The sequence below is a fragment of the Urocitellus parryii genome, chromosome 11 (genome assembly GCF_045843805.1).
Source record: "Urocitellus parryii isolate mUroPar1 chromosome 11, mUroPar1.hap1, whole genome shotgun sequence".
Lineage (NCBI taxonomy): Eukaryota > Metazoa > Chordata > Mammalia > Rodentia > Sciuridae > Urocitellus > Urocitellus parryii.
Genome location: NC_135541.1, coordinates 16,375,842 through 16,499,075, shown reverse-complemented (window position 1 = coordinate 16,499,075; position 123,234 = coordinate 16,375,842). Strand labels below are relative to the sequence as shown.

At 39.6% G+C, this 123,234-nt stretch overlaps 3 protein-coding genes, 1 long non-coding RNA gene and 2 other non-coding genes across 8 annotated transcripts; 2 read left to right on the top strand and 4 right to left on the bottom strand.

The window, feature by feature from the left end:
- Positions 1 to 21,087: 21,087 nt before the first annotated feature.
- On the bottom strand, positions 21,088 to 42,318 carry Ppp1r8 (protein phosphatase 1 regulatory subunit 8). 2 transcript variants are annotated; one of them, XM_026391649.2, is made up of 7 exons: positions 42,240 to 42,318; positions 40,325 to 40,385; positions 33,643 to 33,796; positions 31,470 to 31,690; positions 29,329 to 29,473; positions 23,954 to 24,018; positions 21,088 to 21,454 (listed from the first exon to the last, which is right to left on the bottom strand). In XM_026391649.2, exons 1-7 carry the CDS (start codon positions 42,293 to 42,295, stop codon positions 21,101 to 21,103), a joined length of 1,056 nt encoding a protein of 351 aa, XP_026247434.1. In that variant the 5' UTR covers positions 42,296 to 42,318; the 3' UTR covers positions 21,088 to 21,100. The 2 variants fall into 2 exon arrangements, with proteins under 2 accessions (XP_026247434.1, XP_026247435.1); XM_026391650.2 differs by lacking the exon at positions 42,240 to 42,318 and adding an exon at positions 40,008 to 40,230 and having other exon boundaries at positions 40,325 to 40,386.
- LOC113184898 (small Cajal body-specific RNA 1) lies at positions 38,355 to 38,519 on the bottom strand. Its single transcript, XR_003301070.1, has one exon.
- Positions 42,319 to 42,416: 98 nt separating the features above from the next.
- On the top strand, positions 42,417 to 81,116 carry LOC113184847 (uncharacterized). The gene is made up of 3 exons (XR_003301053.2): positions 42,417 to 42,495; positions 58,322 to 58,455; positions 80,614 to 81,116. It is a non-coding gene; the product is annotated as an uncharacterized LOC113184847 (long non-coding RNA).
- Positions 48,054 to 85,279, bottom strand: Stx12 (syntaxin 12). The gene is made up of 9 exons (XM_026391735.2): positions 85,036 to 85,279; positions 71,630 to 71,699; positions 68,959 to 69,058; positions 63,742 to 63,879; positions 58,166 to 58,209; positions 55,321 to 55,426; positions 51,712 to 51,784; positions 50,716 to 50,798; positions 48,054 to 49,548 (listed from the first exon to the last, which is right to left on the bottom strand). Exons 1-9 carry the CDS (start codon positions 85,151 to 85,153, stop codon positions 49,456 to 49,458), a joined length of 825 nt encoding a protein of 274 aa, XP_026247520.1. The 5' UTR covers positions 85,154 to 85,279; the 3' UTR covers positions 48,054 to 49,455.
- Positions 85,280 to 91,772: 6,493 nt separating this feature from the next.
- On the top strand, positions 91,773 to 91,847 carry Trnaa-ugc (transfer RNA alanine (anticodon UGC)). Its single transcript has one exon. It is a non-coding gene; the product is annotated as a tRNA-Ala (tRNA).
- A 2,488-nt stretch (positions 91,848 to 94,335) lies between these two features.
- Positions 94,336 to 122,093, bottom strand: Fam76a (family with sequence similarity 76 member A). 2 transcript variants are annotated; one of them, XM_077803740.1, is made up of 10 exons: positions 121,917 to 122,093; positions 120,644 to 120,708; positions 116,901 to 116,955; positions 115,570 to 115,722; positions 108,492 to 108,649; positions 105,838 to 105,924; positions 105,169 to 105,300; positions 100,860 to 100,995; positions 97,221 to 97,322; positions 94,336 to 96,673 (listed from the first exon to the last, which is right to left on the bottom strand). In XM_077803740.1, exons 1-10 carry the CDS (start codon positions 121,995 to 121,997, stop codon positions 96,587 to 96,589), a joined length of 1,056 nt encoding a protein of 351 aa, XP_077659866.1. In that variant the 5' UTR covers positions 121,998 to 122,093; the 3' UTR covers positions 94,336 to 96,586. The 2 variants fall into 2 exon arrangements, with proteins under 2 accessions (XP_077659866.1, XP_026247530.1); XM_026391745.2 differs by lacking the exon at positions 105,169 to 105,300.
- Between the last annotated feature and the right edge of the window lie 1,141 nt (positions 122,094 to 123,234).

The window sequence follows — 123,234 nt, the reverse complement described above, 5'->3', positions numbered from 1 at the left end:
ACATGTACATATATATTCACATACTTATATGTTTATATATTTATATATCTTATATGTATTACATGCCAGGGGCGCTTAACCACTGAGCCACATCCTCAGTCCTTTTTATTTTTTGAGTCAGGGTCTCGTTAAGTTGCTGAGGCTGGTCTTGAACCTGGGATCCTCCTGACTCAGTCTCCCAAATTGCTGGGATTACAGGCATGTGCCACCGTGCCCGGTTGGTGGTAGCTCAGTGGTAGAGCTCTCCTGGGTTTAATCCCAGTACCAAAATAAATGAATAAATGAAATCAAATTCTGCCATAATACCTACCTCTTACATTGGTCTCACGATTTAGAGCATCTAGATCAGGATTTGACACTGGAAGGTGACTAAAAGCTGTCCCCTCCTCTCCAGCGTGACAGTGATGTACCCCCTCTAGATGGGGCAATGGTGAAGACTAAGATGGAGAAGCCCCAGACATCCACCTCCAGGGTGCCAGCGATCCAGTGAGACAACACAGCCTATCTTGTGTAGCTCTGGGTCTCCAAGGAGAAACAGTCCTGCCAGTTAGGTCTGAGGAAGAAGGTATAGTGTCAGTTCTCCTGGATCCCCCTCCAGGACACTCAGTGGTCCTCTATTTGGACATCATTAGTGACAGGGAACTCATTCCCTTTTCAGGATGCCCATATTCTTTGGACAATTCTAGTTAAAAATTCTTCCTTGGACTAAAGAGAAATCTGCTTGGGAGAGAGACCACCCACTTCTGATTCCAGAGACAGCCTAAAGCTTTGCCATTTCTGCATCCCTCTGGACTCAGACCAACACAGGTTCAAATCCCCGATCCTCCTCTGGTATGTTATAGGTCCTTAGGTGAATCATCCTGATTTTCTGAACCTCAGTATCCTCATCTGGAAGACAGGGAAGGAATCTTATAGCTGTTTGTGAGGATTAAATGAGCTGATATAGGCATTGTGCAAAATGCTTTATTTAGTTTTTGTTGTTGTTAACTATAAAACTGATATAAGCCTTTTTTTCAGTACTAGGGATGGAACTCAGGGACCCCATTCTATCACTAAGTTGCATCCTCAACCTTTTATAACTTTTTTTTTTTTTTTTAAAGAGAGAGTGAGAGAGGAGAGAGAGAGAGAATTTTTTTTTTAATATTTATTTTTTAGTTCTCGGCGGACACAACATCTTTGTTGGTATGTGGTGCTGAGGATCGAACCCGGGCCGCACGCATGCCAGGCGAGCGCGCTACCGCTTGAGCCACATCCCCAGCCCTCAACCCTTTATAACTTTTGAGACAAAGTCTCACAAAGTTGCTGCAGTTGGCCTGGAACTTGTGATCCTCCTGCCTTAGTCTCCCCAGTAGCTGGAACTACAGGAGTGCATCATCAATCTTGGCCTAATAGAAGACCTCTAATCCGAGATAATAAACATTTTCAATACAAGGAATAAGTCTGAATTAAGGAACATTTATCAAAAACCAGTTTTTTCTTTTCCTATCACACAAACATAGCAGTATTTTGCTGTTTTTGACTAACTTGCTGAGCTGACGTCAAACTTGCCATCCTCCTGCCTCAACTTCCCTAGTTTCTGAGGTTACAGACATGTGGCACCCCCCTCCCCGGCCTCTCAGTTGTTCTTTCTTTTCTTGCAGTCCTGGGAATTGAACCCAGGGTTTCACACATGCTAGCCAAGTGCTCTACCGCTGAACTACGCCCTCCACCCCCTCGGATTTTTTGTTTATTGTAAAGCTGCAAAAATAGTATAGATTTTAAAAATATCACACACCTAGTTTCAGTTTCCCTTTCCATCTCACATTACCAGGGTGCAGTTTTCAAAACAAAAAAGCACTACATGGCAGTAACTAAACTGCAGACCTACAGGGATCTTATCTGTTTTCCTATTAATGTCCTTCTCCTCCAGAAATTTACAGAGCTCCTATCATGAATGTTTCTGTCTCTCCTTGTTCCACTTTTGACCTTTGGGTTATGGATTTAGGGGAGAATACTGCAGAGCTGAAGTGACATCGTTATCAGGGAGCATGTGATATACCCACGATTATCACTGATGATGGTGACCTCGATGATTTGGTTGAGCTGGCGTTTCCAGGTTTCTCCATGTTAACATCTCTGCTTTCCCTTTCCGACCCCTGTCCTTTGGAAACAAGTCACTAACAAGCTCACACTCAGGGGAAACAGAGGGGAAGCATCCAATAAGTATTTGGAATTCTCTAGGGAAGACTTGTCTCTTCCTCCTCATTTATTTATTTATTCATTCATTCACTCAATTATTTACTTATATCAGTAGAGAAGCATGAATATTTATTTTATGGTTAGACTAATAATCTGATAATGTAATATTTATTTTGTCACTCTAATTCCCAGCTTTGAAAGTTCCTTCAGAGTGGCCCCTGAATCCTAGCACCACTGTATTTTTTTTTGTGGGGGGGGAGTAGCAGGGATTGAACTCAGGGGCACTCAACCTCTGAGCCACATCCCCAGCCCTAGTTTGTATTTTATTTAGAAAGAGGGTCTCACTGAGTTGCTTAATGCCTTACCATTACTGAGGCTGGCTTTGAACTTGTGACCTTCCTGCCTCAGCCTCCTGAGCCACTGGGATTACAGGCCTGCACCACCACACCTGAAGCTACCCTGTCTTTAAAATAGGATAGGGCTGGGGTTGTGGCTCGGCGGTGGAGCATTTGTCTGGCATGTGCGAGGCCCTGGGTTTGATTTTCGGCACCACATAAAAATTAAAAAATAAAATAAAGATATTGAGTCCAACTACAATTAAAAAAATTAAAATAGGATAATGATCAAAACCTTCCAGGGCCCCTGCCCCTGCCCTAAGATCAGTCATTTCTTCCCAGAGTCTCATTCTTTCCATCAGATAAACCAAGATCTGGATGCTGGGAGTGTCCCTGGCCACTGGATTGTCTATTATTTTTGTTTGTCTTTTTCTTTCCTTGAATAAACATTTATGGACACCACAGCTTACCCCAGGACTCAGCTGAACTCAGATGCAGTCCTAACCTTCGAGGAGAGGCACCTGGCTGATAACATTCAACAGAAGATTTCAGATTCTCTATTTTGCCTTGCCTTTGTCTCTTGAGCATTTTCCCATGTTCTAGAAAATATAGTTGTTGGCTAGACACGGAGACACGCACCTGTAATCCCAGCTGCTTCCAGGAGGCTGAGGCAGAAGGATCACGAGTTCAAGGCCAGCCTCAGCAACTTAGCAAAGACCCTCAACAATTTAAAGAGGCTCCAACTCAAAAACAAAAAAAAAAAAAAAACAAAAAAGGGCTGGAGGCATAGCTCTGTGGTCAAGCACCCCTGGGTTCAATTTTTGCACCACAAAAAAAAATAAAAAATAATGTGTAGCTACTTATTTATTTGTGTGACTCTTTGCTTCCTGTTTCCTCAGCAGTCACACAGTTGGCTCCTGACAGGCAGGGACCTGGCTATATACCTACCTTGTCCCCCTACCCCCCTATGTGTAGGGGGACAGGGCCTCACACACAGTAGGTGAACAATTAACCAGTGTTGTCAGTGGCTGATGGAATGAATGGGTAGAAAACAGTTCCTTGGGATAGATTCATGAAGTGGAATTTCTGGGGCAAAGGGGCTGCTTGTTTTTACAGCCCCTTAAGGGCATCTTTAGTAATGAAGACAGTCCGCTGTGCCTCTGCTGGGCCAGATGAAATAGCAAAAGAGAAGGACTTTGTAAGAGCTGAAAGGAGGGATATACAGAGGAATATGGGAGGCCTGGGCCCAGGAGGGTCAGCCGAGCAGAGGAGATGGAGAGGAGGGGGCACATGTCCATGTTTCCAGCAATACCAATAGGTGGATTCACTAAGCCCAGACTCTCAGTAACCTCTGTACAGACATTCTCTCATTTAATCCTCCTTACACATAGGCAAGGCAAACAAGATCAGCCCCATTTTACAGACGGGGAAACCGAAGCTTAGAAAAGTGAAGGGATTTGTCTGGGCATGGTGTCACGCACTTGTAATCGTAGCAACTTGAGAGGCTGAGGTAGGAGGATCACTGCCTCCAGGTCAGCCTCAGCAACTTAATGAGGCCCTGTCTCAAAATAAATAAATAAAAAGGGTTGGGGATATAGCTCAGTGACAAAGCATCCCCGGATTCAGTCCCCAGTATCAAAAGAGAAAAGAAATAAAAATTTAAAAAAAGGAAAGGGAAAAAAAAAAGAAAAAAAAAAAGGAAAGGGATTTGCATAAAGTCATGCAAAATCAAGATGCTAGCATTTTAGCCCAGCTCTCTAGGCTTCTCCTGCAGACCAAAGAAAACAGCAGTTTCTCACGTCTTTTCCACGTGTATCAGCCAACTGTGGAAGCCTCATGGGTTTCTGCTTAGTCCAGAATTGCAGTAGAGGGTGAAGACTTAAAACAAACAAACAAATAAACAAACAACCAAACAACAAAACCGGGCTCAAATCCTGGCTGCACCACCTCTTGGCTGAATGACCTTGGCAAGTTCCCTAGCCTCTCTGAGCCTCAGTCTCTCCTGTACAATGGGGACTGTCAGCAAAAAGGCTACTGCAATACAGGCACAAGCACATGCCAAGCTCTTGATGTCATTGCCCAGGGCCTGCGTATCTCTGACACATCTTAGATGAGATCTCATCTCACTCCTCCTGTCACCTCACTTCCTATTTCAGAAAGTGAGACTGAGTGGGAAACTTCTCTTGCGGTTGCACAACATATCGATGGAGGAACAGAAACAGAAACGCAAATGCCGGGAACGATGGTTACAAAAGGCCATCTGTAAGCTTTCATTTGTTTCCTAGATTTCTCCATCACATGGTTTGAATACTTTTATATTAATGAATGTAACAGAAATACTCTCCACCGAGATGTCCAGGGGACTGTCTGGGAGTGTGCTCCCCCCCACACACAGATGCTCCCCAGGGAAAATGGGTCACTCTTGGAAAGAGATGCTCAGTGTGGGTGTGTCCCCTCAACTAGCTGAGACCCTTACTAGAGCCTCAGCCCCTCCTGGTTCCCTGACTATATGGACAGGGGACAGAAGAAGACCTTCAGAGCCTCTGGGCAGGGTGAAGGTGAGGGGAGGTGGGGAGGAGAGGTGGGAGGGGTGAAGAGAGGGGGGAGGAGGGGAGGGCCTGAGAAGGGCCTCAGTCCAGCCCTAGGGCCAGATGCAGATGCAGGGATACCCTAAGAGATGGAGAAAAAAAGGGAAAACAGGAATAAACTCTCTAGACTTAGCCCACTTTGCCCACCCTTAATGACTCCTTTTTTTAAATTTATTTTTTATTTTTGGTACCAGGGATTGAACCTAAGGAACTTAACCACTGAGCCATATCCCCAGCCCTTTTTATTTTTTACTTCGTGACAGGGTCTCACTAAATTGCCTAGGGCCTCACTGAGGGTGGTCTTAAACTTGCGATCCTCCTGCCTCAGCCTCTCAAAATGCTGGGATTACATGGGATTACAGGCATGTGCCACTGTGCCCGACATGACTTACTTTAATTTTTTTTTTCTTTTTTGCAGTACTAAGGTGGAACCCAGGGCGTCACACATGTTAACCATGCATCCTACTGTTGAGCTTGCTTGTTTTTAGTTGACTTTAAAAATTACCAGTGTTAAAATAAATAAATATTAAATGAAAAAACCACCAGTGTTAGTTTGAGTACTTTTATATTAACAAATGTAACAAAAATACAATCCCAGCAATTTGGGAGGCTGAGGCAGAGGAGGATTGCAAATTCAATGCCAGCCCCAGCAACTTCAGAAGGCCCTAAGCAATTTAGTGGGACCCTGTCTCAAAATAAAAACTAAAAAGGGCTGGAGATGTGGCTCAGTGGTGAAGCAGCTCTGGGTTCAATCCCCAGGACCAGCAGTGAGGAAAATCACCAGTGGTTTTTTTTTTTTAATATTTATTTTTTAGTATTTGGCGGACACAACATCTTTGTTGGTATGTGGTGCTGAGGATCGAACCCAGGCCAGGCGAGCGCGCTACTGCTTGAGCCACATCCCCAGCCCCAGAAAATCACCAGTGTTACAGGTAAAGCTAACACCTCCCACCTGTGGGCCACGGCGGTGACAGCTGAAGTCTGATCAAGCATGCTCAAACCACTGATTACTTCCTAACTTCCAACCTCCTTTCCATGCGTCTTGGCCCAGAAATATTCCCAAGTCCCCTCCGGGAGGCAGATTTGAACCATGCTCTGTTTCTACACTCGTTCTCCTGGTTGGTATACTGTGCAGCCTGCAGAGCAAGCCTGGTTCAGTAAACGTGGGGTTCATAGACAGATGTTGCAGGAGCAGTAATTGGGAGGCAGGGGCTGCGTTGGGAGGGTGGCACTGGTGCAGGCAGAGCCTTAAGTGAAACCTGCAAACTTGGACCTGGGGAAGTGGCGTGGAGCACAGAAGTCTTGCTTCCTTTCTTTCTTTTTCTTCCCATTTTTTGGAGGTTCCAGTGCTAGACAAGTGTTCAACCTCTGGGCTACATTCCCCAGCCACCACAAAGAGCATTTTGCCCCTGTCTCTTCCTAACTGGGACTGACTGGCAGCTGCAGTCCTGCTCCCTTGTGTCAGATACGTCTTTCTGAGGGATCACAGCCCTGAACCAGAGAGCAGAGACTTGGCCAGTCTCTGGGAGCTTTGTTCTAACACGAGAAAAACATCTGTGCGATTTCTAAGTATTAGGGCAGCAGCTGGGGCCATTATCTCCTTTCAGCAAAGGTTAAGTAAAAAGTTATCTCTTTGTTAAAAAATTAAAAATGCTTAAACTTTTTTACTTTTTTTTTTAAACTTCTCGCTGGGCTGGCGGCATAGGCCTATAATCCCAGTGGCTCCGGAGGCTGAGACAGAAGTATCTTGAGTTCAAAGCCACCCTCAGTAATGGCAAGGCACTAAGCAACTCAGTGAGACCCTGCCTCTAAATACAAAATAGGGCTGGGGATATGGCTCAGTGGTTGAGCACCCCTGAGTTCAATCCCCGGTAACCCCCTGACTAAAAATTAAAAAAAAAAAAAAACTTCTGAATGAAAAACTATGCAATTGCCATTATGATTCAGCATTTCCATTTCTGAGTGGATACCCAAAAGAATTGAAAGTAGCACCTCAAATAGATGTTCAAAGCAGGTATCTCTACTTTGTGTTCACAGAAGCCAATAGCAGAACTAACTTATGTCTGTCAATAGATGAATGAATGAGCAAAATACAGTGAAATACGCTGGGCACAGTGGCACATGCCTGTAATCCCAGCAGCTCTGGAGGCTGAGGCAGGAGAATCATGAGTTCAAAGCCAGCCTCAGCAAAAGTGAGGTGCTAAGCAATTCAGTGAGACCTTGTCTCTAAATAAAATACCAAATAGGGCTGGGGTTGTGTGACTCAGTGGTTGAGCGCCCCTGAGTTCAAGCCCTGGTACCCCCTTCCCCCAATATGTAGTGAAACACATGCAATGTTAGATAATTCTGCTACTAAAAGGAGGGGGAAGCTGGGTTGGGTTGGGGCTGTAGCTCAGCGGCAGAGCACTTGCCTAGCATGTGTGAGGGCCTGGGTTCGATCCTCAGCACCACATAAAAATAAAATAAAGGCATTCTGTCCATCTACAACTACAACTACCAAAAAAAAAAAAAAAAGGTGTGGGGGGGAAGCTGGTTGCAGTGAGAAATGCCTGAAATCCAAGCAGCTGGAGAGGCTGAGGCAGGAGGCTCACTAAATTTAGCCAGCCTCAGTAATTCAGCAACGCCCCGAGCAACCTTGCAAGACCCTGTCTCTAAATATAACGTAAAAAGGGCTGGAGATATGGTTTAGGTTCAATTCCCAGTACCTAAAAATAAATAAAAGGAGGGGGATTCTGGCACATGCTACAACATGGATGAAACTTGAGGAAGTTATGCTCAGTGAGCTGTCACAAAAGATAAATGCCATGTGATTTTACTCATCTGCGGAACCTAAGGCACTCATAGACTAAGACAGGGAGTAGAATAAAGGTAACCTGGGGACAAAGGAAGAAGGAAATAGAGAGTCGTTTAGTGGGTAAAAGTTGGAGTTTTGCAGGATGAAGAATATTTGGAGGGCTGGGGATGTAGCTCAGTTGGTAGAGTGCTTGCCTCACATGCACAAGGTCCTGAGTTCAATCCCCAGCACTGCAAAAAAAAAAAAAAAAAAAAAAAAAAAAAAGATCTGGAGATCTGTTGTACAGCATTTTGATCCAAGTATATAATGTGTAATGATCAGATTAGGGTAACAGGTGTATCTATCACTTCAGACAAAAATTCTTTCTTTGAATTGGGAATGTTCAAATCCTCTCTGCTAACTGTTGTACAGCTGTATGAACGTGCCTAATACTACTGAACTGTACACTTGGCAAGAGCTTAGATGGGACATTTTGCCAGGCCCTGGGTGTGTGTTTTACAGTTTTCTCAAACTGTTCGTAAACCTAAGACCAATGTGCAGTTATTTATTCTTCAACAGTAGTCTGGCTAGTACCAAGTGTCAGGTTGAAAACTAGGTTCCCCAGAGTGTGGGAGTGTAGCTCCATGTCCGTGGTAGCATGCTAACCCGTGGGAAGTCAAATAGCCTTCTCCTTCTTCTTCTTCTTTTTTTATAAGGGGGATTAAACTCAGGGGTGCTTTACCACTGAGCTACATCCCCAGCCATTCCCCACCGTGGTTTTTTTTTTTTGAGACAGGGTTCAGGAAGTTGCTGAGTCTGGCCTTGAACTTGCCTCAGCTGCTGAGATTATAGTGTGCCACACCGTGCCCACTTTGGGGGGACTTCTTGCTTGTCCCTAGGGCTCTGATATTTCCTGTGCTCACTTGTCTGCAGGGCTTTCATTCTTATTCCCAGGCTTTTGTGGATTTTTTAAATCTGGGGACTCAAGCTCCTTGATTCTGGAAACATCTGTGATTCCTTGTTTTTATTATTTCTTTCAGGAGCTCCTTTTAGTCAAATGTTGGATCTTCTGGATCAATTCTTTATCTCTTCACCCTTTTGTTCTACTTTCTACAAGATTTGGTAGATTTCATCTTCTTTTTAATATTAATATATTTTAATTGACACATAGTAATTGCACATATTTATGGAATACAGTGTGGCATTTTGATACAAGTTTATAATGTGTAATGATCAGATTAGGGTAACGGGTGTATCTATCACTTCAGACAAAATTTATTTCTTTGAGTTGAGAATGTTCAAATCCTCTCTGCTGTTTTGAAATAATCAATTAAAGCCAGCCACAGTAACACACACACCTATAATCCTGGCTACTCAGGAGGCTGAGGCAGGAGGATCACAGGTTTGAGGTCAGGCTCAGAATTTAGGGAGATACTGTCTCGAAATAAAAACTGAAAAGGACTGGGGACATAGTTGAGTGGGTTTAATCCCCAGTACCAGGATTAAAAAAAAAAAAAGTCAAGTAATTATTGCCAACCATAGATACCTTACTGTGCTAGAGAACAGAAGTTATTCTTCCCATCCATTCATGCTGTAGTACCCACTAACCATCTTCTCTCCATCCTTCCCACCCCACACTTGTTGCTAGAGGTGGGAATTTTTTTTTAAATTTTTTCAGTTGTTGATGGACACAATATCTTTATTTTTTTAATGTGGTGCCTCACGTGTGAGAGGCAAGCACTGAGCTACAACCCCAGTCCATGGAGGTGAGATCTTTTGTTATGGCAGTGACAGAAAAGAGGCTGAACACCTACAGGCCAGGCTCTAATTGGAGTTTCAGCCAAAGGACACAGCACTAATCAAGAGGGGAACCATACTGTTCCTGAACACAGGGAGATGTAAGCTTTTATTGATTGTCTGGGTGGACTGATTTGGTAATTTTTCATTGTCCAAGGGTAGGGCTTCAAAAGATGTTTTTTTTTCTTTTTCTTTTTTTAGGGGGGAGGTAGGGGGGCTACTGGGGATTGAACTCAGGGGCACTCGACCACTGAGCCACATGTCCAGCCCTATTTTGTATTTTATTTAAAGACAGGGTCTCACTGAGTTGCTTAGGGCCTTGCTAAATTGCTGAAGCTGGTTTTGAACTAACAATCCTCCTGTCTCAGTCTCCCCAGCTGCTGGAATTACAGGCATGGGCCACCACGCCTGGATTGTTTTTCTTGTGCAAACATCCTGGTTCCTGCCCTCATGAAATTGGACATTAAATTTATCCTAGGAACTGCTGTATTTCTTCCACTGTAGCTGCCATCCAGCACCATCTCCATCTCTAGTTGGTTGGGCTGTGATAGCTGCCCAGAGAACACATTTATCTAACTATTATCTATCTATCTATCTATCTATCTATCTATCTATCTATCTATCTATCTATTATCTATCTATCTATCTATCTATCTATCTATCTATCCAACCATCCATCCATCCATCCCAGGGATTGAACCCATCATGTTTCAACCACATTCTAAGCCTGTTTTTTTTTTTTTTTAATTTTTTTTTTTTTTTTTGAGACAGGGTCTCACTAAGTTGTTGGGTCCAGGAGTTTGTCTTCTGTCTTTTTATGGTGACCCCAACAGTTTCATTTTCTTATTTAGTTTATTCTTGGAGTCCTGCTGGTGAAGGCACCCTCGTTTTCACGGGGCAGCTTGTTTTGGGGGTTGGTAAGATTGTTTGGGAGAGGGAGCCAGGAGGGAAGAACACATACCCTCTTTGTAGTGGGTAACAGCCTCAGGGGGCCACCACCCTCTGTCTTCACAGTGGTCCCTCGCTGTCCCATACCCTTCCCAGGGTCTGGTGACCACTATTTTCTGCTTCTTTGCAATCATCTTTAGCTTCCACATGTGAGAACACATAGGGTTTGTCTTTCTGGGCCTGACTAGACTTCATCTAATCATTCTGATACTGGAAGCTTGGTCCTTGTCCCTGATGCCAATCCAATAAGGAGGACAAGGTTTTGAGAAAAAGAAAAAAAATATTTTATTGCTTTGCTAGCAAAGGAGACACAGGGGACTCCTATCCCAGAGGCTATGATTCTGTCAGGGGGAACAGTAGGCTTTTAAAGAGGTGATTCAAAGGCTCAACTTCAGCTCTGCAGTGTGGGACTGGAGATTCATTTGTATTCTCATGAGATGGCCTTGCTTCTACAGGTGCAGACTCCCAAGTCTGGACTCTTTCATTCTTGAGGTCTGTGAGTTCAAGGACAGATAACTTGGCCTAGGATGGGAAGAAGGCCAGTCTTGCTTCCCTCGTGATTAGGAAGTGGAAGAAGAGAAGAGGAAGGGGGGGGGAAAAGTCAGTTTTAAAATAAGCCATAGTGAGTCACACATGGTGGCACATGCCTGAAAACCCAGCCACTTGGGAGGCTGAGGCAGGAGGATTGAAAGTCCAAAGCCAGCCTCAACAACTTAGCAAGGCCCTAAGCAACTCAGCGAGACCCTGTCTCAAAATAAAACTTAAAAAAGGGCTGGGGATGTGACTCAGTGGTTAATGCCCCTGGGTTCAATCCCTGGCACCAAAAGTAAATAAATAAGTAAGTAAAATAAGCCACAGTGGCAGAGCATTAAGGGTTATGTTCAAAGCACGAAGCTAACCCCTGTTAAAATTCTATCATTTAAAAATTTCCTGCTTTCTCTATTTTTCATTTCCAGGAACTTCTTTAAAATTCCTCTGAGAAGTGCACCCTGTTATTTCATGCTTGTCATATATCATGTAGGAGAAGGAAGTTGCCAAAAATCTTTTGCTTTGACTCACCCTTCCAAAGAAAAAAGCTTAGAAGTTATTAAGAGATGTCAATTTAACATGGCTCAAATTTTCATAGCTCAACTGGTTAAGAGCCAATTGTCATCACAGACTTAATTTCTGGAATGTAACAGTTACTCCCACAGGGAGCAGAGCAGTGGGGAATCTGGAATCTGGTTGTCTTTTAGGACTCTTGTATAAACAGGTCTTTCTGGAACAGATGTATAGTAACAGGGCTCTCTCTTTTTTAATATTTCTTTTTTAGTTATAGGTGGACACAATATATTCATTTTATTTTTTTGAGGTGCTGAGGATCAGATCCAGGACCTCACACATGATAGGTGAGCGCTCTACCTCTGAGCCACAACCCCAGCCCAACAGGGCTCTCTTTTTTATCAATAATCTTGCACATTGCCACACTGATCAGGAAAACAAAATTGATTCTCCTGTGAAGTTCCTGTTTTGATCCTTATTTTATCTGAGTTTTAAACAGCTTTCTTCCTTTTTTTTTTTTTTTTTTTTTTTTTTTGGTACTGGGAATTGAACCCAGGGGGCACTTAACCACTGAGCCACATCCCCAGCCCTTTTTTGAATTTTATTTAGAGACAGGGTCTCGCTGAGTTACTTAATGCATTGCTAAGTTACTGAGGCTGGCTTTGAACTCAAGATCCTCCCGCCTCAGCCTCCCAAGCTGCTAGCATTACAGGTATGAGCCACTGTGCCTGGCTCTCATTCTTTTTCTTTTTCTTTCTTTCTTTCCTTCCTTCCTTTCTTTCTTTCTTTCTTTCTTTTTTTTTCTGGTGTTGGAAATTGATCTCAAGGCCTCCTGTATGCTGGGTAAGTGCTCTACCACTGAGCTACCCCTGCCCTGTCTACCCCCAGCCATTAAACTCATTTTGGGGATGGAGAATAACAAATATTTCTGTTTCTGTGACTTCAGAGGAGAAAGGACAGTTCATTTTCCTCTTTATGAAGCTGGTTTTTGAAGTAGTTATTAACAAGAAATATTTTCATTCCTAGAGCCAGGAATTGGCCTTGCATCTGTTTGCACTATAAGAAAGAGCAGGCCTGCTAAAGTTCTCTCTGATATGAGGATGCTAACACATAATAAATGGGGTGGGGAGGGAAGAATAGAAGTTCACTGAATTAGACAAAGGGGGATGAAGGGAAGGGAGGAGGATGGGAATGGGAAAGACAGTGGAATGAATGGGACAGAACTTTCCTTTGTGCATATGAATACACCACTAGTGTAACTCCACATCATGGACAACCACAAGAAGGGGAAGTTATTCTTCAAGTATGTAAGATATCTCAAAATACATTCTACTGTGGCTGGGGTTGTGGCTCAGTGGTTGAGCACTTGCCTAGCATGGGTGAGGCCCTGGGTTTGATCCTTAGCACCACATAAAAGTAAATAAAATAAAGGTCCATTGACAACTAAAAAAATAATTTAAAAAATACATTCTACTGTCATGTATAATTAAAAAGTACAAATAAAAAGAAAGAAAGAAAGAAAGAAAGAAAGAAAGAAAGAAAAGAGCAGAACTGAAGAGGTCAAAGTTTAGAACCAGGGCTGGGGTTGTGGCTCAGCGGGAGAACACTCGGTTAGCATGTGCAAGGCCCTGGGTTTGGTCCTCAGCACCAAAATAAAGATAAATAAATAAAATAAAGATATTGTGTCCAACTCAAAAATAAATATAAAAAAGGTTTAGAACCAGATAAAAGGCCACATTATTTAATAATTTCATTATTTAACCAAAATGGAATTGGGAGCACTTGACATTTTTCTGCAATATTGTAGTTTAAGGCCAGAAACACCTCCCTTGGTCGGGGTATGGTGGAGCCTGCGTATAGTCCCAGAGCTTGGGAGGCTGAGGTAGAGAACCACTTGAGCCCAAGAATTCAAGGCCAGCCTGGAGATGGTAATCCCCAAGGCAGAACAAAAAGTCTTCCTAGAAAATGGAGTTCCTGTTTCTTATTCTCTTCCTGTGTGGGGGTGATTTGGGTGGAAAAAAGGGAAAGAAACTGCCCTCTTAAGAAGGCAAACTTTGGCCTTCTAAATTGTGCTGTGCTCCTTCCTATCGTGGGACATTTGCATATGTACTTCCTCCACTAGAATATATACCACCCTTCTGGGTAAACATTTTCATGCTTACAGTTTCAATTCAAGCATCACACACTCCAAAAGCCTCACTGAGCCCCCAGAGTACCCCCCTGTTACACACTTGCACACAGTGAGCATACTGCGTAAAATGATCAAATGCGCTCTCTCTCTCTCTCTCTCTCTCTGTCTCTCTCTCTCTCTCACTGAGGATTGAACTGAGCTACATCCCAGCCCTTTTAATTTTTGAGACAGGGTCCCGCCAAATTGCTGAGTCTGGCCTTGAACTCATGATCCTCCTGCCTCAGCCTCCCAAATTGCTGCGATTGCAAGCATGTGCCACCATGCCTGGCTCCATGGTTTCTCTTCTTAATATCTCTTCCCCAGTCAGCCTAAGTCCCATGAAAGCCAGGCATGTCTCTTTTTCATTTGTCTCTACAGAGCCTGGCATTTGTTGAGTAGTTAACTGGAAGATTCTGGAATGTGGGGTCTCACCTTGCTTCTGTAGCCACACTTTCCTCTAGGTCCATGAGCATGACCCCTTCCTCTCAGGTAGAGAGACATTCCCTGGGAAGTTCAGAGCCTGAGTACCTGGCTGGTCTCTGTCACAGTCCCTTCCCAGGGCTGCAGGACAAACTAGTGTCCAGATAACACTCAGACAATAGCTGTGACTCTCTCTTAAGCTTCAGTTTTCCTAGCTGCAAAGAAAAGAGATTGAAGTTGAAGGTCAGAAGTCCTCTTCCTCTGTTTCTTAGGATTTCCTGGTCCCTATCTCAAGGCCCATAGCAGCATGCCTGCTCTGATGTCATCTGTCCCCTCTAGTTAGTCTGTCCTTACCATCCCTAGCCTGGACACCACACAAACTTGAGTCTTCCTGTATCTGGGGCTGGTGAGAAGGCCTGGGACCCTGGGGAGTGGGGAGGGAAACCTGGCTGGCTCTAAGCTTGTAACACCGTGAGATGCAAGTTTTCTCCTTTCCATTTTACAGACAGGAAAGCTGCCACCTGGAGAGGAAGATGTGTGCCTGAAGCTCTCGGCCCAGGAAAAGAATGAGAACCAGTGAGAACCCCCTCCCCCACCCCCCCACCCCGCCCCGAAGCTCAGTGCAGAAAGATGCTGTGAGCAAGTTCCCTTTCTCAGACCTCTGAGCTCCACAGAAACTCCTCACTCTGTCTTCTCGGGGCTTCTACTTCCCCTAGGGGTTTCTGACTTTCCTTGAAACTTAGTGTGGCACTATCTCCTCCAGCACTCCTGAGTCCCTGGGTACAGGGCTGAGACCACATGGGTGGCACAGATGAAGGGCCACAGCTCTGAACTTAAGCTGTTCTTTCTAGCTGGGAAGGAGGGTGGTGTTAGCTGCCCACTGGTGGGGAGGGATCCAGGGACCTGCCGGGGAGGAAGGAGAAGGTCCCCTCTCAGGCATGCCCCTATTTCTGGCCCATCTATTTAGGGTCTGCATGAGGTTGCCAGGAAACAGAGTGGGTAAGAATTACTCAAGCAGCCCTTCCTTCTGTAGCCTGGGGACCAGTGAAGACTGCCCAGAGGAAGTGCTGGGTGACTGAGGGTGACTGAGGGTGAGTGGAAGACAAGGGGCAGAGAAACGGAGGAGAGCACATTGCAGAACTGAAAGAAATTGAGTGGGAGGCAGGGAGGGACTGGTCACGTGGGGGTCAGGAATGAGTTTGGCCTTTGTCCCAGAAATTTTGGAGAGTGATGTGAGGTGAATTGCATTTTACCAAGATTCTGGTCTAGGTGTACAAGAGTCTGGTTTGGCAGGCAGGGAGAGGGAGATGGGGTGGGGCCCAGCCTGTGGCAGATGGGAGAGGCTTGCAGGAGGTGGAGCTGATGGTGAGGGACGAAGCCCACAGTGTCTGGGTGAAGGTGCTCACCCCTGTTGCCTGGGCAAGGCTGCTTTCAGCTCTGGTCAGGGTCTGAGGGGTGGAGGTAGCTGGGGGTCATCATGACAAGCCTGTAGTGCTTGCCCTGCAGTCCCGCTGTAAGCATGCAAGGATTGGATATTCTCTAGTGACCACCCACAATGGCCCCAGTCCTGTGCTTTCTCAGCATAAAAGGGGTGAGGAGGTTTGAGTCCCTGGGGGGCCAGGTTGCTGTCTCCACCTACAGGTGGTTCTTTTTTTTTTTTTAAAGAGAGAGAGAGAGAGAGAGAGAGAGAGAGAGAGAGAGAGAGAGAGAGAGAGAGAGAGAGAGAGAATTTTTAAAAATATTTTACTTTTTTTTAGTTCTCGGCGGACACAACATCTTTGTTGGTATGTGGTGCTGGGGATCGAACCCGGGCCGCACGCATGCCAGGCGAGCGCGCTACCGCTTGAGCCACATCCCCAGCCCCTACAGGTGGTTCTGATTCGAGAGTACTGCTGCTGCCGTCTGTACTGGGGCCTCTGTCTCTTTCTTTTGTTTTCTAATTTATTTGTTTTTGTAGCACTGGGGGATTGAACCCAGGGCTCTCTACCACTGAGCTACATCCTTAGCCCTGTTTGTTTATTTATTTATATGTGGTGCTGAGGATTGAATCCATTGCCTCACACCTGCTAGGCAAACGCTCCACCACTGAGCCACAACCTAACCCTTTTTGTTCCAGACTGACCTGGAACTTGTGATCCTCCTGCCTCAGCCTTCCCAGTTGCCGGTTATAGGTGTGCTTCACCCGTGCCAGGCATCTTTGTCTTTCATTATGGTAGGAATATTGGCAAGTCTTAATGCTGCTGTGAATGGCCTGGAGGAGAAGTAGTCATGGACGGTGTTGTGGGTGAGGGAGAACAGGCTGCACAGAGTCACAGTAGTGACAGGGGGAGGCCAAGGCAGCCAACCTAGGATGTTCTCTTCTAATGGCCACCTTTGGCATCTCACTTGCACTTCCTGATGGGAACCTTGTCCCCAGGCAGTGAGAGCAAGTGTCTATGAAGAGCTCCCTAGCCCTAGCCTGGCCTAGGTTTAGAGACTTAATACTTCAAGCCCCATTTACCACAAAAGGACCAGAGATGGCAGTAAAAGGGATAGGAAACTGGACTGGGGATATGGCCTTGCATGCACAAGGCCCTGGGTTCAATCCCCAGCAACACAAAAAAAAAGGAGTAGGAAACTGAGTAAGAGAAAAATCAGAAAGAGACCTAAATCCAGAGCACTCTAGGACTCCAGAACAGACAGGGCAATAGCCCTGTCAGGAGCTGCCCTGTGCTATTCACAGTCCAACACATCAGGGCCAGGCACCAACTCCTACTTTATCCTATGCCTGCAGTATGACCTTGATCTAGATGCTCTGAGCCTCAAGTTCTCCATCTGTAAAATGAGGATACTACCACCCCACCCCCATTCAGTGCAGGCAGACAACACAAAATGCCTGGCACAGTGACCAACAATAAGTCACAATAAGTTAGATTAGTTCCCGTCCCTGTTTGCCCAACTCCTGCCCTGCAGCCCTAGAGGTCCTAGCTGGTTTCCATAGTGGTTCCAAGAGTGGGTGCAGGTCCCCGCCTGCTGGTGGACTCTGGAACTGCACCTCTGAGCCCAGGGGAATGCCTGACTCCAACCACCTCCAGGGAAAAGGCAATGATTTTATTCCCTAGCAAAAAGAGAACTCTGGAGGTATTCAAGGGACTTCCCATCATCCCATCACATGCCATCACAACCCATTCTGCCCCATCTTTACTTTTTTAATTGCCCCTGTTTGGAGTGGCCTCCCCTCCATCACTTGGAGACATGGCCCTTTTTGAAGATACCCATAATGCTGTTAGCCACAATCAGAATTAATGGGAACATGCAACACTTGGACTTATTTGTAGATTTGCTAAAGTGAACATAGAGAGGAGAGAAAGAGAGAGAACTAGAACACCTTCCTGAGTGTTCTAGAGGCCAGGCAGGGGTATTTTCTAGTATCTGAACCCAACCACTTACCATCCTTGCCTAAAATACCTGAAATTTCCCCAGGGAAATCTCCTCCCAACTGTGGGTGAGGAAGGTGGGTTGGGAAATGTGTTTTTTCTAAAACAGCTATACAAGCATTTTTTCCCCCATGATTCTGTTTTGTAGTGCTGTTGAATGAACTTAGGGCCTCCAACTTTCTAGGCAAACACTCTACCACTGAACTATATATCCCCAGATCCCCAGTCCTTGAATTTTTTTTTAATATTTATTTATGTCTTGTAGTTGTACACAATCACTTTATTTTATTTATTTATTTTTATGTGGTGCTGAGGACCAAACCCGGGACTGAACCCGGGACCTTGCACATTCAAGGCAAGCGCTCTACCTCCGAGCCACACCCCAGCCCCGAATTTTTTAAATAAAGGAAAAAATTGCTTCCTGGTACTTTCAAATTCCCAGAGGGCTTACAGGGTACTCTCCTCCCTCCTCTGAAATGCTGCATCCCCATGCCATGTCCTCCTTCCATGCTTCACAGTGGTCCCTACACCTGGGACTCTGGTCCACACTCCTCGGCTGCCAAGTTCCTACTTGTTCTTCCATGCTCATCTCAGTGTCATCTCCCTGGATGCCTCCCTGACTCCCCAGGTCTTGGTCAGGGGCTTGCTGTTCTCACTCTCACCTTATCTATTCCTTCATTAGAGCTCTCAGGTGTCTAGATAGCACCGTAGGTGGGGAGTGGCTCTTTCTTTCTGGAAGGTGGGCTTCTTGTGGGCAGGGGTATTACACCTGCATATGCCCAGCTCAGACATTCATCCTTGGCAGTTTAATGCAGTGAGTCCACACTAGCAAGGTTTGCTCACCACCAAAATGAGGAATCTGGACAGATCTCCTGAGTTACTTTTGACCCTGGAATCCCAACTTGCATATAAGCAAGCAGTCTTCAAACAGCCAATCCTGAGCACAGACCCCAGGCACTGACAGGTCTGTTTAGTAGGTATTCTGAAACCAAAATGCATGGCATAGTTCCTCTTACCAAGAAGGATATATTCTAAATCCTTTAATTTCAGGAATTGTTCAGTTTGGACATTTTTAACTTCAAAACAAATACCCAGGAGAGAAAATCTAGCTACAGCCATGCATAACAGAGTGCTAACCACAAGCCACATAAACCTAAGGTGCTGGATTCAGAAACTTCACTCCAGATGTCAGGTACGGTGGCACACGTCTATAATTCCAGCAGCTCAGGAGGCTGAGACAGGAGGATCATGAGTTCAAAGCCAGCCTCAGCAAAAGTGAGGTGATAAGCAACTCAGTGAGACCCTGTCTCTAAATAAAATACAAAATAGGGTGTGGGGATATGGCTTTGTAGTTGAGTGCCCCTGAGCTCAATCCCTGGTATGTTCCCCCCGCAAAAAAAAAAAAAAAAAAAATCACTCCAAACTTTTTATTATAGTGGGCATATAGGCAAATGATTTTGTCTCTGATCCTCAATTTTCTTATCTGTAAAATGGGCATAAAGACACCTTTTAGGGCCACAAGAATTAAATGACATATTCTAAATGGTTAGGTGGTAGGTATGTGCTCAGAGTGAAAGTTCATTACTACTAGCCTTTGCTATAATGAGGAAGATATTAGTCTCGTGAGATGACTTTCTCGGTACCAGGGATTGAACCCAGCTATGCTTAACCGTAGCCACATCCCCAGCCCATTTTTAAATTTTGGGCTCCTGGGATTAGTCATATGCCCCTGAGCCTGGCAAGGACTCTTCATTAGAACCTGTGGAGTCAACTTTTTGAAAATCTGATTGCATGGATCTGTTTTCTAGAAGGCTGCTCCTGCTGTGATTTGTAACCTAATTGGCATCTCCATCATAGTCAGGTGTGAAAATGCATCTCACTACACGTGCCTACTGTGAGATTCCAGTGTGCAGGAAACATCCATTCCATCCAAACTCCTGCTGAAATCCCTTCTAAAGTCACATAACTTTAGCTTCTTTTGGTTCCTTCAAAACAAATACCCAGGAGAGAAAAGAAGCTGGGTATTTGTTTTGAAGGAACAGCCACCAAGCTGTAGCACAAATGCAGAGAGTGGATGACTAGGTTTAAATCATGCCCATCCCAGGACAAACGCCAAAGTCTCCCCTTACAAGATTCCTTGTTCTGTTCCCCAATAAAGAGCAACAGTCACCTCTTAACCCACTTTTCTTTGTGAGGCCTCAGTCTGGGGACTGGAATCTCCAATTAGAGGTTCCAGTCTTCTGAGACTATCTTCATTTGCGGTAATAAAAGGGGACAAGTCATCACCTCCCAAGCCAACATCATACCTCTGACATGTACTCTGATTGCAGTGGGAATCAGTGATGGTGAGGACAGACTCTAGACTGCACCAGAATGACAAAAGTTACATTTAATTTACAATGTAATAAAGGTTACAGGTAAAAAGCTACACATAAAGCGTGAAAAGGCCTATTACACAAATGTACAAATCTCTGTACAAAGCTCATATCAATGTTTCCTACCTTTGTCTCCTGTTTGTTAGCCAGGTCTAGTCTTGCTCTGAGCAACCAGAGCTCTCAAACGGGGGGGGGGGGGGGAGCCTCCAAACCAACAGCTAAAAACGTCCTCTTAATAGACTTCAGTTACTTGCAAAGTAAATCTTTTCATTTTTAATCTTAGTTGCCCTAACTAATCATATCCTTTAAAAATTGCCTCATAACACACTCAAAAAGAAAAGTAATGCCTTGGAGAGTAGAGGACAGTACTCTGAAAATAATTGAGAAACACAGGCAACTGGAGTGCTCAGGTTTGACAAGAAAAGTTCACACAATACTATAAGTTAAAACTATAAACCTGTGCCCCTGGCACTGGTCACAGACAAAGGGGAGTCTCATTCCAACAGAAAGGATCAAAGAGAAAAGCCTAACCATTGGACCTCAAAACCAAAGACCCAAGAAAACACTTCTGAGTTTAAACCTTAGCTTAACCGAAGAATGCTAAACCTTTTTGATCGTCCTGGGATCCATGGCAACCCTTTTGCTACCTGGGACTTGCAAAGACAGTAAATATAAATGAGGCTGTGGGGATCCTGAGACTGGTGAGGCTACTGCTACCTCCACAGCTCTGGATTCACCCTAGGTTATGTGACCTCACATAAAAATGATCCTAGAAAGGAGAAGGAAGAAAGAGGCAATAAAAGGCCTGGGAAAGAGCCAGGGCAGTCTACTTAAAGGACCTATGAAACCTTTCTCTACATAGAAAGTGTTCTGAATACAGGTCTTTATGGTATATTTGAGCCCCACCCCCAGTCTTAATATTACATGGTTAGGACCCCAGGAGACATTCTGAAAGACGATACTGCACACATGGAACGTTTTTCTCCCTAGTTCATTAGTGCCCCATCACCCTTCCACCCCATTCCCACCCAATCCCACCCTTCTCCATGACCAAAAATATCAAATCAGTAAGGAAGGTGTGGGCTTCTTGCCCGGCCAAGCCTCTTTTGCATATTTCTTCTTCTTGGGTTCATTAACAGCTTCAGGGTTATAGACTGCAGGATTTGGTGTGGGGTTCATGTTCACTGCTGATGGTACGACAGGAGTCAAGTCTACATCAGGGGCGAGGTTTGGGTATGGCATGGGCAAGCCACCGATGAGTGCTGTCCCATGAATGCCATGCGGCTGGGAGCCTGCTTCACTGTGTGTGGGGGGAAGGCCCCCGTAGAGTCCTCCACTGAAGGCAAAGTTCTGCATGCGCCTGCTCCCTGATTCTTCCAGGCCCAGGGAGCCAGGGCCCTCCACCCGCTTCTTCTGTGGTTTGCCATGAAGAGAGGGAAAGAACAGAGTGGAGACAAGAGGTGAAACAGATTGTAACTTTTTCTTCCATTCCAGCCTTTGGGAAAAGTTCCTAACTTCCAGCCTGTTTTATTTCCCAGACAACCTACTCCATGGTCCTGAAATCTTACAGTTCGAAGAGACCTCACAGCTGTCATCTAATACAATGGCTCCCAATGTTGCCCTACAGTAAAGTTTTCACTATTCTATGTAATCAGAAAAATGAGAATAGTGTTATGAGTTTTACAGGAAGTAAAACTTATTCAATTTAAATGACTACTCTCTATTTTAGAGTTAACTCTTCCTCACTTATTAATGTAAAAACACCCCACTAGGATGTGGAGGTGATAATTCAACTATTTTCTTTGGAAGGGGGTAATACAAAGTTAGCATTTCCATCTTGGGTGCCTAATTCTTTATTCAGTTTACTTTTTAATAAGAGACAGGGTCTTACTATGTTCACAGGCAGGATTGCAGTGACTATTTATAGGCATAATTCTATTACTAATCAGCACAGGAGTTCTGACCTCTGACCAAGCCAATCTATTCCCTCTTAGGCAACCAAGCCACATCCCTATCTATCTATCTATCTATCTATCTATCTATCTATCTATCTATCTATGGTATTTATTTATTTATTTAGAGTCAGAGTCTCAATAAGTTTGCCGAGGCTGGCTTTAAACTGGCAATTCTCCTGCCTCAGCCTCCCAAGCCACTAAGATTACGGGTGTGCACCAGACTGATTGCCATTTTTAAAACATTAATCTGAAAGCAAAACAAATCTGCAGTGGAGAAAGTAGTCTACTGGTGGCCTGGGGTTGAGTAGGAGGGGAATGGTTATAAAGGGACAAGAAGGTGCTGGGCACCTTGTCCCTCCTGAGGTAGCTGGGATTATAGGTGTACACAGTGGTATACACCTATAATCCCAGCTACCTCAGGAGGCTGAGGCAGGAGGTTTGGGAAGTTCAAGGCCAGCCTAGGAAACTTACTGAGATCCTGTGTCAAAAATAAGATAAAAGCTGGGAGTAGTGACTCATTCTACAATCCCAGCAACTTGGGAGGCAGAGGCAGGAGGACATGAGGGCAGCCTCAGCAACCTAGAGAGAACCTCAGCAACCTAATGAGAAACTGTATCAAAATAAAAAATAAAAAGTGCTGGGAATGTGGCTCAGTGGTTAAGCGCCCTTGGATTCAATCCCCAGTATTAACCTCTGCCCCCAAACAAACAAAAAAGTAAGATTACAAAGGGCTGAGGATGTAGCTCTGGGGTTAAGCACCCCCGGGTTCAATGCCCATACTGTTGAGGTAAAAGAAGAAGTACATGAAGGATTTTTTTTTGGTACTGGGAACCCAGAGGTTCCCTACCACAGAACCACATCCCCAGGTTTTTTTTTTTTTTTTTTTTTTTTTGTTATTGTTGTTTGTTTTGGTGCTGGGGATTGAACTCAGGGCCTTGTGCATGTGAGCTTAGTTTTTTGTTTTTTTTAATATTTAATTTTTAGTTGGACACAATACCTTTATTTTATTTGTTTATTTTTAGATGGTGGTGAGGATCGAACCCAGGGCCTCACACATGCTAGGTGAACGCTCCACCACTAAGCCCGAGCCCAAGCCCCAGCCCGAGCCCAGTTCTTTTTTTATTTATTCTGAGACAGGGTCTAAGTTGCTAAGGTTGGCCTTAAATTTGTAATCCTCCTGATTCAGCCTCCTGAGTGGCTGGAATTATAGGTATGTGCCATCATAACCTTCACTTCTTAGTTCTTCAAAATATCTAATCTTTAAACCTATTCCAGACTGAACTAACTTTCCTATCTGTGCCATTCCTGTGCACAAAATAATGGCATGGCAAAAAACACAGGTGCCATGCAGTACTGCAATAATGTTTTTCCCTCACATAAAAGCTCACTTTGAGTCAGAAGGGAATGACCACAGGAAGATGGGTCTCTCTGCACCCTTCTAAAAGTTAAATTTATAGATTCACATTAGCACATCATTTATATGTTTCACATCAAACTGGCTGGTCACCTGTATCCCTTCTGTGGTGTTCCAGGATTCCCTATACATAAACAGGAGTAAAAGTACTTCCATAGGGTTGGAGATATAGCTCAATTGGTAGAATGCTTGCCTTACATGCACGAGGCCCTGGATTCAATCTCCAGCACCCCCACCCCCACACAAAGTACTTCCACAGAATGAAAAATATGAGAGGAACACAGAATGTGTTTTAAAGTTACTCACTAGGTTAGGGATTAGAGGCTCTCAATGGTAGAGCACTTGCATGTATAAGGCCCTGGGTTCAATCCCCAGTATAGAGGGGGAAAAAACAAACAAAAAATAATGCATATAGTATTGGGGTTCAAACCCAGGGCCTCATACCTGCAAAACACACATGCTAGCTACACTTCCACCCTCTAGAATGGGTTTTTGACTCCAGATCACATGTGATTTCAAACACTGTTAAAATGTGCTTCCTACCTTTACTGGGACTACTGCAGTTTGCACCATGTTCCGGAAGCGACCAACTGAGGGATCCACATCCTCTGCAAAAAAAGATGAGGGCAGGGTTGGGTTGGTACTCTGCTGGAAGGAATAAAGGTGCAGGGCTGACTGCACACTAAACCACAATTCAAATAAACGGTCAAATTCAGCCAACACTGGAAGTGTTCACTGTGCACTGGACACTGTGATAAATCCTCCCACAACCCATGAGGTAGACACTACCTCAATCAGCATTAGGTAGATGAGAAAACAGATTGAGGCTGAGAGGAGTAAAGGGACTGGCCCAGTTTCCCCACAGGAGGAGAGAAGCTGGGATTTCAGTCCAGGCAACCAGAAACACATCTATGCTCTACACCACAATGCTGCATTGCCTTCCCCAAGATCTTTCCCATTCCATGCATTTCCCTCTTTTAAGGGGAGAAAAAGAATAGATATTATCAATCTCACATTAGTGTTAAAACAATGATAAGAGGTCACATACGACAGATCTTGCCAATACCTGCTCATTAGTGAAGAGATTTAGGACCCAGACTCAGAGCTTCAAAAATTTACCCTGGATTTTTGACTTGAATAACTTGAACTTTATAAAATCAGTACACATGTATGCATATCAATATACATGTATGTATCTGAAGCCTCCTGTCCAGATAAGATGGGAGAATGGCTCCCTTTGAATTGCTTATACACATATCACTGTGCCCTACAAACCTTCTGGATTTATTCACTCTGCAAGGAGAAGGCACTAGACTCAGGTTGTTGCTCTTCAGTCACTTACTCTCTCAAGTCTCATGTACTGATCACCAGGTATGGAAATAAAGCGCAAGATTGAGGAGTGCACAATAACAGAACCAGAGAGGTTACAACACAACAGAGATGCTTCGAAAGAAGTGCAAAACAGGGCTGGGATTGTGGCTCAGTGGTAGAGCGCTCGCCTAGCACGTGCGAGGCCCTGGGTTTGATCCTCAGCACCACATAAAAAAAGACTGAGCATGTGGAAAAGAGCAGGCACAGACCTATCACTACTACTGAAAACTATTCCAAACCCCTTTTAGCTTATTATTGTGGCAGAGAAGGAATTCTTTCCCTAACAGATGTTGCACATCTCATTTTTCTTTTCTTTTCAGTACTAGGGATTAAAATCAGGGTGCTTTAAAACTGAGCCACATTCCCAGCCCCATTTTGTATTTCTAATTTAGAGACAGGGTCTTACTGAGTTGCTTGATGCCTCACTGTTGCTGAAGTTGGTTTAAATTCACAATCCTCCTGTCTCAGCCTACCAAGCTGCTTGGATTATAGGTGTACACTACCGGGACCAGTCCTTTTTGTATTTTATTTTGAGACAGGATTTCACTAAGTTGGTTAGGGCCTTGATAAGTTGCTGAGGCTTGATTTGAACTCATGATTTTCCTGCCTCAGCCTCACAGGCATGCGCTACCATGCCCAGCTGTACATTTTTTAAAAATTTATTTTTATGGCTGGGGATGTGGCTCAAGCGGTAGCACGCTCGCCTGGCATGTGTGCGGCTGGGGTTCGAGCCTCAGCACCACATACAAACAAAGATGTTGTGTCCGCCGAAAACTAAAAAATAAATATTAAAATTCTCTCTTTAAAAAAAAAAAGTCCTCTTCAGGTGTGAGATGGGAAGCCGCCCAATATCACTTAGAAAGGTTATGTTTGATTCATTTTACCATCTTCCCTATTCCCATATATGTCTATTTTAAATGCACCGAAGTTGTCTGCTATTGAAAAAACATTCCTATGAATCCCAATGGAAAAAAACAGAATTCTGAATTTAATTTGAATAATTTGCTTCTGATTTATTTAAGTGTAGTTTTTCACATATTAGAATGCCTCTAAGAATAGAACCTGGTATCACATTCACAACCAATCTTTGTTCAATGAATGGCTTCTACTTCAAAGAAAAGAAAGGAAAAGATCTAGGGTCATTAGGAAAGAGAAAGTCCTTCCAAAGGTGCTCTAACTTTTCTCTTATTGCTATAGGAGTGCTATTCCAATCACCTTTTAAGCAAGGAGGGCTAAATGAAAAACAAGAGCAACAGGAAGCCAGATGCAGTGGTACACAACTGGAATCCCAGTTACCCTGGAGGCTGAGGAAGGGATATTGTAAGTGCAAGGCCAGCCTTGGCAACTCAGAGAGCTCCTACCTCAAGGATTAAAAAATAAATAAAAAAGCAATTAGTGGAGTTCTGGCCAAAGGTGCTCAGGGTTTTACCCTCTGCTCCTTTTTTTCCAGCCATTCTAGTTCTAGAAAGGATACACTGTTCCAGTATATCTGTGCTTCTGAAGACCTACACACAAAACTCCTTGCTAACTTTACCTCTGGCATAGTAAAGGTGGCATGGGTGAAAGACAGATGATGTTGGTGATACCAGTTAGCATTTATTGAGAATTTTATACCAAGTATCCTTAAGTATTTTTTAGTTGTACGTGGACACAGTACCTTGATTTTATTTTTATGTGTTACTGAGGATCGAACTCAATGCTTCCCACATGCTAGGCAAGTGCTCTACCACTGAGCCACAACCCCAGCCCCAAATATTTTTCAATATACTAATTTAATCTTCCTGATAATCCTGTGAGGTCAGTAGCCTGTTAAATCACTTGGCAGGTTACACGTTACTAAGTGGAAAGGTGGATTCCAGACTCAGGTCCCCTGATTTCAAAGCTCTGCTCTTAACCACATTATATTAATAAAGCTCCAGGGTGCTAATTTTCAAGGAGAAAACAGCAGCTCATGCCATGACTACCAAGAGACTTTGGAGATGATCTAAATATTTTTCAAACTGCTGGCTGTTTATTTAGTATAAATACAAAGTGGTTTTTTCTTTTTTTTTTTTTTTGGTTTTGGTGTTGGGGAAAGAACCCAAGGTGCTTTACCACTGAGCTACATCCCCATCCCTTTTTTGAGACAGGATCTTGCTAAGTTTCGGAAGCTGGCCTTGAACTTAGGATCCTCCTGCCTCAGCCTCCCAAAATTCTGGGATTAAAGGGATAAGCCACAGTGCCTAGCCAGAGGTTAGCTTAAAAACAAAATTCTAGGGGGTTAGAAGCATAGCTCAGTGGTAGAGTACTTGCCTAGCATATGCAAGGTCTTGGGTTCAATCCTTAGCATAGAAAAAAAGAATCTAGGTCTAGCCCATGGAAACTCTTATTCAATAGGTCTGGGGCCCGAAATTGGCTTTTCAGATTGGTCTAGTCTGTCTGAAACTTCTCTTGCACACTTACTCCTTTGAGAAGGAATCTACTCCATACACCATCAGAAAGTGAATTTGTAGTCACTAGAAAGAGTGCCCTCATCTTTTTTTCCTAATGAACCCACATTTTTTAAAAATTAGAGCATTATAATTATATACAGTAGTTGGGTTCCTTCTGACAAAATTATACAAACAAGGAATTTGAATTCAATCCCCACTCCCCCTCCCTTTTTATTCCCTCCTCTACTTAACAGATATTCCTTTCACTTCTTTATTTAAAAAAACTTTTTTTTAGGTTGTAGACAGATATAATACCTTTATTTTATTTATTTATTTTTATGTGGTGCTGAGGATCAAAGCTAGTGCCTCAAATGACTAACTAGGTAAACACTCTATCATGAGTTACAACTCCAGCCCTTTATTTATTTTTGATTGATTGGTACTTTCTACATATAATAAAGGAGAAATTCCCTTTGGTACATTTATATATACCCTGATCTCTTTCATGTGAATCTTTAATTCTTCTAAATATAAGCCGAGAATTTGCTGGTTTCCCCTTTTCCTTATGCTGCACCAAATACTTGGTACCCACTAGTTCTGAATTTGTCCCATTCCTTTCTGACCATTCCATGCTCCCCCCTTCTCCCCTTAAATTCTTGGCACCCAGGGTAACTCACTCCAAAAGCCTTCCTCCCTCAGGACTATACATTTTGGGGGTAGTTCTATTCAGAACACAGACTAGTAGGGTTACTGTCCCCACCAGTCTATTGTTAATGCAATCTTGAATCGCACTTAATTTGTTTCTATATCTCCTGATGACTCAGACTGCATTTAAATTAACTAAAATCCCTAGATCTCCCTGCCCCAACTCCTTGGGCCATCAGTGGAACAGGTATCCATCTGAATAACTTAAAACTTAATTGCAGAACCTAAAAGTTATTCTCATAGCATTTCAATCTGGGAAGTAAAAGCAACTTGTTAGGCTGTATTTTTCATTTGTATCCATTAATTTTATTCCAAATAAGGTTTTAAAAAAGAAAACAAAAAACCCAGGCCTATCACCATTATATTAACTATATATACTCCTACCCCCATGTCAGCCATCTACCAGAGCACCTGAATGATATAATAAATTAGCAATTTTATTGTGGCCATCCCTACAAACTGAAGCTTGAACCCTGTTCAATTACCTGTAAGTGACTTCCTTAGAGACGCTAAGCAAGACTTCAATGTGATTAATGATGGCAGAAGGTATTCCAACCTTGGAGCTACCAATCCTACTCAGAACGTCATAAAGACAATAACATTTTATTGTAAGGTAAAGATAAATACCCATATTTTAGTTAAACTTCCACTATGATACGGAAATGCTGGGTCAGCAAAGAATAATTATAGCCTTATTATTTAATATCCAAGACCTTTTTTTTTTAAATGGTCAATGGAAGACTTTTTTTTTGAGAGAGAATTTTAATATTTATTTAATTATTTTTTAAAGTTTTTGGCGGACACAACATCTTTGTTTGTATGTGGTGCTGAGGATCGAGCCCAGGCCACACGCATGCCAGGCGAGCGCGTTACCGCTTGAGCCATATCCCCAGCCCCCAAGACCCTTTTAATCTTTTTTTGTTTGTTTGTTTGTTTGTTTTTAAGGGTCTCAGTCTTTATTTATTTATTTTATTTTTAGAGAGAGAGAGACAATTTTAATATTTACTTTTTAGGCGGACACATCTTTGTATGTGGTGCTGAGGTTCGAACCCGGGCCGCACGCATGCCAGGCGAGCGCGCTACCGCTTGAGCCACATCCCCAGCCCTTCTTTTTCTTTTTAATTTTTTTTTTTTTAGTTATACATGGGCACAGTATCTTTATTTTGTTTTTTTTTTATTTTTATGTGGTGCTGAGGACCAAACCTGGGTCTCACACATGCTAGGCCAGCGCTCTACCACTGAGCCACAACCCCACCCCCTTTTAATTCTTTGTCACTGTACCTGGATAATTCTTGGATGTTTAGGGTACTCCACCTATGTTGCCTCTAATCCTAATCTTTGTTGAGAAACATTCCAATTGACCTGTCAGTTGTACACACTACTCTCTGAGATCATAACATTTCAACAGAAGAAACCAGGAAAAGATCTCACCTGGGTTGATGATTTCATCATCTTCGCTGAAAGTCACCCGTGAGTTCTTCCTCTTCCTCTTTGGTCTCTGAATGTCCAGATTTCCTTCCTCAATGGTGAGGGTAGAAATCCGTTTGTTGTGGGCAGTGTTGAACTCTGTCAGATTCTAGGCCAGGATTCACCCAGAAAAGACAAGAGTCAGTATAGGGACTTTGATGGAAAAACAATAATAAAGGGCAGAAAGGCAGTAGGGGCTTAATCAGATCTCCAAGACTCTCTTCTGCATTTAGGGAAGATTCATACTATCCTAAGACTGCTAATACTAACAAGTCTCATTTGAAAGAAAGTGGAACATCCACATTGACTAGTGTGGGAATACTATGCAAAAAAGGACATAAAGAACACTGAGAATAGGTCATCATCTGTACAAATACAAATACCCTTCAGTTGAGGTTTTTTTTTTTCTTTTTCTTTAAAAGAAAGGCTATCATATTTTCATGATGAGAATTAAAATGTGTCTGGGAGGACTCCAAGAACTGTTTTAAAGTAACTAAACAGATAAAAAGGACAACTGACTGTTCTTTTCAATAGCTCTCGCCTTCAAAATTCTTAAGGACATTATCAGTGCACTTAATTTTTGGCATTAATATTTTGTCACCCTCCTTCTTACGTCTGGCCCCAGTTATATTCATAAGCATCCATCCACTAATCTTGATGATTAACCTGGCCTTAGCACTGTTGCCTGCCTCCTTCTCAGTCCACTGGACTTATTCCAATCTGCAATGCAGTTTGATATATTAGAATGAAGACCTAGAGAAGACCTAAAATACTGAACTAAAATATAGGCAAACAGGCTGGGGATGTAGGTAAGTGGTAGACGATCTTTCTAGATTATGTGAGGCTCTGGGTTCAATCCCCTGGTATTGTAAGATACAAAATAAGAACAAGAACAAAAAAAAACAGAGGAAAGCAGCCTGTAGGGAAAAAGAGCAAGCATAGCCACTGCAATAGCCTTACAATGACTTCTAAATTATAAGATTTCTATTGTATTTTTCTTCCTAAAGACTAGGAAACTTCCTTGGTGTACAGGAAGAGTAAATGCATGTGGGTAGTTAAGGACATGCTTTCATTTGGTCTAACTGAACAGACAAGTTACATCAGTGCAGTGACACACGTGAAGGCTACTAGTGTCAGCCTCTAGAAAAGGAAAACTTGGGCTGGGAATATAGCTCAGTGGTATAGTGCATGCTTAGCATGTACAAGGCTCTGGGTTCAATCCTAGTGTCAAAACAATGACAAAAAACTTCCAGCATTTTAAATTTTGTAAAAATTCCTGGCCTTCAGGGCATCCAGGCCCATAAGAACAAAAGCAGTCTAATTCTAGTTAGAAGACTCCTGGGCTGTTCAGATACTACCAAAAAAATCTACATAAATAAAGTGTCAGTCCTGCTAAGTTAATGCTGTCAACCTTTTTGCAGTGATGGAAAGAATTATCTTTAGGTATCTGAAGAAGACTGGTTCCAGGACTCCCTTCCCCATGGATATCAAAATCTACAGACACTCTGGTCCCTCAAAAAAAAAAAAAAAAAAATTCATATAACCTATGCACATCTTCCTATGTATTTCAAATCATTCTGTATCACGAATAATATCTAATACAACGTAAATGCTCTCTAAAGTTATTATACTGTATTTTTTAGGAAATAATGAAAAGAAAAGTCTGTACATGTTCTATATAGAAGCAATTTCCCTCAGTGAACAACTTATCTGCTGTTGGTTGAATCAAAAAATGCAGAACCTGCTGATGTGAAGGGTTGACTCTATTTGCACTATCCAATTATGGTATCCACTAGTTATATGTGACTTCTGATTATTTGAAATGTGGTTAAGTAACTACTGCATTGAATAACATAGCTCTAAGCAGTCCCAGAGACAGAAAAATATAATTCGCAGTCTTGGCTTCAATAGCCAGTGAAGGAGCACAAGACCCCTAAGAGGAGGTCTAGTGGCAGGAGAATCACAGAACATTGCCAAAACTCATTATTTGGCTCAAGAGAAACTCCTGCTGCTAAGCCACTGGCATTAAAAGCTACACAGAACAGCTATATACTGCAAAAACCAGTGTCCCAAAAGACAAAACAATGACATAAATATGGAATTACATCAAGCTCAGTTTCTTCCTCTGGAAGCCCCAATAGGCCCTTGAGTTCATCATCCTCTCCACTCATCTTTTCATCTCCTTTCACAGCTGATGGCAACGTCTGAGGCTTCTCGCGCAGAGTGTATGCCCTTGTGGAAGCGCCAAATGAGACTGTGGAATCGATGGGTATTTGTTGTGGCTTGTGAGGTTCCAACCGAATGTGACCTAAGAAAGTGCCATGTGCTGGGAATAACCAAATCAGAAATGTAAGGAGAAACCAAAAAACGCCTAAGTTTAGAAGGGAGAGCATCATCTTTGACTCGTATCAAATCAGCTTCTCCCAGAACATCAGTTTTGCTTTTTTCGTTTATTAAAAAAAAAATAATAATAATGCCCACATTCAAGATTATGGTCAGAGAACAAGTCTTTTAAAGTGAAAATGGTAGTGGATCTACTGCATCCTCTGATATGTCTTATATTGAGAAGGAAAACTTCTTCACTAAGCCTTCAATCTCAATAGATTTATTTTTCTGAGATGGGGTGTCACTAAGTTGTTGAGGCTGGCCTCAAACTTGCATTGCTGTGGTCTATATCCTCTCCAGCTTCAAGTATAAGGAACACAAAAATTGCTGGCCTTGCAATTTCCCATAAGACCCAAAAGGGGCCTGGCCAAAATAGGTGCACTGTCAATGCCAAGGCAAGCCAAAATCCTACTAGAGATTCTAAATAATTTTCCATGTCACCATTCTGCATGTGATGAAATGCAGAGAAATGTTCTTGTGAGACAAGGTGACCAAGTACCTTGCATAAGATATGTGTCTATGTGGTTTAGGAGTTGGGGAAGAGGAGTCAAACACAATGATGAGCCTTACAGGAAGCAGCAGGACCATTTACACTTCACATCATATTCATATACAGGAAAAATGAACAAACTTCAGGGTCCCACACAGTGAAGCCTTATTTGTACTTCTGTGGCTTATCTTAGTAAAGGTTTAAAGTCCTACTAATTGAAATTAAAACTGATGTAATCACAGTTAAAGCAAAAAGTAGCTGGTTGTGGTGGTACATGCCCAAGGTACTCAAGAAGTAGAAACAGAAGGATCAAAGTTTTGAGTTCAGCCTGAGCAACTTAGTAGACCCTGTCTCAATATTGTAAGAATGGATGAATAAATGAATGCATGTGGGCTGGGGATGTGGCTCAAGCGGTAGCGCGCTCGCCTCGCATGCGTGTGGCCCGGGTTCGATCCTCAGCACCACATACCAACAAAGATGTTGTGTCCGCCGAGAACAAGAAAATAAATATTAAAAAAATTCTCTCTTTCTCTCTCTCTCTCCTCTCTCACTCTCTCTTAAAAAAAAAAATAAATGAATGCATGAATAAATAAATAAATCTGGAGATGTATATCAGTGGTAGAGTACCCCTGGGTTCAATCCCCAGAACTGGGAGAAAAAAACAAACTAACAAACCCAAAATGTACTTGGGATAAAGAACCTAATATAAATAACTAAATTTGCTCAAGTTTTTTTATTTGTTTGTTGGTGGTACTGGAGATTGAACCCAGGGGTGCTCTACTATCGAGCAACATCTGCAGCCCTTTTAAAAGTTTCTGAGACAGGGTCTCACTAAGTTCTTGAGGCTGGCCTCAAACTTGTGAGCCTCCTGAGCCACTGCATTTTTTTTTTTAAAGCCTTCTTTCTTTTTTTTAAAGCCTTCTTTTAAAAATACCTTTTTTAAAAATTTTTATGTGGTGTCAAGGATTGAACCCAGGGCCTCGCACATGCTAGGCAAGCGCTCTACCACTGAGCCATTACCCCAGCCCCTGAGTCACTGTATTTTTTAAATGTCTTATATATTGTTGCTTTCCTACATTAATGCAGTTAATCATGGTTTCTGCTTAAATTGAATTTCAATTTATCATGGACTTATAATACTCAAATATCAATACTCCCTAATTCCTTGGTGCCATTTTTGTTTGCTATGTATACATTGTGACTTCCTTAGGACAATTCTATAAAAGTCCTCTTCTCTCCCTAGTCATTACTTCAGGAAAACAGAACCACTGAAATAGAGAAGGATTTAAAAAACAAACAAACTTTTCCTCGATGAACAATAAAACATGTTTTCCTAACTAAAAACCCCCAAAAGCATTTTTACACTACCCACAGGGAATATGTAAAGTGGGAGAGATACTCACTACTGTTGAGATCTATCAGGAAAACTCTCTTCAGATGCTTGTGGTAGACCAATGCAGCATGGACCCGAGAGCAAGATTGATGGTCAATGGTAAAGTCACACAAATCAGGGTTTCTCCCAAATAAGTAATACTTCTTCTCATCAATAATGAGTTTCTAAATAAATATTAAATTAAATATTACTTAATCTTGTTACAACAAGGTTTACCAAAAACTCCAAATCAAGTAAGTAAGGATTTTGAGTTGATACAATTTCTTGCTAAGGAGAAAAAAAAAATCCCACTGCTTGTTTATTTTTTTGGTACTGGGGATTTAACTCGGGAGCAATTACCACTGAGCCACATTTCTAGCCCTTTTTATTTTTTACTTTGAGACAGGGTCTCACTAAGTTGCTTAGGGCCTTGCTAAATTGATGGTTGGCCTTGAACCTGCAATCCTGACTCAGCATCCCAAGCTAACAGACTTATGCCACAGTGCCCTGCTTTTTTTTTTTTTTTAAACTCCAGAGCACAATAAAATCAGTTCATTCCTCACCCCCACCCAATGAGAGATCCCCCAGTCTTTCCCACACTGTGCTCCTAAGCGATCATCAAGGTCTAATTAGTCACATAAGGTACTGAATGGGGATGATCCTTCACGTTCATTATATTAGTTCCTAAATGATCAATATCCAGTATCTTCGCCTCTGGGCAAGAGAAAAAGTATTTTGATACATTATTTCACCTACTGGCTCCTGGAAGACTTACTACTATTACAAAAATGTGTCATCAATATCTTGAATGATTTTTTTCCTAGGGCACTAGATTTATCCAAAATCAGCAGAAACTCTTTTGTGGCGAAACTGTTGGGAGAATGAGGTCAGGGGGTTACTGAACGGGAAAATATGTCTCTGTCCATTCCATAAGCATGTCATTGACCATTTTTTCCAAGCCAGAGGGTGTAGGTGACCAAGAATGCTTCACCCATACACTGCTGCACCTTGGTATGCCCATTATTCCTTAACATAAAGAATAATTTACTAAGACATTTTTGAATGGAGGAATGTTAATTAACCTACCCAAATGCAGTGTTTAATTGTCTAGTGTTGGGATGAAAATAGCTTTTCCTAATTCTCCTAGAGGCAATAAGTCTGTCTCCAAGAGATAAAAAATTCTTCTGCCTACTGGAAATTTTCTTGGTTATTAAATTTAGTTCAAATAGGAAATAAGAAGTGCAAAATATGTCCATGAAGTAATAAGACTGCTCTTCAACTGGATGCAGTAGCACACGCTTATAATCCCAGAGGCTTGAGAGGCTGAGGCAAGAGGATCACATCACGAGTTCAGAGGCGCTGAGCAACTCAAGTCTAATTCTGTCTCTAATAAAATACAAAATTGGGCTGGGGAATGTGGCTCAGTGGTTGAATGTCCCTGAGTTCAATCCCTGGTACATCCCCCCCAAAACCAGATTGCTCTTCAGAAAGTATACATTCAAATGAAAATCATCACTTGAATGGAAAAGGAATGGGGTATATTTTAATCATGCAGCCATATCACCAAAGAATTTCTGGAACTTTCTTTAGATACTGGAATTACATTAGACATCACTGTATGAATGCCCAAATCCAACTTACCGTCTCATTTTACTCTGGCCACAAAAAAGTATTATATAGAGTCAATTCTAATGAGTATTTACTATGTCTAAATGTGAACTTCCTTAAGTAGCAAAGACATTCCAAGTTTGGGGGAAGACAGTATGAGAATTAATATTTACTGAAGGACTATTACTGCTAGGCATTTTAAATAATATCTCATCTAATCCTCAACTCTGTGAAGCAACTATCACTTTTTTTTTTTTTTTTTTTTTTTTTGTGGTGCGGGGAATTGAATCCAGGGCCTTGTGCATGCAAGGAAAGAACTCTACCAACGGAGCTATATCCCCAGCCTGCAACTATCACCTTTATTATGAATGATGAGAGAACAGAGTCAGAGATGAAGTCATCTAATGTGGTTGGGTAAGTATGCAGCAAAGGTGGGACTTAAACCCAGGTATGATCGATTTGTAATACTAATATCCTAAACAATGTGCCATGGGTCTGGAGCAATTCTGAGAAGAACTCTACAATGTTTCAGCTGCTATAATATAACAGCAGAAAACAGAATTTCATGGACCAGCAAGCTATTATTAAAAAACTGTGGGGCAATGGGTTTGATTCCCAGTACAAAAAGAAAGAAAAACTGAGGAAAATGCTGACATGTTTACTTTTTATTTTGTCAAATAAGGGTGGGTGCGTGTGTGTGTGTGTGTGGTGGAAGGAGTGCTGGGGACTGAAACCAGGGGCTTGGGAATGCTAGGCAAGTATTCTACCACTAAGCTACACCTCCACAGCATTTAACTGTCATGGCCCAGTATCATCATCATTTTATACAAGAAGGGTCACTTTATCAGAAGGTGAGAAGCAAGGGCAAGGATGAAGGATTATTCTTTTTGAGCTGAATTTAACTTTATAAAAAACTCACCCCACTTCCGTTTTTATATTTCTTTTAATCCTGATCAATAAATTCTTTGTCACAGATTGGTGTAAACCAAATTATAACAGAGGAAGGGTTCCAGGGTGAATTTTTACCAGCACTTTTACCAATTCTAGCAGTCCAGAACATTGCTAGTGGTCTAGTAATCTAGTCTGACCACTGAAGAACATCCCTCATTCATATATGCTGTATTTTATTTATTTTTGGTACTGGGTTATTGAATAACTCAGGGATACTCTACCACTGAGCTACATCTCCAGCCTTTTTTTTTTTTATATTTATTTTTTAGTTTTTGGCGGACACAGCATCTTTGTTTGGATGTGGTGCTGAGGATCGAACCCGGACCGCACGCATGCCAGGTGAGCGCGCTACCGCTTAAGCCACATCCCCAGCCCCTCCAGCCTTTTTTTAATTGAGACACTGTCTTGCTAAATTGCTGAGAATGACCTCAAACTTGAGATCCTCCTGCCTCAGTATCCCAAGTCTCTGGGCTTACAGACATATGCCTGGCACCTTTTTCTTCTAAAAACAAAGTAAAGCTCTAGTTTACATTTCACATAACTGTAATCTCTTGAGAAAAGATAGCACAAAGCTGAGACGTATAGTCAAGTTAGTACCAGACTAGGAATCAAGAAGTTATATTTATTCCTAGCTAATTTCTTGAAGTCAGTGAGTTACTGTTCTCCCCTATGCCTTTAGTGTCACTGTACCTCATGCAAAGAGACTCTCAGCACTGATAACAGTAATAACTGCTGAACATTTATGTGTCACATGCTGTGCTATAAAAGTTTTACATTGTCATTTTAGGTGAGGACAGCATCTTATAAGGTGAGTATGTACTATGCTTCCTATTTTTATAGATTAAAAAACTGAGACATAAATTAACATACTCAACTTCATGCAGCTAGATATCTGTGGGGTGGGTTAAAAATTGAGACCTTAGTGTCTAGGTTCTTTTTTTTTTTTTTCAATTTTTTATTTGTAGTTATACATGAACAGCATGTCTTTATTTATTTTTATGTGATGCTAAGGTTTGAACCCAGTATCTCACACATGCTAGGCAAGTGCTTTGCCACTTAGTTACAGCTACAGCCCCAGCCATGGTGTCTAGACTCTTTTAACCATATTAATATTTTCCTCATTCCAAACATCAAAAGATGTACCATATATCAAGGAATATTTTCAGGAGTGAATAAGTACTGTGGGTCACATTATTTTTTTTTAAATAACCACTTACCTAGTTTATTTCAAGCTTTAGCTTGAAGTTTCAATGAGTTCAAGCTAGCTTGGATATGTGAGTCACCTCTAGGAAATCCATTTCCAACAGTGTCCATCTACTGCTGGTAGCACTCATTCCAGGGCCATACTACTACAGGGCACCAGGACTTAACGATTCAATTAGATAGTCACCCTTGTGTCCGCTTTGGCCTAAGTTTTAAGATTTGGGTTAAAAATAAGACATTGCAGGGCTGGAGTTGTAGCTCAGTGGTAGAGTGCTTACCTAGCATGTGTGAGGCACTGGGTTTGATCCAAAAAAGTTGTGAAAAAAATTCTTAAAAAATATTGCTTTAGAATTAAGAAAGCCCTGGGCTGGGGTTATGGCTCAATGGTAGAGCACTTGCCTCGCATGTGCAAGTCCCTGGGTTCGATCCTCAGCACCACATAAAATAAAGTTATTAAAAAAAAAAAAAAAAAAGAGAGAGAGAGAGAAATAAAAGCTAATAAATCCTTAAAAAAAAAAAATTAAGAAAGCCCTGAAATTTCAACATCTTTTTTTTAGGTAATATTTATTCAGTCTGAACCTTAATACATTTTTCATTCATTTCAATATGCACACAGATTATGTTCTCATAAGTTTAAAAATGCCCACAATGTTCACAGTGGGTCATAAGGAATATATAAGACCACCAACTCTTGGATTCTGGAATAACAATGTCCAAATTTTATATTTGTAGGTTGCCACAGGCATACCAGAGATTAAGAGATCTGTTTGAAGCAAAAAGAAGAGGCCCTTAAATTAAATGTATATATTCACTACCAGAGGCATCCCAATTGCAGAAATGTTCAAATGTATGGAACTTTAGTGGAAGACAGTATTTCTTACAATCAAGAAAATGTTAAAAGGTGAATGAAATAATAAATTAGTTTTTCCATACTCATTAAGTCCATAACTCCTTGACCAGCTATGACCAACGTCACTATCCAGTTGTGCCTTTGAGTTATAACTCAGAGTGTATCTTTACACACTGGGCTTAAAAGACTCATGGCTTTATTTTAATATTGCACTTCTTCAACCCAGCTACCACAGCATATCACAAGCCTTTGACACAAGGCTAGGATATAGACAGCTCGGTTAGTATCAAGTGCTGATGAAAATCTAAATCCTTAAAAATAAACACCTCTGGGCTAGGGATGTAGCTCAGTGGTAGAGCACTTGCCTAGCATGAATGAGGCCCTGGGTTTATTTCCCAGCACTGCAAAACACATTTCTTAGGCCTATTCCTACCAAGAACAATACAGAGATGTCTAAGGATTGCAACTTGATAACTGTGTGGCAACTCAGTATACCTAAGAGCACTGAAAGAGAACATTATCAGCAAATGGAAACCAATAATCATAGGGGTAGTGGATAAATTACAGTGTTTTGAAAATATAAATTATTTCTTTGTTCCTATTGCAAACAGGCAGAAAAAAAGATTTACTAAATTCTTGTAACAAAATAGATTTTTATATACCTTCAAGCTTCAAGCTATCCTACTTAGCAACAGATATATTTTCTATCTGTGGAACCACCTATAGTAAAAGAGGTTTTATAGCTAGTTTAGTTAAATTATTTTCTTGAGTAATCTTGACATTTAACCAAAGGGATCTATGTGTCTGGCTGAGAGCTAGAAGAATTAATAATAGGAGAATTCACTGTAACCCATAGATGCTTTCATATTTTGCAAAGTATCCAGTTATTGCCACAACATTTTGAAAGTGACAATACATTTGCAGAGCATCCTTCAGAAGACCATTAGCTTTTCAAGCTATCAACCATGGAATTACAATGTTTTTATTCTATACATTGAAGAAAAACTTCATGGGTCTGGGGTTATGGCTCAGCAGTGGAGTACTTGCCTTCACACGTGAACCTCACAAGTGGGTTCAATCCTCAGCACCACATAAAAATAAATAAATAAAATAAAGGTATTGTGTCCAACTACAACTAAAAAAATAAATATTTTTTAAAAAGGAAGAAAGAAAAACGGCTGGGGATTTAGCTCAGTTGGTAGAGTACTTGCCTTGCACGCACAAGGCTCTAGGTTCAATTCCCAGCACCACAAAAAAAAAAAAAAAAAAAAAGAAAAAGAAAAATAACCGCATTCAGTATTAGGGCCTTGAACCTAAATTATAGCTGAATAACCAGTATGCTTAATCTCCACTTCTTAGTTAATAACACAATATGGATTTTAAAAAAACTTACACAATCTAACAGCTAACTTGTGTTTTCTTGAAAATCTATGTGGTATTCACTCTAGAGACTTGTATAAAGCTGAAATTCAGCTCAACTTTTTCTTTATTGTACTTATTTCAATTATAATTATGCAATTTTTTATGTGATTCTCTCTAAAGGGTAATCAGAGGACAGAAAACTTTTGTTCTGTCCTCTTTTGTAGTCTCTTCTGCTAACTCAGTGACACGCACACAGTAATCATCCAATAAATGTTTTGAATGAATTTTACTGTCATCCTATGTTGAAAAAGTGGCTTAGTTTACTATACTTCTTTGAAGGTGTTGGGCCTGAATCTCATAGAACCAATTCAAAAGTTAAACTCAATCTATACCATTCATTTTCTTCTTCGGTTATTGCATACCTTGTGCCTTCCACACAATTCCATGTACTCAGAGAGAAGGAATTCACCAAGAAGGCTTCCAGTTTGATTGGGGCCTACAGGCCCATGACCTATTAAAACTCTTCATTTGGAAGGTGAGAGAAGTCACAAAAAACTGAGTGTCTGTGGGAGATATGAGCTTTGAATGTGTTATATCGTCATAAGCTTTTAATAGAAAAAATTTCAGGATGAACGAGTAGCATTGCTGGAAAACAAAGCACAGGAGAGGGGGTGGAATAGTGAGTCACTGGCAAAAATCTTTAGAATGGCGGGGGGCAGGGAGACATATATTTTCATACCTCAATTAGTTTGTCTCCTTTGACTACATCCAGATGTAAACCAGGTGGGGGTTTACCTGCCCTGAAAAAAAGATGTAAAAATAATTTTCAGGATGAGTTCATTAATGTTATTTACAATTATTGTTCCATTCAATATTGCAGCTCTCTTACCAGCCTATAATTAGTTCATGTTCAGGCAAAATGTCATCTACTTAACTGTTACAGCTCCTTTCTACATTTGACACTTATTTCCCAAGAGATTCAATTGCTCTAAAACAGATTTTAGTGGCTCTGTATTTCGAGCAGCACTAAAGTAACCTATATTTTAACATTGGATAGTCACTTCAAAGAGAAAGCAGCAAAGAGGCCGGAAGTACTACACCTGGGGTAGTCTGGTCACCCAGAGTTTGAATCTTAAGACTTGCTAATACCCTAATATACAAAGGTAGAATAATTAGTTGTTGCTTGGTGCTGGTCAAGTTTAGTCTCATCATAGAATAAGCAGAAGATATTGTTCTGAGCTCTAAGAACAAATCAGAGATGCATCATTAGGGAACTAGGGAAATTCAGAATCATGCCCACAAAACCAGGTACCAAAACAGGAGGTGTGTTACTCTTGAACAAGTCTTTCTACAACGACATGATAATGCAAAGTTCTACACTTCACCATACCATTCAAGGAGGACATACTTATGTCAAAGTACTTAACACAATGCCTGGTACATAACAGATCCTGATAAAATGGTAGGTGATCTAAAAGAATCTCTTCTTAACTATGTTTGCATTTGAAATCAATGCAGCCATAGATCAAAATGGACGCATAATTTGTAGACTGAAAGCAACTGGATGTTACAAAAGTGTAAAGGAATCCATAAAATATCCACACATTCACTTGCTTCTTGGATTTAATCATTTGATGTTTAAAGAACAATCTTACCAGAAGCCCTACATTTGAACATGAAAAATGTATCCTATCTAAAACTGAAGATGCAACATAATCATCTCATAGTCCTACCCCAACTTCTCTATGGCAATAATTGAAAGAACAATGCACTGAACAAAAGCCCATTTTGACCAGAAAACAGGGAAAGGAATGTTAAATCCAAAACATACTTTCTTAAGTCCTACTATGTGCCTGACTCATGTTTAGGAGCTGAGAATACAAAGACCCATCATTCTCTGCCCTTGAAGATCTCACTATAACAGGAGACAGAGGGATAAGACGTTAATAATACACTGTGATGAGCTACAGGAGAGAAAGCTCTAACTGGGAAGCGTCTCCTGGCAAAGCAATTATTCATTCATCTTGTACCCTACCCAAAGGCTTAATTATCCCATTATTCTCCAAAACTTTCCATGGGATGAAAAGCATTCATTTCCACAATTACTGATGCTTTTTGTACCAGGTTTCATGAGGACCACTGAGAACAAGGGGATTGGTCAGCGCCATCCCTGCCCTCAGGAAGCTCCCAGTCTATGGAAGACATTAGAGTTCTGCACACAGGATGCAGCAAGGACAGAAGGATATAGGGCTCTGAGGCTGGGTTGGGGTCGGGAAGCTGGCTCGTGCGCGGTCCGGACGTACAGGAGGGGGATCGGGTACAGCGCTCCACAAGAGCACCAGGCACTCAGTCAGGAGTTAAGGGTAAGTTCGGGGCCAAGGCCCCAAACCTCACAGGCGAGCGGCTCAACACCCAAAGGACTGCTTAAGTGAGCTCCTTTGAGTCCCCAATCCCAGGTTTCCTCAGTTCTTGGGCCCGAGCTTCAGGTTCCCGGTTCCTCCACACGTCGCCCGGCCCCTCACAGCAGACAGTTTTCTCTTAACCATTCCAGGGGTTTTGAGCCGTTCGGTTCGCCGCCAAAGAAAATCAACCTCCCTTCCTGCCCAGTATTGCTGGGGCCAGGACACTCCGGCCCCGGCCGCCCCGCCACTCACCAGGTCGGACAGTCGAACAGCGGGAGGCTGGAGCCGGAGTTCGCGGCTGCCGCCATCTTGCGTCTCCCCCTCCCATTTGGCGGGCCCGAAGCACGCCGGGAAACTGGAAGACCGGGAGGGAAGAGGCGGCTTCCCAGCAGCCTGCGCGCACGCACGCGCGCGCACACACGCACGCACGCACGCGAGGCGGCGCCTGTAGTGGGTACTAAGCTGATTTTGAGATCTTTTCAGAGTTGACCTCTGGGCTTCTGTACGGGTAGGCTGGGCTGTCATTGGAAAACGGGCTTAAGGGTGGAGAGTCAGTCTCTGTTTACATCCTCCTGCAAATGCTCACGAGCTCTATAAATCTAGTGACTGCGTGGTCCCCTAGGGCTTGCCCTCAATTTAGAGAAAGACTAGAGGGCAATATTCAGAGAGCAGAGTGCTTATTCATTGTTTCTCCTCTTCCGGCCCTTTTCCGGAAAGCTGCATCCTACCCACTTGCCCTACGTGTGGGCCTTGAGGGCTTCTATAGATTATCTGGGAATTTGTATTAGTATGTTTATGAAAACTGAACAAGCTGGAGCAGATCCAGTCAGAAGGCAGGCGTCCGTATCTTGACTGTACATGACTCAAATGGTTAATCAAGTTGTAACCCATCGGGATTTTTTTCTTTTGGTCATAATGCTCATACTGTGCAAGAAAGCATTAGAATTGCAGTCTTGCCCTAGACCACCAGCTGATTGAAGGAGATCAACTACAGGGCCTTTGGTTGTAATAGCTATGTGTATTGAGTAACTGAGTACTTACCTGGGCCAAGGGCCAAGTATGTATTTTAAATGAATCTTTCATTTAAGCCTCATAATACTCTTCTTTTTTTTTTTTTTTTTGGTACTGGGGTTGAACCCAGAGGTGGTGCTTTACCCCTGAGCTACATCCCCAGCGCCTACCCCATCCCTATGTTTTGAAATTTTTAAGACAGGGTCTCCCTAAGTTGCTTAGGGCTTTGCTAAATTGCTGAGGCTGGCCTTGCAACCACCTCCTGCCTCAGCCTCCTGAGTTGCTAGGATTATAAGCGTTTGTAACTGGCCCTGGCAACACAGCACTCTTTGAGATAAGGATTATTATGATCCCTGAGTCTACTTAATGCCAAATGCTCATTAATAACTACCATCTCTCATACTCTTATTTTGTTATAATATTTATTGGTATGCAACAGATGGCCCCTTTTTCACTTTTTCGGGAAGTCAGAGAATTATCAGACCTGCAGTTTTTATTTTAAAGAAATGAATTGTATCATTATCATTACCCAGAAATAGGCGTTGCTCAACAAAATATGGAATCATCTTTGTATGATGGAAGTTTCCTTTATTGATTCCCTTCTGCTGGTACTGTATAGATCATATGTAGAAAATCAGCCTATTCAGAAGATTTTGCCCGTAGTGAAGTCTCTGGTACTCAAGATTTAACTGCAATATTAACTTGAAATTTAAAATGATAAACTCCTAGGTAGATTAAATAATCACTTTTAACTCTGGTCTTCGAAGCACAATAAACTCATCCAGATAATCAGATCACTTATCAAATGGCCTGTAAACCCATTTTGTCCCATTGTTCCAGATGTAGAACACCTACAAAAACTTGAGCAACAAATATGCCATTTATGGTAACTTTGAAATAATTATGTTATTGGAGATATTTTCTTTTGAGAAAAGTAATAGGTGAATGGTTAGTGTTTGAAAAAAATATATATGAAAAAATATGTAAAGGACATACAAGCTCTATATTATGATTTTTAACCTACGAGAAACTGATGCATCTGTTGTTAATTTTGTTGAAATACTCACATAATTAAGAATTTGGTAATTAATGGATTCATATCCCCCTTTTCAGTCTGGTGATTCCAAATTAAGACCAGGCAGATAGGAAAAATCCTATTTCTAAACTTAATTTCAAGGAAAGAAGTAATTCTAGGGCTGGGGATATAGCTCAGTTGGTAGAGTGCTTACCTTGCATGCACAGGGCCCTGGGTTCAATCCCCAGCACAAACAAAAGAAAACAAGTAATCCTATGGCTCCCTCCTTTAAGCACAAGGATACGATTCTTTAGAAAGAAGGAAATAGTCTCGAACATATTCTGATTTGTAACAGAAAAGAATAACATACTTTTAATCTACAGTGATTATATGGATGGGCCTTTGAGGTTCATGCCCCTTTCAGGGATGAGGTGATGTTGAAGCCATTTCTAGCTATCAATGACCTGACAAAATCTTATGTCAACTTTGCCTTTCAATTTCTCAGCTTCTTCACATGGTCCTTCCAGTATAATCCATACAGCCAAGAACCCTAAAAGTTATAATCTTACCCTTATAATTCTTTACTCCTTGGCCATGTTCCCCATTTCCAGCTCAGCTGATATTCACACTGGCCTCTGATGTAATGGGACCTTACATTTACCCAGGTCCTTATAAAGCAAAATGCTCTTTGTTTGGGCACCAATGATGTCAGTACAGACCAGCAAACTGGAGGACAGTAATGCAGGCCTTTCACCTTTTAAAATGGAGACTGTTGAACTAGCTGCCTTTGGATTTTGGTATCTCAAAAAAGAGTGGACTAGAATCTAAAGACATTAGGAACATATCAGTGTCAAAAAACTTTAAAGCATCTTTGATATGACTTATGAATGATCAAATGGAGTATAATCCATTTGAAAAATTGTATATAAGCTGGAAGCTTCATTTAATAGGGTGGTAAATGAAAAGAAGTGCACAAGGTGCTCACAGAAGAAAGAATGTTCATGAGACGTTGGGTAGAAATGATCATTTCCTCAGATTTTTAGGGACTTACAAGCATGGTGGTGCATGCCTATAATCCCAGCAATTCAGGAGGCTGAGGCAAGTTCATTTTTTTAAAAATTTTTATTTTTAGTTGTTGATAGTCCTTTATTTATTTATATGTGGTGCTGAAAATTGAACCCAGTGCTTCACACATGCCAGGCAAGTGCTCTGCCAGTGAGCCACAGTCCCAGCGTGAGGCAAGTTCAAAGACAGATTCAGCAATTTAGCAAGGCCCTAAGCAATTAGTAAGACCCTATCTAAAAAGTAAAAAATAAAAAGGGATGGGAATATGGCTCGGTGATTAAACCTGCTGGGTTCAATCCCCATTCCCCTTCCTGTAACAAAACAAAAAAACCCCAGAATTTTAGGGAAAGTTTCGTGGAAGAGATGGCAAGCAGGACATCAAAAGATCTATTTATTAGCGATGCATGGAGACAGTATACAGTGTCTAAAGGTGTGGTTTTGAAGCCTGAGTACTTCATTAAATCCTGGCTCTGTCACTTGTAAGCTGTATGACCATGGGCAGATAGCTTACTATACCTCAGCTTTCTGAGCCATTAAAAAGGGATCCTCACATAGCTTTATAAGTTAATAAATATAAAACATTTAGCATAGTATCTTGCCATTAGGGTTAAAATATTCCACAAATGACCATTCACATACCGAGCATCCTCTCAAGACTTTCAATTCCTTATTAGACTGCTATTCCTGCCACAGGCCTTTCACTGTAAATTAATGAGGCTAGTCTACATGGATAATTCAGGACTTTAGAGATGTCATGGACCAGACAATATAATGCAATACAGGGTAGCATTTTTTTATTTTGCCAATTAGATTTTAAAAAATGAAGTCTGCCACTTAATATCACCAGCATTTTACTTCAATAATATTAAAACACTCTGTGTGTGTGTATATGTTGCTGGGGATTGAAACTGGGGCCTTACACATATTGAGCTTTATCAATTTACCCTCAGCCTTTTAAAAAAGTTGGAAGACGATAGGGATGTTAGCTTAGTGGTAGAACCTTATCTAGCATGTGTGAGGACCCAGATTGGATCCCCAGAAACTTGGAGGGGGCGGGGTAAGGCCACCATTTCATTTTTCTTGTTTTTCCATGGACTGTTATAAATGTGATCCTTGATCATAAACCAACACTAAAGACTATTATTGCAAATTTATTTTTTAAACATTAGATTAAGGATACAGCTCAGTGATAGAGTGCTTGCCTAGTGTGCAGGAGACCCTAGGTTCAATACCCCCCAACACACACAAAAAAATTAGTGCCATATTGTGAATCAAATTTCATTTAGATGAGGTATTCAAATGAGCAACTCAGTTGGTCCAAAAATAGATCATGGGCTAAGAATCAAAATCTTTCAACCATATCTTGGTTAAATGGAGATTCTAAAGTAATTCTATTTTGTGATACTGAAAAGTAAAACTGAAAAAAATCCTTTGAAGCTTAAGGATACATTCAATATGCTTGGAAAAGCAGAGAAGAAGCAGGTGATTCCTAGCTTATGGAACAGTATGCTAGACTGAGACATAAGTGAAGCTCTGCTCTGCACTTAGTGATCAAAAGCAAAAGTTGCATTTCCATAACTGTGGTCATTTTATTATAAATTACCTAGATTCAACTAGTTTTTCACAATCATGACTAAGTCTCTGAATAGAAAGAAAAACTGAATGCAAGAGGCTGAGTGTTTTGCTTTGCACAGACAGAATAAACTCATTTTAATGTTTTTGCCCAGTGATGCAAGACAGTAAAAGTTTGGTTTGAGAGCTAGATTGTGCATTGCAATGGGTGAACACTCCCATTTCCAGCCCTTACAGAAATCACACACACACACCCCCTCTGGGAGCATCAGTCTTATCATTTAGCGAGTTCTTCTAAAACATCCCCAGATGAAGTGGCCAGAATGACATTTCTACTTTACCCTATACAAGTTTTAATTCACTTAAAGAGAGGATGCTCCTAGAACATTTCAATAAAGGAAGGTAGAATAGGCTATGAGAAAAGGAAAAGGGAGTAGAAAGGCAAACATACAATTTGTATGTTCATACTAAACCCATCATCTTTCTAGTCAATTTTATAGCTGGAAAGAACTACTGAGAAATTTGGGGCCTGTGGGTTAAGCGATCTGTCTAAGTAGCCTCAGTAAGTAATGGCAGAGCTAAAATTCTACAGGTCTTTTGACCTCCAAGCCAATGGTTCTCACCATGACCACACATAAGAATTACCCGGAGCTTTAAAAAATTCCCATGCCCAAACCATTGTCCAGACTAATGGAATTAGAATCTTGGGGTGGGGAGGCTAAGATATCAGTATTTTTTAAAGTTTTAATTAAAAGTCATAGTTAAGAACCACCGTCCCAGATCATAGTGGTTCCAAAGAGAAGAAAGGCAGAAGGAAGGAGGACTCTGTGAATAAGTTTATTAGGCCCATCTAGCAAGTCCTTTGGCACCTGCCACAAATCCTAGGCCAAGTTCATATTTGCTCACTGTGACCATCATTACAACCACCACTGATCACACAGTACTACAGAATAGAACTATGGTCACTTTATTTTACCTAGATTCAACTAGTTTTTCACAATCAAAACTTTTCCTTTTCTGGAATGTTTACAAATGATATATCCAAGTCCAACTGTAATTTGGAGCAGAAAGGTAGTGAACCAGAACTGTGCCACTGTGTCACTCCAACAGCTCTATCCTCTTTCAACTTACATTCCACCCCCACTGGACCTTCATCAGGTCTCCAGTCTTGCAAGTCTCAATTTTTCTCATGATAGCATGTTTCTTTAGTACCTATCTCATTAGGATGTTAACTCATAAAAACTTATTACAGGTCTGGGGTTGTGGCTGAGTGGTAGAGCACTTGCCTAGCACATGTGAGGCACCGGGTTTGATCCTCAGCACCACATAAAAATAAATAAATTAAATAAAGGTATTGTATACAATTACAACTAAAAAAACATTTAAAAAAACTTACTACAAAAGCTTTTCAAATGTTTATTTGTATTAAATAGGTAGAATGGTGCAAAAGTGCAAAGAAACTTATGCATTTGGGTTCTTGTTTCCCTGCTTTTCACATTAATTTAGTACAAGAAAATTAATTAACATTAAGGGCAACTGAAAGAAATGAACATAAATATAGGTTAAGTAGCCAAATCTTTAAATTCACTAAAGGATGAACTAAAATTGTTGGCTCTGTTCACATTTATGTACTTAAGCCTGTGGAAAAAGGGAAGTGGACAACATTTATATTACAGGACAGCAATCTTTTATTGAATCTTTTTTGTCTAAAACTATGCATGGAGTTTTATTTATTCATAAATTAGAATGAGTCTAACATCACTATACCAAACCAGTATTATTTACAAAAATGAACCTTTGCTTTATCACCAGGTTCACAGGACTAAGTTTTAAATCCACTTCAGTTTAACTTTTAAAATCTCCCTGCCATCAAATGCCCAGAAACCCTTACAGGGTAGGGGCAGCCTTTTGACAGCAAATTCATCATTCACTAGGAATGTAAAACCACAAGTGAACAACAACAACAGAAAGATTAAATCATTCCAAACAATTCCTATTTGCTTTCCAAAAGCATGCTATGTCTAATTCTCCCTTTCTTTGCAGACAGGTGGGAGAAGGACCCATAGAGTATATTAATAATGATTAAATTAACCTCTTTGAAAAGGGAACAAGATGGCTTAGTGTATATGAGGATGAACTGCTGTGGATGACACTAGCAGATAAAGTAGATAAAGTAAACTTCAAACTTGATTAAAACACATACCCAGCAACCAGCCAGTTCAAATAGATACTTCTCATCTTTTTTCTCATTCAATTTAAATCACAGGTATTCTCCAGTTAAATATAGTGCCAAAAATTTGCAAAGCAGGTAATAAACTTCTTATAAATTCAAATTAGAATGTTAAATAATAAAAATTGCTGGCATATTGTACAGTTTCTGAGAGACTCCAATATGCTGAGTCCCAGAAAGTAATTCATCTCAGTTGCTAGTAAAAAGGTAAATTTTATATATACATAAAAAGACAATATAATGAGACTGTAGTGTCATCTGTCAAAAAGAATATGTAGAATGGAATTTTCAGTAAACACCTGGAATGAAGGGCAATCAGAAAACAAGAGAAAGCAAAATTCATATAAGTTAATTCCTAATTTGAGAAATCAATAAACTGTATACATAAATTGATAAATACTGTCTCCATAGGTCACTAATTCCAAGGACTAGTTAGTAGTTAGTTTCTAACTAAATTATTACAGGACATTCTGGTGTATGCTCTCTTCTTGTGATCAGTTTGTTCTCGCAAGACTCCAACAAGCACTTGCTTTTGAAAACAACTCAGCAGGAGAAGGCTCTGAGGCAGTCACACTTCATTTAGAAACTTGCCAGATAATAACTATCAAGACTCCAATAATCACTGACAGGACAAGTACCAGGATACACATCTTCTTACGAGATTTTTTCTGAGGAAAGAAATGAAGACACTCATGAAACAAGTAAAATTTTCTATATCTAATTAGACTCCAAGTGTGCTTCATAAATTTGCCTCCTTATAATTCAAAATCAACTCTACCCATGCACAAATATGAAGAGACTTCCCCCAAATCTCTAAGTTACCACCAGTAGGCAGTAGTACAGATTTTAATTGTTCCCAAATAGTTTTGCATATACCTATGCTGTTAGGCATTATTTGCAGTAAGTGATTTGTACATGTGTTTTAGTAACAGTTTTATACCTATTATAAAATTTTATGTTCATTGTATTAAAAAAAAAAAAGCAAAAGGAGAAAAATCACCCACTGATAAAACCATTGACTGCATTCTTTTACGTATGCATATTGTTGTCCAACATAATTGGGATCATACTGTATGATTTTGATATTTTTCTCAATGTTTATCATCAACATTTTTGTTATTATAAACTCTTCATAAACATCTCTTAATTTAAACATCATACAACATCAAGTGGATATATATGTAATGGACACTAAAGCCATCACCTAGTTTTTATAGAGCATTCCCAGATAAAACATACCCTAGGAACCTGGAAAGTGACTGAAATGCTATTTATTTATTTAAAAAAAAAAAAAAAAAACATGCAACCTAAATTGAAGGGAAATAAGAAGGACTTATTTACAATATTTGTACATTGAAATAAAGACCAAAAATTCATAAAACCAGAGTCTCAACTAATAAGTGGAAGAATTTCACTTTATAGGCATAGCTTAATAATAATTAAGCCTTATTTATTCACATATAAGTAGCTATTATAGTTGATTCTATGTCCATCTTCTATAGCCAGTATCTATGAAACCCCACTTTACTTGTACCTCTTACTATCCTAACTCAAATACATTTAAGCTGCTTAGGATATAAGACTATTCTTATACTAGGTTCAGCTATTATGGCTAGCTTATGGGTTAGCTTTGCAGCTAAGAGGGTTTTGTATAAATTTATTCAAGATTCAATCAGGTAAAGGAAAATACTAAAACAGAACCAGCAAAACAATTATGACTACTTGCCTCCAGCTTAAGCCTAAAGAAGAGGCTGCAGCTGTTTAATGTGTCAATGTATCCTGATGGCCCATAAAGTGTGCAGTACAGAAAGACCTTCTTTGGTATCTACTTTTACCTGATAGTAAGCAGCTCGCTGTAACTGATCACTGGCTCTTTCAACATGCACCTCTGAGCTTTCCACATTGGCTTCTATGCTATCTGCAAAAAGGACAGGGGAAATTTTAGCACCCTTGGATATTATGGGTCCTGGATTTGCTATCACCAGTCATGAAATCAAAAGTTACTACCTCAGTAAGAGAATAACCCTATTCTTTGGAAATAAACACTGAAGTATTTAGGGATAAGGATTTAAGAACTATGTGACTAAATGATTCAGAAAAAAAATACATAAAAACATTGTGTGTGTGTGTGTGTGTGCGCGCGCGCGCGCGCGCGCGTGTGTATAGCGCAGTTTTCCACTGACCAACAAAGAGCTGCTTGGTTTGTGGATGGCAATTCCAAAGTGAAAATACAATATCCTGTTTGGATATATACATACACAGACACATACATGTACACACACAGAATGAGAGTACAAACAAAGTCAATGAGGCAGAATGATAACAAGATGTAAATTTGAGTAAAGGGTATAAAGGAGTTCCTTGTTTTTTTGTGTGTGTGTTTTTTTTTTGGTGGTGCTAGGGATTGAACCCATGGCTTTGTGCATGCAAGGCAAACACTCTACCAACTGAGCTATATCCCCAGCCCAAGTTCCCTGTATTTTTAAAAACTTTTTATAAACTTAAGATTAATTTCACATAAAAAGTTTTTAAAAAGTCACTAATCCCATAATTGTGCAAGTATCTAGAGAGAAAAGCTGGGAAGCTGATAGCTATTTGTTTAAGCAAAGACTTCCCAAGAAGTTATGGCAAGTGAATAGGGCTAATTATTCACAAAGGCCTCTCTTTACCTTCCACATTTGACAATATATGCATATTACTGAGAAAATTTATTTAGTAATTTTAAAATTATAATCCCAAACTTTAATTCTATATTTGACACATCTTACTGACTTCTTGGCACACAAATACTTTCAACTCACCTTGATATTAAAGGTATCAATAATACATACCAATCAGATCACCTTGGTCATGGATCATCATGGCCAAATCTTTAAATATCTGATTGACATCCAAAATGTCAGCCTAAGGGAGACAAAAAACAACTAACATTAAGCAACATGTTAGATGATTCCTTTCCTCTAGTTTTAGCTTTTCTGTTGTTTGTTTATTTTGTCTTGTTTTTGGCTGCTTAGTTTTATTTATAGTGGATTGAACCCAGTGCCTCATTCATGCTAGGCAAGTGCTCCACCACTGATCTATATACTCCCAGTCCCACATGTGGTTTTTTGGTACTGGGTATTGATCCCAGGGCACTTTATCACTGAGCTACATGCCCAGTCCTTTTTCACTTTGAAAGTCTTTTTTTTTTTTTTTTTTTAAAGAGAGAGAGAGAGAGAATTTTAATATTTATTTTTTAGTTTTCGGCGGACACAACATCTTTGTTTGTATGTGGTGCTGAGGATCGAACCCAGGCCGCACGCATGCCAGGGGAGCGCGCTACCGCTTAAGCCACATCCCCAGCCCCAACTTTGAAAGTCTTGCTACACTGCTGATGTTGGCCTTGAATTTGTGATATTCCTGCCTCAGTCTCCCAAGTTACTGGGATTACAGATGTGTATCACTGTGTCTGGCTTCCCAAATGTGTTTTTAAAAACTCGATAAAACATGATTTCTCTATAACAGAAAATAATCTATCACTATTTACCTAATAGCATAAAATGGAAGGCATGTAAACCCATCTGTCAAGCAATATTAGTTGAATGTGCTATATGGGAACCAGTATGATCACCCAAGCCAAAAGGTTATAGAATAGAAGCTGGATTGCTGGGATGGATAAATTCTTGGTGTGATAGCTCTAGATGGAGCCTAAATGGGCCTTATGGCAAAAGCTTGTGAGTGCCAACAAACAACAATGAGTACTGTGACTTTGGATTAGAAAATTTAAATGTATTTATATGGGATCTTGCTACCTGGTAAATGCAAGGAGGAGGGGATGTCACAGGAAGGAAGCCTCTTTTCCCCCAGGACTGATTCTTTTGTTTTCTACTGCCATTTTGGCAGTGCCCTAGTGCCACTGGGGAAATAAGTACATGATAAGATAAATAAAAAGGGTGATATAGAGGAAATGACTAATGAGTGGTACAGAAAGGTGTGCAAAAGAGGAAGACTGCATAAGAGACAGGACTTGAGTTGTGCCTTAAAGCAAAGAAAAGGCCATATAAACAGAAAGGAAGTGAGTTAAAGAGCAAATAGTCATGGCCAAACCACCCTGAATGTGCCTGATCTCATATAATCTTGGAAGCAAATAGACTTATTTGGCTATAACATAAGGTTTGTATGTTAAGAAAAGAAATGACTGACGAGGCTCGTTGGCACACGCCTGTAATCCCAGCGGTTTGGGAGGCTAAGGCAGGAAAATCACGAGTTCAAAGCCAACCTCAGCAAAAGCAATGTGCTAAGCAACGCAGTGAGACCCCGTCTCTAAATAAAATACAAAAGAGGGCTGGGGATGTGCTCAGTGGTCGAGTGCCCTTAAGTTCAATCCCTGTTCCCCAAAAAAAGAAATGACTGGATATGAAAATTGATCCCAAGGGACTCTGTCAAATGTGAAGTGATCCCCATTCCTGACATTCATTACATTACATTCCTTTCCATATGTCTCCCTCTGCTCCCTGTTCACATTTCTAATGTTAGAGAACCAAGTCAATGATTAGCAAGTGAAAAAGAGTAAAGGAGGGGTTGGGGTTGTGGCTCAGTGGTAGAGCTCAGTGGTAGTGCAAATGTGAGGCACTAGGTTGGATCCTCATCACCACATAATAAACAAAATAAAGGTATTACATCCATCTACTACTAAAAAAAAATATTAAATAAAAGAATATTTTTTTAAAAAGTAAAAGGAAAGATATAACATATTTTTGTTCATACGTTTGCTTTTTATTAGTTCTTTTTAGTTATATATAATGTTAGGATTCATTTTGACATAATTATAAAAGAGATGTGACAGGGCTGGGGTTGTGGCTCAGTGGTAGAGCGCTCACCTAATATGTGCGAGGGCCTGGGTTCAATCCTCAGCACCACATAAAAATAAATAAATAAGATAAAGGTTTGTGTCCAACTACAACTAAAAAATAAATATTAAAAAAAATGACACATTTGAAGAAAATAAAGTAGGTATAACTTGAGGATAAACTGTCTCATCTAAAAACAGACATTGGCCAAGCATGGTGGTACACACCTGTAATCTCAGCAGCTTGAGAGACTGAGACAGGAGGATTTCAAGTTTGAGACCTACCGTAGCAACTTAGCAAGGCCCTAAGCAACTTAGCGAGACCCTGTCTCAAAAAAAAAAAAAAAAACAAAAAAAAACGGGGGGGGGGGGCTGGAGATGTAGGGCTGGGGTACATGTAGTAAGTGGTAAAGCATCTCTGGGTTCAATCCCAAGTACCCACCCCTGCCAAAATAAATAAATAAAATAAAACAGATACTGATGGTCCCTCAAGCAGTGGGTCTCAATTTTGGCTACATATTATAACCATCTGGGAATTATAAAATATCCAGGGCCTCATCACTAGTAATTATGATTTAGCTGGAAATGTGGCTCAAGCGGTAGGGCGCTTGCCTGGCATGTGTGCGGCCCGGGTTCAATCCTCAGCATCATATACAAACAAAGATGTTGTGTCCGCTGAAAACTAAAAAATAAATATTAAAAAATTCTCTCTAAAAAAAAAAAAAAAAGAAAGAAAAGAAATTTTAAAACATAGGCATCACTAGTAATTATGATTTATTAGGCTGAGCCATATAAAAATGTGGATATTTGCCCATTTTTAACCTAAAAAAGGAATTTCACGTAATTGATGGTTCAGGAGGAGAACTCAGGCATTAAAAAAAAAAAATCTTCCCCAGGTGAATCTAATATGCATAAACTGGGTTCAAAACCACTGCTATAGATGAAGGTCAAGGAGGCACTCCAAGTTTCTCCACTATTGTCCCCACCCCAGAGATGGTAGTCATCTACCTCCATGGGGAAGAAAATCAACTTATTTAAAGATATATTACTGTTTACTATGCAAAGTTCAAGACGGAGCTCAGTTATTTAAGAAAGGTCTACAGACCCCCCAACACTCCAAACCCCTACTTCATAAACTATTTCCATTTCTCTGACCCAGTGAAATAATAATATCTACAACTTGGATTTGGACTCTAGAATTAACTCAAAAATGGAATAAGACTTTTGGCTTACCTATATACTGTGCTAACCAGACTAACAAAGGGACTCTCCATAGAGTCATGCCCAGTCTAGAGGTGGCTATTGAGATTTAGGGGTAAAGTCCTAATAAAAAATAAATATTCATTTGTCTTGCTCTGTTCTCTGTGTATTTCTCAAGGAGACCAGGTAAGATGTGGTACTGGAGAAAAGGATTTGGGGACTGCTAAATGCCAAGGCCAATACCATCACAGCAACTTAGTAGCAGTAGTTCCACCATGACTTAAATTGTGACAGATAATGTGAAAACACATGACTCATTTTATGCTTTTTCATAACTGAGAAACTTCAGGCTTAAAATCTCAAATACCTGCAGATACACTGAGTCAAACAAAAAACATGACCTAGCTCTCACCTCCAGCTGCCGAATAGCGGTTTCCCTTTCTTTAATGAGTTCCAGATCCTGCTCAGTGATAGCTGCCTCATCCTCCTGGCTCTGCATCTGGTTCCACTCTTCATGGCTGCAGGGAGACAAGCACTCTAGATGAATCCTCCTTCTTTAGGTGTGATGAGACATCCCTACAATTCCTCTGTTGCCAGCAGAACCTATGTAAAGAATAACTGGGGCACCAACTTCTCTGTTATCACTACAAAGTCCCCAAGGACCACAAGCTTCATACCAGAGGAAAAGAGCTGGTAATACCAAGAAAACAGTCTCAGCCTCTGGGCAAAACTGAGATGAAGCAAAATTATTGGGGATGAGATTCCTTGATTTTTTCATTTAGGGGTATACTCTGTAATCTTGTTAGGACTTGGTAGACAAGGAAAGTAACCCAAGATCTGAACTCAATGAATTTCTCTGACTCATCCTCTCCCAGGGCACTCTCTAAGTGCAAGCTGTATTGGTACTTTGGGTGGAGGAGAGCAGGCTAAGTAACCTACCAGTGCTTCACCAATTCATTTAACAGAATCAAACCGCCTGGTTTTCAAAAATTTCCCTAAGGTTATGTTTTTGTGTTATATACCTCGTAACAGAAAACCAAAGTAAAACCAAAATTCATAATGAAATATTATAAATTCTGAAAGTATTTAGAAAAAATTATTATACTAGCTACAGAACACTTTGAAAATGCAGTGATATGCATTTTTAAACAGTATGTATGAATCATACTTCATTTCCACATATTTAAAGAATGTCCTCCATGACTTGGAGATACAAACTGAATAAGTCAAGAGTCCTCCATGCCTTTAAGATGTTCATAGTGTAGTAGGGGAAATGGATACAGGATAAAAATTTTTAAATTCCAAACTAATGCCATGAATACACATCTGAGATTAGCTTAGAGAAGAGACATCTTTCAGATACAAACTATCTGCTTTTTCTCTTCATGTTCCTAAAAGGATGAGTTGCCTCCATTTCAGAGGTGAGTAAACAGAGACCAAATAACACTGGCAAACTTAAATCTGAATTAGAGATAAGATGACTGAGACCTCCTAATCTGTAGATTTGTGGGTTCATATTTATTCCCATGAGTCAAGCTTTATCCCCACAAAAGGGTATCAGGGGTTTCTTGAAATTTTTTATTCACCTTGAAATTATTCCTCCTTTAATTCAAAGATCTTAGAAAAGCCCATGTCTTCCCTTTATTTTGTACTTTTTTCTCATTATTTTGTTTTTGTTTCATTTTTGTTTGGTGGCAATGAAGATTTAACCCAGAGGCATTCCACCACTGAGCTACAACCCCTAGATCCCAGACCCACTTTTTAAAAAGTATCTTTTTAGTTATAATGAACACAATATCTGTATTTTTATTTATTTATTTACTTTATGTGATGCTGAGGATCGAACCCAGGGCCTCACTCTAGCACTGAGTCACAACCAAGGAGTGATCTCCTTTTTTTAAAAAAAAAATTCTGAGACAAGGTATTACTAAGTTGCTGAGGCTGTCCTTAAATGTGTAATCTTCCTCCCTCAGTTTCCTGAGTTGCTGGGATTATAGGCATGTGCCACCACACATGGCTTCTCATTCATTATTTTTTTCTCATTCATTTTGTAAAATTTATTTTTATTTTTGTAATTGTAGATGAACAGAATGCCTTTATTTTTATGCAGTGCTAAGGATCAAACCCAGTGCTTCACACATGCTAAGTACTCTGCCACCTGCCACTGAGCTATAGTTGTAGCCCTTCTTTTTTTTTTAATCTTTATTTTATTTTATTTTTTTTAGTTTTAGGTGGACATAATATCTTTATTTTACATTTATGTGGTTCTGAGGATCGAACCAGTGCCCCATGCATGCTAGGCAAGCACTCTACCACTGAGCCACAACCCCAGTCCCTCTCATTCATTTAAAATTTTTTTTTAGTTGTAGATGGACACAATGTTTTTATTGTATTTATTTATTTTTTATGTGGTGCTAAGGATCGAACTCAGTGCCTCACACATACTAGGCAAGTGCTCTATCACTGGGCTACTACCCCAGTCCCCATTTTTTGTTTGTTTGTTTTAGGTGGACACAATATCTTTATTTTACCTTTATGTGGTGTTGAGGATCAAACCCAGTGCCTCACGCATGCCAGGCGAGTGCACTACCACTTGAGCCACATCCCCAGCCCTGTTTGTTTGTTTTTTGCTGGAAAATGTGGATTATTTTTAAAAAGGTTTTAATTTGTTTTAATTAGTTATACATAACAATAGAATGCATTTATGCACTTTGATATATCATACAAAGATGGGATATAATTTCTCATTTTCCCAGCCCTCATTTTTTATATTAAAAATAAATACAGCTGGGCATAGTGTCGCACACCTTTAATCCCAGCAGCTCGGGAGGCTGAGACAGGAGGATCTCGAATTCAAAGCCAGCCTCAGCAATGGTGAGGCACTAAGCAACTCAGTGAGATCCTGCCTTTAAATAAAACATAAAATAGGGCTGGGGGTGGCTCAATGGTTGAGTGCCCCTGAGTTCAATCCCGGTACCCAAAAAATAAGTAAATAAATACAGACAGACAGGAACAGTGGAATATGTCTGTAATCCCAGCTACTCAGGAAGCTGAGACAGGATGATGTCAAATTTCAAGGCCTCAGAGTCCCTGTCTCAAAAACAAAAATAACAAGGGCTGGGGATGTAACTCAGTAGTAGACCACCCTGGGGTTCAATTCCCTAGTAGCATAGAAAGAATTTAATAGACATACAGACAGATTAGATAAATAGGGACTCCCATCAACTATACATCAGGTTGGATAAATAATTCTTTACCTGTCAAATGAAACAAGCTGCTCCTCTCTTTGTCTCTCTTCTGCCTAGAAAGCAGATGGCATTATTATTGCTGTCATCCAGAAACATGTCATAGACACATAAAACAAGGGTTTGCTTAGTTATAGTATAAAGAATTAACATCCCTGGTTCCAACAGGATCTGTAAGATGACAAGAGGATGCTGGCAATCGGTCTCAACTAAGAAATGAGTGTGAAGTAGCTAAAAGCAAATCAGCATTTCAGCTGGGGCCCAGAACAGAAACCATACTAAAGAGGACCAGAAGAACATGGGTAAGAGAGAGGGATTATTCTCCTCTTCTTTATCACCATCATCACCACCACCACCACCACCACCACCACCACTTTGAAAAACATTTTAGCTGTATCCTCTACTGCTGAAGGACATCTGTTGTTTTTAATTCTTTTTGTGGTGCTGGGGATTGAACGCAGGGCCTCATCCATACTAGGCTAGCACTCTGCCACTGTGCTTCACCCCCAGCCTCAATGTTTACAGTTTTTGACTACTACAAATAATGCTGCTCTGAACATTCTTGAATATACATCCTGGTATATGTATGCAGGTTCCTCTATGGTAGAACTGCTGAGTCATAAAGTATGTATATGTTCTGAAGAAGGAGCTAAAATGTTTTCCAAAATGGTTGCTCCTGGGCCAGATAGGAAAGTTCCTGCTCCATCATATCTAACAGCCACCCACAGTGTTCACAGAATTTAAAATGTCTGCCCTTCTGGTAGACATGAAATAGTATTTCATTGTTGTTTTAATCAGAAAATCTATGACTAACTAAAGAGGCTAAGAACCCCTTCATTTGTTGGATCATTATTCAAAATAATACCAACATATTTGTTTGCCTTTTTCAATGTGTTGACATTTATACTCGTGAAGTAAAAGCAATGGTGGATAAAATGGCTCAACGCAGTGGCACCAAATACTGTCTTCTTCATCATCAGGCACTGTTTGTTTTTTTTTTTTTTTTAAAAAAACAGTTTATCTTTGATAAAACCATACAAATTATTAATTAAATCTCTACCCCTTGATATACAACTTTTTAATACCCTGTAGGACAAAATGGTAAGTATATATAACATACTTATGTTGCATACTGAAACACGATGTTTATCTCCAAGAAAAGCATTGGCATAGTTCAGTTGCAGGCTGAATTAGGGAACGACACATTTTTATTTATTCAATTTTTTTTTTTTTTTTTGTAGGGAGTAGGGGTAGTGGGATACTGGACATTGAACCCAGGGGTGCTTTATCACCAAGTTACATCCCAGCCCTTTTTTAAGTTTTTTAAAAATTTGAGACAGGGTCTCACTACTTTGCTGATGCTGGCCTGGAACTTGTAATCCTCCTGCCTCAGCCACTTGAGTCTCTTGAGATTAGGGGTATGTGCCACTGTGCCTAGCTTCAATATGATTTTATAATAATATATTTAAAAGTTTATAAAACTTTTTAAAAAATATTTTTTAGTTGTAGATGGACACAATATCTTTGTTTATTAATTTATTTTTATGTGGTGCTGAGGATCAAACCCAGTGTCTTACACATGTGAGGAAAGCACTCTATCACTGAGCTAGAGTCCCAGCCCTTTATAAAACTTTTTATAAACACACAAGTAACTCAGTGGTAAAATGCCCCTGGGTTCACTATTAAAAAAAAAAAAAAAACAGGACCTGGGGTGGTGGCTCAGTGGTAGAGTGCCTGCCTAGCATGTGCAAGGCACTGGGTTTGATTCTCAATACCACATATAAATAAATAAAATAAAGTCCATTAAAAACTAAAATATATTTAAAAAAAAAGAGTATGGGGTCCTGAGATGAAAAGTTTGAGAACTTTCAGGACTGGTGGTACAAGCCTATAATCCTAGCCATTTGGGAGGCAGAAGCAAGAGGTCTATCTAGGCAATTTGGTGAGACCCTGTCTCAAAATATAAAATAAAAATTGATGGGGATGTAGCTCAGTGGTAGAGGACCCCTGGGTGCAATCTCCAGTACCAAAAAAAGAAAAAAGAAATGTTGTTCTATTGATTGTACTTTTTTTCACATTGACTCGTAGGGAATTCTTTATACAAAATATTCAAATTCTACTCCTTTGTTCACATATAGTAACACCTTCTTTCTGTTTGTGGCTTATCTTTCCACATATTTACTACTTTCTTTGCTCTTCATTCCTTTTGGCTCTTCAGACTTTTCTTTGGGGATCACTTTCCTTGAGAATTTCCTTAAATAAAGTGTGTTAAGAAACTTTCTTTGGGCTGGGGATGTGGCTCAAGGGGTAGCCCGCTCGCCTGGCATGCGTGCGGCCCGGGTTCGATCCTCAGCACCACACACCAACAAAGATGTTGTGTCCGCCAAAAACTAAAAAATAAATATTAAAAATTCTCTCTCTCTCTCTCCCCTCTCTCACTCTCTCTTTAAAAAAAAAATATTAAAATTCTTTCTCTCTCTCTCTTAAAAAAAAAATAAAGAAACTTTCTTTGTGCTAGCGAATGAACTCTACCACTGAGCTACATCCTCAGCTCTTTTTTACTTTTGAGACAGGGTCTTGCTAAATTGCTGAGGCTGGCCTCAAATTTGCAATCCTCCTGCCTCAGCCTCCCATGTAGCTAGGATTATAGGCGTTCACCACCATGCCTGGCAGGAACTGAAAATGTCTTTAATTAGACCTCACTGTGGATATATATTTTTACTGTGTTTAAAGTGCTATGAGGCAGTTACTCTCCCTCATTAACATTTAAGATAGCATTCTAGCTGGGTGTGGTGGCACATGCCTATAATCCCAGCAGCTCCAGAGGCTGAGGCAGGAGAATCACAAGTTCAAAGCAGCCTCAACAATTTATTGAGGCCATAAGTTCCCTGTCTCTAAAAAAATATATAAAAAAGGGACTGGGATGTAGCTCAGTGGTTAAGGGCCCTTGGGTTCAATTCCTGGTACCCTTGCTCCCTGCAAAATGGAAAGCATTCTAATGGTTTCCATTGTTACTACTGAGAAGTTAACTGTCAATTCAACTATTATGTCTTTAAGGTATTCTACTGTTTCTCCAGTGATTTTAGCAATTTTCTCTGTCTTTGGTGTTCTTTTTTTTTTAAGAGAGAGGTGACAGAAAGAGAGAGACAGAGAGAATTTTTAATATTTATTTTTTAGTTTTCGGCAGACACAACATCTTTGTTTGTATGTGGTGCTGAGGATCGAACCCAGGCCGCACACATGCCAGGCGAGCGCGCTACCGCTTGAGCCACATCCCCAGCCCTCGTGTTCTGATAATTTTTTTTTTTTTTAATTTATCTTACTTGGAATTTGTTAGGCTTCTAGAAACCATAGATTAGAACTGGCGTGGTGGCACATGCTTGTCAAGCAGCTCAGGGGCTGAGACTTGAGTTCAAAGTCAGCCTCAGCAACTTAGCAAGGCAATAAGAAACTCAGTGAGACTGTCTCTAAATAAAATACAAAATAAGGCTGGGGATGTGGCTCAGTGGTTTAGTGCCCCTGAGTTCAATTCCTAGAAGGGAAGGGAAGGGAAGGAAGGGAAGGAAGGGAAGGAAGGAGAAAGGGGAAAGGGGAAGGAAGGGAAGGAAGGAGAAAGGGGAAAGGGGAAGGAAGGAAGGATGGATGGATTAGTGTCATTATATCATTTCTAAAACATTATCTCTTCAACTTAATTCTGTTCTATATTTGCTCTGCTTTCATTCTGTAATTCACAAAACCAGGGGTGTTTAACCACTGAGCCACATCCCCAGCCCTTTTCTTTTATATTTTATTTTGAGACAGAGTCCTACTATCGCACTAAGTTGCTTAGATCCTCACTAAAGTTGATGAGGCTGGTTATGAACTTGCAATCCTTCTGCCTCAGCTTCCGGAGCCACTTAGATTATAGGTATACACCACCACACCTGGCCATTTCTCGTAAACTTTCTTCCATATTTAGCTTCTTAACCCCCTGTGCTACATACTGGGGAAAAAAAAAATCTAACCAATTTTCTAGTTAAACCACCTCCCTATTAAGTTTTTTATTTCCTTATTATATTTTCCAATTTTAGAATTTTTTTTAATCTTTTTCAAAACTTTTTGTAGTTTTCTGATTCCTGTAGATGTTTTTAAGTTTTTCATTTATTTCTTTCAACACAGTAAGTATAGCTATCTTATAATTCCAATATAGTCTTTACAGATATGTTTCATTTTACTGTTGTTTCTAGTAGTTCTTATATAGGATAACTTGTTTCTTTGTGTGCTTAGTTATTTTTAACCTAGCGCTTGAAATGTATTTGAGGATATTGTTTTTGTTTTTTTTTTTTTAATATTTATCTCTTAGTTTTATGTGGATACAATATCTTTATTTTAATCTATGTGGCGCTGAGGATTGAACCTAGTGCCTTGTGCATGCAAGGTGAGCACTACACCACTGAACCACAACCCCAGCCTGAGGATATTCTTTCTAGGCTAGGATAAAGGTGTCTCCACAAAGTGGATTTGGATTTGCTTCTACTTGGCGCATAGGTATTTTATAGTCCAGAACCACTTGCAGCTTGAAGCTTTGGAACATAGAGGTAGTATAAATTTGGGCAGTAAATGTGCCTGAAGATTTCTTTGTAACAGAACTTAATGTCTGGATCTTCTCTCCCTCTTACCCCTCTCTACCACCTGTTTAGTTCAGTGTTTTTGAAGGAAGGCTTATTTTGGCTTTCTTAAATCCCAAGAATATAGTCTTTTAGGGTCCTGTTTAATATTATGAACACTTTTTATATTCTCTACTATACATGGACCCTGAGCTTTGACTTTTATCCTCTTTATGTCATGAGGACATCAAAACTGAAGTTCAAGTTTGCCTTCAGTAAACGTACTCATTGCAAAAAGCATTTTTAATGCTCTGCTTACCTCTCTTAGATTTTGACCTTAATATTTATTTTCATGGCTATTTGCTACTTTTGAGAAGTTGAGTTTTTAAATCTCAGTGTTTGAAAATTCTTTTCAAAATGAGATAGTCCAAACAACCTAGCCTGCTATATTCTAGAAAACAAAACTTATCCTTTGTTTTTAACATAGATTAATATAACAAAATGAAAATTATACATAATTCTACTTTTTCTTAACCTTTATGTACATTCCATTTTAGTCTTTGCCAACATGCATATACTTTTTTTTTTTTTTAACCTAGGCTATACCAATCTGACTTTTTTTTTTTTTTTTTGGTACCAGGGATTAAACCCAGGGGTGCTTAACCACTGAGACACATCCCCAGCCCTTTTTTATATTTTATTTTGAGACAGGGTATCCCCAAGTTGCTTAGTGCCTCACTAAGTTTCTGAGGCTGGCTTTGAACTTGGAAATCTTCCTGCTTCAGCCTCTTGAGCCGCTGGGTTTACAGGCATGAGCCACTGGGATTATAGGCATGTGCCACTGCACCTGGCCAATCTGACATTTTTATAACAGCTGATGTATATGTTTATTATTTGGAGTGATAACAAACAAAGGCTGATGGTCAAGGAGAAAAGAAAGGAAAAAAAATTTTAGGAAAGAACATCCTGAAATTGAAAATTTGCTTTTAAGAAACAACTTACAGAAAGACGAGATCCAGCTCTTGCTCTGGCAATACTCTCCTTTTCCTTTTCAGATACCCTTCTCTGAACAGCCTGGAAATTATTTAAGGCTGCAGAGAAGTCATTCATGAGGCGTTCTTTCTGAAGTTTCTGCTGGCGCTAAGGAAATTAAAGAAAGAATTTCAGATTTTATATTAACCCAGAATCATTTAGCTTTAATTCTTATTACAGATAAAACTATATCTCTTGGAGATTTCCAACAAGGAAAATTATTACAAAATAGAATCTTCTTTAAATTAATTAATTCACTCCTTGCTAGCTCAAATTCCCAGTTAATACTATATAGATCAAATCAGAATTTTCTCTTTCATTCTGACAAGCCTGAGAACTGGATATCATTTATCTTGTAATATCAGAAGAAAATGCAATTCAGAATCTTTAAAATTTTTTTATTTTTTGAAATTCAGAATTTTTGTTCCCTCGAGAATCTAAAAGAATAATACTATCTTTAGACTCAGATTGGACCCAAACAGAGATTGATTTTTACAAAAATGTTGAAATTATATTCATGTATATTAAGTTCACAGTTTCCCAGAAAATCATAACCATTTTCATCTATAGGCTTTATTTTAAAAGTAAGGTTTATGGACTAGGGATGTGGCTCAAGCGGTATCGAGCTTGCCTGGCATGCGTGCTGCCTGGGTTCGATCCTAAGCACCACATACAAACAAAGATGTTGTGTCTGCCGTAAAACTAAAAAATAAATATTAAAATTCTCTCTCTCTCTGTCTCTATCTTAAAAAAATAAAAATAAAAAAATAAAAGTAAGGTTTACAACCTTTAAGAACTTGATAACTATTTCGTTTATCTACAGGCTATCTTTATTAGGCTTGCTACTTCTACATCTCAAAAAATACATACTAAGCGCCCCATACTAAGCACACAGAAATAATCTCAAATAGCTCACCATCTATTTAGAGATAAAGAATATGTACACACAAGTGACAAAGTCATAAAAATTGGCTATATCCACCTTGTACTATAGAAGTTCAGACACAGGACAATCAATCAGTAAGAACTTAGGTGGTCAAGAAAGGCCTCAAGAGAATGTGGACAGTAAAGAAATAGTGAACAGAATAAGCAGAAAGACAGGGTAGAACAAATCCAACCAAGAGAACAATGTTAGCAGAGGCTGGTGGAAGAAAACTGGATCTATAAGGAGATGGTCTGGCTGAAATCAAGATTTATTCATAAGAGAAGCTAAAAGATAAAAGTGGGTTTTAAATGTCAAGCTAATAAATCTGGGATTTAACTCCTAATGAACAAAGAGCAATGAAGATTTTTCATCTGGGAATATGACAGGGACAAAGGAGTAACTTAGAAAAATCAGCTGTGATGACATGCCAAGTGAAATGGAAAGAAGAAACAAGCAAAAAAAAAAAAAAAATCTGCAACAGTGCAGGGGACATAGCTCTGTAACAGAGCACTTGTCTAGCATGCACAAGGGCCTGGGTTTGAACCACAGAAACTCATAAAGAAATGTTTTTATGAGTTTTTACCATTGCAGTAGTTTAAGTTTAGGAGGACACAGTATCAGTAATTGGCTCACAAAGAAATAAATTTAAAAAACACTGACTTAGTGACTGGAGGTAGAAGAAGGGAGATAAGTAAAGAATGACCCAAACTTCAAATACTGAAAGCAAATTTAGGTGAGAACATTGTTTTCCCCTTTCTGGGACCTTTATTTTTGCCTAAACAACATTATAGCAATAATGGGGAAATTACTCCCCATCTTACAATCTAAAAATACTACCTTCTTTTCTTTTTTTTTTTTTGGTGCTAGGAGAGAACCCAAGGGGCTTTGCACATACCCCAAAAAGTGGGTTTTAAGTAAGCACTCCATCACTAAGCTATACCTCCAGCCCCCAAATGCTATATTTTCAATATATCATAAACATTTTCCATGGTACCATAATATTTACAATTATAATTTTTAAAAAAATGATAATCTTTGTTTCAGATATCCCATCAAGCTAATCTAGTAAATTTTATGTAAATATTCCTTCTAGATTGTTCTCAGTTTTTAACTATTAAAAATAAAGCTCAGGGGCTGGGGATGTGGCTCAAGCGGTAGTGTGCTCGCCTGGCATGTGTGCAGCCCGGGTTCGATCCTCAGCACCACATACAAAACTAAGATGTTGTGTCCGCCGAAAACTAAAAAAATATATATATTAAAAATTCTCTCTCTCTCTCTCTCTCTCTCTAAAAATAAATAAATAAATAAAAAATAAAAATAAATAAAGCTCAAGTGAGCCCCACTATAACAGCTAATATTTATATTTAGCTTGTGAGTACTTATACTTATTTCCCCTTCAGAATATTTTTCCTTAGGACAAATCTGTATGAGTGGGAATATTAGGTTAAAAGGCACAAACTCAACTTATTTGAGTTTTTTTTTAATATATATTTTTTAGTTGTTGATGGACCTTTATTTTATTCATTTATTTTTATGTGGTGCTGAGAATTGAACCCAGTGCCTCACACAAGCTAGGCAAACACTCTACCACTGAGCCACAACCCAGCCCTAGTTGAGGAGTTTGAATGAGGAATTCCATATAATATACCACATTAAATTTTAAAAATGTATATATTTTTAGTTGTAGATGGGCACAATACCTTTATTTTATTTATTTATATGTGGTGCTGAGGATTGAACTCAGTGACTCACACATGCCAGGCAAGCACTTCTCCACTGAGCTACAACCCCAGCCCAATACCCCATTAAATTTTTTATGCAGGTAGTATATTTCAAGAGGAGATGTGAGAACAGAACTGGCAATATGGGCCAAGTATAGAAGGCTAAAGGGCTAGGGTTGGAAAAATATTTGGGAGTCGTTGATCCTAAAGGTGACAGGGAGGTCATAAACATAAATAAGACTCCTGAGGAAGAAAGTATTGAGTGAAAAACTGGAGGGTCAATGGCAGAGCCTTGGGGCATGCCTACTTCTAGGACGATATATTATCAAGGAAGGAGACTGAAAGTCAACCAGAGTTGGGGAAAAGAATGAAAGAGAATCGTGGAAAAAAAGAAAGTTCAGTGGCAAAACAAAACAAAACAAAAAACACTAGTGGACCAAAGAAAACAAGAGAGGAAAAGTGAATAAAAACTCAAAAGAGGCCACTGGATTTGTCCAGTTGGCAACTAGAAGACCACTGGTAATAGTATATAGTTATCCCCATACCTATAGAGTGTATGGGGAAACTGAAAATAGAATGTATGTTTTATGCCCAGGGTGTCAGTGAAAAGATGGGCAATAGGGCTAAGATTAAATAAGGCAAGAGTAGAAAGACAAAAAGGTAATCATCACAATAGGAGAAAGGGAATCAAGGAGTTATATTTCATCAGAGAGAAAATGTTTGTAGATCTATTTCATGTTCTTAATAATCCAAGCTAATGGAAGTAAACAATAGCATGCATAATCCAAAAATAACTTCTGTTTGGTTTTTGAATACATTAGATGATTCTGGGGGTAGCAGATTTAGCTTTCTATTTATATTTTGCTTAGACTTTACTATTTAAACCTTACTCTGTCTGCATCAAATCCTTAGACTCCTTTATTGTTGCTATGAAAGCTATCTACAAATGTATATTCCCTAAGTACATAGCTGGGAGGAAGAAACAGATAATTTGGGAACAAGCTGGAGATATTATGGATGGTAAGGGGGCACTGTCCCATAACAGAAACGTCAACATGAGTAACAACTAAATCAACTCATATATGGATAATCTTACTGTTTATCAAAAGTATTTTGTAGCAGGAAGACAAAGCTTCTAGTCTTGGATCCTCTTTTGTGCAAAGAGCTCCAAAACTCTGGACTGAACATTGCTACATTAAACAGCTTGCCAGGTTAAACTGGTGCTTTTCAAGTTTTTGGAGACCCACAGTATGAATTTGACCTAATGACCCAATACTGTTCACACATATATACATCAAACTACAGTTTTATATAATGATATTTACTCTTATTACACAGTAAAAACTCTGATATTTCTACTCTAGTTTGGTTTTTGAAAATGCGATTGGCATTTTCAACAACACACTTAACAGTTTTATTTGTTGTTGTTACCAACAGCAAGTCACAGTTCTTTTTTGTGTGTGTGGTGCCAGGGATTGAACCCAGGGCCTTGTACATGAGAGGCAAGCACTCTACCATCTGAGCTATATCCCCAGACCCACAAGTCACCGTTTTATTTGTTGTTATCTTTCAGTACTGGGGATTGAACCCAGGAGCACTCTACAACTGAGCTACATTCCCAGCCTCTTTTATTTTGGGACAGGATATCAATAAGTTTCCCAGGCTGGCTTTGAACTTGTGATCCTCCTGCCTCAACCCCCTGAGTTGCTAGGATTACAGGTGTGGACCATAGCCCAGCAAGCCACAAATTTAAAAACAACCCAGGATAGGGAAGTTGAAGGCTTTGTCTTTAGAGCTATCTGAGATAGGATATCATAATTTTAAAAGTTCAATAATAAAAAGTCATATAAGTCAAGTGCCCCATGAGTGGAATAGAAGCTAAAACAAAATAGAATCACAATAGGCTAAGGCAGATGGAGAAGTTTTTCCCTTAAGGTAGACCATGGATAAGAGATAAAAGAGTTAAACCATGATGAAGGAGGGGATACATCTGGCTTCCAGGATGAAAGAAGACATTTGGAGAACAATGAATCCAAGTAAAAAGTGTGTTCATTTAAAGAATTTAATGTCCTTTGAGTAAAATGACTTAGAAAAAAAAATCTTCCCTGAATATTTCCTTAACCTGAGACCTACGAATAACCCTTGATGGGACACAAAATATGAAAGAAAGATGTTTAATGGAAATTTGTAGATAGTGGATCCCATACAAACTAGGTCTAAGCCTGCCAACATGTGGCTGCTAGCCAAATCCTAAAGAGATGCAAAGACTGAAATTCTAATTCAGCAAAATCCATTTTATTAACATATTAATAATAGCACTACCCCATATTGAATACCTACTGAATGTCAAGCACTTTGCTACATCTGGTGCGTACATTCTCTCTAATGCCACAATAGTCACATACCCCACTTTACATATAAGGAAACTAAGGTTCAGAGAAAGTCTGTCTAGCATCAAAGACCAATTTTTGTTCCACCATACTGCCTTTCTACTAAAACAAAGTGCTTTCTTAGTAATAAAGCAAAACAGAAAATACCAACCTGTTCTGAAGTAGATAAGGGAAGGGGTAAGGACCCTAATTCCTTCAGCAATTCATTTGTTTCCTTGGCAAGCTGATTTGTGGAGTGCTGCAACTGCTGCCTAAGAGAAAAAAGATATATTTCAAGATGCTGTCACTTCTTGAGAGCTATCATACTGAGTACTACTTTGTTCTCAGAATGTCTCACAATGCAGGGAATGAAGGACTATTTGAAGAAAATGGGCACCTCAATGCCCATGTTCACAAAAAAATGTCATTACTATTACCCAGGAAAACCTACTTCAAGACATCTTCACATTATTGAAGCAGTCACATTAAGCAAAAAGAACCTGCCTCAAGATACCTGCTGAAGGAAGCACAATCAGGAATTTTAACTCTTTGGGGAGAAAAGCACATCAGCAATTCTGATAGAAACAAGAGAAAGAGCAATTACTGCCCACACCTAAATCTCATGGTTTTAACACCCTGAACTTCCTCATAAAATTCTCATATTGAATTACCCAGGAGTTCTGCATGGTCAGTATCTGTCACAGTCCACCGACTAGAGTCCAGGCATAGGTGGTTGAATGAAATATGCATTAAAAGCATAGCTTTGCACCTACCCTAGGGAACAACCTTCAAAGATCTATTCCCTCATTCTTGCTTAAAGGCTGATTCTTTTTCAGATTTACCTTTGGATGCCTTCCTGCTCTTTATGCTTGACTTTATTTCTCCCTTCAAAACAAAGAAGCCCTATATTATTTAAAAATATATAAGTAAGGGGTTAGGAGCATAACCCAGTGGTATATATGAAGCTGGGGGAAGGATACTGGCCAAATTATATTATTATATTGTGTGCATGATATGTAAAAACAAATCCCACCATTATGTACAACTATAATGCACCAATAAAAGAAGGTGGGGGTTGGGGGAAGCTGGGTGGTGGGTATGGTGGCACATGCCTGTAGTCCCAGCTACTCAAGAGGCTGAGGCAGTAGGATCACAAGCCTGGGAGTTCTATGCCAGCCTGGGCAACATAGTGAACCCTGTCTCAAAAAACAACCCCCCAAAAATAAAAGGAGTAGGAAGAAAGGACATTAAAGAGGCAAAAATATATAATATATTAAGTGAGATTAGAAAGTAGTGGATAAATAAAACAAAGTTCCTTTGATTTGTGTTTTCCTCTACTATCTGGTCATTTCTGCAAAGGTTTTAGGGAGGACAGAGAAACCACAAGCTATGGCCTGAATGTATGCGCCTCCCAAACTCATATGTTGAAATCCTAACCTACAAGGTGATAATATTAGGAAATCATACTGGGAGGTGATTAGATCGAGAGTGGTTTAGTCATGCAAGGTTAGTTCCTTAAAAAAGAGGCCCTATAGAACTGCTTTGCCTCTTTCACTAAGTGAAAATACAAGTGAGAAGGCATCACCTGAAAAGGCAGTCCCTCCCCAGACACTGTATCTGCCACGTCTGGATCTTGAACTTCCCAGTCTACAGAACTATGAGAAATAAATTTCTGTTGTTTATAAACTAACTGGTTTATAGTCTTTTGTTATAGCAGCCTGAATGGACTAAGACAGCATACTACTATTAATGTTTTTTTCACTGCAAATGGGTCTCCAGGATTAAAAAAACATAGGAATGAAAAACAAAATAGAGTCAAACAGGAGTCAGAACATCCCAGACAGCACTAAGATACAGAGATTTCATTTCTCCCTGGAAAAAGCTCACAGTAATAATAGTCATGTTCACTTCAGAATGTTTAGGACAGGAAACAGGAATACTGCTTAATATATTTTAAAGATAAAGAACTAAACTTCTAAAAGCAGGAATGGATGGGCTGGGACACAGCTCAGTGGCAGAGCATCAGCCTCACACGTGTGGGGCACTGGGTTCAATCCTCAGCACCACATAAAAATACATAAATATATTGTTCATCCACAATTAAAAAAATATTTTAGGGGCTGGGGATGTAGCTCAAGCGGTAGCGCGCTCGCCTAGCATGCGTGCGGCCCGGGTTCGATCCTCAGCACCACATACAAACAAAGATGTTGTGTCCGCCGAAAACTAAAAAATAAATATTAAAAAAAAATTCTTTCTTTCTCCTTAAAAAAAAATGGATTAAATTAAATTAAAATAAAAAATATTTATTTATTTTAATTATTTATTTATTTTAAAAATATTTTTAAAAATAAATAAATAAAAGCTGGAATGGAGTCAAAAAGAATATGATTAAAAAAAGAAGATGAAGATCAGAAGTTCCTCTATTCTCTCGTTCAAGCTCCCCTTGGGTCATTCTGAATAAATTTTTCTAATATCATATATAGTTGAAAATCCAACTAGACTAGAACATTGGGAGTACTGTGCCAACAAAGTGGCTCATTAGGCAGAGTTGTGAGCAGAACACAGTTTAAGAGAGAGATAGGAGTTCCCTTCTCTATGTGCCTAAATTGTCCTATTATACTGACCAAAGGAAGAAAGTAAGTAGTTCAAGGCCTTTGAGAAGCAGTGGAAATCTGGATTCATTAATATACTTTGTTGCCCCTTTCTAAATCCAGCTATTACCTCCTGATCCATTGCTTCTCATTCTGACTTCACAGACCTCAAACCTAAGCTGCCACGCAGCAAGGATACTAATGTCCTCAAAGTGCCCTCACAAATCACAACCTTGTTAGGAAGCTACTCACAGATTTTCCTGTAGCTTGCTTGAGTCCTGCTTAGTTCCTAGTTGGCTCATCAAATTCTTTATCTGAGCAGCTGGGGAAAGGGAGGGAAAAAGATTTACTTAAAAGAAAAATACATTCATCATGAGCACCCTACTTCTCAGATCAAGGTTATGATCAAAACCTTACCATATACATTCCTCCAAAAACCAATTACCTTTTACCTATAGAGTAAATATGTCACTAAGCAGTATGTGGTGGCTTTATTCATCATCCTCAGTAATTTTTCCAGATCTCCCATGACATTGATTAAAAATTTAATCACCTTTAGGAGTGAGGAGGAAGCTCAGTGATAGAGCAGGTGCTAAACATACCCAAAGCCCCTGCTTTGCATCCCTAGTACTAGGCAAACAAACAACAATAAAACCCCCACACAAAATCTTTGGAAGGGTCTTAATAACCAAATATCAATCCCCAACAATAAAACATTAAATCCAACCAGGTACAGTGGTGCATACCTATAATCTCAGTTACTCCAGAGGCTGGGGCAGAGCAACCACAAATTCAAGCCCAGCCTGAGCAATTTAGCTAACCCCTATATTAAAATTAAGGAGGGGAGGAAAGGGTGGGAGGGTAGGATGATTAGAGCTCAGTGGTAGAATAACCAACACCTGCCTAACATTTATGAGGCCCTGGGTTCAATTCCCAGTAGAGGGAGAAAAAAAAATTAAAGCCACTAATATATACAAATTTGGGCTGGGGATGTGGCTCAAGCGGTAGCACGCTCGCCTGGCATGCGTGCAGCCAGGGTTTGATCCTCAGCACCACATACAAACAAAGATGTTGTGTCCGCCGAAAACTAAAAATGATAAATAAACATTAAAATTCAAAAAAAAAATGCAAATTTTTCTATAGCCAACATTTTGGAAAGATGGTGTACACATTTATTATTATTAACAGGTTACTAATGATTGAGCACTTCAATGTGTTTTGTATGCATTATCTTATTAATTTTCACAGATAGTCTGAAGTAGGTATACTTTCATTTTGTGGACAGGAAAATATATTTAGAGGGGTTAAGTATTTTATATAAGCATACATAATCAGCTGCAGGGCAAAACTTCAACCATAGGCATATGGAGTATTCTTTCAACTATACTATCTATGCCATGACATGGTCAATCATATGCTTTTGTTCAATCCTTTTTACTTTTTCCTAGATGTTCTGCTAAGATTTAGAATGGTCGTGTTTGAATCCTGGACATCTAACCCCTTATCCTAGACCAGGGAAGTAGAGGTCCAGGGAACTGACCATTTATAAATAAGAAGGAATACTCTTAATTCCAGTCTGCCTAGGAATGTGACCACCCCTGTCTATCACTGATCTCTGCAACAGGAATACAGTCCATGATTTCTTGTGTCTTGCTTCCCATTTTCTTTGTCTGATTGCTGAAGATGGTGGAGGAAATTTATTTATTCAGAGAGGATGTTAGTTGTATGATTAGCTTTTTTTAAAATTTTGTTATTACTGGGGATTGAACCAGGGCCTTGCATGGTAGGCAAGTGCTGTACCATGAGTTATATCTTCAGAACCCCCCCACACACACCCACCAGTGCTTTTTTTTTTTTTTTTAAATCTGAGATAGGGTGTCACTAAGTTGCCCATGCTGGACTCAAACTCATAATCCTTCTGCCTCAGCCTCCACAGAAGCTGGGACTACAGGGTGGGTAGTAGCACTTGCCCGTTTTTTTTTGTTGTTGTTGTTGTTGTCCTGGGGATTGAACCTAGGGGCACTGCACCACTGATCCACATCCCTAGCCTTATTTTTTAATTTTTTTTTTTTTTGAGACAGGATCTCACTAAGTTGCTTAGAACTTTGCTAAGTTGTTGAGGCTGGCTTTGAAGGTTCGGTCCTCCTGTCTCAGCCTCTCACTGTGCCCTGCTTGCCTTTTTGTCGTTTTAGATACATGACAGCAGAGTGCTACCTGCTTTTTAAGAGCATTCATTGTCTTCTATTACAAGTAGATGAAGAACAAAACAGATTAATCAAGCACTCTTTGCTCAGGAACATATTTATCTTTAAGTTTCAACAGAACTTCAAGAGATAACAAAATAGCTATAAAGCTCCTTTATGGGTGTTTCTCCTATCCTTTCTAGATTAATGTCAAAGTTTCGCTTGTGCAATACCAGACTGCTAAATAATAGGCTTAGAAGAAGACAATGAGAAAAACAATGTATATTGTATAATCTCTGAAGGTTATAGGGATAAGGTATGTACAAATCTTCCATGTCCAAAAAGAAAAAATGCTTACTTATTAGAATTTTGAAGTTTAAGAATAATTGTTCCTTGGGGCTGGGGATGTGGCTCAAGCAGTAACGCGCTTGCCTGGCCTGCGCAGGGCACTGGGTTCGATCCTCAGCACCACATAAAAATAAAATAAAGATATTGTGTCCACCGAAAACTGAAAAACAAACATTAAAAAATTCTCTCTCTAAAAAAAAAAAAAAAGAATAATTGTTCCAAATTCACTTTATGTTAATGGTGCTCTTTTTTCATATATATATATATATATATATATATATATTTTAGTTTTCAGTGGACACAACATCTTTACTTTATTTTTAAGTGGTGCTGAGAATGGAACCTAGGGCCCCGCGCATGCCAGGCGAGCGCCTACCGCTTGAGCCACATTCCCAGCCCCAATGGTGCTCTTTAAAATACAAAATGTTGGGGTCATAGTTATAATCTTGTTCCTAATTAGCAAAGCAACAACAACAACAACAAAAAAAAAACCCTAAAGTTTATTAAGTGCCAGTACCTTTACAATAGCACTGACATGTTAATGAGTCCATAAATCTGATAAGCAATGATTAAACAAAAATCTTCTAATTCTTTGCTGAGTGACCACACTCGTGAACAGAAATGGAATAATCCAGTCCTTAGTTGTATGTACAAGTTATTTCTCCCTAGTCAAAATCATTACATCATGGGTATTGCAAAGCAAAAATGTCCAGAGTGAAGAATATACAGGTTTGTAGCACTTCAGATAATGATTTTCTTATTTTGATACCATGTTTTCCTAGCAAAAGCATACTTTCAACTTAGTGAGACCCTGTCTCAAAATAAAAAATAGGGCTGGGGGTGTGGCTCCGTGGTTAAGTACCCCTGGGTTCAATCCCCTGTACAAAAAAATAATAATAATAATATATATATATATATATATATATATATATCCAATTTCATAATGGATTGTACAACTCATTTGATTAAAAAATTTGCCTTTTGACAAAACTTCCCTAACATATAACTGTTCTATTAAATGGAGTTATAGATGTTCCACAGGAAAATGTAAGCACAATTCCAATTACTGCATTCTGCTAAGACAGCATGAAATATAAATAACCATTTTTCTTCATCACTTTCATGTAGATTTCTTCTTCCCTAAGTTTAATGGGAACAAGGATACCACATTAAAACTATTAACTTAAAAGCCACAAAAATAATTTATTATTAGGCATTTGCATTTACTGACCATTTACTTTGTACCAGATACTGGGCTAGGTATTTGATAAGTATTATCTTATTTGACCCCAACAATGCTTTAAGTAAGCATCAGTATCCCAATGTTGCATTTGGATGGTCACAAGGAGGCTCATGAGACTTACAGAACTCATTTGTTCATATACAGTAGGTACTCTGTATACACTTGCCTTCAAGAAACTTACATTCTCAAAAATAGGTAATAAATACACATCAGCTGGTGGTGAGTGCTACACAGAAATATAAACTCAGGTGAAGGCTGAAATAACAGAGGGAGGCAAAGAGTACTAGTTTATATATGGTGGTCAGAGAAACCTTTCTGATAAGGTAACACCTAGCAGAGATCTAAAGGAAATGTAGGATCATGCTACAGCTATCTGGGGGGAAAGCATTTCAGACAAACAGAGTAATCAGTACAAAGTTCCCAATGCAAGAGAGCATGGTACAGGAATAACTAGAGAGCCAGGGTGGCTAGAGCATAATGAGAGAGAGAAAGAAGTGCTCAAAGAGAAAGTGGGGAGTCAGATTTTATAGGACTTTGATAACAATTATAAGGACTTGAAATTTTAATTGAATGGCAAGCAGTTGATAGGTTTAAGCAGTGTCATAAAAACCAGAATTCAAACTCAAGGCTAATTCCAGTGGCTACATTCTTTGTGTCATACTATGTTCTTTCAAAGGGCTGACTCTTAAAGGAAACAGAATGTAGTCATACAAGGCAGGCTTGGACTTCCCAGTGTTCCATTTCACCCCACCCTTCTTATCTTATACCACCCTAACTTAATAGCTCTCTCCTCAACATCAGACAGGACGTCCTTCCTCTTACTTGTTGCCTTTCCCAACTCCCTCCTACCTAATGGCAATATTCCTCTGTACTCACCTGAGTCCAGCAGAGTGACAGGCACCTTGTACAATGTAAATAAAACAGGACGTCCTTGCTCTTACCTGTTGCCTTTCCCAACTCCCTCCCACCTAATGGGAATATTCCTCTGTATTCACCAGAGTCCAGCAGAGTGACAGGCACCCAGTACAATGTAAATAATTACTAAGTAATTGAGTTAGCCTCCCCACTTTGACATTTTAGCAATCTCTCCAAGGCAGAAGATGTGAATTAAGGTATATTAGGAATAAAAAGACCTGAAACCTAAGCCAGACTTGCACATTAACTAAATGTTCGGCACCAGGGAAGTCATTTCATTTTGCTGGGTCTCTTTTTCATCAATTGTAGATTATATTCAGATTTAACTCACATTTATTAAATACTTAGTATCTGTGGGGAGGGGTATTTTCTCTCATGAAATCTTTACAATTATTTGAGGACTAAGTGATCTCTAAATAGTCCCACACTATTCAATTCTAAATTCTATAATAAGGAAATAGCTTTGGCTAAAGATGTAGCCAAGAGGCAGGGTGCTTCCCTAGCTTGTATGAGGTCCTGGGTTCAATCCTCAATACTAAAAAGGGGAGGGGGGAGTTATGCGACTAAATTTTTTTTACCCTCCAAAAGCTTGGCTTTGAACATCCAACTGTGATTTTCTTAACTTTGCAAATGCAAGGCAGAAGTGGGACTAGATCTACTTCAGAGGAGGGATTGCATTCTACTCATCTTTATATACGCATACCCCCACTCTCCAGAAAATGGTGGAATACATGGTGAAACAAAAAGGTGGATCCAACAAAAATAGTGAAGGCAAGAGTTCTCTCCTTATTAATTATCTTTAAAAAGTAGAGCACTCCTGGGGCTGGGGTTGTGGCTCAGCAGTAGAGTGTTTACCTAGTATGTGTGAGGCACTGGGTCCGATCCTGAGCACCACATAAAACTAAATAAATAAAATAAAGTTAAAAAAAATAGTAGAGCACTCCTTTGAAACCCTAAAGGTATATCAAAATATCAAGTTATTAATCATCTATCAAAATATTAAATACCCTAGAGAGCTATGGGAATTTTATATAATATGGGGAAATAATCAGCTGTTTTCTGTGTATTCTTAACAGAGAACATTTTTCATCTAGACTTTTCTGATTATGTTTGTTGAGAAGACCTGATTTTGTTAGGTGGGGGTTTGGGGAAGTACATTTGGAGACTTTATAGGGATCATCTGCTAGCTAAGCACCAGAATTAATCTAAGCCTTCATTAACTATTTCTACTTTCCTGAATATTTTCAAATATTTTCCAAAAAGTTTCCAGCAAGACGCAGTACTAGATACCCTAAAACTCAAATCACAAGGACAATGGTGTCTTAGTTTATAGAAATCCAGAGAAAAACGTTTTGTATGCTACCCTCAGTAACCACTACCAATCAGGAATTTTTTTAAAAAGTGACTCCTTGATCCATAGATATTACAACTAAGATCTACATCCTTCAATAAACTTAAAGCACAAAAAGAATAAAATGTTTACAAATAAATTCTTACTCAGTTGTACTTAAAACATTAAAAAATAAAGCAAGGACTGGGGATACAGCTCAGTTGGTAGAGTACTTGCCTCACATGGCCTTGTGCATGCTCAAGACCCTGAGTTTCACAATCCCCAGCACCACACACACACACACACACACACACACACAAAAAAAAGATACATTTTGGAATTATTTGGGGGAGTAAGGGCAGGTGACTGGAGATTGAAAGCAGGAGTGTTCTAACACTGAGATACATCTCCAACCTTTTTATTTTTTATTTTGAGACAGGGGCTTACAAAGTTGCTAAGGGCCTACTTAAGTGGCTAAGGCTGTGATCCTTATGTCTCAGTCTCCTGAGTCACTGGGATTACAGGTGTCAACCACCATGCCTGGCCTTTTTTGGAAATATTTTTTATCAAAATGAGTTCAATCTAAAATATTTTTCTGGTCAACCCTATTAATGAGAAAATTCCTTTTCTGAGCATTTTAGTCAATGAAAAAAAGTTTAAATTTATATATTTAGAACAACATATTATAACATGTTGGATGAAATTGGGTATCTCCAATGAACTGCAACATAATCCTAGAAAACCAGATGACTAGGCCAAATGTAAAGGCAAGTCCTTTAGTTTTATGTAAGCAATTTTGTTATTTTTAAAACTAGGCCTCAATTTCTCCTATCACTGACCTCTCACTTTTAAAGTTATGTCCTCAATAAAACATTCAAGAGGATAAAGCAAATCAATTTATTGTACATTACAGCTAATGTCAACACTAATCTAAATTGAATACTCCTTATGTGCTTTTTAGCAGATATCAGCAGAATCTGAATCTCCAAATGAACCTTAATCCAAATCAAAGTCTACTCATATTGAAAGCAACTACCATTAAAAAATTTCTCTTCATTCAATAAAATCTAACGCTGTACAGTATATTAAAAACAGAAAAACAGGGCTGGGGTTGTAGCTCAGTGGTAGAGTGCTCACCTCGCATGTGGAATGTATTGGGTTCAATTTTTAGCACTACATAAAAATAAAATAAAGGTACTGTGTCCATTTACAATTAAAAAAAAATGTAAAAACAAACAAAGGAACAAAAAAACCAACCTCAGCTGGGTATGGTAGTACACAGGTAATCTTAGCTACCCAGGAGGCTGAGGCAGGAGGATCACAATTTTGAGACCACCCTAGACAACTTAGAAAGACCCTGTCTCAAAAAAGTAAAAAAAGTGCCTTTGGATTCAATCCCTAAAACTGGGGGGTTGGGGGATCAATGGGGAAAAAAAAAAAACATTACTTACACTAAAACAAAAAACAAAACATTACTTATACCAAATGAGAAAATGATAGCCAATAGCCCATTGGGTGATTATGACAATGAAGGCATCTCAGTGTTTTACTCTGAAAATTTGGCTAACATTCTATTTCTATATAGCCACAATAAAAATTACCTAACTTCTGAAAAAGAACCACTGTACTACAATAGTAAAGCTCTAAACTAAGTTGAAAATATCAAAGATAAAATCCTCCATTTCACATACCAGTGACAGAATATGCAGTGGTTAAGAGCACAGGCTCCGAATTAAGACTGCCTATGTTTGATTCCTGGTTCCACCACTTCCTAGCTGAGTGATCTTGAGCAAAAGGGAACTCGCCTCTGTGTCTGTTTCCTCACCTAAGAAATGAGAATAACAAGAGAACCTTCACATGGTTGTTGTGAGGATGAAATGAGATAATATGAGGCTAAGTATAGAACAATGTCTGGAATATAAAAGCTCAATCAAGGATAGCTATTATTATCAAACTCAAGACCAAAAAAAATGTACTCAGCAATGATAAAATCAATTAAGTACACACTGAGCACAAACTACTGATCCATTGCTGTGTCAGGCACTAGAGCTAAAGAGAAATGTATAATGCATGATCTACTCACAAACTAATAGTGATTGCTCCAGTTGCAGAAACAAGGTCAAAAATTGAAGAAGACAGGGGCTGAGGTTGTGGCTCAGTGGTAGAGCGCTTGCCTAGCATGCGTGAGGCACTGGGTTCGATCCTCAATACCAGATAAAAATAAAATAAATGTACTGTGTTCACCTACAACTAAAAAATAAATGTTAAAAAAATGAAGAAGACAGAATATAAGTAAATGCTAAACTATAAAAGAAAATTGCTTGCAGATTCACAGAAAAAAAAAAAAAAACCTAAATTGGTAGTTAACATTTCTTAAGCACTTACTACATAGTGGCACTGTTTTTTGTGTTTTTTTTAATCTTTATTTTATGTGGTGCTGAGGATCGAACCCAGGCTGGGCCTCATATGTGCAAGGCAAGTGCTCTCCCACTGAGCTAAAACCCCGGCCCATAGGCACTGTTTTTTTGTTGTTGTTGTTTTGTTTTGTTTTAAAGAGAGAGTGAGAGAGGGAGAGAGAGAGAGAGAGAGAGAATTTTTTTTTAATGTTTATTTTTTAGTTATCGGCGGACACAACATCTTTGTATGTGGTACTGAGGATCGAACCTGGGCCGCACGCATGCCAGGCACTCGCACTGTTTTAATGCTTTACATAATTCTCTCATTTGATCCTCAAAAACTGTATAAAGTAGGTATTATTAGCTCCAGTTTATAGAAGAGAAACCTGAATAAAAGAAGTGATTCAACGTGTTTATACAGCTAGTAAGAAGCATATGAACAACTCAAGTCCAAGGCATTATGACCCTGGGCTTACCTAACTACTATAGTGGGGAGGGGGGACTCAAAAAAAATAGTATAGGGCTGGGGTTATAGCTCAGGGGTAGAGCACTCGCCTGGCATGGGGGAGCTCTGGGTTCGATCCTCAGCATCACATAAAAATAAATAAATAAAATAAAGGCATTGTGTCCAACTACAACTAAAAAATAAATACTTTAAAAAAATTAACAGGGGCTGGGGATGTGGCTCAAGTGGTAGCGAGCTCGCCTGGCATGCGTGGGGCCCTGGTTCGATCCTCAGCACCACAAACAAACAAAGATGTTGTGTCCCCCGAAAACTAAAAATAAATATTAAAATTCTCTTTCTCTCTCTCTCTCTCTAGAAAAAAAAAAGAAAGGAGGAATGAAATGAGCAAAAACTGGGAGAAAAAAATTCAGGGGCTGTGGCTCAGAGTAGAGTGCTCGCCTAGCGCAAACTTGGAGCTGGGTTCAGTCCTCAGCACTACATAAAATAAATAAATGAATAAAATAAAGACATTGTGACCAACTACAACTAAAAATATATTTTTTAAAAAATTCAGGATGTTAAGAAAAATAGACTGCTTGTAGCATAGAGTGAAGAGGAGTAGAAAATATGGCTGATTTGGGTTGAGACCACAGAGAATGAAAACAAGATGGAATGTCAAGATCTAAGAAGTAGATAACAGAGATCCACCAAGGTTCTTGAGGAAGTGAGGAGTACCATGAAGAGAAGATTTTAGACATACTGATAATAGCATCACCAGAATGAATCAGAACGGGCTGAGACTACAATCAGACACACCAAATATGCTTCTGGAGTTCAAATGTTGACAATATGAAGACTTAAGAAGGCCATGAAATAAAAAGGGAGAAATAATATGGAAATAACTTTGAAAGAACCTACAGAATTTCATGAACATTTAAAAGTTCAACTATTTATCAGTAAACAAAATAGAACAATAAATTAGAAATGCTGTCTGATTTCAGAGTTAACTTTGAGGCCACTGGGGTTTTTTCCCCCCTCATATCTGCCTTAGCAACACCTGCCCTTCATTCCACAATTAGCAGTCAAGTATTCTTCCTCTGTACCCCACACATACTGATAACAACTGTTTGTACCAGGCAGCCAACCTTAGCTGTACCTGTAATAACCCACGCGGTAGGCTGCCCTATGTCAGGACGATGCGCTCAACAATTCCAAACCCACACAAGTGGTTGAACAGTTTGGAAAAAACAGCTATTCTCTCACATTTTCAATGGGTACAGGTCCTTGCAGGGCTGATGGGTATGTGTCTGCATACTTCATTTTTCATGAATTATGCTGGCCATGTCTAGGAGGTTTGGAAGATAGGCACCAGCCTTTCTGGGCATACCCAATGTCATCCAACCAATTTAAATTCCCAGTCCCTCACCAAATAATCCCAAGGGAAGAATTTCGACTCAAACTGCCTAGGGTACTTGGGATATGATAGGTAACACATAGTACAAGGGAAAAGAGGCAGGAAGAGTTCTGAAATAGTAGAAAAACCTCATTAATTCAAATCAATTGAATATAAGTTTTAAGCTTCAAGACCCTATGATATGATCCCTGGCTACCTCTCTGGCCAATTTCCTATTTCACTCTCCTCTCTATCTGTAGTCCAGCCATACTAGCTTCCTTGCTATTCTTTGAACATACCGAAGCCTTTACCCTTGTCGTCCACCTGGAACGCCTTTCCCTACTACTCACAAAGCTCCTTTCCTCATTTCATTGGGATATCTACTAACTAATGTACCATCTCCTGAGAGACGCCTTCCTTGACCAACTTACCTAAAATAGCATACCCATCCTTCCTCTCCCTTCATTCTCTATTCTACCCTGCTTTATTTTTCTTCATAGCACTTACTATTACTTGATACGATTTATATGTTTAAGAGTATATATGTGTGTGTGTACATATATCTACACACATGATATCAGGGCAGTGAATTTATCACTTGTTCATTGCTCTATCCCCAAGACATAGCAGGGGCTTAGAGAAGATTTGTTGCTTCCAGCTACTCAGGAGACTTAAGGAACAGGGTCACAAATTTTAGGCCAGCCTGAGCAACTTAGTGAGACCCTGTCTGAAGATGTAGCTCAGTGGAAGATATATATATATATATATATAACTAAATATAGTTAAAATATATTATATGTTGTATATTGAATGAGTGAATATCATATACTGGGAATGTAATAAGTACTAGAAATATAAAGTTGAATAAGTCATGTCCCTGACTCAAAAGAGAGAACAATCTAGCAGAGGAGAGGGGCATATCACAAGAAAATACAGCACCCCAACTTCAGGTATTCCCCTGCAGAGTGTCCTCTGGAGAACTGAAAAGCAAGTCACTTGTATACTTAAAGTGATAACTGCTATAGAACTGTAATACTCTTTAGAAATTATAAAAAGGTATATTGTTAGCAGGGCCATGCCTGTGATCCCAGCATCTCAGGAGGCTGAGGCAGGAGGATCACAAGTTCCAGGCCAGGCTCAGCAACTTAGGGAAGCCCTGATGAAACCTTGTGTCAATTTAAAAAATTAAGTATGGGGAAGTAGCTCAGTGGTTAAAAAAAAAAAAAAAAAAAAAACCCTTGATTCAACTCCCAATAACAAAAAAAAAAAAAAAGGTAAACTGCTAGTCACCGGAGACTGACTTGGTTTCAAATTAAGGTAATGTCTTAATTTGAATTTCAACTAAATCTGAATTGTTAGTTGTGAAATTATTTAACCCTCTCAATTTGTTTCCTAATCCATAATACCAAAATAATGGTAACTGTTTCACAGAACTGTTATAAAATTAAGTAAGATACTACCCAAAAAGCACCTTTCATATTGCCTAGCAAATAGAATGTACTTAAAAGCTATTTAATATTATCAATGGTTGATCAATAATCCCCTGAGCCCATAGCCAAATCAAAACTAAATCTTACCCATTTTATAACCAAGGAAACCTCTCCTATCTTTTCCTTCCTTTTCATTTTCAAATTGATACCCCTGATTTCAGTCTCTCTCACTTCCAATTCAGTTTACACATTCCTAAAGAATTATATCCAAGTCCCTAATGTCCTTTTTGTTTGTGCCCCAACTTACCTTTCCAATCTACTTTCCACTTCTTTCTGGAGTTCATCATTCTAGCCAAATTACTCTGCTTTTCTATATATACCTTATGCTTTCCTACTGCCATGTCTGTTCGTGCTATTGATTCCTGAATTATTATTCTTCTCTTTACCTTCAAAGGTTTAAATTCTTTCTACCATTGTCCCAGACCTGGTTCAAAAGGTCTCTCTCTCTCTCTCTCTCTCTCTCCCCTGAATACCTACATGTTATTGTTATTTAAAACCTTTCTATAGCATCCTTATTTTGATTGTTAATGTTCTCAACAGATTCCCATAGCTTGATACTCAAAAACTACAGAATATTACACAAAATAGACATTAAAAAAAAGATTTAGTCCAACAAAAAAATTTCAGCCTTGAACCAGAATTTTCTGAGCTAACCTGTATTACAGCTCCTTCACAAAAAGAAATTGGAACACAAAGTACTATACCTTCTAACCAGCAGTCATTTTTTTAAGTTTCTGGACTTAACAGGCCATACATTCTTTCCATTTCCAAATCATCCAGTTCAATCCCTTCCCATCAGAAACTTTCCACCTCTCAAATTCTACAACATACATGTAAATCTAAAATCAAAGTCGTAGATTATTCTTTAAAACATAGAAAATAATTGTAATTGAGGTCCAACTAGTTCTATTAACAGAGTACAGCCAAGATCAAAAAGCACAATAATAAACAAGGTTGATGATCATCATTCTTTCCAAGTAAAGTTTCTGTGGCAGACCTCCTCTTTTTAAAGCTCTGAGATAATTTTCAAACACAAGAAACAGCCTATATATGACTCTTATGCTATAGACTAACTCAAGATCTTAATGGTGAGGAGAGTATTTTTAAATACGCGATGACATTCTTAATTCCAACAACAACCAAACCATTTCTTACTTGCTGTGTGGTTGTGACTAAGTCCCTGAGCTTCTGTGTGTATCAAATTTATTCAAAAGAGTAGATCTGCAGGGTTACTCTTTTCATCTGTTTGAAACCCAAATACACAAATTCTTTATGACAAAAAACAAAATAACATAAATTGAAAGAAATGTTTCCAGTGAATTCTCTTTATTAAAAAGAAGTCACCCACCACCCAACTACCAGTCATTGTGACTGACTTCCAAATTCATTACAGGAAAGACTGTATATTGTCACTCAAACACAAGCACTCTCCACTTCCCTTAATTGAAAGTTGCTGATTTCCGAGGAGCCAGTGGCTCATCCTAAAGCTTCAATCAGTAAACAATCCCTGATTAAAACAGGCCAAAGAGGAAAGCGAGGTGGGCGGGGAGGGGGGGGAGGGGATGACAGGAAAAACTTGGCTGACCACTGCGCCAAGTCAAGGCACTCATTGCCCTCGCGGTGACACACACCCCACTTCCCAACCTCAGGCTATTAGGTCTGTTGTGTTGATTCCAACACTGAGAGGATAGAACTCCTGAAAAGAAACTATAGAGCTTCATCTTGGGCTAGGGATCCTCGGGGGACCCGGGCCAGATAGACGCCGGGATGACAGTCCGCCGGCCCGAGAGGGGAAGCTCGAGACCATCTCAGATGTGGCCTTAGTCGTGGCCCCAGCCGGGCTCCGCGTCGCGGCAACCTCACCCAGGCCTGTCCCCAGGACGCCCCCCCGCCCCCAGCTGGGTCCCTGGCTCACTGGCTTGGCTGATCCGCTGGATGTTGCCGCTGCATGTCTGGATGATGCTGTTGAAGTCCCGGAGCTGGGGCCCCGAGGGCCCCGGGTTTCGGTACATGTCTAAGGGACCGTAGGACATGACGAGGAACTGAAACCAGCTCGCCTTGCACCGCGTTCCTACCGGAAGCAGCCACCAAAAGGTACCCGCAGTCTGAGAGGGAAACCGGGAAGAGAAAGGGCGGGGAAGGGGCTGAGGCTGCGTGCGCACTAGCCCCGCCCACACGCAATGCGCACGCGCCCGCTCCGCCCCTCTTCGCAGTGCGCAAGCGCTGCTGGAACCAGCGCTAGATGGTGGCATAGATGCTAGAGTGCTCTAGGCGTGGCGATGTGGGGCGGAACGATGACATCAGATAGTCGGGGCTCCGATTGGAGGAGCTTGTGTGGCGGTGTTATTTCTCGCCTGGGCGTAGTGACAGGAGGCATAAAATTGTACCAGATGATCTCAGCCCTTACATCCTATTCTGTTCTATTCTGAGAATTCAGGCCCAAATATGGGAGAATTAAACAACTTTGAGACAGATCCGTAACCAAACCATAACCCGAACTTTTCCTCATTTTACTTTCATCCTTTACGACTTTGGTAGTATTTGCAGAGCACTTTTATGGTTCTCAAACCACTTTCATTTCTCCTGTCCTTCCCTCTTCTAATCTAAACAATAAAATAATAATTATATTTGTTGAGCACGTACTGTGTGTGAAAACTCACTGCGATTCACTTGTTGATAAGCACTTTCATAGCAAGGGACAATGTTCTGTATTTATCTTTAAAATAGATAATGGACAGTCGGTTTTTAAAATGTTGTCATAAAGTAACTCCAAAAACTAAACATTATTTTCTTTTACAGGTGAAAAATTAAAACAGAGAGGTTAATCGCCTTATTGAAATTTGACTCTAAAACCCAAACATTAAACTGACTTGTTATCTCATTACTTCCCTAAAACTCATTCCCTTATTTCCAAATCCATTCTCTATCTAAATTTCTTGCAAATAGCCTGTTCATCTGTATCCAAAGCAAGGATTTCTAGAAGAATTGGACTCCTAAAACTTAAAAATAATTCCCTTAATTTGGAGTGTAAAAGCACAATGTTTCCATAGAAGACTGCATTTTGTGAGCGTATGGTAAAAGGAAAAACACGGATAGGATTTTGCTCTGGGAGTATCCAGATAATGAGAAGTGAAGGGGAACTGGCGATTTCCTGTGTTCTCCACCCAACCGCACTGGAGCCTGCTTTGTAATCTCTGAAAAATGCATGGAGGAAGCAGCTTGCTTGTGTGGGAGGGGCCCAAAATGTGTGAATGAGCCCGTGTTCAGCCTTACAGCTTTTTTTCCTTGGAGTGCATTTTTTTTTCCTCCACAGAGAGGGACAGATGACATTTGGGGCTCTTGTTCTGTTGTTAAAACCCTACTAATTCTATAGAGTCCATAGTTTTGGGTTTTTTTTTGTTTTGTTTTGTTTTTTTCAAATCCTATAGAAAATCATGTAAATTGTACTTTTTTTCCCTGTAAAATAATCTTGAGATTTTTAAAATTTACATATGACACTTCTTTTATGTGTGTGCTGGTGATTGAACTTAGGACCTCATGCATGCTAAGCAAGCACTATGCCACTGAGCTACAAGTGAAGTTCAGTAAAGGTATTTTTCTCCTGAGAATTGAAGATATAATTGTTGTTTTCTTTCACCATATTAAAAAAAAAAAGGTGATTTCACATCTCTCATAGCAGTAAATCTGTGCTTTGCAAATGTGGATTTCAAAAAAATATTTATTAAATAAATACATTAATAATATGAATAATTTGACCATTTTCTAGTAGGTACCAGATGGTGTGAACATATTTTGTATACATTATCAGAAGTTCCCAAGATAAAGTTCATCTGATAAAGACCACCTGTTGCCTGACAAAGTAAAGTTTATTAACTTACTGCTATAAACTGCACACTAGAGGAATCATGGGGGCATGTCACCAAACACAGGAAGAAGGAGAATTATTTTAGGATTTGGGGGAAAGACGGACTGGAGGTAAAATTTGAAAGCAGGAGAATTTTTTTGTTTGTTGGTTTCGGTCTTTGCAATACTGGGGGTCAAACCTGGGGCCTTAGGCATTCTAGACAAGCACTATACCACTGAGCTACATCCCAAGGCCAGAAGCAGTGTTTTGGCAGCCTCAAAGCACACCAGGCTATGTGTAAAAGGATTATCATCAGGCCTGAGCTAACAACAGAACTCAGGATCCTGTTTCCTTGGAAACTAAACATGAAGATAAATGTGGAACGTTGTATTTGAAAGCCTCTCATCTGAAGTTCTGAACCTGGGTTAGAAATTGAGTCTACTACCAGGCACAGTAGACCTGTAATCCCAGGGACTTGGGAGGCTGAGGTAGAAGGATCACAAGTTTGAAACAAGTCTCAGGGCTGGGGATGTGGCTCAAGTGGTAGCACGCTTGCCTGGCATGCATGTGGCCCAGGTTCGATCCTCAGCACCACATACAAACAAAGATGTTGTGACCGCCGATAATTAAAAAATAAATATTAAAATTCTCTCTCTCTCTCTCTCTCTCTCTCTCTCTCTCTCTCTCTCTCTCTCTCGTCTCTGTCTCTCTCTTAAAAAAAAAAAAAAAAAACAAGTCTCAGCAAATCTGAGAGATTCTAAGCTATTTAGAGAGAACCTGTCTCAAAATAAAAAATGGGGGGATGGGGATAGGGATGTATCTCAGTGGTTAAGCACCACTGGGTTCGATCCCCAGTACCAAAAAAAAAAAAAAAAAATTGAGGCTGCCTCTCTGCATCAAAGTAACCTCAGATTCTTCTAGTAAGACTAGAATATTCTGTTTTGTTTGTTTCTTTGGTTTTCGGTGTTGTTTTTATTTGTGTGTGTATATGTGTGTGTGTGTGTATGTTTACCAAGGATTAAAACCAGGGGCTCTGAACCACCAGGCCACATCCCCAGCCCCTTTTATTTTTTATTTTGAGACCAGGTCTTGCAGAGTTGCTTAGGGCTTAGCTAAATTGCTAAGGCTGGCTTTCAGCAATCCTCCTGCCTCAGCCTCCAGAGCCAATTCTATTATACTGCACTGACCCAGAATTCCGTTTTTACTAATATATCAAAGAGCAATTTTTTCTGAAAATCTAAAATTTTAGAGAATAAGATCCTTCAGCACTAAGTCCTTTTGTCAACTAACAAAAATAGCTTTGCAGGGTTGAGGCTGTAGCTCAGTGGTAAAGTGCTTATCTCCCATTTGTGAGGCACTGGGTTCAATCCTCAGCCCCACATAAAAATAAAGATAATGTGTGTTCATCTACAACTAAATAAATATTTTTTAAAAAATAGCCTTCCCAGGTTTGCCCTCATCAAGGTGAGATTAGCTCCTTGGTACAGATAAGGAAACTAGAGATTATGGGTACTTGTCCAATGTCATACAGCTGTTAAGAGGCAGAGTCCAGCAGACAAGGTGGCACACGCCTGTAATCCCAGAGGCATGGGAGGCTGAGACAGAAGGATCACAGGTTCAAAAGGGTCCCAGCAACTTCTAGGTGCTAAGCAACTCAGTGAGACCCTGTCTCTAAATAAAATACAAAATAGGGCTGGGGATATGATTCAGTGATCGAGTGTCCCTGAGTTCAATCCCTGGTATGAGGGGAAAAAAAAAAAAAGAGGCAGAATCCATATTCGTCTGTACCCTGTGGTCCTAAACTATATATTCAATAGATTTGCATACACATGTTCCAAAACCCAGGAATACTTTATAGCAGCATCTTTAGGACTAAGCAGTATTTATCAATTCTTAATTTTTATTAAATTATAGCTGATATGCAACAGAATGCAGATATGAAGTGTTTCGTTCAATGAATTTTGACACCTGTGTACACTCATGTTAAGTACCAGTCAAATTAAGATAGAGAACATTTTCATCACCACCCAGAAAATGTCTTCAATTGATGCTCCTTTCCAATCAATTATCCTCATCTCCAGATATTACTTTCTGATATTTTCTATCACTACCAATTAGTTTTGCCTATTCGTGGGTTTTGTACCTTCTGTAGTTTGTAGTGTTTGGCTTATTTCAATTAATAGAATGTTCTTGAGATTTATACATAATGTTAAATGTATCAAGTTTGGTGTTTTTTTATTGATGAGAAAAATCTCAGCATGTAAGTGTGCTACAGTTTAATTATCTATCCTTTTATTAATGGACATTTGGATTGCTTTCAGTTTGTGGCTATTATGAAAGAGTCCATAGAAACATTTATTTTTACTAAGTCCAAGCTGGAAACAACTAGAATATCCATCAACAGTAGGATGAATAAATTGTAGTATTATTGAGTATAAAAATAAATGCCCTAGTGCAGGTAAACAACCTGAGTGAACTTTCCCAAACAACATTTAGCTAAAGAAGGCAAAGGATAATCTGTCTCATTCCATTTTTTTTAATTAATCTCAAAACTGGAAAAATGGAGCTGTTATTTAAAAACCAGAATAATACAGCCTGGCCTGGTAGCACACACCTGTAATTCCAGCTACTCCAGAAGTAGAGGCAGGAGAACCACAAGTTCAAGGCCAACCTCTGAAGCTTAGCAAAAATCTGTCTCAAAACTTGGGAAAAAATAAAGAAGATAAATAAATAATAAGAAGGGCTGAGGATGTAGCTTAGTGGTAAAGCATCCTTGAGTTTAATCCCTAACACAAGGAAAAAGTCAGAAAAATACAGTTTTGAGGAAGAAGAGAGAGCAACTAGGAATGGGTACATAGAATGAACCTATAGGATATATCTTTTTTTAATATTTACTTTTTAGTTTTAGGTGAACACAATATCTTTATTTTACATTTATGTGGTTCTGAGGATTGAACCCTGTGCTTTATGCATGCTAGGTGAGCACTCTACCACTGAGCCACAATCCCAGCCCCTCTTTTTTTTTTTTTTTTTTTTTTGAGACTGTTTTCTTTGAGGGCTGGGGTTGTGATTCAGTGATAGAGCACTTGCCTAGCACATGTGAGGCACTGGGTTTGATTCTCAGCACCGCATATAAATAAAATAAAGGTCCATCGACAACTAAAAAAAATTTTTTTTAAAGAATGTTTTCTTTTTCTACCTTTATCTTGTTCATTTATTTGTGTGGTGCGGGGGAGCAAACCCAGTGTTTCACATGTGCTAGGCAAGTGCTCTACCACTGAGCTGCAACCTCAGCCCAGGATAATATTTCTTATTCAGGATAGTGATTATACTGGTGTGCTTACTCTGTGAAAATTCATCAAGTCCTATATTTGTGATGTGTGCCCCCTTCTGTATGTGTGCTATACTTCAGTAAAAAATTTCATATTTTAAAGATGAAGTGTCATTATCACCAATATGGTAAGCTTCTTGGAGAATGGTAGGGAAGGGTCAATGAAGAAATTAATTTAGGTTGCAAATAAGACTGCATAGAAATTAGTACTTATTGTACAATGCTTATAGTATGCAAAAAGGTCCGGTCACTTGGGAAAGCAGGTTGACAGCCTCTTTTTAAGCTCAATATACATTTACCAGACAACCCAGCAATCCCACTCCTAGTTATTTACCCAGGAAGAATGAAAACATGTGTCTCCAAAAAACCTGTATGCAAATGTTGAAGGTAGGTTTACTCATAATAACGCAAAACTAGAAACAGATTGAGTGTCCATCAACTGCTGAATAAACAAGTTGTGGTACATTTGCATGGTGAAAACTATTCAACTATAAAAAGAAACTATTAAAACATGCAATAAATTACTGAGGCATGCAACAATATGAACTACAAGCATATACTAAGTGAATGAAGTCATTCACAGAAGGCTACATACGGTATGATTCCATATATATGACATTCTGGGAAAGGAAAAGCTATAGGAATAGAAATTAGACTAACAGTTGCCAGGGACTGGAGTGAGAAGAAAATTGATTACCAAGGGGCACAAGGGAACAATTGGGGATGGCAGAATGTTCCATATTTTGATTGTGGTGATGATTATACAATCATCAAAAACTCAATTATCTGTTCCTAAAATGGATACATTTTATATCCCAGGTTTGGTTTGCTTTTGCAGTGCTTGGATTGAACCCAGGGTCTCAGCATGGTTATGCAAGTGCTCTACCACTAAGCCACATTCCCAACCCCAGTATGCCGGTTTATATTAATAAACTTAAAAAAAAATAGCACTCTAGGAATCAGTACAATAAAGTGACATGCATGAGATGGGTAATATGGAGTTGTAAAAGAGGCATAAAACTTGTGTTGTGTGAATGTTCTGGTGGCCTAAAAGCAATCTTGGAATAAAATGACCTTGTAAAGCAAAAAACCAAATGAACACACATTCATTCTAATTTATCCCTCTATCACCTCCCATCTCAAGAAACAGAAAATGTTGCTTCTATAGAAGTCACGGATAACAATAGTTTACAAAATCAAGTGCCTACTATGTGCCAAGCATTATCCTAAAAGCCTCTGCATGTGTTATTTAATCCTTAAAACAACCCTAAGAGTAAATGGGGACAGGATTTCAATGCTGGGCAATCTGATTTTAGGGCACACGCAATCTACTTTTCAAGCATGGTTGATACTGCATTGCAGAGAGATTCCCATTCATTGTGGGCAGAGTAATCACTATTCCAGTAATTGCTGTGGAACGTGAATTACTTTCCTCAAAAAGGTAATTTCATTGCTGCCTTCAAAATCCAGGTGTTCAGGCTGGATGTAGCTCAGTTGGTAGAGTGCTTGCCTTGCATGCACAAGGCCCTGGGTTCAATCCCCAGCACCACCAAAAAAAAAAAAAAAAAATCAAAGGTCAATGTGGCAGCCCAGCCACAAAGATGCATATTAATGATTCTTGCCTCCTTGAATGAACACATCTAGGTGATCCCTTCCCACATTGAATAGTATTAGTAATTTTACCTCTAAAACCAATAAAATTTTTGCAGAAATGATATGTGATGTCTGAAGATAGGACATAAAAGACATTACAGCTTCTGTCTTGCTTTCTTGGATGTGATTTTGTTCCAAAAGCTACTCCCTGGGATGCAGATTGTTTTTGATAAGAAGGTAACAATAGCTTCCATCCCACTACTACTTTGTTACCCTGATATCAAGTGAAAGGATCTTTGTGTCCTCTCCTTAAGTCTAGGTAGGCTTCTCACTGCTTCAACCAACAGAGTATGGTGGAAGTGAGGTTATGTGATCCTTGAGGACAGGTCAGATGTAATGCAGCTTCAACTTTGTTCACTGGGACCCTTGTGCTTGGGCGTTACTTCTTGGCAACACCTAAGAGGTCTGATTACCTTGGTGGGAAAGGCTAAACTATATGGAGAGGTCACATAAGTGCTCTCTAGTCAGCACTAGACTTTCACTCATCCCAAGCACTAAACTTAGTTTCAAAAAGTAAACAAGCCTTCAGAGGGAATTCTAGCCCTGTTCATGTGTCCCTCAGCTTTTGTTTTTGGTGCCAGGGATTGAAGACAGGGGCATTTAACCACTGAGTAACATCCCCAGCCCCCCCCCCCTTTTTTTTTTTTTTTTGAGACAGGGTCTCACTAAATTGCTTAGGGCTTGTTAAGTTGCTGATGCTGTCTTTGAACTTGCCACCCTCCTGCCTCAGCCACTGGAATTATAGGCCTACACCACTTGCCTGTGTCCCTCATTTTCTTAATCTTCCAAGCTCAGAACCCAATTTTGTGGAATAGATAAGATCACAACAGTGCCCTGACCAGTTTTTTTGACTAAACAGGGTTTGTAGGCATGTTAAGATTGTTGTTCGAAGTCATTATTGGGGATAATTTGTTCTGCCGTGATATTAACCAGCACAGTCTGTGACTCCTAACAGTTCTTGCCTTCCAAACAATGGTCTCTCCTCCAAGGCACTTGAGCTGGCCATCAGATGAAAATGCATAGACTACAGGTAACATATGGTCGTCTTTGTTTTTAAATGGTGCTGGAGGTCAAATCCAGGGCTTTGTGCATGCTAGGTAAGTACTCTACCTGAGCCACATCCTCAGCCCGACATATGATCTTTTTTTTTTTTTTTTAAAGAGAGAGTGAGAGAGGAGAGAGAGAGAGAGAGAGAGAGAGAATTTTTTTTTTTAAAATATTTATTTCTTAGTTCTCGGCGGACACAACATGTTTCTTGGTATGTGGTGCTGAGGATCGAACCCGGGCTGCACGCATGCCAGGAGAGCGCGCTACCGCTTGAGCCACATCCCCAGCCCCCCGACATATGATCTTAAACTGAAGAGGATTAAGTAAAAGCCTGCTAAATTACTCTTGAGGGTTTAGAGTGGTTGAAGGCCTTTCCAAAGGACTAGATGATATCTTGTTTATTATGCCATATTCTCCACCTTCAGTAGTTTTTAAGATTGAGTAAATGGTTAAATTATTTCACATACAATGATTTTCAATCTATTTAGAGAAAACAAATTATACATTTGTAGAGATAACCAAAGTGTGACAGTGACAATGCTTGAAAAGTGCTTCTAATATAAAGACATATTAACACTAGAGCTTCAAACTGATACATTCTTTTGAGATGGCAACTCAAAAAGCTTTGACTTGTGCCTTATGAAAATTTATCCTGAGCTATATTTTGGATAATAATGATAAATGTTAAAATCAAGGAACAATGGTGTGATGTTGTCCAATTTTCCACTTGAGTAAAATCCCTGAGGACAATAACTTCGTTGGGGGGCTGGGGATATGGCTCAAGTGGTAGTGCGCTCACCTGGCATGCGTGCGGCACGGGTTCGATCCTCAGCACCACATACAAACAAAGATGTTGTGTCCGCCGATAACTAAAAAATAAATATTGAAATTCTCTCTATCTCTCTCTCTCTCTAAAAAAAAAATAAAGATATTGTGTCCTTCTACAACTAAAATTGTTTATTTAAAAAAAAATAAAATAACTTCGTTGGTTTTGCTACTGCTACTCTTGTTGCCTTGCATAGCGTAATGCAAGCACTTAAGCTATATAAATGAAATCACAGAAGAGAATGATTTTATCATCTGATGGATATTAAATTCCCTATTAGTCTACAAGCAAGACATTCTGTTTTCAGGGTTGAAGGGGATAATGGGATATGTCTACTGGTGAACTGGCAAAAAATAAACTCAAGGGCCAAGGATTTAAAAAAGAAGAGGAGGAGAAAGAAGAAAAAAGGAGAAAAGGGAAGAAAAAGGGAAGGAGGAGGAGGAGAAGAGGAGAAGGAGGAAGAAAAAGGGGAAGAAGATGAGAGGAAGAGAAACAAAAACTAATAATTGTATACTTGAGTCAATATGAATTTTTATTAACACACATTTGTCAAAGTCTGTACAAACCAAAACATTCCTGTGTTTTAAAATGTCCATTATTACAAACATACAAAGAAACAAAAGGTGTTACCAAAAGTTAGCTACTCAATTTCATGGCAAAACAGTGTCATGATTTTTAAAAATTAAAATTTCAAGACTAAGGATTCTTCTTTCCCTTTTAAGAACTTATGGAAAGTTAGAAAATGTGTGGGTTTGCTTTATATTAAATGCCAAGACCTTAAAAAAAGATTTAGTATAAAACTAAATGTTTTTATATTATCATACTTCAGATAACAGAGTTTCTCAGTCTTTAAAATTTAAAAAAAAAAAAACATGACTGTCATTTTTCTCAATCTTTTCCCCATAGCCAATGCAAATGCATCTAAAAAATATTATCTGACAGTTTACCTAAAAGCTTCTCATTCAAAAAGTTACAAAACTATTTAGCACTGCTGTTCCCCTTGCTTAGAAGGGAAAATTACATCCCCTACCAGGGCGATATCTAAGCCACATGGTCCACTGTATCTCTTAGCAGAAGGAAGCCACCCTTTCCACATCTCTGTCCAATTATGTGCATGGCTCCACTTGTGAGAATGCTATCACAGATTATAGAACATCTGCTTTTAACAAGCTAAATTTACTGCTACAATTTTGGTAGACTGAGACTACAAATGTCATCTGCCCTCATCATTACCTTTAACTCTAGTACCCCCCCTGCTTTAATAATTCCAGGGTAGTTGATTTTGTTACTTCACAGCACATACTATACACATCCCCAACTTCTTTAAAAAGACCACATAGAGTACCTGAGAGTACAGCTAGAAATACATGTCTATCCCTTTCCTGGAAAAGTGAATCCATGTGCCTATTGGGATAAGAAGGGAAGACAGGCCACACATATCTCTGGCTGACGCCAAACTGCTTCTGAGAAGCACATGTATTCAATACCTTTCCATTAAAAGCAGGGAGAATACAGGCTGGGGTGGGTGAAGAGAAATAGGAAGAAAGTACAATGATATTATTTCTCCCATTTGGACTAATAGTCCATACTTGAGCAGTTTGTACTGATCCCAGAGTGTCCTACAGTTGAACCATTTTGAATCTGCTCCTGTTTAAAAAAAAGAAAAATGTTTTCTGACAATAATAGCCCAGTATAACAACTTATATAGGCAAAGGGTATTTAAAAAAAAAAAAAAAAAAAAGAAGTGGCAGTATGAGAATTTAAAATCAATTACCTAAGAATAAAGGAAGTGGGGGAGGGAAATGTCCAGTACAACCTGGACAACCTTTCTTTCTGCCCTTACTTAAAAAGACAGACTGTTCAAAATCTTTGCAACCTCCCTTAAGTATCTCCTTAAATGATCTTCCAAGAAATCCTCTAAAAGGCACTTAACTCCATACGTATATATTGAAATTATTTCACCTTAGTAATCGGTTTTTAAGACTCTAAAGTTAACAAGAAAGAAAAGATCTGATGCATTTTCTAAAAGCTAGAGAATAGGACTTTTTTTCCCCCCAAGAGGCATCGCTTTTACAAGAACAACTAGCTAGGCTACCATTATTCTTTTATCAAGAAAAAGTTTCTTTTTTTAAAAAATAAATAAAACTCTGGCTATACATAGTACAAAGTTCATACATAATATACCTGGAAAAAAACCCAAGAGTATACCCTGAAGCAAAAGATTTATTGGAGAGAGAAAGCCTCTCTCATTGTACCAAGTCTTAAGGTGGCAGTTTTTAAAGTTAGAGGGTGGCAGTGATATACAATTAATGCCAAACTATTTGCTCATGGGTATGGCAGGATGCAAGGATGGACATAAAAAATCATTCTGCACATAACACTGAGCAGTGACCACCACAAAAGAACAAAGAGTAGAACCAAAATACATAGAGAAAGAGGAAAGGGAAGAAAGGGATAGAAGGAAAAAAAGGGAAGGGAGAGAAGAAAAGAGGAAGAGATGGTAGAAGAGGAAGAAAAGCATAGAAGGAGTAGTGAGAGAGAAAGAGAAGGAGATTGAACCTGAAATCCCAAACACTCAAGCATGCAGTCATAACACAGCACAAACTAGATGTTTCCATTCAGCTCACTGCAATCACACAAAGAAGGATAACTGTAATAAAATAGAGATTCTTAAGAAAGTTTGCAATTCCCAGAGAACAGCCAGGTCTCCAACCCTAACCCAGGATGACCCCATCTGCTGTTGCTGAAGAGCCTCCTGCAGTCTGTCATGGAGAGGTAATAGCTCCTGACTTTTCCGACTTCTTGCTCTTGGACAAGGCAGCTGCCTGTTTTAGGAGTTCTCGATTTTTGGCCTATAAATTAAATAAACAAATAAATCAGTGTGAGGGGATGTTTGCCCAGGAAAGAATATGTTTTCCATGCAGAGTAAGTTTAATAGACAATAATAATTAATAATGGGATAAGTTTTCCAAGCAGATGTGAAGGCAGATAATGTAGAGGGTCAGGAAGAGATGAACCATTCTAGAGGTAAAAACAAATAATAGAAAACTCTAGGGCTTGAGATTTGGTTTAAGGAAAAAAGTATTTGCTAATCTCTTGGCATCCACTATTACAAAAGGATGCTCCATGTAATACAAACTATGGAGTGCCTTAATGAGCAAGTTAAACAGAATCCATAATTCAGACACCTGGAATCACATCTGGCACATTCCAAAATCAAGGAACCATTTACAAACTTTCTGAGAGGAAAAGATCAGAACATATTCAAGAGTAAAACAAAAAGATATCCAAAAGGGAGACTAATGTAATGTCAATACTTAAGAAAAAAAAAAATCTAAGAGAAAATGAATTAAAATACACTCAGCCAAGTATTCTAGTTACCACATAATAAGCAGTCACCTGCAATTGTTCTGTGACTTCTTTGTGCGTTTTCTCCATTTGGTTCATTTTTGCCCTCATCTGAGATTCCTGGTACTGAAAATCAGCCTTCAACTCGGTAATCTGAAGGAAAAAAGGCAGAGTGACCATAATAAATTTCTATGTAATGAGAACTGTTTTGGTATCAGACAGCTAAGTGGTCCAACAAATTAACAAATCCAGGGCTGTCCTGCAGATCCATACCTATTGTCAAAGCCAGGGAGTATCCTACTTTTTTCTAAAGCTTCCCTGAAAATTATAAAAAATCCTGGAACTAACATTTATTTTCTTTCTTTTTTAAGAGACAGATTTCTCACTGTTCCTCAGGATGTCCCTTAAGTGAGATAAAATGATCTTCCTGCCTCAGTCTCCTGAATGCTGCAACTATAGGTATGTGTCACCGTGCCCTGTTTTGAATTAGTATTTCTGTTAATTAACCACTAGCAGGTTTTAAAGATTTCATGTTTTGCCCCTCTCTGCTGGGGAATGAACCCAGGGCTTCATGCATGCTAGACAGTGCTATATCACTGAGCTATATCCCCAGCCCTTTTTATTTTGAAATGTTATCCAAGGAGCACAAAGAAGGGACATGTAAGTCAGAAAGATTATTTTGAGTTTAAGAGGCACAGGAGCAACAGGCACATAAATTAAGAATGATATCTAAGCAAAGGCAATGGTGTGGACATAGGCAGAGAGATGTGAGATAATTGAGAGATTATTTGAATGAATGATAACTTGGAGAGTGGCAGGAGAGGAGGCTAAAGAAAGGCAGGCAGGCCAGGCATGGTGGTGCTTGCCCATAATCCCAGGGACTTGGAGGCTAAGGCAGGAAGACTGCAAGTTAAGGCTAGCCTTAGCAACTCAAAAAGACCCTCTGCCAAATAAAAAATAAAAAGGGCTGGGGATGTGACTCAGTGGTTAAATGCCCCTGGGCTTAATCCCCGACCAATAAAAAGGCAGGCATGATGCAGAACAGGTTGTCCCAAGCCAGGGAATGGGTCCTTAATCCTGAAATCTATATGAAACAGTCTATTTGTTTTTTTTTTTTTTTTTTTTTTTGAGAGAGGAGAGAGGAGAGAGAGAGAGAGAGAGAGAGAGAGAGAGAGAGAGAGAGAGAGAGAGAATTTTTTATTATTTATTTATAGTTATTGGCGGACACAACATCTTTGTTGGTATGTGGTGCTGAGGATCGAACCCGGGTCGCAGCATGCTGAGCCACATCCCCAGCCCAGTCTATTTGTTTTTGCTCCTTTCAAAACTCCAATTCTGCAAAGCAGTAAAAACAAGTGTTTTTATTTTGTCTGTTTTGCAAATGTTCTGTTATGTGCCATTCTGATCTGGTCCATGACGAGAATATACTTGGGTCTACTTTCATCTGTCAGTCACATTGTAAAGTTGAAAGAATATGGGTGTCCCCCCATGAATCCACCTGGCAGGATGGTGCCTTCTCTACTGGCAGGATATAGCCCAACACAGTAGAAAGTACAAGAAAGTCAGAATGGGTAATAAATTCATAACCTTGTTCTACCATTTACTAGCTGTGTGATGACGCACTATTTACCCTCTTTAGGTCTGTCTCCTCATCTATAAAATGAGATAGAAATCAGATGAAAATAATGCATGCAGTGGTGCATGCCTATAGTTTCAGTACTTGGGAGGCAGGAGAATTACTTAAGCCCAGGAATTCAAGGCCAGTCTGGGCAACAAAGTCAGACTTCATCTCAAAAAAAAAAAAAAAAAAGGAAAAGCAAAAGATAATTTAATATTGTAAATGTCTGTGAGTCACTTAGAATGAATCACAGCATTCTGAATGTGGTATAAGACAACATATAGCCATGGAGGGAGGAACAGACATAGGGAGGTAACTGGAGCCCTAAAAGAAAAACAGCAGAGATATTCTTCACCTATAAAATTATGATAATAGGGGCTGAGGTTGTGGCTTAGTGGTAGAGCACTTGCTTTGCACACGTGAGGCACTGGGTTCAATCCTCAGCACTACATAAAAATAAATGAACAAAATAAAGGTATTGTGTCCATCTACAACTAATACATATATATATATATATATATATATATGAAATTATGATAATAATTTTTGCCTCAAAAACTTGTTATATGGGTAGTTAATACATAAAGGCATTTAGAGTAGAACTAGTCAGCAATAAAAGTTTTTGTTATGAAGGCAAAAATGAGATACTCTTAGCCAGGTACAAAGGCACATGCCTATAATCCCAGCAACTCAGGAGGCCGAGGCAGGAGAAATGCAAGTTCAAGGCCAGCCTGGGCAACTTATGGAGACCATGTCTCAAAATATAAAAAGGGCTGGGTATGTAGTTCAGTGGTAGAGCTCTTGCCTATCATGCATGAGGCCCTGGTTTGATTCCTTAGTACTCCTGCCCCAACCCCACAAAATGAGATACTAAGAACCCAGAAATAAAATAATAATAAACAACAAATTAGAACAAGAACGTCAAAAGCTCCCCTCCATCTAAGAGAGAGGGAGATGGTGCACGCATGTAATCCCAGTGACTCAGGAGGCTGAGGCAAAAGAATTGCAAGTTCAAGATCAGCCTCAGCAACTTAGCAAGACCCTGTCTCAAAATAAAAAATATAAGGGCTCAAAATGTAGCTCAGTGTAAAGTACCCCTGGGTTCAATCTCCAGTATCAAGGGGGGTGGGGGGAAGAAGCAGATGACTCTTAGACCAAAATAAAACTGGTCTCATTCTAAAGATATTAATGTAAATATACTAGAAATATAAGAATATAGAAAATATTCTAATGTGCAGATAGAATGTTAACACTTAAAATATTAATAAGGTATTTATGTATTTATAGTGGGTCACTTAGTAAAGGAGCTGCAGCAATGACACAAAGCAAGTGATGCAAGAGTCATGGAGAGGGGCTCACCTGAACACTGTCCAGGGAGTGGGGAGCCTTGGCCTCATACTCTGAGTATTACTGGACCATGGATACAGCCATCCCCATAACAGAAATGGAGACAACAGATTCTTTTAGCCTGACAGCATTAAACATTCCAATTACATAAACACTATTTCTTATTCCAACTCCATGCTTATTCAGCATCTTCTGACTACAATCATCCAAGGTAGTTCATGCTGAGAATAATAGTATGCTATTGTATGTCCCACTGTGAATTAAGAAGTAGACACTGTGGTTTTATACATCATCTCCTTTATCTTGGTTAACAAATGTCCTGCCTAAAAAGTAGAACTCCCTTTTTTCTTTAAAATATATTTTTAAAATATTTTGTTTTAGTTGTAGTTGGGCACAATACCTTTATTTTTATGTGGTTCTGAGAATCGAACCCAGGGCCTCACACATGCTACTCTACCACTGAGCCACAACCCCAGCCATGGAACTCCCTTCTTAATGCTAAGAAAAATCAGCTTTTTGAACCCACTGGGCTAAGGTAATTAACCTAGGTAATGTCATCCCATGAGTAACCACAAATGGTTAGCCTCTCCCTAGGACATCCCACCTTGCCATGGGATCTCTCTAAAAGCATCAATAGTAAATTACTCAAAAAATTTCAAATAGAGTTATCATCATGTCCCATACCCTTGCATCATTCTGGTCTGAAAAGTGTTAACTAACCATACCTTTTTTTCTTTCTCTAAGATCATTTGATCCTTTTGATGCAACATCTTCTTCAGAGTAGCTACCTCTTCTTTCAGCTGAGCAATGATGACAAAGTGGTCAGTGCCTGGTGAATCCAGAGCCAGGTCTGGGGAAAAGCTGAATAGAAAAACGGAGGGGGAAAAATCATAACTTGGATGGATATATACTTTTCTCTACCTCAGGATGCATCCTAGGCCACTTGACTATGAACTCCTCAAGGGCAGGAGTAACTATTTGAATTCCTAGTATTGAGGACATTGCTTCATACACACCAAACTCAAGAGCATTTGCTGAACTGGAACTACACAGGTTAGGTGATCATCAGAATGACACCAACTCAAACCATAACACAGTGGCATCCTGTAGCATTTTCTCTCAAATTCAGGATTAAAGTAAACGCTATATTCTAAGAGCCTCAGATACTACTTCAGGTTCACTAAAGGTCCCCAAGATGTACCTCGGAAAGAGCTATAATATCTGTGATTAGAAAACGTCCCTAGAATTCTGGATAGATGATAGATTATAAGTGCATATATTATGAGGAGATGTGGCTTCTGAGAAGATGCTGCATTTCATACCAGTTCTTTTTGTGAAAAACTAATAGGAAGGGGTTGGACATGGTACTACATGGCTATAATCCCAAAACTGGGGAGACTGAGGCAGGAGAATTACAAATTTAATACAAGCCTCAGCAACTTAATGAGTCCCTAAGCAACTTAAAAAGTTCTTGTCTCAAAATAAAAAATACAAAGGGTTGGGGATGTGGCTCCATGATAAAGCATCCCTTGGTTCAAACCACAGTACCAAATAAATAAATAATAACTTAAAAATAAAGTAAAACAAATCAACTTGCTATGACAATAGAGTAAGAATTTGTAGTTCTCTTTGTGGTTGGTTCTTCCTGTTTTTTGTTTTGTTTTGTTTTCAGTGCTGGGGTTCGAACACAGGGAAGGCCTCATGCATGTAAGCAAGTGCTCTCCCACTGAGCTACATCTTCATCTCTTTTTTAAAATTTTATTTTGAGACAGGATCTCACTAAGTTGCCCAGGCTAGCCTTGAACTCTGAGATCCTCCGTTTCAGTCTACTGAATAGCCAGGATTACAGGCATGCACTACTGTACCTAGCTCCTTCTTATATCTTAAATCACATCCCATCTTCTCTACTTGGGAAGAAACTCCAAATAGCAAGCCTGACCACAGCACATACTTCCTCATAGTTACCAAGTCAAACATTTCTATGGTTAGAATTGGAAGACACATTTCATTGATGAGAACACTGTCCTCCACTCTAGTCTACATGAAGCATATAAGAAGAATGTCAGAGGAAGAATGAACAGATTACTTTCACAAACTGATCCTTGTACAGAATTATTGGATAACAAAAAGTAAATGCAAAAGACATATGACAATCTCTACCAGTTTCAGATGTGAAGTATCCTTATATCTGTAGCTTTACATGTATTTCAGTACTACCAAGGACCTGTCTTTTCTCCGCCAACAGTCTATATAAATATACAAATACAGAAATGAATGAAACAGAGTAATGAGCTAGTAGTATAAGTAACTCATCATTGTCCTCAAGGGTCCTAATGCTCTCCTCTGTTTCTTGAGAGAAGATTCTTCTCCTACCAATAAATTGTGACAAAACCAGTTCTGTCTATCCTATGTTAGGGGCCTATCTCTCTGACTCTCTAACTCTTTGTCCAATAAGAACCCCTGGAAATGAAAAAAGAGGATTACATTAGCATGACAGAAAAGCCAGTCTTTTTTCAAATACCTTCAATGACAGGGAGCTCATTACTTCTCCATGAAACTTGTCTCTCCCAAAAGCTGTTAATATAATAATCTTCCTTAAGTTGAACCCAAACCTGCCTCCCTATAACCCTGCACATTGGTCCTCAAATGCCACACAGAAGTCCTATCTTTCAGGAGGGAGAATAAAATGAAATTACAAGGAAAAAAAGGATCTTAAGAAACAATAAGCCACAAGGTCTGCCTTGATGCCACTCACTACCCCAAAACTGCTTTTTAAAAATTTCCTATGGAATAATAAATAAATAAGATCAAAAAGTAGCTGGTACATTTTCTCAAGGAAGGAATGAATGATAATCATTAGCTCAGATTTTCCTTAAATTAAAAAGTTTTGTTACAACTTTAACAAATTAACATAGTGAGGCTGTAATTTTTGAAAAACAGAAAAGACCAAGCCTTATGATTATTAAACTATTATAGAAAGTTAAGATAATGTGTTCTGTCTGTACAATATAGGAGGCTAATGGATAAAGAATAAGAGAAGAAAAAAATATGCCTTGGTACTAAATAAATAGGAGAGAAGAATGTGGCAGTATATAAAGATCATTGAAAAGTTAAGGAGCAAACTTGCAGAAGGCATAAAGAATAAATATTAAAGAGTAAGACATAAATTTAAAAGTATATGAATATTTTAAAGGTGGGGACAGGAAAGTGGTTTGTGATTAATTAAAAAGTGAGAGGAAGGTAAATAATAGACATTTTGACTGATAATACTTGGTACATAGGTATGCATTTAAAATTTTTTAGTCTGTGTGACTTAAAAAAGTCTTAAAAAAACAAAGGACTATTGGAATGCTTCAGGTTTGTTTGTTTGTTTGTGTACTAAGGATTGAACCCAGAGGCATTCTACCACTGAGTTATATCCCTACCTCTTCTTATCTTTTGAAACAGGGTTAAAGTTGGCCTCAAACTTGAGATCCTCCTGCCTCATTCTACTGAGTTACAGGAGTGCACCACTGCACCCAGCTCATAATGCTTTTGTTTTTTTTTTAAATTTTTTTAGTTGTTGAAGGACCTTTATTTTATTTATTTCTATGCAGTGCTGAGAATCAAACCCAGTGCCTCACACTTGCAAGGCAAGTGCTCTACCACTGAGCCACAATCCCAGCCTCTAAGAATTTACTTTAAAAATAAATTAAAAGCAGCATTTCTCCTGCTTTTAATTTATTTTTAAAAATAAATTAAAAGCAGGAGAAAACCCACAAACTAAACAGAATAGCAAAGTGTAATTTATCCTGTGTTATGAATGGTTTTTTAAAAATACAAATAAGGGGGCTAGGGCTATAGCTCAGTGGCAGAGTGCTTGCCTAGCACTGGATTCAGTCCTTAGCACCACATAAAAAATTATAAGTAAAATAAAAAGGCATTCTGACCATCTACAACTACAAAAAAATTTTTTTAAATACAAATAAGGGGAATAAAATGTTAAGACTAGTAATATAGTATATTCAAATAGAACTTATGTATGTGTAAACATTTTTCCAGATTTCCAATTTTGAGATTAAATTATACTTTAAACAATCAGTATGGTCATCTAAGGAGAAAATGATCTTTCAGTATCTTGTATGGATAAAAGACCTCAAGAATCAGCATCCTACATGAGGAATACAGTCACTGCTGGTGACTGAACTCTGAGATGCAATAAAATAGTCTGAACAGAGAAATGGAGTTTTTAGTTTCGTGTATCCATGGCAATGGACAGCAAAAACAGTGCAATATTTCAAGAACAGAATAAGCTACTAAATGATAAACTTAAAGACTACTTGGTTAAACTAGAGGACATGAAAGAGCTTTATCAAGGTCATTCAATCCAACCTGGGTTATAAATGAGCACAAACAGAAATGAAAACTCTAAAGGTATAGGTCTTTAAAAAGAAAAAGAAAAAAAAAACCTAGAAAAAGAAAAAAATAATAAATACAGGTATAGGTCTTGGCTTGAATGCCTTGCTTCTATATATAGAGGTGAGAGGATCATTTGGGCCTGGGCAATGTAGTGAGACCCTGTGTCCTAAAAAACAAAGAAAACTTCATTCCTTTAAGTAGTTTTTGAAGGGTCATGCACAATGACAGAGATGATAGACTATCTGCCTCACATGCTTTCAGAATGGCCAGGCTGACTGCTCAGAGAATAGAAAAATTGATCACAAAGATGGTCTTCATGGTTCCTTCCCTCATGTAATCTAAACATTTAGTTACATGTTTCCAGAAGGTTTAATTCAAGAAGTTTAACATCAATTAAACTAGTTGTAAAAAGACACTATCTTGGTAGGGTCTGAAATAAATTTAATGAAAAAGACAGTGGGAAAGAGTAAATTTCACAGATGTTTTATACTCTGATGAATAAATTTAGCCCTGGTAAGTGTATTTGAGGGTCTGTTCCCGTATCCACCACTGAATGGGAGGGAGAACTGTGAATGGGTGAAATTTTCAGACTAGAGATGATTCCAAGGACTTAGGGACTGTGTTAGGTGATCTCACTTCAAGATGCCCGGGGCTGGAGGAACAGGAAAATGGTTGGCCCCAAGACTCTGTTGGGAAGTGGCCCACTGCACCAACACGGACGGGGCACTCTGGATATTAGGACAAAGCAGCTCGTAAGAGGAAGCATCGCTGAGAAGGAGAGAGGAAAGTGAGGAATAAAATTATGCATTTAGACAGGCTGGAAATAAAACAAAAATATTTAAATGCATCTCATTCTCTTCTGATCCAGTATCTGCACTGGGCTGGCTTTCTGAATGCTATGAAAGTATGGAATACCCCTCACACAACATTGCGTTAACCCCACCTGTCTCTGCTCTACCTCTGAAAACCAACTCCTACCCTGCCTAGAGGAGGCTACAGGCACAGACCACAATGAAAAACATTCAGTGTTTACCAGTGTAGGACAGTTAGTTAGTGAACTGCAGAATTCAACTTCTATTAAATCCAGTTACAAGTAACACATTCTTATGCTTAAATAAGATTTGACTGATATCAGTACTGCTGTTTATAAGTACTGTTAAATATATCAGCTATCAAGTAGCTAATCCCTCAATGGTTCACTGACAGCTGTAGACTAGCTCCAAGGTACAACCTAAAACATATTCTAGTTTTAGGAACTGTGTATGCATTTCAATTGTGTGTGCACACATACTCCAACTGGCTCACCTGTCTCCATTTGTTGTGATTGAATCAAACTTGGATTTTTTCTTTGGGATTTCATTTTGAATTGAAGATGTAGAAAGTGTTTTCTGGCTTTTAATGGCAAAAATAGAGAAATACATGTTAGAAATCAAAGATTAATAAGATACCATAATGAAAGTCTGTCTATTGAACCAATATAAGATAGTAGCTTTTCTGTGCAAGACCTTATTTTCTTTTTCTTTCTTTCCTTTTTTTTTTTAACATATTATATCAGTACAATGCTAGAGAGTTCTACAGATCTTTATTATGAAGATTTTTTTTTAATATTTATTTTTTAGTTCTCGGCGGACACAACATCTTTGTTGGTATGTGGTGCTGAGGATCCAACCCGGGCCGCACGCATGCCAGGCGAGCGTGCTACCGCTTGAGCCACATCCCCAGCCCTCTTTTCTTTCTTTCTGGGATTGAACCAAAGGCCTCAGATATGCTGGGCAAGTACTCTATCACTAAGCTACAACCCTGATCCTTTTTACATTTTGAAACAGTCTCCTAGTTGGCCCAATGCTGCACACCTGTAGTCTCAGCACCTCAGGAAGCTGAGGCAGGAGGATCACAAGTTTAAGCCAAGCCTCAGCAACCAAATGAGCCAAGTGAGACCCTAAGCAACTGAACAAGACTCTCAAAAAAAAAAAAAAAAAAAAGGGCTGGGGATGTGGTTCAGTAAGCACTCCTGGGTTCAATCCCTAGTACCAAAAACAAAAACAAAAGAAGAGAAAAGAAACAAGGTCTCCCTAAGATTCCCAGGCTGTCCTTGAACTTGCAATTCTGCTTCCTATTCTAGAGTAACTGGGATTGTAGGCATGTGCCAACATGACTCAGATAAGGTTCTTATCTGAACTTCTCTTATCTGAACTCTTGCAAAAATGCTTCTTAAGTAGCCCCCAGACCTTTTTACTTCTGATGCTTCTCCACCAATCAAGGTTGTTTTTAATGCAGATTTAGTCTCTCCCATGCACAGATCTCTTCAGTGGCTTCCTACTAACCCAACTTCACACTCCTTTATCAGATCTGCATGATCCTTTTTCCTTCCATTCCCCAGCTCGCAATCACAAGCTCCAGCAGAGTAAAAGGACTTCAAATTCTTTGTAAATGCTATTCCTTTAGCCTAGGATGCCACTGCCCAGTCTTATCTGATGATCCAACTCATCCCAAGATCCAGTTACCTAACAGCTCTTCTCTAAGCTTGCCATGCCTTGTTTCCTGAGATGGTTAATTATTACTGCCTCCCATACTTGTATCTTGATATGTTCCCACTGTGGTGCCCTTCACATTAGGCTGCAATAATTTGATTACAAGTCTGTCTTCTCTACCAGACTGCATACTCTTGGAGAGCAGCATGACTCTTTTGTTCACCTCTATATGCCCAGCAGAACCCCTGGTCCATTAGAGTACTTAATGTCTGGTGAATAAACAAAGTCATGAGGGTAATAATAAAAAATAACTAAAATATATTGAATACTTCCTATGTGCCAGTTATAAAACTAATCACTGTGCATGCACTATATAATTTATCTTTACAACAACCCCAGGTAATACTATTATTACTTTTATTTTACAGATGAGAAAACTTGCCCAAGATACCCATAGAAAACTTGGCAGAGCCAGGATTCAATCCAGAGCCACAGATCTTAACACTACTACAGATACTCTGACAGGAAGGTTAAGGCATCAATGGAAGAACATTTTTTGACTGGATTTCACTCTAACAAATCTAGAATATCTATCACTCTCCTGGCCAAATACACATTTTAAAAGCTGTGTCCCTCAGGAAGTGAAATGTCTTTTAAAGAAAAAAAAAAAAAAAAATCCAAAGGATGACGAGAACACTACACATGGAGTAAGTTCCACAAAACTTTAAGACACAATACAAAGTCAGAAAATTCTGACACCTTAAAGTGCACCAAATGCAGTGGGACACACCTGTAAGCTACTCAGGAGGCTGAAGCAAGAGGACTGCAGGTTTTAAGGCCAACCTGGATAACTCAGCGAGATCCTGTCTTAAACAATAAATATATAAAAAGGGCTGGAGATGTAACTCAGTGGTAGAGAACCTCTGGGTTCAATCCCTAGTGGTTTTTTTTTGTTTTGTTTTGTTTTGGTTTGGTTTTTGAGAGAGAGAGAGAATTTTTTTTTTTTTTTGAAATTTTTAATATTTATTTTTTAGTTCTCGGCGGACACAACATCTTTATTGGTATGTGGTGCTGAGGATCGAACCCGGGCCGCACGCATGCCAGGCGAGCGTGCTACCGCTTGAGCCACATCCCCAGCCTGAGAGAGAGAGAATTTTTAATATTTATTTTTTAGTTTTTGGCGGACATTGTTTGTATGTGGTGTTGAGGATCGAACCGGGGCCGCATGCATGCCAGGCGAGCGCGCTACTGCTTGAGCCACATCCCCAGCCCATGTTTTTTGTTTAAAAAAAAAAAAAGAAAGAAAGAAATCAATCTCCCTGGCTCTTGGAAGATACAGGAATTATAAAATATGACAAATGGGATTCTTCCTACAGGCTTGTCACCAAAGAGAAAATGGGAAAACTTATACAACACAATATCTTCCCTAACTGCCCAACGTCTCACCTACCTAGCACTTTTAGTCCTATCTCATGCACCTGGGGTTACCTGTTATAATGGCTACCACCACTCAGGCGGCTGTATTGTTCCTTCTCCTGGTGGCCTGCACGAGAAGAGCTGCTCAGGTGCTTCCTTTGCTCTTTGGTCTTCTGGAGAACACGTTTGTATGAAAGTGTGCACAACCAGCACAGCAATTTCCCATCTACCTGAAAGACAAGGAGACAAAGATAAAGAACAGGAAATGTAGTGCAGTGACTGAGAATATGGGCACTAGGAATTAGAACCCCTGGGTTAAGTTCCAGCTCTCTCACTTGTCAGCTGTGTAACTTTGGGCAAGTCACAGAGGGCTGCTACAAGGATTTAGTAAAATAATGTACATAAAACACTTAGCATGGTGCCAACATAAAAGTTGTTTAGTAAAAACAGCCTCTATTTTATTCCTGCTTATTTTGTTTTTCTTCATCTTAGCAAACACAGACCAGAGCAAAGGTCCCACAAGAATTTCAAAAGACAGATGTTTCCATGGTGCTCTTTATGGAAAACTCAGCAGGGAGAAGGTAGAAGATGAAACAAAGTTTATACTTCACTTTTTAAATGGACAAATAAAAATTGTATGTATTTTCATGTATAACATGTATTTCTTTTGTGTGTGTGTGATGTTGGGGATTGAAGCAAGGCCTTGTGCTAAAAAGGCAAGCACTCTACCAATTGAGCTATATCCCTAGCCCCAACATATAGTCTTGAAATGTATAGAAATTGTGAAATGGCTACATCAAACTAATTAACAGGCCTTACCTTACCTTTTTTTTTTTTTTTGGTGTGTGGGGGGATACCAGGGATTGAACTGAGCCACACCCCAGCCCAATTTTGTATTTTATTTAGAGACAGGGTCTCATTGAATTACTTAGCGCCTCGCTTTTACTGAGGCTGGCTTTGAACTCTAGATCTTCCTGTCTCAACCTCCCAACCTGCTGGGATTACAGATATGCACCACTGCTCCCGGCTACCTTACTTTTTTTTTTTTTTTTTTTTTGTGTGTGTGTGTGTGTGTGTGAGAACACTTACATCTAGCAGGACATGGTAGTGCATGCCTATAATCCTAATGAGTTGGAAGACTGAGGCAAGAGGATTGAAAGTTCAAATCCAGCCTCAGATACTTAGCATGGCCCTTAGCAACTTAAGGAGACCCGTCTCAGAAAATAAAAAGGGCTAGGGTTGTATCTCAGTGGTAAAGCACCCCTGGTTTCAATCTCCAGTACCAAAGACAAACACAAACAAAAACTAAAAAAATCTCTCTTAGCAATCTTCAAGAATACAACTCATTATTAACTATACTCACCATATTGTACAATATATCTCTTAAACTTATTCTCCCTAAATGAAATTTTATAACAGATTATCATGTACCCAAACTCTCCCATACTTCAGTTTTAATACATTATATAATGGCTCACAAAATGGCATACTGGATACCTTCTCTGAGATGGAAATAATTTCCCCAGAGAAAGATGCATGGATGTGTAGCTTCCAGACACCAGTCCCTGGTGGCAGCCTTCCATTGCACAGTCTAAACTAGATAATGTTGATTCCTTTAAACAGAAGCAGCTGTGCACCAGAGAGCCAGACACAAACTAGGAAAGCAGAATGACTTCCACCACCCTCTGAAGCTGGGGTGCCTTTGTGGAGCATTTGGAATGCAAAGCCCTTTGTGTAGAGCTGGGTGTAATTACTCAGGTACCTGATATTTTATAGAATTTTATAGCCTGTATTTACAATTGCTAAAATTAGATCATATGCACCATCTCGAACAAGGGTTTGTTACATCACTGTTCTCTAACTTATCAGCAATTCATCAGTCTGAAACTATCCTCTTCCTTCTAACTCCACTACTTCCATTTTACACCATTCTCATCTGTCACTACTTCAAGAGCCATTCAAAGGACCAACCTACTTCTCATTCCTGGGGCCTTGTGAACTATTTCTTCATAGCAGCCGATGAGGGCTTCATAAATGTAAATGTGATTGCATACTCTTTCCTTAAAATCCAAGATTTTCTCGTCTATTATAAAATCCAAACTTTACCATGGCTAATGTGATTTAAATGCAGCCTCTACCTAGTCTATAACAACTTCATTTTCTTTCTCTTCCCTTTATTCACCCTGCCTTCTGTTCTCCCCAAGTGCCAAGTTCATTTTTGCTTTAAGGTCTTTGCACAGTTGGTGTCTCTTCCAGGAACCTTTGCCCTCGAGAGAATGCCTACTGTCTTCTCATCATTTTAGTTTCAACTCAAATGTCATCTCCTGATTGTCCAATTTAGGTGGAAACCTCACTGACTTTCTACCAGGTACTCTAAAATTTGTGCTTATTTATGTCCTTCTTTGTTTTCATCCATCTCTCTCTGATACACAAGAATATAAAGTCTGTGGCTCAGCAGTGGAGTGCTTGCCTAGCATGCTTGAAGCACTGGGTTTGATCCTCAGCACCGTATAAAAATAAAATAAAGGTATTGTGTCTACCTATATCTAAAATAAATAAATAAACTTAAAAAAAAGAATATAAAGTCTGTGAGAATAAGGTCTTATTTATTTAGTTCATTAGTATATTTCCAATACCTAGAATTGAGTCTGGTAGATGATAGGTATTTAATTATTTGTTTGTTTTTTTGAGGGGGGGGGAGAGAGAGAGAGAATTTTTTAATATTTATTTTTTAGTTCTCGGCGGATACAACATCTTTGTTTGTATGTGGTGCTGAGGATCGAACCTGGGCTGCACGAATGCCAGGCGAACGAGCTACCGCTTGAGCCACATCCCCAGCCCTTAATTATTTGTTTATAAATATACAAATGCACTTTGAAAAAAACTTTGATCTAGTTTATGCCATAGTTATGGGACATGATCTGAAAGCCTGATTTTAAAACACAATAGAAGGGCTGGGGATGTGGCTCAAGCGGTAGCTCGTTCGCCTGGCATGCGTGCAGCCCAGGTTCGATCCTCAGCACCACATACAAACAAAGATGTTGTATCCGCCGAGAACTAAAAAATAAATATTAAAAAATTCCCTCTCTCTCTCTAAAAAAAAAAAAACAAAAAACAGTATTGCTGATAAATAATAAAGAAATAATTTTTTAAAAAATAAATAAATAAAATAAAACACAATAGAAGACTCTGGCCAGGAAAGAATTTAACAAAGGATTATTTTTTTTAATTTTTATTTTAGTTGTAGATGGACACAATATCTTTATTTATTTTTATGTAGTACTGAGGATCGAACCTAGTGCCTCACACATGCAAGGCAAACACTCTACCACTGAGCCATGACCCTACCCCCTCAACAAAGGATTAAAAAAAAAAAATGCAATTCCACTGAAAGAAAATAAGTATTGAACATGAAACTGCACAGAGAACCAAGGATAAATCTTTCCTTTAAAAATAATCTTAGGGGCTGGGGATGTGGCTCAAACGGTAGCACGCTAGCCTGGCATGCCTGTGGCCCGGGTCCGATCCTCAGCACCACATACAAACAAAGATGTTGTGTCCACCAAATACTAAAAAAAGAAATATTAAAATTCTCTCTCTCACTCTCTCTTTAAAAAAAAATTTTTAAATAAATAAAAATAAAAATAAACAAGGAATGGTGATGCATGCCTGTAATCCCAGCACCTCAAGAGGTTGAGACAGGAGGATTGAGAGTTCAAAGCCAGCCTCAGCAACAGCAAGGCACTAAGCAACTCAGTAAGATCCTGTCTCTAAACAAAATAGGGCTGGGGATGTGGCTCGGTGGCCAAGTGCTCCCGAGTTCAAGCCCTGGCATCCCCAAAATAAATAAGTAAATAAACTTTAAACATAAAAGATAATCTTGAGAATTAAAATATCAAAAACAAATTATTGTCAGTTGTGGTGGTGCATGCCTGTAATCCCAGCTACTTGGGAGGTTGAGGTAGAAAGATTACAAGTTTGAAGACAGCCTAGGAATCTTAGCCAGACTTTGTCTCAAAATAAAAAAATGAAAAGGGCTGTGGATGTAGTTCAGTGAGCACTGACTTAGCATATACTAGGTTCTGGGGTCAATTCCCAGCACCTAAATATACATATACAAAACACTGATTGAGCACTTAATTCGTATCAGATTCCATTAAGGGACTTAGACATAATAATTCATCCTTTCTAACACCAGAGGTCTGATCATCTGCATTTACAGATAAGAAAACCGGAACATGAATAGATTAAGCTGTCCAATTTCATACAACTAATTGTGAGACCCCGTCTCTAAATAAATACAAAATGCATTCTGAGTCTGAATGATCCATTCTATGGTTGTATGTGTATGTGTTGCTGAGGATCAAACCCAGAGCCTTGTGCATGCTAGGCAAGTACTCTATCAATAGATTACATCCCCAGCCACAAAGCACCCTCTCTTAATCCCTGAGTTTAGCCTTCTCTATTTTTTTTTTTTTTTTTGGAGATAGGATCTCACTACTATGTTTCCCAGGCTGTTCTTAAGCTTGTGATTTTTCCAGTCTTAGTCTTCATCTTAGGCCATGCCATGATGCCCAGTGGATGTCTCAAAAGTTTTTGAGTATGTCTAAAAATATCCCAAACACTTGGGATTGTAACAAGTAGAAACTTAAGGAACTCTAGTATAAACAGATTTTTTAAATTAGCTATACTAATTAATATTAATACAGGTACCATTTATTGAGTTATAGTACGTGTCAGCTCAAAATTGTTTTATATAACTATCTCATTAAATATCTCCATGCCCCAAGTGAAGTATCTACTTTTATTCCTGTTGAGAAAAATAAAGAAATTGATGCATAATTAGAATAAATTTCCAAGGTTCATTTAGCTAGCTCCAGGAGTAAGAAGGGACTCAGATGTGGGGGACTGCAAAGCTTGCATTATTGCCTAGACCTGGGCAGCATACAGTTATAAACTACCTCTTGATTACTAATTCAGCTTCTCCAGTATCTTTTTTTTTTTTTTAAGAGAGTGAGAGGGCAGAGAGAGAGAGAGAGAGAGAGAGAGAGAGAGAGAGAGAGAGAGAGAGAGAGAGAGAATTTTTTAATATTTATTCTTCAGTTCTCGGCGGACACAACATCTTTGTTGGTATGTGGTGCTGAGGATCGAACCCGGGCCGCACGCATGCCAGGCGAGCGCACTACCGCTTGAGCCACATCCCCAGCCCTAAAGATTTTTTTTTGATTTTTTTTTTTTTTAGAGAGAGAGAGAGAGAGAGAATTTTTATTATTTATTTTTTAGTTCTCGGCGGACACAACATCTTTGTTGGTATGTGGTGCTGAGGATTGAACCCGGGCCGCACGCATGCCAGGCGAGCGCGCTACCGCTTGAGCCACATCCCCAGCCCCTTCTCCAGTATCTTGACTCAGAGAAAGGTACCCTAGTTGGCAGGAGTACTCTGGTCACTGAAAGTTATATCCTTTCATAATAAATGAATATGTTTGGTTAGCAATAGTCAGCTCTTGAAAGCTTAAGCATCTCTGAAAATTACCTTTGGCCACTGAAAAAGAATTTCTATACTATATTCTTCTAGTCAACAAATATTATTTTATTACATACCATATGCCACGCCTTTGGAAATATATAGTAGAAACAATAAGATGGGAAAAAAGCTAATTTTTAGCAGGAATGGACAAATACTTATTTATAAGCAAGATCAATTTTCACAATGTTACATGCTATGAAGACAATAACAGAAAGTAATTGGATATAAGGAGTAGTAATTGTGGGAGTGTAGTAAAAGAAGGTCTCTGTGAGGAGGTAGCATCTGGGTTGAAACACTGTGGAGAGGGCACATTGGGCAAAAGAACAGCCAGCTTAAAGGTGGCAGTGTTGAGGAAATGAGACTAACATGTCTGAAGGACTGAAAGGCAGCCAGTAGGAATGGAAGAAGGGAAGAGACTGGAAGCATGATGGAAGATGAGACTGACTGCTGGATACAGGACTTGCAAGTAAGGAAGGAGTTTGAGTTTTAGTTCAAGCATAACCAGAAACCATGGGAAATTTTTAAACAGGACACTAAATAACTATGTTCTTGTGATTTTTTTGGTGGGGGAGAAGGGGTTATCAGGGTTTGAACTCAGGGGCACTCAATCACTGAGCCACATTCCCAGCCCTATTTTGTATTTTTTATTGAGACAGATTTTCACTGAGTTGCTTAGCATCATGACACTGCTGAGGCTGGCTTTGAAATCTTTGATCCTCCTGCCTCAGCCTCCTGAGCTGCTGGAATTACACACATGTGCCACCGAATCCAGCTTCTTGTGATTTTTTTTTAATATCTTATTTTTTTTTAGTTGTAGTTAGACACAACACCTCCATTTTTATGTGGTGCTCAGAATTGAACCCAGGGCCTCACACATGCAAGACGAGCACTCCACTACTGAGCCACAAACTCAGCCACAGCTTCTTGTGATTTTTAACTTCAACATATAAAAATATTTAAAGAGCTGGGCTTAGTGATCCATGCCTATAATCCCAGCAGCTCGGGAGGCTGAGGCAGGAGGATTGCGAGTTCAAAGCCAGCCTCAGCAACAGCAAGGCGCTAAGCAACTCAGTGAGACCCTGTCTCTAAATAAAATACAAAACAGGGACGGGGAAGTGGCTCAGTGGTCAAGTACCCTTGAGTCTAATCTCCAATACTAAAAAAATAAATAAATAAATAAATAAAATAAAAAAATTTAAAGAACCAGATATCAGTTAGTAATACTAGTAATAGCACTATTTTAAGTCACAACCTCTTCTTACAGAATTTACTATAGACTTCTGCCAATTACTACCTAGAATACAATATTTCCAATTACAGGGATATTGATCCCTATAATTTGGATTCTTGTAAAATGTTGGAATATAATGGCTTACATTTGATAAATTAAACAGTCTAATTATCTTCTTCAAGGCCAAGAGGAGAACCAAGAAAGGAACTCTGTTATATGTCTTTTATAAAGTTTTTTTTATTATTTATTTATTCTACTATGTTATACATGATGGCAGAATGCAATTCATTTCACATTACACATATAGAGCACTGTTATATGTCTTTTTAATATAATTGGCCCACTTTAATTTCTCTGAAAGAAAAAAAAAATCAAGAAAAATACATATTTACCTTCTTTCTATCATCTTTCCTGTCAAACGCACACTGCTGCTTGCACTGCTCACAAGAATATGGTGGTCCATACTTCTTCTCTGAATTTGTGCAACGTTGGCATTTATTGCCAATAAATGCTGCAATTATGTTGCAATACTGACAAGGTTTGGGCTTAAAGAGGGGGAAAAATGCATCAAATAAACATGTGATAAAATACCAGTACATTTTTGTAAAGCAATAATTCCTACAGAGTAAGTAAAAATATATTCCCAACTTTATAAATTTGCTTTTAAGTTGATCAAATGAAGCTCATTTTCGGGGGAGGTACTGGGAATTGAACTCAGGGGCACTCGACAACTGAGCCACATCCTCAGCCTATTTTGTATTTAATTAGAGACAGAGTCTCACTGAGTTGCTTAGCGCCTCGATTTTGCTGAGGCTGACTTTGAACTCATGGTGCTCTTTTTTTTTTTTTTTAAAGATGTTGATGGCTTTATTTTATTCATTTATGTATATGTCGTGCTGAGAATCAAACCCAGAGCCTCACACATTCTAGGCAAGCGCTCTACCACTGAGCCACAACCCCAGTCCCCAAAGCTTATTCTTAATACAAACATTTTTCTTCACAAGACTATTTCTTAAATAAATGAACAAATGACAAAAACCCATTAGTATGCATGATGAGATTTCTATGAGAAATGCAACAGAACCAGTTCTTTGGAGAAACCAGCAAGTGCTTCCAAATATCTGAAAAGGCCACTTTACCATCATCAGTGTATAAACATATCAGGAAAATGCCTGCACAGATAATGTTCTTTTTTCTGTAGGGGTGGGGAGGTTACTGCAGATTGAACCCAGGGGCACTTTATCACTTAGCAACACCCCTAGCCCTTTTTAATTTTTTATTTTGAGACAGAGTCTCACTAAGTTTCTCAAGCTGGCCTGGAATTTGCCAACCTCCTGCCTTAAGACTCCTGAGTTTCTGGAATTATAGGCATGAGCCACTATACCTAGCTTAGAAATAGTATTCTGAACACTAACATTAAGAAGAAAAAAAAAAAAAGATAATTCTTCAAAATAGTCAACTATTAACAAAGAAGTCAAGACACAGAATTCATCTTTCACCTCATCTAATGCCACTCAAGGAAAATTATAATCAATCCTGACAGAGTAACTATAAACACAGAAGTCCATTATAGTAAGTATTAAATAGATTAAAAAATGACATACTAGATATATTAATATAACTAGTTCTAATAAAAATGTTATAATGACATTAATAGTCTACAGAAGAAAAATTTCCAAAAGAACCAGGTACTCACTGTTAGGAACAGAGAAATCTTACTTACCGTTCCATACAACTGCACATTCTGAGCACATTTCTTGCAAATTGTATTGGTTTTGCTATTAAAGAAAAAAGAAGACAAGTTTTTCTTAGATCATCTGTAAATGAATTCCTCCTTAAGTCTAAGGAATTTGCTCATTGCCCAAGGGCAAGGTAAAATATGGTCTGGACACTTAATTAACTGACTTTCAAGTATCTATCTGGCCAATAGCTCTTTGAATTATTATGTGGTTATTAATTTTGTCATCTCAAATAAAATAAGTCTTCACTTAATATGAAGAGTGAGTTATTTCTGATTATGACATCTTTAAGTACCATATAAATAATACTATCAGATATGGAAAAGATTTCAAAATATGTTAGATTTGGGGTGCAATGGCACATACCTGTAATCCTAGCAATTCAGTAGGCTGAGGCAGGAGGATAGCAAGTTTGAAGCAAGCCTCAGCACTTAGCAAGACCCTCAACAACTCAGCAAGACTTTGTCTCAAAATAAAAAAAATTGGGTATGTAGCTCAGTGGTTATTAAGCACCCCTGGGTTTAATCCCCAATATATAAAAAAAAAAAATTATGTTAGAGTAAAATGGACTAGCAGAAAATAAATTAATTCTCTTTAATTCAGATGAATAACTGACAAATTTAAGATAAGGAATAAAGTATTTGGATTTAGAAAATAAACTCAGAGTGCTGGGAATATAGCTTAGTGACTGGGTGTTTGCTATTCAATGGTGACCTTAGACAGACTAAGGTCCTCTGTAAGTAAAAGCATATGAAAATCCCAGAGGTGGGGAAATAGACTTTAAAACCAAATATTTCATCAAAATTTCTGATTTCTCATCAGGCACACTAGCACACACCTATAATATCAGTGACTTGGGAGGCTGAGGCAGGAAGATTGAAAATTTAAGGCCAGGGGCTGGGGTTGTGGCTCAGTGGTACAGCACTCACCTAGCACATGCGAGGCCCTGGGTTCAATCCTTAGCACCACATAAAAATAAATAAATAAAGATATTGTGTCCAACTAAAAAACAAATATTAAAAAAAAAAGAAAAAGAAAATCCAAGGCCAGCCTCAGCAACTTAGCAAAGTCCTAAGCAACTTAGCAAGATTCTGTTTCAAAATTGAGTTCAATCCCCAGTACTAAAAAAAATAATAATCTGATTTCTCTGAGATAAGCATTGACAAAAATAAAAATAAATAAATAAATAAGATACTCAAACAAAATACTTTCCAGGGCAGGGCAATTTTCTGCTACTTAAAGAAGGCAGTTCAAGCTGAGTGTTGTGGTACACACATGTAATCCCAGTTAATTAAGAGGCTGAGGCCAGCTTAGAAAACTTAGACCCTATCTCAAAATAAAAATAAAAAAGGTTCGGGTTTAACTCAGTGATAAAGTACTCTCCTCAAATGCACAAGGCTCAATCGCCAGCACCACCCAAAAAGAAAAAAAAGAAAGAAAAACAGTAAAGAATTGAAGTGCAGGGGGCTGGGGATGTGGCTCAAGCGGTAGCGCGCTCGCCTGGCATGCGTGGGGCCCGGGTTCGATCCTCAGCACCACATACCAACAAAGATGTTGTGTCCACCGAGAACTAAAAAATAAATATTAAAAAAAAAAATTTAAAAAAAAAGAATTGAAGTGCAGGTGTTGGGGATGTAGTTCAGTGGTAGAGTATTTGCTTAGCATTAGTGAAGCAGCACAATGCATGGGTGTGGTGGCATATACCCCTACAATCCCAGCAGCTCAGGAGGCTGAGGCAGGAAGATTACAAGTTTTTTTTTTTTTTTTTTAATATTTATTTTTTAGTTCTCGACGGACACAACATCTTTGTTGGTATGTGGTGCTGAGGATCGAACCCGGGCCGCACGCATGCCAGGCGAGCGCGCTACCGCTTGAGCCACATCCCCAGCCCGGAAGATTACAAGTTTAATGTCAGCCTCAGCAACTTAGAGAGGCACTAAGCAACTCAGTGAGACCCTGTCTCCAGATAAAATGTAAAAAAGGGCTGGGGATATGGTTCAGTGGTTAAGGATCCTTGGGTTCAATCCCTAGTACCAAAAAAACAAAAAACAAAAAAACACACACACACACTCACACACAAAGAAAAATGACCTTAGGCTAGGGTTGTGGCTCAGTGGTAGAGAGCTTGCTTAGCATGTGTGAGACACTGGCTCTCTATTCTCAGTACCACATAATAATAATAACTAATAAAAAATATTAAAAAAAAAGAAAAATGTCTTTTCATGATCTTGGATTAATTTCTGTGTGTGGTGTAAATTAAGGATCAAAGCTCATATCTCACCATTACACAAAAATTAACTCACAATGAATTATTGGCCTAAATGAGAAAGATAAAACACAGCTCTAAGTATGATCCGTACGATCCATTAATAAGAAGTTCAATAGGAAAAGTTAATTGATCATAGAAATGGAAATCAACAGAATAGTGGTTGCCCAGGGAAAACAAGGAGTGTTGAGGAAAGACTAGGAGGAGGCATGACAGGACTGAAAGGAATGGGGGTAACATTCTGTAGGTTTAGGGGTTACTATTTGTAAAATTCGTTGAATGAAGTACTTAAGATTTGAGTATTTTGCCAGGTGTGGTGATACAAGCCAGTAATTGTAGCAACTCAGGAGGAAAAGGTAGGAGGATCACAAGTTCAAGTTCAAGGCCAGCCTCAACAATTTAGTGAGGTCCTCAGTAATTTAGCAAGAGAGCAAAATCTGTCTCAAAAAAATTAAAAGGGCTGAGGGGTTTAGGGTTAGGGCTCAATCCTAGTACCAAAAGGAGAGTGCAGGCAGAGACTGATTCACATCAGGAAAGTGTAAAATGAGTTTCAAATGTGGCTAGGGCTAACAAACCTTTTATCAGGATTGTCATATTTCTAAAAGTATCTTCTTTGACCTTATAAATTTTTCATCCTCTAAACATACTGGAACTTGAGGCTCATGTTTTACTGCTATGGGGTTGGTTTCTTTAGGGCTGGAAGATCATAACCCCTATATAAAATGATCAAGGACCTGAAAACTAAGTAACTTTAAAAATGTAAGTAATCAGGGATGTAGCTCAGTGGTAGAGTGCTTGCCTAGCATGTATGTGGTTCTAGGTTTGATCCTCAACACCATAAAAAAATAAATAAGTAGATAAAAATTAAAAATTAAAGGAATGGCCAGGCAGGGTGGTACATACCTATAATTCCAGCTATTTGGGAGGCGGAAGCAGGAGGACTGTATATTGAGGACAGCCTATGCAACTTAGTGAGACTCCCATCTCAGAATAAAAATTAAATTGGGGTGCTGGGATTGTGGCTCAGCTATATAGCGCTGGCCTAGCACATGTGTGAGGCCCTGGGTTCTATCTTTAGCACCACATAAAATAAATAAATACAATAAAGATATTGTGTTCAACTACAACTAAAAAATAAATATATATTTTTAAAAATTAAATTGAATTAAAGAGGGGTGGGGATGTAGCTTAGTGGTACAGCACTGCCTAGCATGTTCAAGGGTTCAATTCCTAGTACAGAAAAAAATTAAAAAAACAATCAAAGGATAAAATTTAGGATATAATGTATGTATTATACACCCTTCAATGTATCAGGAAACTGTTGAATCTGTAAATAATGTAATTCACTACTGATCTGTATATTACAATGAAATTAATTACAGATCTGCACATGAAACACAAACACAGTTTTTTAAGAGGGAAGAGCCTAATAACATCTTTCATGGTCAACCAAAACTCTACCTCTCCTGCTGGTACTCAGTCCTGCAGTAGGTGCACTTCACAACTGGGTGTGCAATCCGACATTCCTGAAATGAAATGAGGATATAATTTTAAAAGGCACTCACAAACGGAAACAGCCTTCAGTAGGAAGAAGACCTGGGTACTATTCCTAGCACAGCCACTATGCTTGAGTGAGTCACTTAACTTTCTGGGCCTTATTTTCCTCCTCTGTAATATTTGCATCACTGTTGTGCTGTTGATGTGGGAGTAAGAATTTGTATGGTACTGGTCATAAATTGCAAAACAAACATATATGAATAAGACCCAGAGTGAGAATCTGAAATCCTAGATTCTAGTTCTGATTCTTGTGCTACTGTGTGATTTTGAGTAGGTTTACTTGTGAAATGAAGGTGCTAGATTAAAATCATTTTTATTTATGTACTTAATACTTCCTTAAATCATATGTAATTTTTAGGCTAAAAAGGGCACTCAAGCGCTTGCCTTCTCTCAGATCTGGTAAACATGGCCATCTGAGGCAATCTTGACATACAACTGTGACTTACTCCAATCAGAGTCACAAACTCTGGATTATCTAAGGATATCTCAACATCACTCTTCAGTGGGCTTGGTAACTTTTATTGTTGCTCTGCAGCACTTCTATTCATTGACATAGGCACAGTGAATGAAGCAAACTTAGAGACACTGTGACTTTAGGAGTAAAAACTGGTTAAAGCGAGGACCGAAGGCCACCAACTAGATGTTTAAAAGTCATCCTGATTCGTGCGCTTCATTGGGGACTTTTTTCTTTTTTTAAATAGAGCCTTGCCACCTTCGATTCAGACCGGATGAAGAGTGCCCATGAGGTGTCCCGAGTTCTAGACACTCCTCCCTGGCAGCACCCAACTCTCAAGTTTAACCCAGGCGGAGCAGGGGGTCCCTGAGTAGGCACCCAGGGCGGACCGCGTTGGGGAGGAAGACAGCCCAAAGGAATCCCCGGAGTGGCTGGTCACCGGCAAGAAGGGGATCCGCCGTCCCCCTCCCCCGACCTCGCGGGTTCGGAAAACAATCCCCCGCGGTTGCTAAGCACCCGGACACGCCAGCCGCGGGGGGCCTGGACTGGGCCTGGGACTCCCCCACGTGCCCCGCCGGCCCCCAGAGGGGAGGGAGCGTCTCCTCAGCTAGGCGGGCCTGCCACACCCAGCCTGAGGGACCCTCCGGGCGTCCCGCACAACCGGGAGTTCCGGGCCGCGCCTGCTGCGTCCCCAGTTCCCGGCCGCCGCCCCAGCCCGCGCACCTTACACAGCTGCTGCCCCTGAGACAGCGCCTCGAAGGGGAAGCGCTGGTGGCACTTGGTGCAGGCGTAGAGCGCCGCCATGTCCGGCCCGGGCCGTGCTCACCGCCCCGCGGGCCCGGCCCGCCGCTTTATCTGACAGTCTGAGGCACAACCTGGCGGTGGCGGCAGGCTGCTAGCTGCGGCAGGAGGGCGGGTTGGCGCGGGCCGGCGCGGGCGGGCCTGGGCGAACCGGGGCGGGCACCACGGCACTGAACGCCCGTTCACTGGTTCACTTCGACGTCGATCAAGCAGGAGAGGGCGAAACGCGAAGCTTTACACCACTCTGATTCGATCTGAACTGGAGTACGCCACTGTGACGCGTGAGGCCGCGATTATGTAAAGCGCAGTCACGCGGGGGCGCTGCCTAGGGAGAGACAGTCTCGCGACCGGGACCTCGGAAGCGCTCTGGCTCCTCCCCCTTCACTCAGCGTTCCCGCCCTCGCTCCGCCTCTTCTTGGCCGCGGGCTCAACCGCGCTTCTCGCGATACTTTCGTGAAGTTGTGATGTTTTCGTTTCCATGGAGCTGCCCTCTGGCAACACCTGGGGCGGAATTGGGCTGAGCGCCGGGCATTGTTGATTAGAACTCGGCTACTACCCTGGTCAGAAAAAAAGTAGAGAGCTTGCGAAAGAAGCCTTCTCTTTGGAGCAGGATGGGCCCGCCCAGCCCTCTCAAAGGAGAAGAGGAAACTGAATATAACTCAGAAAAGTGCCTCATATCTGAGATCGCTAGAGAGGGGCAGGGAGCGAGAGGAGCCCCAGAAAGAGCGCCCCTGTGTTGCGGGAGAGGGATACTAGAGATGACAGCTCCTCCAAGAAGTATAAGACAGATACCAAGGAGTTCCCGTGTCCTGGAGGCCCCCCTCAGAGTGGGATGCTGTTGACTCAGATCTCCTTCCTCCTCTTTTCTGGGATCTATACACCCTGGCAACTCACCTGGGGTTTCCGGGGAGGGCCTGACCCCATGAAGGCAAAACACGCCCACCTAGCTGTGCCTCTTCTGACTCAGACTGCAGCCTATTGAAGCTGCCCAAGGAGTGACAGACTTGTTCTTGAGGTGTTTGCAATGCTTCCTGCAGTGCTGACATTTCTTTTTTTCTTTCTTTTTTTTTTTTTAAAGAGAGAGACAGAGAATTTTTAATATTTATTTTTTTTAGTTTTCCGCAGACACAACATCTTTGTTTTGTATGTGGTGCTGAGGATCGCATGCCAGGCGAGCACGCTACCGCTTGAGCCACATCCCCAGCCCAGTGCTGACATTTCTAATTCCTGACCTGTAACT

What these genes read in the sequence shown, in the direction of transcription:
- Stx12 (XM_026391735.2), bottom strand. Translation starts at nt 85,153, where the DNA reads ATGTCCTACGGTCCCTTAGACATGTACCGAAACCCGGGGCCCTCGGGG. An exon ending in AGCAAGCTACAGGAAAATCT is followed by an intron (nt 69,059 to 71,629) that starts GTGAGTAGCTTC and finishes TTTTTCTCTTAG; the next exon opens with GCAGCAGTTGCAGCACTCCA. An exon ending in CCTTATCTACTTCAGAACAG is followed by an intron (nt 63,880 to 68,958) that starts GTTGGTATTTTC and finishes TAATTTCCTTAG; the next exon opens with CGCCAGCAGAAACTTCAGAA.
- Fam76a (XM_077803740.1), bottom strand. Translation starts at nt 121,997, where the DNA reads ATGGCGGCGCTCTACGCCTGCACCAAGTGCCACCAGCGCTTCCCCTTC. An exon ending in GGAAAGATGATAGAAAGAAG is followed by an intron (nt 108,650 to 115,569) that starts GTAAATATGTAT and finishes CTTGTCTTTCAG; the next exon opens with GTAGATGGGAAATTGCTGTG. An exon ending in AAGTCACAGAACAATTGCAG is followed by an intron (nt 96,674 to 97,220) that starts GTGACTGCTTAT and finishes TTTAATTTATAG; the next exon opens with GCCAAAAATCGAGAACTCCT.
- Ppp1r8 (XM_026391649.2), bottom strand. Translation starts at nt 42,295, where the DNA reads ATGGCGGCAGCCGCGAACTCCGGCTCCAGCCTCCCGCTGTTCGACTGT. An exon ending in AAGGAGACAAACTAATTGAG is followed by an intron (nt 33,797 to 40,324) that starts GTATGAAAATAT and finishes ATATTTATTTAG; the next exon opens with AAACTCATTATTGATGAGAA. An exon ending in CCTGATAGATCTCAACAGTA is followed by an intron (nt 31,691 to 33,642) that starts GTGAGTATCTCT and finishes GGTTATTCCCAG; the next exon opens with CACATGGCACTTTCTTAGGT.